The following is a 144,179-nucleotide window of genomic DNA, read 5'->3' as shown; positions in this document are numbered from 1 at the left end:
CACACACACACACACACACACACACGTGTGTGTGTGTGTGTGTGTGTTAGGAATTAGTTATTCTTGGTGACTATTGTCAGGGAGACAGGGAATATACTATGCAAGAAGGATAGGTGGAACAGGACCAGGGTATGTCTGGCAGGGGCAAAGTTGATGACGTTGTAGAGCAGATATCATCTTTTAAGGACACAAAAGGTGATATTGTACACGTTGGAACTAATGACATTAAGAGTAAGAGATCTACAGATTTACTCAACAAGTACAGGTCAATGTTGAAAAAAAGTCGCGAGTTAGGGTTGAATGTGAAAGTGTCTGCAATTCTGCCCAGACACGATAGGAGGTAGTATATGATGAGAGCCTTGTCGATCAATTCAGACCTGGAGAGATTGTGCAAAGCTCAAGGGGGTAGAATTTTTTTCAGCCTGGTCTGTGCTTGTTGATAGGAGACTGCATTTAAATAGAAAGGGCACAAGAATATTTGCTGATGCTATTGAGACAGTGTTAGGTGAGTCGGAAAACTGCTGGCTTAGGGGGATACACAGACTAAAAGGTTAACAGTGGCCACAGGCAGAGACAAAAGTGATTCTTGCACTGCTTCGATTAGAATGAGCAGCAGCCCGGAAAGCAAGGTAATGGAGATTTCCAGGACTGTTGGGAGTCATAGTGGAACAAGTAAATACATGGCTGTGTTAGGGTAACCAAGAGTAGGAACAGGTGCATGTATACTTGCATTTACACCAATGTTAGGAGTATAGTTAATAAATTTGATGAGCTTGAAGACATCAAAGGCAGATATTTTTGGGATATTAGAGACGTGGTGTCACACAGATATAAAAAGTGCAGAATTGAAATTTGGGGAGTACAATGTGTACAGGAAGTCTATAGTTAAGAAACACATAAAATCTAAGGAAGGCATCCAATTGATGTTGGTGGACAATGCAGTGTCGAGTCTTTTTGTGAAATAAGCACTGGGAAAGGAAAAATTAAAGTAGGTGTGTGTGTTATAGGAATCTGATGAGTATAATGAGCAATTGTGCAGAGAAATAAAGAGTGGTCCAGTAAATCAGAATGTCTTGTAATGGGGGATTTTAACTTTCCAGATATTGACTGGAACTTGTGGATTGGTCACTCGCACACTAGCAAGACTTTTATGGATTTATCGGATGATTGTTTTCTACAGCAGCATGTTTCGGAAGGCAACTAGAGGGAGTAATACTCTTGATCTGATAATCAGCAGTGATGCATTAAGAATTTGCAGATAAAGGAACCACTGGGTGACAGTGATCACAATAGAATAGAATAGAATCTTTAATTGCAGCAATGATAGACATACAATTAGTCCTGTCACGGCATGGTGGTGCCAGGGGTTAACAAAACATATTTACAAAAGAGATACACATGAGAAAAAAAGATAAATCAGATTATTAACAAAGCACAGTTTTACATTTTCAGTTCGACGAGGATACCCTTCCTGTATTTTTTATTATTGACCACTTCTTGGAGGTCCCCGTCGATGGCTTGCAGTGAGGGCATCATTTGCTTTGGCAGGAATCTGTCGGTTAGTACTAGCTGGTTACGGTTTGCTAGCAGCTCTGCTGAAGACCGGAGATAAGGGGGAGGAATGCGCCAAGAGTAGTGATCCCAGAAGTTCGGCTCTGTAATTTTACCGGTGGCCATCTTGATGGTGAACAGCAGCCTTCTTTCTCCGATGTAGGACCGGAGCCTGCGTAGGTGAAGAGCTTCTGCTAACTGCGTTGATCTGAGAGCTGGGGGAAGGTGGAGTTTGCTGTTGGCCCATTTTAGAAGCCAGAATTCGGCAGAAAATATTCTTTTAATGTTGGATTTGGCGGCCGATGCCTATATCTCTGAAGCATACAGTATTGTCGGGTAAAGGATTGATACGATGTATCTTTTTACCAGTTGTGGGTCGGTGGTGTGGAGCAGCTGTTGTTTGGCGACCCAGCATAGTGAATTCAGCCTCGACTGTATGAGGTTTATGTGATCGTTGAAAGATAGTTTGGAGTCGAAGACGACCCCCAGATCTTTGTGTGTTTGAACACTTGGAACTGAGGAGCCGTTAAGCATAGGCTCCAACGTTGTTGGGCTGTCCTTTAGAGAATAAGTTATTTGTTTGTGCCGATTTTAGGGGGTTGATTTGGAGGTTGAAGGTATTGAGGTAGTCAGCCATGTCCTGCAGTTTGCTAGTGATTTGCTGAGTGATTTCGGCTGCCGAGTTGGATGGCGATATTCTAGTAAGGAGCTTGACATCGTCAGCATATGTGATCCAATTGCACTTATTGGTCACAAATGGCACCATGATTGCTGAGAAGAGAATGCCAGACAGGACCCCCCCCCCTTGAGGTACACCGGCAGTTATGTGACGCGTGAAGGTCTTTGTTCCGATCTTTAGAACAAGGGTCCTCTTCGATAGGAGAGATTCTAGGAACCAGAGAACATCGCCGCGAAAATTGAAGTAGTTTTCTAAGAGACGTAGGAGATGAGGTATATAGATGGCATCAAATGCGGAATGGATGTCAAGATATATAACTGACAATTCCTGTCTTTGTTCAAAGGCATCTAAGATGTGCAGAGTAGTTGTTGCAAGGTTAGTTATAGTTGACCTTCCTGATATCCCATAGTGTATTTGCTGAGGACTGTCACAGAGAATTTGATGGGTGACAGACGGTAGCAATGCTTTCTCCAGAATTTTTAGCAATACAGAGGTGCAAGCGATGGGCCTATGTTCGCTTGGGAGCGTCAATTGTTGGTGCTTAGGAAGGGGCCAGACAGAGTACCTGTCTGGCCCCTTCCTAATGTACTGATGTGGGAATTACTTAAAGATGTAACTGTCATCAAGGCTAAAGGGAAGGGCTTTTGCTTTCGTAAAGGTGACTACAGAGTTCTCAGACAGTTTTTTTTTTAATTCTGTACAGTGGGATCAACTGATGATGTTACCAATGTTGAATTCTAAATGGGAAGCCTTCAGGGACTTAATTTTGGAGGCTACTAGGCTTTTCATTCCAACTAAGAAATACAGTTCAAGGTTTAGGCCTAAATGGATGTCAGATGAATTAATGAGGCTGGTGGCAGAGAAGAAAAATGTATGGGATGCATATTACCTATCAGGTGACACTGAAGCCTATGGCAGATATAAAATAATCTGTAATCAAGTCACAAAGGAGGTTAGGCAGGTGAAGGCAGATTATGAGAAATCTTTAGCAAAGGATGCAAAGAAAAACAGCAGAGTTCTTTACTTATGTAAACTCTAGAAGGAAAGAGATGAATCAGATTGGACCACTTAACATAGATGGATTGACTATTGGTGGTCATGCTCAGGTAGCTGATAAACAGAATGAGTATTTTGCATCTACATTCACACATGAGGAGTTATTCATTGAGGGGAGTACCAGAAGTTTATCAAACGCTAACAGGGAGCTAAGTGATTTTTTGTAATAACTGAGAGCAAAGTGGAGGAGAAATTGTTGAAGTTAAACATAAGGAAGGCACCTGGGGTGGATACGATCTATCCAGTTATATTAAAGGAGGCAGCAAAGAAAGTAAGCAAACCCTTAGCTATAATTATGAGAGCTTCCTTGGACTTAGGGGAGTTCCCCATTGACTGGAGGTGTGCAAATGTATCACCAATTTACAAAGGATGTTCAAAAGGTGACACAAGTAACTACAGACCTGTAGTTTAACTTGTGTTCCAGGGAAAATAATGGAATCACTGGTTAAAGAAGCATTGCAGGATCATCTAGACAAGACTGCAGTAATAGTTAAGACACAGCATGGGTTTGTTAAAGTCTTGTCTGACCAATTTGATTTGATACTATGACGTGGTCACAAAGGAACTTAATGCCAAAAATAATTTTGATATCATATACAGCAAACCCCCGCTATTCGCGGTATCTGTATTCGCGGTTTCGCGTATTCGCGATCGCCGATTTAATATAAAATGAAACCTAAAAAAATGTGAATTTTAAAGCGCCGTGAATATTTTCCGCCATAAAAAACATGGGCGCGGCTAAAATTATCTTTCCCGGTCAAAACAGCGCTCAGTGGGTGGGGAGAGGGGTGAAAAAATCGCGAGCGTGGATGTTTCTCGGTAATCCTTGTTCAGTATGTGTTAGTCATGGAAGGTTTCGTCGTTTACTTTTAATTTATATGCTTATAAACAATAAATTTATCAATTTATAAATTGATATGCTTCCAAAAGTGATAAATCTACCGTTTTGCAGTGTAAAACAGAGTTTTTCGAGTGTGTTAAAGGAAGAAAGTGACTTTATTGTGGACAAGTTCTTTCTAACCCCTACAAAAATATGGCTACGAATAAAAAGAGAAATGTGAAAATATCAAAGAAGGTGATAACATTAGCGAATAAAATTGAGTTATTAGACAAAATTTCTAATGGTGAAAGTGTCTCCTCAGTGGAAAAACATTATAAAATCAATGAGTCAACGGTACGATCAATCAAGAAATCGGAAGAAAAAATCCGCCGTAGTGTCCATGAAAACGCGCTAATTGCTTCAAAAATTTGCTCTGTAACTTGTGATGTTAAATTAGAAAAAATGGAAAAGGCTTTAAATCTGTGGATAGAAGACCGAACTCGAAATAAAATTCCGTTAAGTTCACTCATCATTCGCGAAAAGGCAAAACTCCTTTATCAACACTTTAGCGAAACTGGTGATAGCACTGGCGGGACGTTTTTTTTTGCTAGCAAAGGCGCTGGTTTGAAATTTCTAATAAATATTACATTTAATATTAAATTGTTTCTTATTTTCATTTCGATGCCATATGCTTGCATTTCACTATGTACTGTCTATGTACATAGTCATATTATGAAGGTACATATAATACATACATAGACAAAATTTTTGACTAGTTTTTCTTATATATTTCATACTTTGGAACGGAACCCCTTTATTACTATGGGAGCCATAACTCAGTATTCGCGTTTTCGGTATTCGCGACATTTCTCAGGAACGTAACCCCCGCGAATAGCAGGGGTTTACTGTACTTGAATTTCAGGAAAGCTTTTGATACTGTTGCACATGAAAGACTGCTGTACAAATTGGAGAGGTATGGCATTAAGGGTAAGTTGCTACAATGGATAAAGGGATGGTTGAGTGGGAGACAACAGAGTGTGGTAATCAGTGGACATTGCTCTTCATTGACAGATGTTATTAGTGGAGTTCCCCAGGTTTCGGTGTTGGGCTCATTATTGTTTTGTATATTTATCAATGACATTGATGAAGGTATATCGGGTTTAATGTCCAAGTTTGCAGATGATACAAAGGCTGACAGGGTTGGTAAAGACAGTATGCTACTCCAACTGGATCTAGATAAGTTGGGAAAATGGGCTGAGAAGTGGCAACTGAAGTTTAACATTGACAAATTCAAAGTACTGCATATGGGTAGCAATAACCGAAGAGAAATGTACCAACTGTGTGGTACTACACTCAGGGAAGTGGAAAGTGAAAAAGACCTGGGAGTAATTGTGCAGTCAAATGTGAAGTTTTCTGAGCAGTGCAGATGGGCTGCCAGGGCAGGTCATGGAGTCTTGTTAATGATATACAGGCATACCTCGAATAACGAATAGGATGCGTTCCACGAAATTACTTCGTTAAGCGAAACTTCGTTTTCAGAGGTAAAAATACTATGGCCAGAATAGGGATACGTTCCTACGTAAAGAAAATGAAAAGCTTTTTTTTTTCGAACAAAGAAAAGTTTTATTAAATAAACATTCAACTTACAAAGTGAAATCACATTTTAAAATATGAGTCTAAAGTTGATTGCTTATGCTTTTTTTCTCTTTCATTTAACAATTGCCTATACGGAGTTATTGCATTTAACACTGATCGCTTAACAATAAAACTTCTTCCTAAATCAGGATCATTTTCACTAAAAAAATTTAAACGTTTTCAATGTCATTTAAGCAGCTTTTTAAATCTTTGTTAACACTTTTTCGGCAGGAACTTCTTTAACTTCATCTTCATTATCTTTGTCTTCGTCGCCAACAAGGTTTTCTAAATCTTCCACTGAAAAACCATCATCTTCTGCATTCAATAAATTTCTAACATCCTCTTCATCGACATTTTCGAAACCTATTGATTGAGCCATCTGGATAACTTCATTTCTAATTTCTTGGATGCTATTTTCTTCTTCTAGTACAACTTCTGGCCATATTTTGTGCCAAACTCCATTTAAGCATTTCTTAGTGACTTCTTTCCAAGAACTATCAATGTTTTCAATTGCCTTTTTAATGGTGTAGGTTTTCCAAAAAGTTTTAACTGTCATTTCCTCTTTATCCTCTAGTTCAGTTAAATTGCTTAATGTTCGACGCAGATAATAAGCTTTAAATGATGCTATCACTCCCTGATCCAATGGTTGAATCAGAGAAGTTGTGTTTGCTGGAAGAAACACAACTTTGACAGGAATGCATGTGTCCAACGTGTTAAGATCAGTAGGATGTCCCGGAGCATTGTCTAACAACAAAAGAGCTTTTTCTTCAAAGTTGTTTTTTTGACAATACCGTTTTACTTCAGGACAAAAGTGATTAACAAACCAATCAGTAAATAACTCCTTGGTAACCCACGCCTTTCTGTTTGCTTTCCATATTACAGGTAAATTCATTTTTATGTTACCTTTTAATGCCCTCGGATTTTCTGAATGGTAAACTAATAACAATTTTAATTTATAATCGCCAGAGGTATTTGATCGAAAGAGTAACATTAAACGGTCTTTGGCTGCTTTGAACCCAGCAGCTGGTTTTTCTTCAATAGAAATGAAACTTTTTGTTGGTAGCCATTTCCAGAACATACCGCTTTCGTCAACACTGAACACCAAATTTGGTGGAAAATTTTCACGTTCAATTATTTCCTTTAGTTTTTCTGAAAACTTATTTGCGGCTTCTCCTGTTAATTTTACACTATGAACCCTGGCCCGTTTTTTAAATTTCTCGAACCAACCACGAGAAGCCCAAAAGGTTTCCGTAATTTCGTCAGTTTGTTTAGATTTCAGGCGATTAAACTGGAATATTTTTTTTTTTTATGTTAAATGGGGCTTGAAATTGCGGACTTCGTTATATCGAAGCTTCGTTATCAGAGGTAACGTTAACCGAGGTATGCCTGTATAGGAATTTTGCTAGCAGAGATGGAGGTGATTATCCCATTATACAAGGCAATGGTCAGGCCCCACCTTTGGTACTGTGTACAGGATGTAGAGTTGCAAGAAAGAGTACAAAGAAGGGCAACAAGATTGGTGAGTAGAACAAAGAGGTTCTCTTACCAAGAAAGGCTTAAGTTCTGCAAATTTCAGTGCCTGGAGTGCAGGCACCTGCGAAGTGATCTAATTGAGGTGTAATAAGGCCTTGAATGGGCTTGAAGAATCTCATCAGCATTCAGCAAGCTGAATGCTGATGGGATTCTTCCTCTAGCTCAAACTAAGAAAGCGGACACAGTTTCAAATTGAGGAAAGATAGTTGTAGAATAGATGTGCAGAAATTTACCTTTAGCCAGCGGATGGTTGATTGGTGGAACAGGTTCCCATCTTTTGTTGTGGAAGCCAGCCTAAATAAATTTAAGGCTGAGCTGGACAGGCATTTGGAACAACTGGAGGGGTGAAATGGGAAGTTTTTTTTTTTTTTTTTTTTGGCATAAGCTTGCTTTCTTGCATTGTATGCGTCTACTAATGCCAATGCTAATTTAGAAGTTCTCTGAGTGAAAACATTAATCTGTATTAGGGTTTTCTAGATACTGGTTTCTGAAAGTTATCAATTTTGATAATAAATGTTAGTTTCTATAGGTGGTGCATATGGTAGTATATCAGGTGTATAGCTTGAAAATATTGATAATTATAATTGGATTTTTCATTGTCAGGGTGACATATGCACAATTTAGCCTGATTTGCTTTACACAAATTGAAATATATCTGATGTTAGATATCTGACTGCTAGTTACACTTGAAAATATTGGTGGTTGAGTGTGCATTTCATAATGTGCAGTCTGTACTTGCAGAATCTGTTCAGTATCTGAAAACAATAAAAAAAATTATTTTTAACCATCTTTTAATATTACTGTATAATATTAAAAGATGTAATCCTTTCCGTGTGGGGAAAGAACTTTAACAAAGTTTATGAAATTATATAATTTTATTCTCGTATAACTGTTACACTCACTCTCCCTCTGTAAAATATATATATTTTTTTAATTTGGTATTGATTGTAAATTAAAATTTATACAAAATTATCTATACGACCAGAAAAACTAGAATTTAAGTGTGATTATTTCTCTTTTTTTTTCTTTCTCTCTTAGAAATCAGAGTGCAAAAGAATTGGCAGTTTTTACCAACAGTGCTAATGCTATGAAACGTCTCTGTCTCCACCAGATGGCATTCAGTATGGAGTTTAATCGCATCTTGCACTTTACAGATGATGATTCTGGTGTGTCCATGACATACAGCACACCATCCACCAGCCCTTCTCTTCCACTTAACCTTTCTCCACCCAGTGAGTCAAAGCTTGCTCAACGTCGATTGTCCAGCCAGAGAAAAGTCTCACCACCTCTTCTCTGATTAAATGTCAAAGGCCTTGTTAAACAAAGGTTTTGCTTCGTCCTTTTTAATTTCTTTAAATTGCATCTTCATTACTTTGTGTGTAAAGTATGCTTACTACCTACATGGTCTTTAAATAATGGTGTTAAGCACAGTGTTACTAGATCTGCATTTTATTGACTGGGATTAAAAAATTCTAGTAATAAAAGAAAAAAATTCCTACTTTCTCTGTAAATTTGTCCATATTGTTAACAGCGAGAAGCCTCGATTCTTGCAATTATCTGCATATATCTTTTATATACCAGGCTGGTATTTGTGTCCCTCCATATGGTTGGGTTCTATACTTGGTTTTCCAAGTGAATTTTAAGAATGGCACTTTCTACACTCCATCTTCCATTATCACTAATTTTGGAAAAACAAAAAATTTTAATATCAAAAAAATTTTTTTTTCCATTGTGATAATAACTGTTAATTTTTGCTTCTTAGTATATTTTCTTTTAGCTTGTTTCTTTTATACTGAAAATGTCGTGTCTGTGAAGGTTCAGATAATCATTTCTTTTAGGAATATCAAAAATTCTACTTGTGTAGTGGTAGAATTTCTTAAGTGGGGAAAAAACAATTAAAAAAAAAAAAAAAAAAAATGTGTGTGTCTTAAGTAATGAGTTAAATCAGATTTAAAAATATAAAAGCAACCAAAAAAAATTCAGTGTTTTGCCAGCTTTAAATTTGTAATCATCTTACCTTTTTAAATGAAATTTTTGTGCAGATTTTTAAAAACACACACTCTTCATATAGGCAAGTTCTTCCAGCATTATCTGCTAGTTTTTAATGGTTTTAAATTACTAGAGAAATGTGCCTGATTACTAAAAAGACGTGTGGCTGTCACTTAGCATTAGTTTTCTAGTTAGGAAAGTGTAGCCAGGTTTTGTAAGCAAATGTAATTAGTTGTTAGAAGGGGAAAAAGAATCTACCTCGTGAGTTTCTTGTGACAGCACAGTAGTGACTGTAGATATAAAAGAAAAAGTTGGAAATTTTCAGAATAGTTTCACTAACTACACTTCAAAATAACTGTCTTGTCTGATTGGGCACGTCTTTGCAGACAAAGTAAGAAACTGCTGGTATGTGTATCTTCTGTTTTTAATTTCACCTAAAATTTTGGAAGACAATCTTTTTTAACTTTATTTTTAAAAAACACCATGATTTATATGATAAATCATGGGGTGTATGTATATGTACAAGAATAGATATTCAAATATTTTATTGCATAATTATTGCCTTTTATCTTTATCTTGTTTGAGCAGGGAAAATAAAGTTGTGCAAATAGCCATTATTTCCAAATACAAAATTAAGATAAAAGTTAACATAAAACAGTTTAACATAAAAAGTTAACAAAAACAGACATCTCAAAAATTTGGCAACCTTCTATGTAGTAATTCTGAAGTCTTGTTCATTAACCAGAGGCTTATGTTTTTTAATTACAATCATTTGTCCTCCAAGTTTTCTATAAATATATTTTTTAGTTAAATTTCAATATCCCTGTTAATTAGTTAAACCTATGTTTAGGAATATATTATATTGAATACGTAAAAATTAAAACTTCTTAAGAGAGAATCCCCCTGACAAATTTCTAATTATATTTATAAAAAGAGAGGTTCAGTGATATGCAAAATGTTGATCAGTACTTTCTCTCAGTTATGATCCCCAAATTTAAAGAAAATTTAATAGTAAAAGATGAGAATTATTTTAAGTTTAGAAAAAATGTAATTTATGATTCATTTTAAGCCAATGTTTTAAAGATATTTTTATCCATAAGTTTGCAGCATTCTGGTTTGGTTTTTTTTTTTTTGTTAGTTGTTGACACATCAGCTTCTGTGGCCATAATGCGCCTCCCAAAGTTTTTGCATTTTACTCTGATCTAAGCCTGAGGCAGGATTCAAACCCGTGACCTTTGGGTTGCCCACCTGGCTAGCCCGGTTGGCCTGGTTTGATTTAATGGTTTCATTAAATTAATGAAAGTTGTTGGTGTGTTTTGTAATTTTTTAAACTACCAAATACCTGTAATTTAAAAAATCATCAAAAATTATTAGGTTTATATAATACAATTATTCTGTAATATGTGAGTAAAATAATTGGGTTTTTTTTTTTTTTGTTTTTTTTTTAAGCCTTAAATATATGGTGTTGGATCACCTTTTTCTTTTAATACAGCTTATATTCTACATGGAATAGATTCAAATAAATCTTGAACTGTCTTAAGAGGAATATTGGACAATTATTTATGGAGGAACATTTCAAACCCCTTGAGTGATGAAGGTGGAGGAAATCTGCTTCTCACTCTCCTTTCCAAATATGCCTACAGAGGCTCAATAATGTTTAAATTTAGTGATTGTGCAGGCCATGGTTTCATGCTCCTCAAACCAAGATTGGGCACATCTGGCTGTGTTATGTATTGGAGTATTAACATTTTGAAACATGGCATCATTTGTGGGAAACAGTGTTGACACTGTGAGATGAGCTTGGTCACCCAAAATATCAAGGTAATCACTGATGATTAATGATTGACACAAGACAGTCTGGATGATTCACTTCTTTGGCATTTGCCAAATATAAACTCTCACTGAAGTTGAAAAAAGGCTGAATGATGATTTGTGTGAAAATATGACATTTCCAATCATTAGGTGTGCAGTTTTTGTGCTCTTTACACCATTACATCCTCTTTCTATCATTACCATCAGTATTGAGTGACTTGGCAATAGTGCCCCTGCTATAAATTTCAGCTTTATATAGTCCGAGCCAAACTGTTTTGCTAGAAACTGGATTACTCAGACGCACATTAAGTTTTGCTGTTATTTTTGATGCAGTAGTTTTATATTTTCTGGCTACAATCCTTTCAGTACCCGGCAGTCTCTTTCAGTCTTTTTCGATTTTCTGACACAGTTTATCCAATTAGATTTTGTTTTTCCATACTTAGTGAATCACATCACTAAGTATGGAAACACACATCACTTTTGATGCATATACATTAAAAATCAGCATTTTTAATCACTGATACTCCTGATAAACATGCACCAACAATTTTTGACCTCTTCAGAATTCAGACAGGTTGGTCATTTTCTTCATGTACCTTTATATCACCCCTAAATAAACATCAATTTTTATCATCTTCACATCTTTTTTTTTTTTTTTAATCTCTTCCCTTCACAGTTGTACTACCTACAGTACTGTGAAGTACTGTAGGTAGTACAGTACTTCATAAAACGAAAAAAAAATAAATAAATAAAAAAAATAACCTACATACTCATAAATATGTCATACAGCCATCTTTCATATCTGGTGTTTCCATTATTCATTCACCTCCTGTATATTAGGTGCACAGTATAGTTTTGATATATGATAATAATAATGAGAATTATTTTAAGTTTAAAAAATTGTAATTTATTGATAGTAAGAATTTAACTGCACCTTTTACTTGCTACAGTTCTAGGATTAAGCATTATTGATAATATAACTTATATCATGCAGTATGTTTCATTATTCATCCAGATTGATTTATTCACAAATAACATTGAAATCGCAAGTACTTGACAATGCATTTTAATCTACACAAGTGTCTTCAAATCATAATAACTAATACTATATATGTAATAATACTGTTTAAAATTTTACCTTTCACATTCTGATTTCTCATTTTCTTTTCACACTGTCATTTTACTCCTGATTACCAGCAGTTTCTTATTTTTTAAAGAGATAAATGTATACTTTGGTTTATGTTTCTGTTTTGTTCTATGTTTTATGGTTTTATGCCAAATGAAAGGAATGGCAAGTGATAATTTGTTTTTGTTCTTTTCAAGAACTTTGTTTTTCCAAGTTTCCTGAGTTAAACATGGGAAAATTTGTTCTTATTTTTTTTTTTTTCTTTTTTTTATGTGATGGAATTTTTTTTAATTTGTTTTGATTGAACTGTTATTTGTTTGTGCCAGTTAAATGCTTTAGAAAGCAATGTGAGAGTCAATTGTGCAAAAGATTCTTTTGTGGATTTATCCCAGTGATTGGAGGTATACACTCATTGCAATGACTAATCCACAAGGATTTAAAAGCAACAACAGGACTGGTACAACAATCTGTTTGTGATTGCTCAATGGAGATATTGATCTGCAAAGAATGGTTATACTTGCAGATAGTTTTGAGATTAAGTACTTTTTTTAGGCTTACTAAAGTATTGCCAACCATAATTTCCTCTTTTATTTATTTTTTTTTTTTGAAGTGGGCACCGATCTTTTGTTTTAGATGTCAAAATAAGAATAAAATTCTTTTAATTCACTTTTTATTCTGATTAATGATTTAGTTTGTGTACTTAATGCTCTACCATAATTCTTACATAAAAAGTACAATTTTACTTGATCTGTGTGGTAATAGACTGGTTTGCATATGTTTGACTGGTTTTGCAGATTGCTGTTTTAAATCAAACTTATAATTGAAATTTATCAAAAACTTAACATAATGCAAATTCATAATGTAACCACAAATCAAACAGGGGTTAATAACACTGTTTAAATAAAAATTCCTTATATTATTTATTGTAAACTTATGATACGTTGTTCAAAACTAATTAAAATAATTAAATACATTATGAAATAACTTTACAATGGCATAGCACAAATGTCTATGCCACAAACGAAACTGGAAATTTATGTGTTGGCAATTCAGAAATTCAAGGTATCACTTTTGTTTTAATTTAATCCTTTCTTAGGAAATTTATAAGTTGTGTATGCACTTAATTTTTTTTTTTTTTTTTTTCCATCGAGGAATGGTAAGCACTCGACAGTGCTTAAAATATTGCACAATAAAATTTAGTTGAAATGCTTCATCCCAGTCCCAGATGTTTGTATATTCCAGAAGGATAACTTCATAGTTGTCAAGTGTATGTACAACTTATGAATTGCCTTATAGATAGGAGTGCTTTGTAGTGCCAAAGTGGATGTTGTATATTTTAACATTATCGCACAACTTGTCCAACTGTAGATACTAGCATAAAATGGCTTCCTGATACAAGTACCTGAATGACCCGAGGGAATTTTTAAAAATGGCCGAAGGAGAATTGCATAGTCCATTTTCTGAATTGTGCATTTTTAAAGAATTTTGTAGGCTTTTTAAACCAGAGTTGTAGGTAGAATTTTACAGAAAAGTATAAAATTGGTAATTAATTGATATTTCTAAAAGTTAAAAAATGCGATTTAAATAAGAACAAATTGGGTTGGTGGCATGGAAATTATTATTAAAAGTTATATGCACAATTATAGAATGTCATTCAGTGTATACTGATAATTTTTAGGATATTTTCTTCCCCCTCCCCCAACTGTTTTCTTTTGAGTTGTGTCAAATGCCAGTCTTGCATTTTTAAACTTATTTTTATGTTAATGTAATAGAAAAACTTTTAGCATTGAGGAACTTCACAGATGTTAAGGAGGATGTCAATAAATTGTGATATGCATTGTTTAAAAAAATTATATTTTGTTTTAATTATAATATTAATTTTGAATGACTGTTGATTTTTCAAGCTGTGCAATTCCCCTTAAACTCCAGTTTTATTTTTTATTTTTAACAAGAACTGAAACATTAGTGATAATAAAATAATATAATTTTAGTACCTAACAGTATTAAACTAGCCAGACGAGTTCTTCAAATACCTAATAATTGTGAAAAAAAAAAATCCGCCAATCTAAGGAAGTATTATGTTATTTCCGTCCATAGATATGTGGTATGCTAAAAATCAGAGCTCATTCCATGAGCAGGTATCCTTAAAGTGAAGGAATTTGTCTGCTCATGTACCTCATACAAGAATTGCTGTTTATGTGTTTTATCTCACTTTCCAATAACAATTGTATTATGGCATGTCACCAAGTTACCAGTTTGAAACCAAGATGTGAACAACAAGTGGTATTTGTATGAACAGATGTTGAGAATAAAGGGGTTACAACAATATGATAGTCTTCTTTTTTTTTTCCCCCTCTCTATAACAGCTATAGCATTAAACACTACCTGTCTTGATTTATTTTTCTTAGTTATTTATATTAATGAAAATCTATTTCTTGATTTCACTGAAAATCCTTCATTGAAAGTACTTTGCAATGAAAGAGTTTCAGTTGATAAGACATATAGCAGAGTGAAAATCTTAAGAAATAAAGGAAAATATTTTTCCTCATGAAAACACATGCCAGAGATGAAAATTATTTAAATTTTCAAAATCCAGAACAGCAAATGTACTGCCAGCATTTCAGAATTCCCCACAGAATTATCATCAGGCTAAACACTGAAGAATATTAGAGATAATTCAATAATGTCACCAGTACAGCTTAGTATTTGTATTGCATATGGGTTTTTAGAAAATTTTAGAAAATTTTCTCTGTCTGTAACATTCAAATAAATTAAGCTTTATATTCGAATGATAAAGTGCATTCTTTTAACTTGATTTTTAGGTAGACATCACATTCTTCACATCACGTCCTTCTCAAATTATACAAAATCTTTTGTTATATGCAGAGTTTACTTCTTACACTGACTTTAAAATTTTGATGTTTTAGTGTATAGTAACTGTAGTTAGCAATATGATATTTCACACATAAATGGATTTCTTAATACAGTCCATTCCGGTTATTTGGGACACATCGGGACTAGTGCATTTTGGCCCGATTAAGCGGCTGCCCCAATTATCCGAAGTTTCACGTAAATAGTTAAAAATACAATGTACCCCCCCCCTTTATACAATTGGTTCACTGTACAATCAAATCACATTATGACGAACTCAACACAGTCAAGTACCGTTCACTATACAATGTGCAGTAAGCGCCGGTCATTGTGATCACGTTAAACAGCGATTCTAATTGGCGAAAATAGGAGGAATATTATCCACAGGCTATAAAAGCAAAGATATATTAAGCAGAAATTTACCCTTTATTATCTTACCAATTAAAAAAATTAAATGATACGTGAAAATCGGAATAATTAATACGCACTGTAATATGTACATACGAACTAGTTGACATTTGTGGGTGGGGGTTAAAATTTAAAACAGTAAAAGGATAAGCAATTAATAACAAAGAACACGGCACACACAAATTGCAAGTAACACAATACGTGCAAGTGAGAACCGAGTAACAAGTTACAAAGCTTTAAAAATAGGAATGAAGAGAAGATCTGAAAATTAATTTTTTTTATATGATTGAAGATTTCATGGAAGTGTAAACACATTCTACCATAATAACCCACAGAATTCTAGCTGTCAGTATTATCGCATATTCAGTAAGATAGAGTTTACTGTCCATTTATGGTAGATTTCACTAACAGAAAAGCCCAATAAAACAGGTGACTGCTAATTGTTTTATGGTTGTGATCTCCAGAATTTCTACCGAACCACGTGGTACTGTCGGAGACAATCGTAGGGTAATCTCCAGTGCTGCTGTCTCCTGTCCCAATTAAAAGGCATTCTGTCCCAATTAAGCGAAGTAAACCCTGGCTATTTTCTGGATTGGTTTCTGTTTTTTTATGATTTGCCTCAAATACAGTGAAACTTCTCCTAACAGACACCTCTTGTTAAGACATCTCTCTACAACGGACATTTTCAAATTCCCCAACTCAACTCTTGGTTTTAACGTGTTTGCAACTTCTGTCTAGCGGACATTCTCTGTAACGGATGCGGACAGGCAATCTGCACTATTTCGTTTAGATTAGCACTTAATTTGATCTCCCCATAACGGACAGCGGGCGAGCTTACGGCCCTTTTTCTAGGAACTTTTCTTCCACGTATTGCCTCAATCGTGTGTTTTTTTTTTCTATTTCCGATTCTCTGAATTTTATCAAGGTTTACGTCGCAGTTCTAAACCCTTTTTCAAGAATTTTAAGGCACGTGTAAAACTTCTGATGAATTTGGTGTGCGCAGGGGGGGAATATGGTCGGCCTTTCGTCTTTTCAGTTTTAGTTTTGTTCAGTGTCGTGTGAAGTGCACAATGTCTTCTCGTAAACATTTAACTTCAAAAGATAAAGTCAAACTCATTAATGCGTATGATCGGCAAAAAAATAGTGTTCGCAATCTCGCTGCAAAATTCAAAATCGGGGAGACGCAGATAAGCGACATCCTAAAGAAAAAAAATGAACTGCTTAAACAATTTTGGCAACACGGAAATGATCAGGTTCAAAAATGATTCCCGAAAACTGTTGGACTTCAAATTGACAATGTTACGTATGAGTGGTTTTGTCGCGAACATGCTAAAAAAATTCCCATTAATGGGCCTATTATTAGGGAAAAGGCTTTGGAGGTTGCGAAATCTATGGGAGTAAATGAGTTCAAAGCTTCTGTGGGATGGCTAGACAAGTTCAAAACTCGGCATAAAATTTCTTGGAAAACCGTAAGTGGTGAAGGTGGATCTGTTGATATTGGGGTTGTAACAGAGTGGACCGTCAAACTGGAAGATTTATGTCATGATTTTGAAGCTAAGGATATTTACGACTGTGACGAAACGGTTGTTTTTTAAAGCTCTTCCTGAAAAAACGGACTCTAAAAAACGAAAAGTGCCAGGGCGGAAAAATTTCTAAGGAACGCTTGACTGTACTATTGTGTACAAATATGCTGGGAGACTTTGAACAACCTCTTGTTATAGGAAAACCACAAAATCCTCGTTGTTTCAAGGGCATAAAGTTGAATCTTTTGAATGTTGACTGGAAGTCTACATTCAAAATGTTGACTGGAAGTCTACATAAAAAAGTGTGGATGATACGAGATATCATGAACGAATGGATAAGTCACTTTAACCAAAACATGATTTGTCAAAACAGAAAAATTATTCTTTTCATGGATAATGCTGCATCTTGTGCACAATTCAATGTGCACCCGCACATTGAATTGTGCAACATTCAAATCGTTTTTCTGCCACCAAACACATCTGCAGAGTGTCAGCCCTTGGATCAAGGGATAACAAAAAAATTTTAACTTCACTACAGAAAACGTGTTTTAAGACATCTCATTGCAAACATGAATGATGTAACATGTGCAAGTGACCTTGCAAAGAAAATCAGCATCCTAGATGTGATTCAATGGATTTCCTCTTCAGTAAACACAATTAGAAAACAAACTGTTGTGAACTGTTTTGTAAAGTCTGGCTTCTCAAACGCAAAAATTGACGTGAACAGCAATGTGGAGCACCAAGAAGAACAATAACTTCAACGTCTATCGATAACGTACGATACTTCAGCTACAGGTGACCCTGGCTACAAAGATATAGACTCGGAACCTCACTACAGAAGATGGTGCACTAGATATCAACGACATTATCATTGATATTTTTCAAGAAGTTCCTCATGAAGATGAAGAAATGGAAGGAGGTCATTCTGTCGAAGAACATATTAACGACGAACCACCAATGAAAATAGAAGAAGCGCTCATACAAATCAATCGTTTAAAAATGTTTTTCGCCGCTGAAGAAGATACTGAAGGAATTTCGATGGTTTCTTCACTCCAAACAAATATTGAAAACAAAATTATCAGGTGGAAGAAGGTGCAGAAGAAAATAAGTGATTACTGTATGTATTTTTCTTAAGATAAAGTCATAATATGCATAGTATTATGCATAATATTATTTTTGTAAATAATATAGATACAATTGTATGTATATTATTTACAAAAATATTGTTCAAAATCTGTATATATTTTAATTTAATTTTACATTAAACGGTTAACGATTTTTCTTTCTTTTTTTTTTTTTTTTCTCCCTCAGACTTCTTGTTAATGGACACTTCTCTCTAACGGACACATTTTCGTTCCCCATGGCTGTCCGTTAAATGGAAGTTTCACTATAAATGGCTGCTCCGATTAACCAGTGTCCCAAATAACCGGAATCCACTGTATTTGATATTTCTTAATATTTGATATCATATATTTGGATCTTAGAAAAACCTTTGATACTGCTGCACAAATTGAAGCAGTGGGAGGCAAATTGCTGCTATAAATAAAGGGATGGTTGAGTGGGAGAAGACAGTGGTAATCAATGGAAACTGCTCTTCATGGACTAATGTTATTATTGGAGTCCCTCAGAGTTCAGTGTTAGGTCCATTGTTATTTTCTGTATTTATAAATGATATTGATGATGGTATATCAGGCTTAATGTCCAAGATTGCAGAAGTTACGAAGGTTGGCAGGGTTGTTAATGACACTAATGACACTATGCTGCTGCAACAGAATCTAGAAAAGTTGAGCAGATGGGCTGAGAGGTGGCAAATGAAGATTAACATTGACAAACGTAAAATACTACACATGGGAAGCAGTAATCCCAGAGTAACATATCAACTCTGTGGTATCACACTGATAGTGGTAGAGAATGAAAAGGACCTGGGGGGTAATTGTGCAGGCAGATATGAAGTTTTCTGAGCAGTGCAGACTGTCTGCAAGAATAGCTCATAGTGTCTTGTCAATGATATACAGGAATTTTTCTAGCAGGGATAAGGAAGTGATTATCCCGTTGTATAAGGCAATGGTCAGGCCATACCTTGAGTACTGTATACAGGTCTGGAGGCCTCATTTTAAGAAGGATGTAGAGCTGTTGAAACGAGTACAGAGAAGGGCAACAAGATTAGTGAATAGAACAAAGGATTTCTCTTACAAAGAAAGACTTAAATTTTGCAAATTACAGTGTCCAGAGACTAGGCACCTGCGAGGTGATCTGATTGAGGTGTATAAAGCCTTGAATGGTTTGAGCATGCTCAATGCAGATGGGACTCTTCTTCTTGCTCAGAATAATTGCCTGAGAGGGCATAAATTCAAATTGAGGAAAGACTGTTGTGGGATAGATGTGTGGAAGTTTGCCTATATCCAGCGGGTGGTTGATTGCTGGAACAAACTTCCATCTGTCATTGTAGAAGTTGATAGCTTAAATAGATTCAAGGCAGAACTTAAACATTTGGAGCGAGTGGATGGGTGAAATAAGGAGTTTTTTTTTTTTTTTTTTTTTGGCTGATGCTAAATAACGGGTAGCCAACGAGTCGATCGCGGATTTAATTTCGGTCGATCACTGCGAATTTTAAATATACAGTCATCCCTCGATTTGTGCAATGTAATTTTTGAGATCGTAGATCGTGGCACATTTTCAAAGAAAAAAGTAGATTACATAACAAATTAAGTTGGCCACTCCTGCTATATAAGCCAGCTTTCTTGCATCATGTGCCTTTGCTAATGCAAATTTAATATTCTTTGAGTCAGTAATAATTGCATTTTTTTTTTTTTTTTTTGAAAATTGGATTTCAACTATTTCTCAAATAAATAAAATAAATATTTTTAGTCTTTAGAACAAGGACTTAAAATATCAGAATATAATTGACAGCTATTCACATCAGTTTTTTTTAACAGATTTGTCTAATTTTTGAAGTGCATTTCATCAGTCATTCATGTAGTTGCTTCCTGAGGAGAGAATTAGACTTAAAGGCTGACTTTAGCAGTAGCATTAGTAGAGGCATATGATGCAAGCATATGCAGCATCAGCCAAAAAAAAAAAAAAATAATAATAATAAAACACTCCCATTTCATCCCTCCCTTCGTTCCAAATACCTGTCCAGCTCAGCCTTAAATTTATTTAGGCTATCAACTTCCACAACAAAGGATGGAAGTCTGTTCCATCAACCAACTACTCGCTGGCTAAAAGCAAACTTCCACACATCTGTCCTACATCTGTCTTTGCTCAATTTGAATTTATACCCTCTCAGGTGATTATTCTGGGCAAGAGAAAGAATCCCATCAGCATTCAGCATGCTCAAACCATTCAAGGCTTTATATACCTCAATCAGATCACCTCGCAGGTGCCTAGTCCTCAGACACTGTAATTTGCAAAATTTAAGCCTTTCTTCGTAAGAGCACCCCCTTTGTTCCATTCACTAATCTTGTTGCCCTTCTCTGTACTCGTTCCAACAGCTCTGCATCCTTCTTAAAATGAGGCCTCCAGACCTGTATACAGTACTCAAGGTGTGGCCTGACAATTGCCTTATCCCTACTAGAAAAATTCCTGTATATCATTGACAAGACACTATGAGCTACTCTTGCAGACAGTCTGCACTGCTCAGAAAACTTCATATCTGACTGCACAATTACCCCCAGGTACTTTTTGTTCTCTACCACTGTCAGTGTAGTACCACAGAGTTGATACATCACTCTGGGATTACTGCTTCCCATATGCAGTACTTTTCATTTGTCAATGTTAAACTTCATATGTCACCTCTCAGCCCATCTGCTCAACTTTTCTAGATTCTGTTGCAGCAGCGTACAGTCATTAACAACCCTGCCAACCTTCGTATCGTCTGCAAACTTGGACATTAAGCTTGATATACCATCATCAATATCATTTATAAATACAGAAAACAACAATGGACCCAACACAGAAGCCTGTGGGATTCCACTAATAACATTAGTCCATGATGAGCGGTGTCCATTGATTACCAATCTGTCTTCTCCCACTCAACGCACCCTTATCCATAGCAGCAATTTGCCTCCAGTGCCACACTGCTCCTCTTCCATGTGCAAGAGTATCTGTAGCCTTTTTAGATCCAAATAATGATATCGAAGTTATTTCTTGCATCCAGTTCCTTTGTGACCACATCATAGTATTCAATCAAATTGGTCAGGCAAGACACTCCCTTAACAAAACCATGCTGCGTCCCAGGTATAACTGAAGTCTTGTCTAAATGATCCTGCAGTGCTTCTTTAATCAGTGCCTCCATTAATTTTCCTGGAACAGAAGTTAAACTAACAGGTCTATAATTACTTGTTTCACCCTTTGATAACTGTTTTCATCCTTAGGTAAATAACTCTTTATTTTTCTTTGCATCCTTTGCCAAAGATTTCTCATAATCTGCCTTTTCCTGCCTAATCTCCTTTGTGACTTGGTTACAGACCAGCTTATATCTATCATAGGCTTCCATGTCACCCATTAATATATATGTATCCCATGCATTTTTCGTCTCTGCCACATGTCTCGTTAGTTTATCGGACAGACATCCATTTCGGCCTAAACCTTGAACAATATTTCTTAGTTGGTATGTAAAGCCTAGTAGCTTCCAAGATAAATTCTTTGAATGCTTCCCATTTTCAATTTGCTGTTGGTAACATCATCAGTTGGTCTCACCATATAGAATTTTTAAATACTGTCTCAGTCCATCGTAGTCGCCTTTACGAAAGCAAAAACCCATCCCTTTACCCCTGATGGTAGTTACCTCTTTGAGTAAATCTCACTTCAGCACACTGTGATCACTGCCACCTAGTGGTTCCTTTATCGGCAGATTCTTAATGCATGAAGAATCACTACTGATAATCAGATCAAGAGTATTACTCCCTCTAGTTGCCTCCTGAAAATGCTGATGTAGAAAACAGTCATCCAATAAATCCACAAAAGCCTTGCTAGTGTGTGAGTGACCAGCCCCCAAATTCCAGTCAATATCTGGGAAATTAAAATCCCCCATTATAAGACTCTGATTTACTGACCCAATCTATTTCTCTGAATAGTTTCTTATTATACTCATCAGTCATTAGGCCTATAGCCCACTCCTATTCTCAATTTTGATCTCCCAATGCTTATGTCACACCAAACTGACTCTACACTGCACTGTCCAGCGATGTCGACTGGCTTCACTTCCATGGATTTTATGTATTTCTTAACTAATAGCATAATCCCTCCTCTCTTCCTGTCTATCCTTTCTGTACACATTGTACTTCTCAAATTCCAGTTCTGCATTCCTTATATCTGTGTTACACCATGTCTCTGATATCCCAACAATATCTGCCTTTGATGTTTTGGGCAATGCCTCAAATTCATCAAATTTATTTACCAAACTCCTAGCATTGGTATACATGCACATGTTCCTATTCTTAGCTACCCTAACACAACCCATGTGTTTACTTGTACCACAATGATTCCCAGCAGTCTCTGAAATACCCTGCATCTTGTTTTTCAGGCTATTGCTCATTCCAGTAGAAGCAGTGCAAGAATCATTTTCACCTGTGCCAGTGCTACTGTTAATCTATTAGTCCTTGTATCCCCCCCAAAGCTAGCAGTTTTCTGACTCACCTAACACTGCCTCGATAGCATCAGCAAATATTCTTGCACCCTTTCTATTTAAGTGTATCCCATCCCTGTAGAAGCAGTCTCCCCTGTTAACAAGTACAGACCAGGCTGAAAAATATTCTACCCCTTGAGTTTTGCACAATATTTCCAGGGCCGAATTGATCAACAAGGCTCTCATCGTATACTTTCTCCTATCGTGTCTGGGCAGAATTGCAGTCACTTTCAAATTCAGCCCTAATTCACGGCTTTTTTTCAACAGTGATCTGTACTTGTTAAGTAATTCCGCCGGTTTCCTACTCTTAATATCATTAGTGCCAACATGTACAATAATATCACCATTTGTGCCCTTAAAAGATGATATCCACTCTACATCGTCATCAACCTTTGCCTCTGGCAGACATACCCTGGTCCTGTTCCACCAATAATTTTTACATAGCATGTTCCCCGTTTCCCTTACAATCATCATCATCAGCTATTTTCAATCCACTGCAGGATAAAGGCCTCTCCAGCAACTTTCCGGTTCCTTCTGTTTTGAGCACTGGCCATCCATTTACTACCCAAAAACTCATGAATTTCATCTATCCATCTCCACCTTTGCTTTCCAGGTTTTCTTCTAGCTCCTCTTGGGTACCATTCTACTATTTTCTTAGTCTATCTGTCATCATGTCTTCGAGCTATGTGTCCTGCCCATAGTCACCAACAACTACTAGTTCCTGTGGGACCAGTGCATTCTGCCTTGGGGGGTTGCCACTGTGTTGCGTGATGATCAAGTGCAAGCTCTGGCGTTGATGTGGGCAGCTGAGAGCTTATGGGGCCCTTCAATTTAGATCCTTCGAGGGCATCCACCCTGTCCTTCAAAGCTATGCCTATAACAACGCTGAGTTGTTGCCTCATTTCCTTACATTGCGCACACACACAGACATCCCCCTTGGCAATATCAGGTCCCATACCTGATTGCTCCACAAACATCAAGCAAGCAATCATTAAAAACTTATTAAAGACTTATTTTATTTTTAGTTCTTCTGCAAATCCAGATATATGTATATATATTTGGTTTTGCAGCTTTTAGCTTATTCCATTAGATTACAGTGTGAGATGTCATGATATTTGGTTACTTTAAATAAATTTTCTGTTTATATTCTGATACGCCTACATGGTCAGAGGAGTTCACAATATAGAGATAATACAAGAAACAGCACTGCATTTAGCAGTTAACTGAGGAGATTATCTAAATTTGGTATTGTTAGCATTATTTTAATCCTTGGCACTATCAAGCCTGTTTGTTTGCAGATTAATATAGAATACATGGTTCTGCCTGTGCTATCCATCCACTTTTTGCCATGTCTTCTTTTCTTTGCTACATGAGGCTAAGTAAAACAGGAATATCACATTTTCATGAAATTTCTTCTTTAATTGGACATTGCTGCTGTGAACTTGCCAGTCATTGCATTATTATTATTAGTAATAGCCGTATGGTGAAAGGAAGCCTGAGGCTTATGCTGCACCCGAAAAAAAAAAAAAAAAAAAAAAATCCCGAGTTACCCTGAGAGAGAGAGAGAGCCAAAAGTAGAAGGGAATCACCAAGAAAGAGAAGAATGATGATTTTCTTTATTTATAATTTCTTTAAATTTAATTGTGGTGTATTCCATGGTAATACCATAATTTCTACCATGGTTTCATTATTTTAAAATAAATGTGTATTAAATAAAGGTGTATTTAAAAATAATATAAATGATATTAGCCCAGTAGTTGTGGTTGGAGGGGGGGGGGGGTTCTGACAAGTCCCTTAACAAAATATCTATTGCACTTTAATTTCCTCTTCAAGATTAGTCAGTATATTTTTGTGTTTATCCTTTAGGCCCCTTAGCACAATTCATCACCATTTGGAGAGGTCTGGGTTTGATTTCTGTCTATAAATAGAGGAAGTCCTCTTCAAAAAAGACTAGTTATGCAATCTTAAATGGAAAGTAGAGCCCCCCTCCCCATGAATTATTCCAGGTCTTTCTGCATGCACAAACAGGCAAATCAGCTCACAACCACACTCCTACAGACAGATTCAGAACATGGATATAATCAACAGGTTCCAGTATCTTAAAATAACTTGAAAAATGTTTGTCTACCTTCCTATAGCAGGAACGATTGTGACACTCTGATAGCTAAATGATGCATTATTTTTGTAATTAATTAATTTGAAATGTTTTATTCTCCACTACCACACAGTTGGTCTAACTTCCTATAGCAGCATTATGGTCCTGGTAGCCAAAATAAATGATTAGGAACAGATTAATGCGTTTGCAGATGATGTAAAGGTTGGTAGGGTGGTTAATGACAGTACTCAGCATATGCTACTACAAAAAGATCTAGAAAAATTTTACAGATGAGCTTGAGAAGTGGCAACTGATGTTTAACATTGGCAAATGCAAGGTATCACACGTTGGTAGCAATAATCCCAGATTAATGTACCAACCAAACTAAGGGTAGTGGAGAACCAAAAAGACCACAAGCTTTCCCCCAGAAAAGCTCGTGGTTTTTGTTCAGCAGGGATAAAGAGATGGTTATCCTGTTGTATAAAGCAATGGTTATGCCATTTTGAGTACTGCATACCTTATTTTAGGAAGGAGGTGGAATTGTGGGTCAAGACCAAAGAGCCAGTGTTTTTATAAATGAAACAAGATTTTTTAAAATTAGTTTTAAATTAGCAATTCCTCAAACCACAACTGAAACACCCACCTTTCCAAAGGTTGGGGGGGGGATGTAAACAGACCCATAGTGCAATGGTAGCCACGAGTAGAGGTGAAATTGATTCCTGTTCTGCTTTTTTTTTTTCTTTTCTTTTTTTTTTGGGATATGCAGCAGCCTGATTACAAGATGAGAGATTACAAGGTCTGCTTTGTGGCCTACTACATCAGACAAGCAAATATATGGATCATGTCAAACCTAAAAAGGGCAAAAACAGGTTCACAGATGCTTGTGCATTTAATGCCAGGAATATAGCAAATTTTGTGATTTGAAGTATTAGGAAAATCAAATGCAGCACATAGAATCTAAGATAGTCACCCAGTTGAAATTGGTGGTAAGTGTTAATGTTCAGTCACTTTGTCGTAATATACACACTGGGAAAGCAAAGAAGAGTAGGAATGTTATAGGCCAAATGACTAATAAGTACAAACAACTTATAAAGACAAATAGATGGGCCAGTAAATCCAAATGTCTTGTAATTATTAATATTATTATTAGCCACATGGTGCAAGGAAGCCTGAAGCTTATGCTGCACCAGCCAAAAAAAAATTCTGAATTACCCTGAGAGAGAGAGAGAAACAAGTCAGAAGTAGAAGGGAATTGCCAAGAGAAGAATGGTGATATCCAGCTCAGGACCCTGGGTGTGCCAAGCCCATACCAGATGTGAGCCCCTGAGGTTAATGGGGAATTTTAACTTTCCATATATTGACCTGGGCTTGTGGGTTGGTCACTCAAACACTAGCAGAAATTTTATGGATTTATTGGATGACTGTGTGTTTAAGAGGGGCAACAAGAGAAAGCAGAACTCTTGATCTGATTAGCAGTGATTCCACAGATAAAGGAATCACTGTGACAGTGGTCATGATGTAGGATATACTTGAAGTTGTAACTATAATGGGAGGGGTTTTGCAGTTGCAACAGTGAGTATAATGGTCTTGGTTTTAAAATTCTTTTCAGTGAAACCAAGTCATGAGACAGAATTTGAAGTTATATTACAAACTAAATTTTAAATGGGAAGCATTCAGAGAAATAACTGCAGAAGTTACAGCTTTTTTTACACAAAGGTATTATTGTTCATGGTTTAGATGTAAACGGATTGTCAGGTGAAACGTGTGGTAGCAGAGAGAAAAAAAAAAAAAAATGAGTATAAATCACCAAGGGACATAGAAACCTACAAAATTAAATTTTGGCTAAGAATGCAAAGAATTCTTAGCTTTAGTAATACTAGAAGGAAAGGGATGAACCATGTTGGCACACTAGTTAAGTAAGAGTGACATAATTATTGATCCTGTAAAAAAGGTTGACAAATATTTTGCATCCTACATTGAGGCAGGAAGTATTTAGGGATTTGGATACCAGTGGTTATATATAATTGCAACCAGGAACTGAATGATTTTGTGATAAGTTGAAGAGAAATTTAAAGAAATGGTAATCAAGGCACTTAGAGTAGATGAAATCTATCCAACTTTATTAAAAGCTACCGGTAAGAAAAGTTTTGGTCATAATTATGAGAATCCTTGGGTTTAGGGGAAGTTCTTACAAATTGGAGATGTACAATGTCTGTCCTATTCATAAAGGGGAGAATTCAAGGATGTAATTGCAGCCCTGTAAATTTGACATCTTTTCCAGGCCGAAATAGAGACCCCAATGGGAATGCGCATAATAACAGACAAGACAATTCCACATTACTGATCAGATGTAACCCTAGTCGACAAGAAAGAAATGGCTACCTACCTGATCAACATAGCGGTGCTCAGCACTGGCAACCTTCACAAAACCTATGAGGAAATGATCAGGAAGTATGCAGACCTAAGACACGAAATCAGAGATGTGGCATATGCAACAAGTAGTGACTACACTAATCATTTTAACCAACAGTATGGTCCCAAGAATCCTACACAAGAGCCTAGCAGCAATAGGTTCCCCAGAGAACACCTACAAGGAACTCCAGAAAGTCACAATCCTTAACACCTGTAGGATAGTCAAAGAATTCCTTGACCAACAGTAACACCGGACATAACAACCACCCTGCGCACTTGGTACCAGTACCCATCATGGGGTGGAACCCCTATCAGGGAGAAATAATAATAAAAATAATGTAACTATATCAAGGGTAAAGAACAGATTTTGCTCTTGTAAAGGTGACCCAGTGGTCTTGGACAACTTTTAAATTCCCTTGAGTTGGATCGACTGATGATGGTACGGAAAATTTTAAATTATAAGAATTTGGCAGAGTAATCATTGAAGCTACCTAATCTTTTTATACCAACTAAGAGATACTGTTCAAGGTGTAGCCCTAAATGGATGTCACATGAACTGATAAGACTAGTGGCAGAGAAGAAAATGTGTGAGACGATTATAAATTAGCAGGCAACATGGACTGGACACATACAATCATTAATCTTATTATTTATTTTTTAAAATTTTATTATTATTTTACTCCTTTTTGACTAGTGCAGCCTTAGACTTCCTTCTACCATATGGCCATTACTAATACTAATAAGCACAGAATAGTCTGCATTCAGGTCACTAAGGGCTCAGGCAAATTAAGCCAGATTATCAGAAGTGTTTGGTTAGGAATACAAGGAAGAGTAGCAAAGAATTATTTGCTTATGCAGGGTGTCTAAAAAATACATGACAGAACTTCAGAAATGAGTTCCTCATATGTAGACAATAAAAATATTTTATATCAACATAGTTCCGGAAATGCCTGAGTTATTAACTGAAATGTCTTATCTCCCGAAGGTGATTTCCTTCATCACAAGGTACTGACAGAATGTGGTGGTTTTCCATTCCGACCATGTACACAAATCAGGAGAAGCAGATATGCACTTTATGTATGGTTTGGCGGATGGCAATGCTCTGGAGGCTCGTCATTTGTACCATGAAGGGTTCCCAAAACAAAGATGTCCAGACAGGAAAACGTTTGAAGGTATCCATCGGCGCTTTTGTGAACATGAGGCCTTTACACCTTGTGCTGCTGACACAGGACAACATCCAAAATCTCCTCTACTTCAGGAGTCGTAGATCTTGGTCATCCTCTGTTGGCAGCATGAGGTGTAAAGGTCCCATGTTCACAAAGGCGGTGATGGATACCTTCAAACGTTTTCCTGTCTGGACATCTTCAAATTTTTGCTACATTTTTTTGTTTAATTTTAATTGAAATTTTCTTCTTACTGAGCTCTTTAGGAGCCATATTACCAGTTTATACAATGTTGTAAATATAAAACATGAATTCAATAAATTTATGTCAAATGAACACAACACAAAAAATCAACTAAATTTGGTACTTGTTAGGTTGTACACGGCGAAAATAAATCACTAAAATTCAAAACAGACAAAATTTTCAAAAGAATTAAATAGGCAATATTTCTGCACAAATTGAAACTAACAGCCACTATTTCAAGTGTCGGCATTTTCATTTTATGGTTTCATTTATTTTCACACAAGCCATCTCTTGATAGTGTTTCACACAGTGTACTTGCTACTAATTTGTATATCGCAAACAAGACAATGACTGGATTGCAGGCCATGAATAGGTTTGCCTGAATTGGTTCCAAGTAACGGACGCTATTGTAATTAGTGTGTCCAGTGGCTTTCAGGGAAAGAGCTAAATGAGGAGTTTACTGCAGCCACTAATTCAATGTCGACAGTTTTACTTTATGGTTTTCACATTCCCTTTGTTTTTCTTCATAGGAATGCAGCTATATTTCAAGGATTTATTAAGGATGCATTAGTATTAATGGTAGAAAAGAATGCAAGGAAGCAAGCTTACACAGCATCAACCAAAACGAAAAAAAAAAAAAAAAAAAAATGACACTACCCTATCTCATCTTTCTGTCTGTTCTAATAATTTCTCTCATCCTTAAATTTATTCAAACTCAATGTATTTAAAACCTTAACGTTTCAATCAGTCTTCTCACAGTGCCCAGTTTCCAAGTGCTGCAATTTATATTTGAATTCCTATGGACGAACACACAGATTGGCAGGTATATAGGTACACTGCAATCACATATATAGTAATTCGATGGCAGTGTGGATAAACGTTGCGAGTTAACCGACTTTGAAAGAGGGATGATGGTAGGTGCTGACACATGGGTCACTCTATCGTGGAGGTGCAGGATTGCATTATCCCGTTTCACAGTATCAAGAGTGTATCAGGAATATGCCATTTCTGAAATAACATCTCATCATGGCCAGCGCTGTGGGCAGAAAGCTGTTGGATGAATGTCTGTCTCACATTGTTTCAGCCAAAAAAAAAGAAAATATATATATTTTTTAGGCCATCCAAATAAATTCATCTGCCGTGCTGTATGTCTGGTCATTGCGTGTGTTCTATGGTTGATTCTCTGGGGGAAAAAAATCTTCCTAGCTATGCCTGAGACCAACTAACTCAGCCATGGAGTGCCAAAAGAAGAGTGACAGTGGCACAAATAACTGCCAGTTTCAACAAGAGAGGTGCCACAAACGTCTCCACCATGACCAGGCAATCATTGGCAGCAAACAAGACCGACTGTTTATGGCTAATATAGGTTATGGGAGCTGCCGACCCAACCAGGTGTCCCATTGCTAACATCACGACACAGGACTCTATGCCTCATTTGGGCGAAAGACCTTGGATGATCTGATCCAATGAGTCCCGTTCCAGTTATTTCGAGTGGACAGGAGGGTGCATATCTGGCAGAAACTGCATGAGGCTATGCATCCATCATGCCAACAAGGCACTTTTGTGACAGACGGATGGTAGGTAATAGTCTGGAGCACGTTCAACTGGCACATGTTGGGGCCTTTGGTACATTTAGACTCTAGACGCATCTCTGAACGATCCAGGTTAAGTGTCCATCCTTGCAGACCATCTGCATCCATTCATGGTTATCGTGTACCCACAGGGCAATGGACTCTTCCAGCAGGACACTGCATCTCCCTTCAGAGTCGTGGTGACTAGAACATGCTTCGAACAGCAATCCGCGGAGTTTAGCACCATGGAATAGCCTCCCCATTCATCGGACATGAACCCTGTGGAGCATCTTTGGGATGCTGTGGAAAGGTCCGTTCAAGCCTTGGATCCTCCACCCAGGAATACAACGGAATTATGGACAGCATTGCAGCAAGCATGGATGGAAATACCTGTGGAACACTTTCGTGAACTAGTAGACTCAATGCCTCGCTATGTGACTGCCCTTATCTGAATGAAAGGTGGGACTACCTGTAACTAGGTAGTGTTCCCATGATTTGTTTCCACTCAGTGTATAAGGCAATGATAAGACCACACTTTGAGTACTGCATACAGGTCTGGAAGCCTCATTTTAAAAAGGATGTGGAGCTGCTGGACTTCTGCAGACTGCAACTTTGAGAAACTAGGCACCTATGAATGAGATGATCTCTTTCAGTTTTTAAGGCCTTTGAATTGATTGTTCAAGCTAAATATTATTATTATTATTATTATTAGCTATATGGTGCAAGGAAGCCTGAGGCCCATGCTGCACCAGCCAAAAAAAAAAAAAAAAAATCCCCGAGTTACCCTGAGAGAGAGAGAGAGAGAGAGAGAGAGAGAGTTAAGAACATTCTTACTCTTGCTCATGCAATGCACAAAAAGGCGGAACAATTTTAAACTGAAGGGTGTTTGCAAAAATTGGTTGTTTGTTTGTTTTGATTTTAAAACATCGGTGACTATGGCCATGTTGCTCCCTGTATATTGTGTGTAAATTGCGTGTTCTGAGATCGATTTTCTGCTTTTTGCTGGACGAAAACACGAGTTTCTGGGAGAAAAACCACGGTACCCTGGCTGGAGACTGATTAACTCAGCGATGTTGTGAAAATAACCCGTAAAAATTCCTCACATCATCGACGGGATTCTAACTCAGGTCTTTTCCACCCGGTGTGGGGGAGGACGGCGATCCTACCAATTGTGATTTCCTTGAGGACTACAGTGTCTGTAGTGGATGATGTGTCAGAGTAACGGTCAGAAAGCACCCTGGCAAATTGGTAAGTTTCTAACCATGACCTTAAAGTAAACAGAATTTTATTGGCGTTTTTCACACCGTCGATTTTGTCGAACTCATTCGTGGGCTGTGTTTCGTTTTATACCTGAGTATTCTCGATTTTCATCCAATAAAATAGGCAATTTGACTGTAGTATGCATGAAATTTACAAACAGAATGTGCTATATGCCTTTTGTTTCAAATTCAAATTATTATATTAAGCCCACCCGTAATCTCTTACCCATTTATGTATTATGACTGTAAATTGCATGTGTTCTCTGGTCGATTTGCCTGTTTTGCTCGACGAAAAAATCCCAGTTTCTGGGGGGAAAAAAACCGTGCTATCTACGCCTGAGACGGGCTACCTCAGCCACAGAGTGAAAAAAAGTCCACTAAAGTTCCTCGCGTCATTTACGGGATTGGAATGGGCCCTTTCCATCCGGTTGGGGAGGACGGTGACGATACCACTGTGCTACCGGCGCAGACTATATGCCTTTTGTTTATGCACATTTTAACACGTGCTTTTTTGCCAAAGAATTACTTGTTTTATGGAAAAAATCACACAACACACAGTATGCTCTTTCAATCTGTGTGTTGTGTGATTTTATGGAAAAAATCACACAACACACAGATTGAAAGAGACCCGCGGTGCCATTGTGGAGAAGAAGAGTCCTGGGGGCATCTCATGTATGAGTGCCCTGCCTATGACAACAGTAGAATCAAGTTTGCTACCGCAATTCAAAGGAATCCACGAAACCAAGAGTCCTCGCTGCTGCTCGATGAAAACACATACAGGGCACTAACTGTGTATGCGCAGGAAATCTTCGCACTGAGGCTAGCCAAGATTGCTGAAATGAGAGCAACATTGGATCATGCTGCCCAAGGCCTGAATCAGATTGGCGTGGGTTAGCTCCTTCTCTGCTAGAGGACACTGCCTTGACAACTTACAAATCCTTTAAGGGTAGGAACACTGCTGGTACCATTCTGGTGCGGGACTGCTGGCACTCATCGAGTGCGGGATACTGCTGCAAACCCCTTATAGGGTAGGATCAGCCGGCACCGTTCTGGTGCAGGATTGGTGGCACTCTGGAGAACTTCTGAGTGCGGGATACAGAGTCCATTGGCCTCTGGTGATCATGCAGGGGCACCTGTCCCCTGCTACTTTAACTCCCACCCCCAGATCCCTATTTTCACCTCACAAAGAGCGGACTGCTCCTTAACTTCAGTCCGTCCTCCTTTCCCTCTTTCTGTTCCTTCTAACTCGTACTCCTGCTCTGTTTTCTCCCCCCCCACTTTTTATTTTTTATTATTATTTTTTATTTTTTTATTATTTTTTTTATTATTATTTATTTTTTTTGTATTATTTTTTTTATTTTATTTATTTTTATTTATTTATTTTTTTTTTCACTTGACCTTTGTCAGGAAGCTTAGGCAACCCTGGCAAAGGCCAGCCAGAGTATAATGGGCAGCCTGGCTCACCTCCCAGTGGTGGTGGCGGGCAACGTGGGGTCCCACTAGGGGATCTGCGGCCAAGCAGCCAGAGACACAACAACAAAACATAACACTACTCTGACAGAAACCAGACATTACACTTTTTCTGGCTTTTACAGAGAGTCTGTACTTCTTCACAAAGTACCATGGTGCAGATGTGGGAAACCACAGGTGGCGCCTTTCACAAAACACTATGCCACTATGCCTAACACACAGTATGCTTGCTGATGTGCGCAGTGACTGTCTTGTGAGTTTGCAATTTTAAATTTCTTGAGCTGATGTCTCGAGCCATTCCCATCCATGATGTGAAGTGTTCCATAAAAATTTCTCCTCTCAATAGCAGGGCAGCAAGTAATGAAAAACTGAAATGTAAGACTACATAAGAGAAGCCACTATTTTTTAAAACCTAGATATTATGTTTAAAGAACATAATGAATAAATATTCCTAAAAATTTTCTCCATTTGTCGTCCAGTGACATGATAGCACATTTATTATTTTTCGTAATCTTTCACAGTCATTAATATGACCATTTGCAGCGGAAATGATGCAATAAAAGAACTTATTCACCATCAACAAAAAAAAAAAAAAAACACGAAACCTCCCATTTCACTTATTCATTCCCTCCAATAGCTCTTCCTTGAATTTATTTAAGCTTTCAACTTTCGCAACAACAGATGGATGTTTGTTCCAACAGTCAACCACTCATTGGCCAAAGGCAAACTTCTGAACCTCTATTCTACAACTGTCCTTCCTGAATAATAAGTTGTACCGTTTCATGTGTTTAGGGTCAGCAAGAGGAAGAATCCCATAAGCATTGAGCTTGTTCAAACCATTCAAAGCCTTAAACACTTGAATGAAATCAACTCACGGGAGCCCAGACGCTACAATTTGCAGAACTGAAGCTTTTGCTGGTAAGACTACCCCTTTGTTTCTCTTACCAATCTGGTTGGTGTTCTCTGTACTCGTTCCAGCAGCTCCACATCCTTCCTAAAATGAGGCCTCCAGACCTGTATGCAGTATTCAAGGTGTGGCCTGACCATTGCCTTATACAAAGGGATAATCAACTTCATATTCCCGCTAGCAAAATTTCTATATCGTTGACAAAACCCCATGAGCTGTCCTGGCAGCATTTCTGCATTGCCTATAGAATTTTATATCTGAGTGTACAATTATTCCCAGGTCTTTTTCATTTTCCATTACCCTGAGTGTAGTATCGCACAGCTGGGATGTTACTCTGTGCTTGCTTCTACCCATATGCAGTACTTTGCGTTCATCAATGTTAAACTTTAATTGCCATTTCTCATCCTATCTACCTAACCTTTTTTTTGATCCCGTTGCATACTATCTTTAACAACCTTTATAAGATTTTTTTTTTTATCTTTTGCAAAGTTGGACATTAAGGCTGTTATACCTTAATCAGTATTATTATATAACAATGGGTTATATAATATAAAATGGGCGCCCAATGCCGAACTCTGATGGACTACACTAATAACATTAGCCAACGATGAGCAATGTCTATATTGATTACGGACTCTCTCTTTCTTATAGTTAATAGTATAGTTAAAAGAGAAGTTGGCTTCGAGCAGTTTATTTAATACAACGTCATCGAAAAAGGTGTCCGTGATTTTCCTTTTAATTATTTTCAGAAATATTTGATCGATTGCTGTAGCAGCATACAGTGTGGTAACTCACTAAGTTTTATTTGACACTTAAACAATGACCTTGGACGCGCACCGCCTCAATAGTGTCAGTAAGATGGCCGTGCAACTGAAAGCGCAGTGTGTGTGTGTTGTGGTGTGCTGAATTTAAATCTGTCATAACAGTGCAACGTCAATACCGACGTCGGTTTGAAATTCAGCGCACACTCACGGCGCAGCCAAGGTCATTGTTGAGGTGTCAAATAAAACTTAGTAAGTTACCACACAGTTTGCTGCTATGCTGTGCCTGTAGCACAATTGTATCGTCACCGCCCTCCCCATACCGAGTGGAAAAGGCCCGGATTCGAATCGCGTCGATGACGCGAGGAACTTTAGTGGACTTATTTTCACTCCGTGGCTGAGTTTGTCGGTCTCAGGCGTAGATAGCAAGATTCTCCCCCCCAAGAAACTGGGGTTTTTTTCGTCCAGCAAACAGGCAATGGACCTCAGAACACAGGCAATTTACAGACAAAATAAATATATGGGTAGATATAATAATTTACAGGTGACCCTAATATCATAATCATAATTTGTTTGCTGCTACGATCACAGCAATCGATCAAATATTTCCGAAGATAATAATAATAATAATTATTATTATTATTATTAGCTATATGGTGCAAGGTAGCCTGAGGCTTATGCTGCACCAGCCAAAAAAAATTCTGAATTACCCCGAGAGAGAGAGACAGAAAGGAATCACCAAGAAAGAAAGAGAAGAATGATGATATCCAGCTGAGGACCCTGGGTGTGCCAAGTCCATACTCACCAGATGTGAGCCCCTGGGGTTGTTTAAAAGGGAAATCACGGACATCTTTTTCGATGACCTTGTATATCGGGGGCGGTCTGCAAAAGAGTTAAAAAAAAAGCGTGATATTAGGGCCACCCACGACGTACTCATCTGCTCATGTCTGTAAATTACGTGTGTTCTCTGGTCGATTTGCATTTTGCTGGATGAAAAACCGAAGTTTCCGAGGGGGAACCTTGGTGTTATCGCTTGGGATCGACTAACTCAGTCCCGGAGTAAAAAAAAAAAAAAAAAAAACCGCTCAGAAAGGTGCCTTCCATCATTGACTGGATTGAAACTGCCTTTTTCATCTGGTGTGGGGAGCATGGTGATTACCACAACTGTGCTTAACCCGCGGGCTTGCAAAGGTTCAGGCCGAGCTACGGTATACCCTACATCAAGTGGCCGCTACGATTACCCCGATAGGTATCCAGATTCTTCCTTCCCGCCAAGATACTTTTTGGTTTTCATATTCTATGAAAATTTCTACCTCAATCCAGTGTATCTTTAGTGCTTGATATTTTATTCGTTTGAAATGAGACTACTAGCAATTTATAATAAAAAATGGTAGTAATCTCATATAACCAATGTTGTCCTTTGTAGTGCCTCTTTTTTGCATTGGTCCGTATTATTCTTATGGTGTAGCCTTAATTTGCGTCATTTTGGATCATGGCAAGATGCGATTAACGAAATTTTCGCCAAAAAAAAAAAAGTCTAAACATTAATTTTTTATAGGTATCATTTCATAATTTCTTAAGTGTATTTTTCCCAAATGGGAATGTTTTTATGTTGAGAAAGAAGATCAGGTGTCAACGCGTAATTTGAATTGCAGCTGGCAATCTTTATTTATTTTCACGTTCATTTTTCTGGATGCCGAAATACCTCGCGATAATGAGGACCATTAGTGCTCCGTTTCCTACCAATGAGATCTTTGAAATTGGGCAATGGCCAATGAACCAATGGTCACAGAAAAAATTTCCCGCGCTTCTCTTTCCCGCCACATTTGGACTACGTTCCGAAATTGCAGAGTGCGATCGTAGTGGTCGAAGTGCACGTTATCGTTAATGAAATCGAAATTTCTTAACCTTTCCGATATTTGCGGCTGAAATTTATGCGTTAAAAATGTGGATTCAGGTGCGTTTTATGGACGGATGTCAATCGGTGAGAGTTGATAATCTGTCGAAGCTGACGAAAATCGAAGAATTACGACAGCGTTTACTGGAACAATTGGATGTGCCGCCGGAACGTCAGAGGTTGTTTTACCGCGGAAAACAGGTCTGTTCGATTTTTCCGCTTGTTAGGCTTAATGTGTTTACTGTAATCTGCCAACTTTGTAAAGTCCCCAGCACCCATCGTTTTGGCCCGTTCTGTTTATTCTTAGTGAAAATAAACGCGATTAGTAATAAAAAAAAAAACATATTTTACCTATTTTTGTTGGCCTTTTCGACGTTTTCGATATACTTTCGGCAAATGTCACTGACGATGAACTTGCAGACATGCACGTGGTGGTTTTTGATATCTTTTGGATGTTTGTGATATCGTTTGGATGCTTATGGTTCAACCTTAAATGTCAGTTTGCCATTCGAATACTTTTAATCGACTTCTTAAAATCTATATTATTTGATATATTAAAAAAGGAAGTTAAGATGTACCTACGAAGTTAATTTTCTTGCCGCCCACGGAAAAGCACCAACGCACGCAGTTTTCTTGATGCGTAGTAAAAAAGATGGACTCGTTTAATATCGTAAAGTCGAGTTTAAACGACTTTTCAGGACGATCGATATTTCTTTCTTGTGGTGAGAAATACGAGAAGCCAAAACTTCTTACATATCGTGGGCAGAATGTTTCCATTTTCTCCGAATATGACGTACCGTATTTCCAGCTGCTCGGATATTCGTTACGGAAGAGCGGTTACGCATCTCGGTTCGCTCTCTCCGCGTTTCGTTAATATGTTTGCCCGTTATTTCGAGAAAAAAAAAACATCTTTCGATTTTAGACACATCCACGGGCATCACTGCAGCTGAACTTGTTCATTTAATCTTTCTGTTAACCAAAAAAACATTCCATGCACATTCTGTTTGTTTACTAATACGTCTTCCATCCCCCCCCCCTTCCCATACAGTTAACGATCGTGCCAGTTTAAACAAACAAAAACAAAAAAGTAAAAATGTAACGATTATTTTATTATGGCCCTGCAAAATTCTAGAAAGATTGAAATTATGGAAAAGACTGAAATTATATTTGGACGTAATAATATTTTAAATTGGAATGCAATGCCAACCTAATAAACTACTGTATAGCTGTGTTGTTATTCATTTAAGGTATGCATATCAAGATGACCTTATGATGCGAGGTCATCTTTGACTACCATGCCATTGAGGTTAAACCATTCAGTCTGTAGTTACCGATCTGAACTGTTCTACTCCTAAGGACCTAACCATCCTTATATAAAAATTAATGAATAAAATAAACACAAAAATAAGATTAAGAATAAAAAGAGAAGGACCAAAGTAACTCATCCTCAGGAGTGAACACACATTTTCCTACTACACACCCACACTCCCAAAGAATAAGTGCTATTAAAATAATAACACAAAAAGAAACAGAGTCCACAAGCACAATCTTTTCAACGAATACCATAATTTGGGAACTCTAAAACAGGGTTGTATTTCCATCATTGATTGCTATCCCAGTCAGTTATCAATAATGCCCCAGTATACCCCAGGCATTAAGAGAAATTTCTCTTAATGTTTTGGGTGGATTTAAAACTTGGAAAAATATTCCAGGTTTTTTCCTTGCACAAATACACTTCTACAAACAAAATACACATATAGTCTTGCTGCCATGAGAATGAATTCAAGGTGACCATCATGCAGTCTAAGAAATGGAGAAATTAGTGAACTAGGAAAAAAAAAATGTGTGTGTGGTGGGGGGTGTATATGCAGACATTATATTTATATTGGAGACCAAAATCAAACTGAGTTAAGAATTGATTCTGTTCTTTATATTATTTCATTATATATTTATTTGGTTACTTTTGTTTAAAATTAATCTAAAATTCAAAGTTGCCTATCACTCCCATACTTCTAAAATAAACTGCATCTGGTGGTGACCTTGAGCTCACATTGATGGTGGTAAAACTGGTTATCAAGGACAAGCTCAGGTGCCATTAACAGTTTGAATTTTTTTGCCACTCTAATTGATCCATACTGTCCTCTCCTGTTTTGTAAAGCTCACTAAATCAGCCCCCCCAAAAAAAGAAGCCTTACAGAGTCCATTAAGCTTATAGTTAATCGATATATATAAATCCCCTATCATGTGCCTGATCAGGATTGCAGACACATTTTTCCCTAAGTCAACATTTTTTCATCATTTATGTACTTTTCAATCACTTGCTGATGTAATGTGATGCCCAAAAGCATTGTGGTACAGTCATATTATTGTAAAGGAAATAATAGGATGTGATTACTTCTTGAAGTATTTTTACTCTTTGTAATTGACACCAATAACCACATACTTGACAAGTGGTCATTGGTGTCAATTCCATTGGTGGATTCACTGAATGGAAGTATCTAGAAAGTAAAAGTGCCTTGGAGCATTAAGTAGTTTATCAGCAGTGGGCTCCCCCCCCCCACACACACAAGTAAAAATCTTTAATTGGAAATCAGAAATATTCAGTAATAGCCAAGCTTATGAAAGCCAGACTTGATTGTCCTATATTAATGCAGATACGGAATGAAATGAGGTTTTTCTTCAAGACTGTTTTAAAAGAAAGGAACACGAATTATAAACTAATATAGCATTTTAATAAAATTAAAATCATTGTATGATTTCATTTTATTTTGAATGTAAGGGTATCTATCTATACCGGCACCTCCATAGCCAGGTGGGAAGGAGCAGCAGTGCGTAGCACATGCTTCTTGATTAGACCGGGGTTCGAGCCCGTCACCACTAAATACGGACGATGCGGAAAGGTCAGGGAATGACCACCGCATGTCCCCGGAGCAATATGGCCTTAGTTGCTAATGCTCTTTAAAAAAAAAAAAAGGGTATCTATGTAAGTAGGTAGTAATCATAATTTGCTAAACAACACCTTAATTGTATCATTAATTTGGCCATTAGTTTTTTCTACAGTAGTCTTGGAGACATACAAGGGAAATCTGAAAAGTTTGCGAGTATAAAAGGGTAGTAGTACAGTGTTAAAAATTACTGTACTTAATGTACAGCACCTTGAATAGTAGCCCACCAAGTTTTATAAAGTTTCAACAAACTTTTTTTAATTGCAGGTCCTGAAGTCAGCAAAGTTATGTGAATGAGGAAAGATGGATAAAATCAGTACTGTGCACTCATCCAATATTTGTGCAAAAAGGAACTAACACCAAAGATAATTCGTGAGGATATGATTACAACACCTACCCTGCAACTGTCCTTCCTCAAATTTAAGTTGAGGAAGGACAGTTGATTTTAAGTTGAGGAAGGATGGTTGCACAATATATGTGTGGAAGTTTGCCTTCAGCCAGTGGATTGTTGGAATAGGCTTCCATCTGTTGTGGAACTGGATAGTTTGAATAAATTCTTGGAAAAACTAGACAAATTCTTGGATGGTGAGGTGTGCATGTTTTTTTTGGCTGATGCTATATATGCTTGTTTTCTTGCATTATTTGCTATTGTTAACATTGGAGAGGATGCCCTTCCTATTTCATTGTTAAGAAGTGGGCAGCAGAATTTAAATGAGGGAGGGAGAGCCTTGAAGGTGACTGTGGAAGACCTGCAATGTCCATTACTCTAGTAGTTGACAACATGAATGATCTGGTTGCCAGAATCCTCAAATAAATCCTGCATACTCAGGACACACACTTTTCAGCCCCTTGTAATGTGAAGATTTTCTAACTCTAATGGGTTATGGCTGATGAAAATGCTTCAGCAAAAGTTAGAAATTTAAATGCAAGACTAATAGTTAATGACCAAACAATGTTGTAACAAGAACTTATCCCTATTGCTAGGCAACTGCAAAATTTTGTGAAACTTGAATATAACAGTTGCCATTTAAAATGGAAACTATGAAAGAAAGAAGCAGCCACGAAAGCAGTGAAAATTAACAAATAAAGGCAGCTGAAGTGGAAAATGGGGCTCAACCTGCAAAAAAGGATGGCAAAAAACAAGAATAAAATTGCATGTCTTGAAATTAGAGGTTTAAATATATATGTATCTGATAAATATTTGAGGCTAATAACTGATTTAAAAAGGATTGAAGAAAGATTTCGATCAAAGAAGCTAAATTTGCTCATTCCAAATCTTTTCAGATTTTGAAGAGCCAAAAAAAACATTCTTGGGTTGCCCATATTTCCCTCCATAATTTTTTGTTCAGAATAATTTAGGAGCCTGTAGGTGTAACTGTACGCTGCAGATAGAAGACTAATTGTGCAGGTGAAATTGATGTGAGTTTTAGTAATTTGTATTGTGAGAGATTTTGCAGATCATACTTTAAGAATTAAGATTTATTACTGTTTTTAGATTATTTATCCTTTCACAAGAGAGAGAGAGAGAAAGAGTTCAGTGATGAACCCTTATAAAAAAGTTAAATAATTTTCTAGTTTGATTGAAAGGCATGAGAAAAATGTTTCTAAAGAGGGTATTAAATTTCAAGAACATTCTGCCTATTTACAGTTTTTCTTGTTTAAAATCACTGGTGCTTTCTAAAATAAGTTCATGCTATAAACTACAAAAGGCAACTTCTTTCTGTTTTGTAAGCATGGAATGCTTATCCATATAAAAAAACAAACAGGAGATATTTTTAAAAATTACTTTTATAATAAAAGCAATTCTCAATTTTTTCTGTATGTCAACACACTTTATACAGTTGCTTTTTTGGTTCAACAATTGTTTTTTATGGTTTTATTGTAAATCAGTTGATTTTACTACAGAGTCCAGTCACAATATTATGACCCCCCCCCCCCAATGCAGACATCACACACTGCAAAGCATATAAGGCTTGATGTTCGGCATCTGTGAACACAATAATGCTAGCCAGGTGGGTAAAGTGCCTGCCTGGCAACCCAAAGGTTGCGGGTTCGAATCCCGCCTCGGGCTTGGATCAAAGTACTGCAAAAACCTTGGGAGGTGCATTATGGCTACAGAAGCTGATGCGCCAATAACTACTCAAAAAAAAACACAATAACAACCTCTGTCATGGGCAAAGCATGCAGCCTATCAGACCTGGAAAAAAGGCATGATCATCGGCTATTGGGCCAGGGTTGCCAGCATTTCCGAAACAGTGGATTTTGTGAAATGCTCAAATGCTGCAATGGTGAAAGTGTATCAACTGGACAAATGGTACAATTTTGATGACTGGACATGCCAATTGTGGAGCCGCATGTGCCACTGATCTCAGAGGTGAACGTTGGCGGAAACGGTTGGTCAGAACCAATCGGCACGCTACTGTTGCTCAACTGGCTATCCAAATGAACTGTGGGGCCACCAGAAAGGTCTCCAACATGACAGTGCAGTGAACTCTGTTGCGCATTGGGCTCCGGGGCAGATGCTTGGTAACAGCACCCATGCTGACGACTGTTCATTGCAAACAATGCTGTCAGTTTGCACAGCAATACCGATACTGGACCCGAGCCGGGCGGCCTTCTCCAACGAGTCACGATTTCTGCTCCACTGAGTGGATGGACGTGGCGTATTAGGCGTGAAACCTCCAAGAACAGACACCTGGACACTATTGTCGGGCTGGTGGCGGTGTTATGGTCTGGGGAACGTTTTCATGGCATGCCTCCGCTGATACCTCTGGAGGGCACCCTGAGCGCAAATGGTTACCTATCGATAATCACCGATCAGGTACACCCATACATGTTGATCGGGTTCCCTGGGGCCAGTGATAGCTATCAGCAAGACAATGCGCCATGCCATGTTGCCAGAATTGTCCGGGAGTGGTTTGAGGAGCACGATGAAGATTTCAAGCTACTCACTTCACCTAATTCCCAGATCTTAACCCAATTGAAAATCTATGGGACCACCTCAATCGATACATCAAACGGATGGATCTTCCACCAAGGAACCTACAGGAACTCTGGGGGCACTGTGGGTATCTGTGACCATGCAGATATACTACAGATATCTGCATGGTCACAGATACCCTTAGCAACCTTTTGCAAACTTATTGAGTCCCTCCCACAGCAGCTGGCTGTGATGAATGCTGTAAAAGGCATATTCTGGATACTAGATAGGTGGTCATAATATGGGCTGGACCCTGTATGTTGACAAAAAGTCTGATTAAAACGTAATTTTTATTAGTATAATGTAACTCCTGTTGCTGCACTGCACTGTATATGTCCAGTGTAGTATTTTATTAAAGAAGTGGAGTACTCTTTCAGTGCAGGTTATGACCTTGATGATTTTAAATTTTGGGGATAATAGCTATCGCCATATACAAGGTGTTTGAATTAGCATTAGTAGTAGCAAATGATGCAGGAAAGCAAGCTTATGCAGTATCAGCCAAAAAAACACCAACACTTCCCATTTCACCTATCCATTCCCTCATAGTTTTTCTAGTTCTTCCTTGAATTTATTTAAGCTATCACCTTCCACAACAACAGATGGAAGTTTGTTCCACCAGCAACCACCCATTGGCTAAAGGCAAACTTCCACACATCTATCCTGCAACTGTTAGAATTTATGCCCCCTCATGCATGTAGTTTGAGAAAGAGGAAGAATCCCACCATCACTGAGCTTGCTCAATTCATTCAAAGCCTAAAACACCTCAATCAGATCACCTCATAGGTGGCTGGCCTCCAGATCCTGCAATTTGCAGAACTGAAGCCTTTCTTGGTAAGAGCATCCCCTTTGTTCCCCCCCTCCCCAATCTTGTAATCTTGCCCTTCTCTGTACTTTCAGCAGTTCTACATCCTGAAATGAGACCTCCAAACTTGTATATAGTATTCAAGGTGTGGCCTGGTCATTGCCTTATACAATAGGTATAATCACCTCCTTATCCATGCTAGCAAAATTCCTGTATATCATTGACAAAACCCCATGAGCTGTTCTGGCAGCCTGTCTGTATTGCTCAGAGAACTTCATATCTGACTGTACAAGTACCTCCAGGTTTTTCTCATTTTCCACTACTCTGAGGGTAGTACCACACAGTTGGTATGTTATTCTGGGGAAAACGTTACTCATATGCAGTAACTTGCATTTATCACTGTTAAACTTCAATTGCCATTTCTTAGCCCAATTTTTCTAGAACCTGTGCAGTAGCATACCATCATTCCTGTCATTAACCACCCAGCCAGCCTTTATATCATCTGCAAATTTGGACATTAAGCCAGATATGCCTTCGTTAGTATCATTGATAAATATAGAAAACAACAGTGGGGGCCAGTTAGTGGAGGCCCCCCCTGGGGGGGCCTCCACTAACAAATTGGAAAATTGGATTTATGAAAGTAGAGTTTCAAAGAAAGGAAATCAAAGATTTCCAAGCGATTAGTGGAATTGAGAGATTGATAGAAGCAACAGTTGAATTTGATAGAATGGGGTAGAGATTTTAAGCCAGAGGAAATTCCAAATTACTAAGTGTCTGACAGGGAATATCAGAACAGACACATGCACAAGTACCATCTTAGAAGCGAAAGGAATCATACAGTGAATAATTAGAACTGAGATGACTGGTGATTGAATCAACCGATAATTGAAATTCTGTCAAAAAAAAAAGTGAGGCTTGGAAGACTAAGTGGACATTGTTGAGATTTGAACTAAGAGCAGAAATATTTTTGAAATGAACAAAGGCTTATTTGGGAGGGTTAAATCTTATTGCAGATAAGCATGTTCTATTAGTTTGACTGTTCATGATGTATTCAGTAGTAAAGAAAAGGAGAGGGTAGACAGGTTGTATGAAGTAATGAAATTTTTGGATATGGCATACACATGCAGCAAGAATATAGCCAGCTCCTTTACCTAAAGTTGCCTTGACTGTAAGTAAGGCAGGTAAGTCCATTGGAGTTGATGGCATTTAATGCCATCAACTCCAATCCATAAAATCCATCTCATAAAATTATGAGAGAAAGAGGCAGTGAGAGAGTGCATTGAACCATTAATTATGATGGCATCATTGGACTTGGGAGGAGAGATTCTTTTGGTTTGGAAAATTCCCAACATATTAATACATAAGGTGGTTGGTTATAAGAATAAAGTGGGTAACTACAGACCAGTCAGTTGTATGTTAGTGTTAGGGGGAAAAAAGGATGGAGAAGCTGATGAAAGCTGATAATACAGAAGAAAATAGGTAAAAATGCTATTCCAAAGGAAACAGCATAGTTTTGTAAATGAAAAATATTGTTTATTCACCCTGGATAGCTGTTTTGAGAGAGTTACTCATGAACTAGATGTAGGAAATAATTTGGCATTGTTTATTTGGATTTTTGCAAAACATGTGACTTGGTCTTGCACAGGGGCTGAGTCAGATGCATTCCATTTTCCTCAAGAGGTGAACCATTTAAGATCTGTGGTTGCAGAGTGACTGCAAGACAGGTGGCAGAAGTAAGTTGTGATTAATGGTTGCTGTGTAAGATTAAACTAAAGTTAGGGTGATGGAAGACCCTCAAGGATTTGTATTGACTGCTGTTTCTTTCTGTCAGTGAAAGGATATAGGGCATGATGTCAAGATTGGGAAAGTAGAGGAAATAGCACTTCAGGACAATTTGGATAGGCATCAGGGATGGTCATAAAAAGTGGCAGTTATGTTTTAATTCCACAAAATGCAAGTTTTGAACTTGGGAAATTGCAATCCCAAAATATTTATTTGGAGGCATTAAATTAAAAACTGTAGAAGAAAATGATTTAGGGATAACAACATAGTTCTCTGTGTAATGTAGACAGGCTGTAATGGTGTCATATCAGTGGTTTTTATCAGACATTTTCTTGTAGAGATAGTCATAAGCACGCACATAAAATAATGTCCCAGAGTGGAGACCACACCTAAAAAGGGACATGGGCATTTAAGGATCTAAAGATCGGCATGTGCCTGGCAAGATTGCATAAAGAGTGCCCATATGAGGAAAGGCTTAAATGTGTGGACTACAGAAATTCGTAACTAGATACTTTGAGGAGGTTTGATTGGGATCTCTAAGTCTTCAAGAGGGGATAGTAAAATAAGTGAACATGAAATTTTCATGGTTATTAATAATACTAGTACTAGGGACTAAAAATATAAATTGTAAGGAAAGAGATTTAGAATGGAATTTAGAAATTTTTTTTTTTTTTTTGCCAGCATGTTGTTAATTATTGAAGTTAGTTATTTGCATGTGTAGTTGAGATTGATAACTTGAGTGAATTCAAAGACCAGGTGAATCAGTGCCTATGTGAGAAGTGAAACATGGTAGTCTTTTATTTTTATTGTTTTGGCTGATGCAGAAAATGTGCTTTCTTTACCATTTGGCTTAAGATATTGGGATTCTTCCAAAAAATTGAGTTTGCAAAAGGGTTCATATATCTAAATCCATAAAAATATATATTCATGGACTTTAGATATTTATATTTGAATGGGGAACATTACCACCATTTATTGATACCCTCTATTTCTCAGTATGAAGTAGCTTGTAGGCTCCATGGTTAATGTTATTGTACAGTTAGTTTTTTTTTTTTTTTTTTTAATGTTTTATATTGTGTAGCTTGCTCATTGTTTTATAAATAATTTGTCTGAATATTTGGTAAAAAAACAGTAACTGTATTTTGAGGTATTTGTTTATTTCCTGTTTTTACCACTGAATTAGATTTTTTTTTACAACTTTTAGTTGGAGGATGGACACACATTATTTGATTATAATGTTGGCCTTAATGACATTATTCAGATAATGGTAAGGCAGAGTTTGCCTGAACAAAGCAATAAGTGTTTAAAGGAGCAAAGAACACATGTGGATATATTAGACTTAGTGAGCAGTGGAGATGAAAGTACTGAAAGTACATCAAATAAAGAAAATAAAGAGGTAATATCTTTCATGTGAAAATTGTATTTATTTATTTTTTTGTGTAATGAAATTTTAAATTATTTTTTTCTTTATAACTTAGTACTTCTTTTCTTGTCTTTTTTTTTTTTTTTTTTTCTGTTGGAAAGTACATGTATAGGTTGTATTATGATATAGATGACATGGCTGAGAGCATTATTAAACACATTTTCTTCAATATACAACATACTTTATTCTACACTGCCTGGTTCATTTTATTATCCTACACACATCACATGTGTGATATGAACACATGTTAATGAGGGGGGATTAGAAAGTGCTGTAAAGTTGCATTACAGTTTTGCCTAAATCACTTCAGTGGAAATGAGGACCATGCTGAATTTCATGGATTTTCAAAGATGTATGACTGTTGGCATATTTTTCAGGAGCCATAGCAGAGGACATCTACACTTCTTGATTGTCCCAGGACTAGTTTCATTTAAGCCTTTAATGATTGCCAAAAACATTCATGGACAGATGCAACTGTATTTGAAATTGTAAGGTGATGGAGCAAGGTGCTTGATGTCAGCAAAGATTATCAGTTGTGATAATCCACTTAATGTGGAAACATCACAAGGTATCACTATCCATGAAATACAAGAAATGTATGACATATGAAAACCCCTACAAATAATGAGTGCCAGAGCATATCTGAACATTGTTGTTTATCAACCTAACCCTGCAGTGTTGCATGTCTACCCCCCTACCATGAACCCCTGTCCACAGGTGGTAGACATGCAAGGTGATAATGCATCCATTCACCATGCCAAATCTGTGTAAGTGTGTTTTGAGGAACACAAAGAAGACTTCAAGCATCTGCTCTTTGTAACACCTTGTTGACCTCCATTCCACTTTGTACCAGAATAATGATCCAGGCTTATGGCAGTATAACACACTATTAGCTCATGGTCTTAATAAAGTGGCTGGCCAGGCAGTATACAGTCAGTCCTTGTATAACACGTGTTTACACTACACGAATTCGATCATACATGATTTATAAATAGGGGAACGATATCTTATATAACACGAACCGAATTGGCTTATGCACGATTCGCCTTTGTGTTTACAAGAAATGGTAGTTGAACACAGAATCACCCCAACTGAACGCAACACGATAGGAATGAAGAGAAGATTCTGAAAATGTATTTATGTTTTTTATATCAGTGAAGGGGAAACACATTTCACCATAATAACATAAAAACCAACACAATTCCAGCTATCGATATAATCGCAAATGCAATTAGATCGAGTTTACTACCAGTTTATAACAGATTCCACTAGCAGAAACGCAACTGAAAATTGTTTTTATTGTTTTATGGTAGTAACCCCCAGAAATGTGAGGTGTTAATAGTGTATGTTTGCCTTTACAGTGTTGTTTATTCAGTTGCTACACACGTGCAGCTTTGTTTATGTGAATCAAGCGTGCCTCCTCGTTTTGTAATTGTGCTTTATTCCCTTAAAAGGTGTGAAAAGGAAGCATCCTGGTGAAGACACTGCAGATTCAGAGAGAAAAAGAAAAGCAATATCAATAAACAGAGGCGGACTGGGTCAAAAATTCTTACCCAGGAAACTTTGTAGTGGCCTCATACTATGGTTTATGGCCAAAATCACACCGGCCTTCGGTTCACTGGGGTTTCCCCGGTAAGGCTTATGGCTAGTCCACCTCTGTCGATAGAGAAAAAATATGAAATTGTGAAACGCTTTGAGCTAAATGAAAGACCATGTGATATTGCACGTGCTACAGACCTAAATGAGGCAACGCCGAGAATTACAAAGAATGCAGAGAAAATAAAAACAACTTTCATAGCAGGAACAACTCAAAGTGTAATTAAAATCCATTAGATTAAGACACAAAGAATTGGAAGAGATGGAACGGCTGTCATCTGTTTAGATAGAAAATCAAACAAAAAACAAGTTTGCTTATGATAGAAGCAAAAGCATTAGCGATATTTTATTGCGTAATAAAATACGTAAGTATTTTATTACGAGTGTTTGGTAATGTTTTGGTTACAAATGTGTGTTCAATCTTGGGTGGTCGGCATCTAACCCTATTTTTCCCATAGTGCCTGTTGTTTATATTGCACGATTTTGCATTGCACGAGGGTTTCTAGGAACACAACTATCGTGCTATACGAGGACTGCCTGTTTGAATTAGGTTTGACAGCAAGAAAGATCTTTTATAATTGAAAATTCATATAAATACTTTTTATGAAAATGATAATTTTATATGAAGAATTATACATTTATCTATTGTTTTATTTTATGGTGATCCAAAATGTGGAAATTATTAAAACCAATATTCTGTTGCCTTTTTTGAATTGAATGTTGAGAAAACAGATGATACTTGTGTAGATTTCAGGAAATACATAAAAAGGAGGGTTGTTCAAAGAACTGAGGAAGAGGGAAAGTTAGTTTTGGGTTGTACTATGGACTGATGTTGACTGTTTGAATTAGTTTAAGAGAAGAGATGGCATTGCAAATGCTAATTTGGAACTGTACCTGTGAAAATATTTTGAAAACATCTTGCATCTAAAACTGTCTGCTTGATAGGGTGTGAAATGAGTTTGTAATGAGAAAACCATTAACCTAACTGCATTTTAAAAGGATTGAAGTTAACTAAGATTTCCCCCTCCATGAAAAATTCCTGGAAATTGGCATTTAAAGAACTAGTATTGGATATTTGAGAAGAGTTGTTTGTGGAGAACAGTGATTTGTCAAACTGTAAGGTGGAATGTATGACAAAACTGTGAATTGCATTTCCGGTCTGTTGAAGGTCATTAACCCTTTATTTGTATTATATATTTGTGTGCACAAACTGGTATTGTTGGAAAAAAAAAAGGCCTGGTGTTGAGGATAAGTATATTTATGAAGAAATATTGTTACTGCCCAGACACTGTAGAAATAAAACTTAAATAAGATAAAGCTGTACGGATAAATTATATAATTGACATACAAAATTGAAAGTATAAAAGCAATGAAATATAAAGAATAGACTAAAATAGATAAGACACAAGTAGGACATGAAGTAAAAGTGATAAAGTAATATAAACATAAGTAGTTTTTGAGATGAGATGCCTCTTCATAACTTTTGGGGTGATGTGTTTTGTCACTTTTATCATTGATTATTTTATCTCTTTTACTTACATTTTTCACTAGTTCCTTATCACTTTTAATTTGTTTTATTACTTTTATATTTTAATAATATAATTTGTTTGTACATTTTTTTTTCTAGTTTGTCAGAAACATGATTTTTTCTTAATCGTGTTGTTGGATTTTTGACCCAAAAAATGAAAGCTCATTTAAATTCTCAAATTACAGTTTTAATTCATGGTCACTTAATTTATTATTTAATTGAATCACAAGTGTGATCATCAATCCATCATAAAATAACACTATAATATACAAACAAGCATAATTGATATAGTTGGATAAAATTAACCCGATAATTCAAAGAAATCAATCATTCAGCTTGGATTCCAAAAATAATGTGGGCTATTACATAATGACAAGATGATAGCGTCCCTACAATCCAGTCATCATTATTTGTGTTTCTCCTGCAATGATAAATTTTTGAGGTCATATTGCTTGATGATACCACATTTACACTCAATGATCACTGAATTGTGACCACCCCATCTGTAATGAACTATGCTGTGTAGCTCACATTATAAAAAGCCTAACAGTTTCATATGCTAAAGAAGTGGTCTCCAAACTTTTTTGGTCGCACACCCTTACTTTACTTAAAAGGATTAGTGTGCACCCCGGAATAAAAAATTAAATATATAAATTTAATATATCTTTTTATTTATAAATCATTTGTTTGCTTGATCTGCATTTGTTCAGTAAGTTAAACAAGGATGGAAGATATACTTTGAGCCCGAACCGAGTCCGTGGTGCTTCATTTCAGATATGGGTGAAACTGAAGGCATGATCAAACAAAGCTGCATACAGAAGTATTAAAAAAGCATTTATAATTTTTATTTTCAGTTACGTTTCGAAAAGCTAAAGTTTTCATAATTAATAATTATTGATTTATTGTGGATTATCTTATGCACCCTACTTTGGAGACCACTGTGCTAAAGCATTGGTAATTTGGATCTGGTTGTGCAAGTCAAAGTGATAAAGTAGCAGTTATGGGACATAGTGTTATCTTGGAGTTTCAAAAGGACGTGATTGTGGGAGCTCATGCGTCAGTTGTTTCCTTATTGGAAATAGCATGTCCTGTCAATTACTTACAGCCCATTAAGGTTTAAAGTGTTCAAAGAATGATTGAATGAATCAAACCGTCTCCTTTCGACAGAACTGTAAAGGATTACGCAAGGTTGTTTATAGTTAGTAAACGGTGCTGCACATTGTGTGAGCTCAACAGCAGATCACTCTGTGGAAGTTGACATTGCAATACAATATGGGGAATGCAAGAACAATACCCCAAATGATGATGCACCACACACTCAAATGTATGGGTTCCACAGCAGACAACCCAAGAGACGCCTTCTCTTCATCGCTGATCATCATCATCATCATCATTGACGGTGAATGCTATGGTGTCAAGAACACGCTGGTTAGACACTGGAGGACTGGAAATGAGTTGGATGCTGGGCAGAGGAGTGCCTGAAGGAATGCTTGTGCCACACGTGAAGGAATGCCTTCATGTGTGGCACAAGCAACACGAGTCTATGGACCCATCGTGTATGGCACCCACTATCCAAGCAGGTGGCAGTAGTTATTTAATATGGGGCATGTTTTGCTGGCAAGAACTAGGAACTCTGGTGCATACAGACCGTTTCACTGGTGGTCTACCAGCAGCTCTTAGGAGACCATATGTGCCCTGCAATGTTGCATTTTTTCCTGAACACAAATGGAATCTTCCAATATGATAATGTGCTGTGTCATTGAGCCTGCACTGTTCACGAGTGGTTTGAGGAACACAGTGAAGATATCACCTATCTTGATTGGACTCCAAATTCACCTGACCTCAAATGAATTGAATGCCTGTGGGATGTTTTGGAATGGGAAATAAGGCATACGAACATGCAACTGTCATCTGTTCCGACACTGGAAAGCCTTTCAGGCAGCATGACTGCAGATCTTATGGACGTCTTCAGACATCTAGTGGAGTCAATGCCTAGGTGAATATTATCCTTGCAAACAGTGGCTCAACACAATAGTAGGTAGGTGGTCACAATTTAGTGATAACTGAGTGTAGATTTATACACATGAAAAATAGTGGGCTAACTTTGAGGAACTCCAGCATTAATTGTGAAACTAATAGAGAGTTATCTGCCATCACAGCAAAATGGCCAGAGTGAAAACTGGCTATCCAGTTGCACAAAGGAGAAGGCAGGCCATAAGATTAAGCTTGTTTAGAAGACTTGTATATCAAACATGACCAGTAGCCTTAAAAATGTTGAGACTAACTGTTTGGCTTCTCCAAACTTTTCCATGGGCCATGTTGAAAGATGAGTAATGCAAGCTAATATATTACCAGCGTATCAACGTAATAGAATCTGCTTGATGGAATCAAATATACAAAAATATGCACTCAAATGCTATAATAATATTTTTACATTTATTATCTTTATTATAATACATTTGTTATGTATTACAGTGGTACCTTGGTTTGCGAGCATAATTCGTTCCGGAAACGTGCTCGTAATCCAAAGCACTCGTATATCAAAGCGAATTTCCCCATAAGAAATAATGGAAACCCAGATGATTTGTTCCAAAACTCAAAAATATTCATATACTGTAAAAATGATTAATACAAAATACATACCTTTTTTATATTTTTAATTAAATTTAATATACATAAAGCAATCGAATTTATTAATTATTGGGTAGGACGACTTTCACTGTCTCTAACGGAATCACTGCTATCTGTTGATTTTTTCTTTTTGTGCGACTTTAACAAGGAATCTTTCCAATGACACTTGCTTTTGCCTCCTTTTGAGGATTTCACGGAAATCAGATTCATCGCTCGCACTATTACAAAACGAGGAGGCACGCTTGATACACATAAACAAAGCTGCACGCGTGTAGCCCGGTGGGCCGGAGGCCGGTGTGATTTTGGCCATAAACCGTAGTATGAGGCCACTATAAATTTTCCCGGGTAAGAATTTTTGACCCATCCGCCTCTGTTTATCGATATTGCTTTTTTTTTTTTCTCTCTGAATCTGCAGTGTCTTCGCCAGGATGCTTCCTTTTCACACCTTTTAATTATTTTACTCATTTTTAGGGAATAAAGCACAACTACAAAACGAGGAGGCACGCTTGATACACATAAACAAAGCTGCGCGTGTAGCAACTGAATAAACAACACCGTAAAGGCAGAGACAACTCTATTAACACCTCACATTTTACTAAAGCACATTTCTAGGGGTTACTACCATAAAACAATAAAAACAATTTCTAGTTTCTTGCGAGTGGAATCTGTTATAAACTGGTAGTAAACTCGATCTAATTGCATTTGCGATTATACCGATAGCTGGAATTGTGTTAGTTTTTACGTTATTATGGTGAAATGTGTTTCCACTTCACTGATATAAAAAACCATAAATACATTTTCAAAATCTTCTCTTCATTCCTATCGGGTTGCGTTCGGTTGGGGTGATTCTGCGTTCGACTGCCATTTCTTGTAAACACAAGGGCTAATTGTGCATAAGCGAATTCGGTTCGTGTTATATAAGATATCGTTCCCCTATTTATAAATCGTGTATGATCGAATTAGTGTAGTGTAAACACGTGTTATACGAGGACTGACTGTACTCGTATTGCAAGACCTCGCTCGTTTATCAAGTTGAAATTTATTAAAAATTTTTGCTCGTCTTGCAAAACACTTGCATACCAAGTTACTCGTAATCCAAGGTACCACTGTAATTATTATTTTTTTAAATTATTTATTATTCATTTATTTATTAATTGAATTGCAATTTCTTTATATTTGTTTGTTAAAAAGTAACACAATATTAAACAAAGTTTTAGAATAAGTATCATTTTATGTGGAATAACCATGATTACAGTAAACAACAATATATTCTTCAATGTGGTCCATTGTAAATTTGCTGCTTTTATTGCCCAAAATATTCTAACAGCAGAGAACAATCTTTCCACATCAGTGGAAAGTGACTGGCTTAAAAATGTGAGCCTTTGAAGTTGCTACTTGAAATGGAAGGTTCTGCTCATTTTCATTAACAAAGTCCTCTATTTTCCTTAAAATGTGAAATCTTTTTTAAAACATTATCAGATTTATTTCTTTTCTTCTCTCTGATATCTCCAGAGTTGGTTGGCATCAAAATGAGTCTCAATGAATAACAAATGTTTTCTCACCAAAGCTGTCTCACTAAAGCAACAGCAACTTTTTTTATGGATTTAAATTTTTTTGGCATAAAAAGAATGCTTCCCATAACCATGTTCCCCACCTGTCAGGGCTCTGGTGGAAGAGGAAGACCAGATTGTACTGTAAATAGTTGTGCATGTAGGGACTTATATGGAGAACTTTTTTTTTTTTTTTTTTTTACACAAGAAATTTGCTGAAATTGTCCTGAATTGTTTCTGCAAGCCTGTGTAAGCCATGGACTTAATCCAAATTACTTACCCATGGCAAGTAATTTGGATTAAGTTTTGATAGAAAACTTGTAGTGCAGAAGCTGCTTTTATCATGTACAGAGTAGCATCACTAACAAAAATGCAGACTTGATTCTTGGTCTGGCCATAATAACCGTAAAGAATCATTTACCAATCTTGCAGTTGTGGAGGAATTCATGTTTTTAAGAATGGGACGTGTTCCACAATCTTTTCTATGGTAATAATCAACCTGTGATTATTCCATAAATTTATCAGCAGGTTTGATCTTGGCATTTCGAACAAAAGCTCGAACTTCCTATTTTGTAAAATTTTATAGCAAAACTATATAGAGCTATACAGTTCAAGTAAGCCTTGGGCTTAATTTTGTACCTTATGGTACTTTCAAACAAATAATTATTATTACAGTAAGTCCCAGACTTACGTAAGCCTGAGTTACATAACTTCGGACTTGCGTAAATTTTTTTCACTCTTTTTTTTTTTTTTTTTTTTTAATTTAAAACAGTAAAAAAAAATAAGCAATCAATAACAAACATGGCACACACAAATTGCACAAGGGAGATAGAGTAACAAATTTATGAAGCTTAAAAAATAGAAATGAAGAGAAGATTCTAAAAATTTATTTGTTTTTTTATATGACTGAAGATTTTGGTGAAAGGGACACACGTTTCACCATAATAATGTAAAAATCCACAGAATTCTAGCTATTGGTATTATCACAAATGCAATAAGATCGGGTTTACTACCTGTTTATAATAGATTGCACTAATAGAAAAGCATAATAAACTGTAAACTGCAAATCGTTTTATTGTTTTATGGAAATGACCTCCAGAAATGTGCTTTAGTAAAATGTGAGCTTGTGTGAAGTGATAATAGTGTTTCTGCCTTAACCCTAAAGTTCTTTATAGAAAATTTGATTTTTACCATTATCATGGTGCTCTACCAGGGAAAGGAAAGCGATTGATTTGGATCAGAAAATTAAAATAATAAGGATGTATGAAAACGGTCAAACATTAACAAGTATCGTGTGGAATTTAGATTTGCCATTGTCAACAGTGAACACAATAATAAAGGACAAAGACAGAATACGAGAAGTGGTGAAGGGATCGGCACCAATGAAGTCAACTATAATAACCAAGGCTATGAAATACATATCAGTTTTTACAGTATAACAATATGCATATTTTCCTTCCTTTTATGTTTTCTTTTCTTATGTGCCACTCTGGCTGTCCGGGGACTTACTGTACTTAATTAATGTGTATGTATAAGATAGAAGATACTTTTCGACATTGTACTTGAATTTTTTTCTGTAATGTAATTCTTAGGAAATATATGAGGAGGAATGCTGTTCCATAGAATAAAAGTAGAAGAATAAAAGTTTGGATTTGAACTATATTAAAATGAAACTAAATGCTACTAGGCATAATATTTTAAGAGTTTAAGATTATCTATATAATATCAGTGTAGATACACCATAGACAACACTTAAAGAAAAAACTACGATAGTAGTGTAAAGAGCATAATTTTATCTGTATCTTATATTGTGCTCATCCTTCACAACAAATTACCATGTATTGCACTACTTTGAATAAGTAACACTTCACTAATAGAGAAGGCTATTGTTACTTATTCTTGGTGGGCACCACCACCACCACCCAGACAGCACCATTTCAAGACTTGTTGGGCTTTCATCGGTGGGTGGGAGGGAAGGTACCCTGGTATTGCAAACGTGACAACCTGATTAACTTCAGTTGTGAAGTTAATCCCACAATATGAGAGATGCCAGAAGGTGTATGTGATAATATTAAAATGAAACTAAATGCTACTAGGCTTTTTATTTGTTTTTAGGAGCATTAGCAACTAAGGCCATATTGCTCCGGGATATGCGGTGGTCATTCCCTGACCTTTCCGCATCCTCCGTATTTGGTGGTGACGGGCTCGAACCCCGGTCTAATCAAGAAGCGTGTGCTACGCACTGCTGCTCCTTCCCACCTGGCTAGAAGATGTATGTGATAATATTAAAATGAAACTAAATGCTACTGGGCATAAAATTTTAAGAGTTTAAGATTATGTATATAATATTGGTGTAGATACACCATAGACAACTCTTAAAAAAAAAAAAAAAAAAAACTACAATAGTAGTGTAAAGGGCATCGTTTTATCTGTATCTCATATTGTGCTCATCCGTAGTTTTTTCTTTAAGAGTTGTCTGTGGTATATCTACACCGATTTATATAGATAAGGATTTGGACTATGAATGGATGTCAACTAGTTTATACATACATCCAGCTTTTGAAGAAAAAGGCAGCGTTAGAAGTGTTTCAGAAAATTAGTGCCTATGGAAATATCTGAAGAAAAAGCATGCAGTATAACATTGCTGTGAATGGAGGATTTATAACATAGTAACAACATTGCTGTGAGTGGAGGGTTAATTTCAGTAGCAGAATCATCAATTAACCTGAATGTTCTCTCACCCCGGGAATGGGAGTCCCATTTTTTTGATGTGGAAAGTTTGTGATTTGTGCAGAGTTAGCATTTTCAGAAAAAAAATAAGAGAAGTGAAAAACTTTTTTTATAGGGGAAACAATATTTGTGATATGCCAGGATGAGTGGAGTTTATCTTAGTATACAGTGTTATTATCACCTTTTTGTTTTCTCTCTTAATAATAATTTTTTATTAAAAAAACATTTAAAACTGCTTTAATTTTTTTTTTTTTTTTCCGCCCTTCCCTAGATATCCAATTTGGTTGCTGTACCATCCTCGTCCAAAGCTGAAACTGTAATACGGAGCAAGTATTTTATGGTAACTGATGTCTTTTTCTTTATAAATGATGTATGCACACATTTACTTCAACAATGTTCTTTTATGGTTATGCAAGTTTATTATAAATGATTGCAGTCATATTAAATGACTAGTAAAACAGAGAAATATCATTTTTGCTTAAAGTTTAAGACAGGAATTATTTCTTATATACAAATACTGCCTTATTTTACACTGATCACTTCACAGTTTTTAATTAAAAATTTTTCTTTAATGTAATTTAGACCTGTTTGGTCTAACTCATAAGGTAGCTGCAGAAAAATCCTAATATTTAACCACACCAAGCTAAATTTAGGGACTTATTTGTATGTTTATTCTCCCTTTATAATTCAAGCATTTTTTTTTTATGCTTTTATATACTATCACTCATCGCATTCACATCATCTGTTTCAACTATATATTTTTAGCTCTCATCAAAATGTGAGTGACTCTTCTTTTATTAGAGAATTTTTGAAGTGAGTATTTAAGGGTTCCAGATATATTCTATAATTGGTATTCTGCATGTATGCACCAAATGGATGTTAAAACCTAAAACAGATAGCAACCTGTCATATACAGCTTTAAGACATTGCTATTCATGAGTGAAGTAGGCTAATGTAATAATTATCGTGTGTATAAATTTGAGTTGATGTACTCATATTGCATCCCATGGATTAACATTTGTTCCAGTTCTAGGTGCTACAATTAAAATAAAAAATAGAAATAACAGTAATACTTAAAAAAAAATAATAATAAATACATAAATCCCTTTCTAAAAGCTAGGAACAAGGGGTCCTATTATTGTGGGACCAGATTGACTATTTTTTCCAACAGCTGGGAAAAATAGCCGATCTAGGATTCTAGAAAGAGTCCATTCATTTCTTTCTAGTATCCCAGAGCAAAATGCTAGAAATACCTGATGCCAGTCAGAGTTTGAGTATCATGAGGCAGTCAGTAGTGAAACTTCTCAAACTCTGTATTTTAAAAAAAAATTGTTTCATTTGGGATTTGATACAGCAACTATGTTTTTAATTCTAGTTTGAAAAGTTTACAAGTCTGAAGAAAAGGTGTTCAGTGTGTGTGTGTGCTACATCAAGTTTCCCATGGTTGTGCAGTACATAATTTATGGTTGCCAGTTCTAAGTGAGTGAGCACGTGGTACATAAAATGCAACACTATTGGTGCATACTTGTTATCTTATATTTTTACAGCCATACTTCCAGTTCAAATACAATCAGTGATGCAAGATCAATAGCCAGAACCAAAGAAATACTAACATTCATATTAATGTCACTAATAGGTATGTGTATTTTAATTTTTAAAACTTTTGTGACACCAATAGTGACATCAGCAAGTTTAGAAGAGTCCATGACTTTTATGAATGTGTTATTAGTAGCATTCTTTCCTCTTTGGTATTGAAATTTTTTTATACAACTATAAATTTTACCAATTTTAATTTTAATTAACTGGACAATATACATTTTATGCAGCATAAAAAAAAAAAATGCAGTGAAGTCAGTTACTCACAATACAGTAAATCCTTAGTAATTTAAGGGACTAGTAAGAGTTGAGATTTGAATGGACATGTAATATTACAAAATTTCAACAATACTAGAATTTCAAAAATTGTCAGCATTTTTGTCCATAATCTGGAAATAAAAATACTAATAACAAATAAATTTTGAAAAAGGTAGTATCAAAATGGAAAATTAAAAATAAATACCTTAAACTTTTAGCAGAGAATCAAATCTGGCAAATTTTCTCTCACAGATTTTAAATGATAGATTTTAATGATAAATTTGGTTAATATGTATTACAAAGTTCGTTTTCACCCTGTGAGAAATAAATATTGTTATTTTATGTTTAGTACAAATCTTAGCACAGCTTTTCGATTATTGCCTCTGGCCAACCGGTTCTCTGCTTCCCGAAGGATGGCACTGACTTGTTAGAAATTATTTTTGTGTAAACAGAACCAGTTTATAGTAGCTACAACATAAGTGCATTCTGAAAAACATCATGTTAAATTAACAAAAGAATAAAAACAGTTTTTCTAAGTTGTTTACGTACACTTCCTCACTCTCCACTGGATTAAGGTCAGTTGCAATTGTTACGCCACTTCAAAGAATCTTTTGCTACAGTATACAGTAATCTATTTTTTGTGCCATTTTATCTGAGCTGATATCTTTTTCAGAACTTGTCTTTAAATTAATTTAAAATTTGTTTATAATAAACGAGTACTTTGTATAAACTGAGTTTGTATTAACAAGATTTTACTATAATACCAATGTAGGTTTGAGAGCTTTATTATCTTCAAAAAAACACTTTTATTTCCTTAAAGGGAAGGTGGATTTCTTTTCTGTCTGACTCTTCTATTAATCCACCAAATGATGGCAGATTTCTACATCTGCCAACACTGCCTCAAGTGCATGATCAACAAATAACTTTAATTTTTTTTCTAAGATGTATGTGTATTTCCTCACTTAAAGACTAAGTTAAAAATCAGTGACTGACAAATATTTAAGTACAGCGGGTGGTTGATTGGTGGAACAAACTTCCATCTGTTGTTGTATAAGTTGATAGCTTAAATAGATTCAAGGCAGAACTTGACAAACATTTGGAGCTAGTGGATGGGTGAAATAAGGGTTTTTTTTTTTTGGCTGATGCTATATAAGCTTGCTTTCTTGCATCATGTGCTAATGCTAAATCTCATCTAGTAGTGTTATGGTTACAAAAAGTAAACTGACAGAATTGAGCCTGGAAATTAAACTGAAAATTATACAAGTGGCTGATAGGATTGAACTTAGCAAAACGGACATTACAAAGGAAAACAGCATCCCTTTACCTACTTCATCTACAATACTGAAAAACCGAATAAAAACTTGAAGAACTGCCAGATACTAGAGCAGCAATTAAAAATAACAGGAAATGAATTCCTGATCCAAAACACGAGGAACTTGAAACAAAACGTTTCGTGTGGTACCAACAAATGCTTTCATCTAATTTGCCAATACCAGGTCCAGTTTTGCAAGAAAAGGCAAATTATCTGGCTTAGCAATATGGAATTAGCAACTTCAAATGCAGCAGTGGCTGGCTCCAAAGATTTAAAGAACAGGAACAACTTGGTTTCGCAAAATGTTTGTGGCGAGTCTGGATTAGTCGACAAGGAAAAGGCTACTGACTGGTTGTGTTCTGTACGGGCCATCCTTGAAAAATATGAGACAGGTTTATTTTATAATTTTCTGCCAAACAAAACATTTGCTGGCTGTTCGAGGAGTCTTGTCATGATGGAAAATTAAGTAAACAAAGACTCATTATTCTGTTATGCTGCAATTCATATGGCAATACAAAACTATGCCCACTGGTGGTTGGTAAGTTTTCCAAGCCAAGATGTTTTAAAGAAGTTAACCAACTTCCCTGTGATTACATGGCCAATAGAACTGCTTGGCTTATGGTCAAAATTTTTCAGTCTTGGTTATCAAAAGTGGACAGAAGAATGGTTTCATTTAACATTTTGATGATTCTAGATCGTTGTACAACACATTCTGCCGAGACACTTAAGTTCACAAATATACGGCTGTTGTTTTTAACCTCCCATTACCATCCGTAGCTGAGTGGTCAGGAGTGGGAGTGCAGTAGCACACGCTCTTTGAGTAGACCAAGGATCAAGCCCCTGATTGCCAAATATGATCAATCTGCCAACCTGCACTGGACCAGCATGGCAGATTATGGTCCATTTCCCTCAACATGAATTGTTGAGGAGGCTTAAATCCTGGTGGGTGATAATGGCTGCAGTTTACCCCCCCCCTTTTTTTTCTTCACTAGTTTTATGCAGCCACTGGATCAAGGCATTGTTTATAATCACGAGGGCATATAGAGCCTGCCTGATAAGGTACTTTGATCCTCAACATAGGAGGGAGAGAGGGGGAACAATTTGCAGCTAAATTGGAATGTCCTGGATGTTATCCGCAATCTTGTTATTGATTGGGACAGTATTGCATCAAATGTAATAATGAACTGCTTCAGAGTTTGTGAAGGTACATGTAGTTTCTACCCCAGCAATGCAACACCAGAAGAGTTGCTGAGTACCAAGCAAAACAGTGATGTTTTTGTTACCGGCGACTGCAAAAGTGAAGAAGCTTGCATGCATGTGCACACACACTGCCATCTAAAAAAGACACCCAAAATGCATTGAACGTAATAGAGAATTTGTTGGCCTGCAGTAATGTTGATAAATAAATAACTTGGATTTTTTTTTAATGTATGTGCTGTAGTTAAAAATGCATATAGGACAAAAAACTGTGCAAACATTGGATTCTTTCTTTAAATTAGATTAATTTATCAAAAAGCTAATGGATTGTATGTCTCCTTTTATATTAAGATTAATTCTTTTACTGTGATACTAAAATATTATATACAGGTAGTTCCTGACTTTACAAGTTAATTTGTTCCTAGTGTGCACTCGTAAAGCGAGAATTTCTTTCCCATAGACATAATGTTAAAAATAGGGGTTATGTTCTCAACAATGAAATTAGTTAGTTAACTTAAAATGATGGCTCTTTGCTAATATTCTGTTCATTCAGATTTGGCTATGTATTATTGATGCTTTCGCACTATACTTAACACATGAAATTAGTTAGCTAATTAGTTTATGTTTAAACAATTGATTTATCCAAAGAAATGAAAACGTAGCCTGTAAAATCAAGCAAATTATAATAATAAAGAAATTATTTATGACTTGCAGAAATTAAAGAATTTTTATTCATCAACATCGACTAAATTCAGACTCATTGATCACTCATTATTGTCTCGGCACTCGTTGGTTTGTTGCACAAGGAGTCGTCTTCTTCAGAAATGCTTCAAGAGGCATTTTATTTCCAAGATAATCTTCTCTTTATAAATTTCAATAGCATGCATAAGCATTTTTTAATGGAATGGACAAATTGCAACTAACACAATTTATGGAGAGTAACAAGTTTACGAAGTTTAAAAAAAAGGAATGAAGAGAAGATTCTGAAAATTTATGTTTTTTATACAATTGAAGATTTCAGTAAAGGGGAAACATTTTGCCATAATAACATAAAAACCACACAGTTCCAGCTATCGGTATTTTTGCAAATGTAATAACATGGAGTTTACTACCTGTTTATAATTGCTTGCAGTAGCAGAAAAGCCCAATAAACTGGAAAGTGCAAATTGTTTTTATTGTTTTATGGTCGTGACCTCCAGAAATGTGCTTTAGAAAAATATCACAAAGGCGTTCAAAATTAGTTCTTATAATTGAACATATGATAACGATGAAAGCGTAGTGCATTTTAATGATTTAAATTGGTAACTAATACAATTTACGCTATAAAAACGACAGTTTAGAGAGTTAGCAAAAATTTCAACTTCAGAGGTCGTGGAACGAATTACCAAAAACAATGTGTTATTGGGTTCACTTACGATATTTTCGCAATATGATGGTGTCTCTGGAATGGATTAATATCGTAAAGCGAGGTACACTGTATTGTATAGCTACGCATGCGATTTGAATTGCGGTATTTATGAAAGTTTAACATTCATATTTTGTATTTAATGTTCATATTTTCGATTTTGTTGATACTTGAAAAAAAAAAAAAAAAAAAAAAAAACAACGGTAAACCCAGGAACTCGTAAAGCGGGAACTGTCTGTATATTAAATTATATACTGTACAATATTTTTATTTCATATTTTTTAAATATTTATAATGAATTTTAAATATTTATATATAATTAGAAATATTTTTAATCGTAAAGCGAGGTATACTCTATTGTATAGCTACGCGTGTGGTTTGAAATGCGTTATTTATGAATGTTTAACATTCATATTTTGTATTTAATGTTCATATTTTCGATTTTGTTGATACTTGAAGGGAAAAAAAAAACTAGTAAACCTGGGAACTCGTAAAGCGGGAACTGCCTGTAAATTAAATTATATACTGTACAATATTTTTATTTCTGTTAATTGCTTTTCTCTTAGTTTATCTTACAAATAAAATAAAATCTTTAAAAAGTGTGTTAATCCTACTGTATGTTAGACAAGGCTTTTGTTTTTATTATTTTTTATTTTATTAATTTAAATTTTTAAAAATTATTTGTGATATTATTATTATTATTCTTAGATATTATAGTATGTGCCAAAATAAAAAAAAAAGGTAAAATTTTTGACACTTTTGGGGAACCTTGTTATTACAAATCGTGAAAATTTAAGTCTCTTGAACTTGGTATTAACGAGATTCTACTGTATTATGTTTATATCGAATTTGAAAATATGTACCTAATGGAGTCAAAAGTTTCGTGGTATTTTCTTATCACTTCTTCAGTGACAGCTGCTTTGCAATGTCAATGTCACAAAGGATCACTTTGGTTACAAGAACCTGTTAAACAGAGGTGATCTTTTGTGACAGTGATCTTTTGAAGAAGTAGTAATAAAAGTAATAAAGAAGTAGTCACTGAAGAAGTAGTAATAAAATACCATGAAACATTTGACTCCGTTATGTGCATATTTCCAAGATACCAACATAGGTTTGAGTGATTTGTTATCTTTAAACAACACAGTTTGCCTATGCACCATGCCACACAAGGAATACCTTAAAAGTGTTTTTGTTTGAATCTATGAATAGTAAATTTCTGCCCTTAGTGAGCTTCCTAGGAATACTTCTTGGTATCTTTCAGTTTAGACTAATCCTGATTAGTACAGTAGTAATACAACCCAGTGCTACTTGGAAATGTTAGGGAATTCAGGCTTCTGTTGCTGAGTGATCAAACAGGAGGGTTAGTACACACATTTGAGTGATTGAAGCTCAAGCCTGCATGACTAAATACAGTGTACAGTGTTGTTCTTGTATTTGCTCTATCTTGTGAACTCCTGACCTTATAAACTGAAAATGTATTTTTATGACCTTTATTCAGCTGGTTTGTTAGGGATTAGAAGATTACCTGTCCATAAGAACCTGTTATTGCTACAATTTTTGCATGAAAGTCCTCATTTTTCCAATACTGAGTTCTGTTTTTTTCCACAAATTGTATCAAGCAAAAATGTTGATTATGGAGCTAAAAATCATTTTAATTGAATTATTGACTTTGAAGTATTTTTTGTTTTAAATTGGTATTTTCAATCTTAAAATATTTAAAATTTTCAAACTACATCAAAAGATTGAAATTCGGTATTAGAGAAAAGGCCTCAAGCATTGGCATTAAACATACTAAAATAGTAATGCCTCAATCAACAACTTATAAAAATCAAAGGGTTATTGAAACAAAATTATATAACTAAAAATTAAAGATGGACTGGATTAAAACTAAAGCAAGTTAATTGAAGATGTTAACATGCAATAGATTAAAAACATAAAATCAAGCAAACGGGGCAAGTAGCTATTGAGGCAAAGAGCCCCTTTATCAACTTACTGAAGCCTATCACAGCAGGTCATCTAAATACAGAAAGTTAGTATGTGCATGTATATAGTTACCCAACTGCAGACCACACTTGTGATGAAAAGAAAGAAGGGAGAGAAGTAATAATGGTAGAGGACATTAACTGTCAGACTCAGTGTTGTTGTTGCAACATACATTAGGCAATTTGTTAAGTCACCACCTCTCATCATGCAGTAAAATGGCGGCCTCCATAATAGGATGTATGCAGATTCCAGTATTACAATTGATGGTGGAATCCACCTAGCTTATACGGAAGGCCTCAAAACATGAGATATGGTGAGAATTGTTAGCCTGATCTATTATTTCAATATTGGGATGTGGATTATAGTTGAAATTCAGTTAAACTTTTGAATTTAAATTGACAAGGTTTTTACTGTACTAGTTTTGAAATTATGAAAAGAATACCATAGTTGTTTTTAGTGCTTTAATATGTTTAAAAAAAATACATGAAATTTTTAAAATTTTTTTCTTGTATTTCCTATAAGTTTTAAACTAGTCCTATATTTCCTGTATATAATCTACTGTATTTAAATATAATTTTAAAATTTCGATCCTGTTCGGTGAATATAATATTAATTTAGATTAACAGTAAAGTATCTGCATGTTGAGTGGCTTTTTTCCAGTACATTCTTATATATCTCTGGGCTAAATCCCATTTTTCTGCAACATTTGCATTTTTAATCACAAGGCTAGTAGATGCACTGCTTTATTTTCAAAGTAAGTGCATCTACTTTGAAAACAAAAACTTTTATTCTAATTTGAAATTTAACTTTGAAAACTTTTATTCTACTTGTAGAATAAAAGCTCTACAACCAACAAGCTTCAGCTTGCATCATGATAATTGTAGAGCTTTTATTCTTCATCATTAATATAAAAGCTTTCTCAATCAATAAGATACATGCTGTAACAGAGTGCAACTATGATGGTCAGCAGCCATTGATCCTTACTGGATGCTTGACAACATGTCAGACATACTGTGAATTTTGAAATCTTTCCTGTTTGAAGACAAAAAAAAAAACTTAGAACAGTACTCCAGAAAATACTGGGCACCATAATGATAGTTTTAAGATGGGTGATAGTTGAGTGGGGATATATCATGCTCAGTTGTACCAATTTTTATAGAGATTTGGCACCTTATCCTTATTAGCTACAGAGTTCATTGCCATGACCTAATGGCAATGAACTGCTGTTTGATGTTTGATTAATAACAGAGTGACATTGTGTTTCTTTTGATGCTACTGGTTTATCCCAATGGGAAATTGCACACGATGGTCCAGTTTTTGTAAAATTAAGAAACTTTTGTTATAAATCAGAATATTTCAAACTTATTCATAGGAATATGTATAAAATCTGTCCATACATTTTCTAAATGTTGCCTTATCATATGATGCATTTTTAAACATTTTGTAATAAGTTGGCAAAGTCCCTTGTAGAAAATGATTTGCATTAACCTTGACTTTATTAGACTGATTGGGATAAATAATAATTAATTAAGCAAAAATCAGTAGATAAACTTATTACCATACAGTACAAATGAAAGAAATAATAGTAAAAATCCAAAAAAATTAATGTAATGCAGCTGCACACTGTCACCTTTGGTTTCCACTAGACAACTTCTTGGAGTGGTTTCCTTGTTATATTTCCCTGCTCAGTCAGTTATAATTCAGAAGGCTTTTACAGTTTTTTTTTCTTTTTTTCTCTCAGTGAAAAAGAAACTAATTTTTGAGTGATAAACACTGAATTTATTAAGATGGGTGTCCTCTTGGGCTGTTGGTCAAAATTTACTATTGTGAAAATAGTCTTGAACCGTGGGCAAGCCCAGATGACTTGTGGATGAAAGGGAGCTCTGGTTGGAATTACAGGCTCCTGTCTGCATGGAAATTTTTGACCAGTGACCCAGGAGTATACCCCTGCCTAGAGGAACTGAAGTTAAAAGCTAGATATCCTCTTATTCTGTTGGTAAATATTTGAGTGATTGGTTTGATTAGCCACAGGCAAGTGCAGCTGACTTTTGGATGAGGAACAGCTCTGTTTGGAATTAAAAGTTTACATACCACCTAGAAATTTTTTGCCACTGACCTAAGGAATACTTCTGTACAAGGGAACAAAAATTAAAAGTGAAATATCCTCTTATACCCTTGGTAAAAATTTGAGACCATCCAGTGTGTCACTTTGCTGCTACTGAGTGTAGCGGGCAACTCTCAAAATAGGTGTTAGTAGGATTCAAAAATTTTCCATCAGAGCTCACCGTGTAAAACATAGTTGTAATGCATGCTGAAGGAGAATCAGTTCTAATGGTGGGAATTTGTCTAGTGAGTCCTGCAGTTGCTACCAGGGTGCATTGTTGAAATGTGGCTGTAAAATGTGTACTTGGAGAGCAAGTTCGAGACCGAAGATAAAATTCAGTTCATTTTGATGATTTACACATTTATGGAATGTATTAACACTCAGAAAATAAGAAGAAAAATCACTTATTGAATCAGCATACTAGCCAATAAAATTATGCAAAAAAAATGATTCAGTCAACTATTATTTGATAGATAGAAGGATGTAGCAATGAAAGCAGCTCTCTCTTCAAAGTGCACATAGTGGAAACTAACTTGTCAAAGCATGCAGTAGCATTACATTTTTGAATATTATGAAAATAGTTACTAGTAATTTCTGGAAAAAAAAAAGTGTTATAATTTTAACTAGTATTAAAGATATAATTATCTTATTGTTTCAAAGGATTAATTTCGCATATTAACCTTTGAAAACAAGTTATGTATTTGCAGAGCATGGTAATATGATGGTTTATCTGATTTAATGCTACATAATGTTATATTATTTTTCTTCCAGATATAACATAATTGAATGAATGATTTTTTTTAATAGGTCAGTGACTTAATTGATGCACGAGATATGTCTACAGGAGCTTGGTTTGAAGCTAGAATTGTGAAGATATGTTATAAGGATGCAGAAAACTTTTCTAGAGTTGTTGATGAAGGGTGTTATACTTCATGTTTAGAAGAAAATTGTTTCAAAGATGAAAAAAGTAAATCCGTTGATCAGAATGATAATGAAGTCCATAACAAGAAAAACACATATCAGAATGGCCATAGTCCTGAATTTGAAAATGGTGAAGAAATAGATGATGGATTTCTTTATTATGTTGTGTATGAAACGTAAGTAATTTTTATTAATAAATGTTTAGTCGCTTTATGATTTTAGCATAAAGTGTGTGTGTGTGTGTGTTTAGCATATTGTGTTTAAGTGTAAAATGCAATGGTTTCCTGTTAGGATCTCCATTGCCAGGAGATTGAGATATAACAGGAAACTGAATTTTGCTGTTATATCCTAAGCAAAGGGTTTTTTTTAAAATTGAGAATATGAATACTTATATTGAATGTATTGTTCTGCAGTAGCCTCTAGTGAATGAATCACTTGGTATAACAGAATAATTCATGTCTTGGTATACAAAATTTTGATTGATTATCCAGGAGCAGGAGAATTGCAGCATGTACATACACAAAGTTAATTTATTTTGTATAAGATGGTGGTACAAACAGTTTAATAAAAACATTGAGTATATTGCTGACCGGGCTAGCCGGGTAGGTAAAGTGCCCGCCTGTCAACCCAAAGGTTGCGGGTTCAATTCCCGCCTCGGGCTGGATATCACAATGGTGCCGAACCAATCGGTTGGTTGGATATCCCGGCCACAATACACAAAGGAAGCAAGAAAAAACTGGTTCCTTCGTGTATTGATCACATCATATGAAATAAATAAATAAATTAAGTATATTTGTCAAACTTTTCTGTAGTTGCAATCTGATGAATCTCTCCCAGTAAAAGTTTAGAACTGTGTGCTGGCTGTTCTGCTCAGATGCTAAATTGCTGGCTAGCTATTCCATACAGTTGTACACCAGACTACTGCACTTTTATTCTACACTGACACAGACATCCATACAAAAGAAAAACAACAAAGATTTCCATATTAAAATGTATAGTTTGCTGTTAACAAAAACTAAATTTTAGTTTTGGAATTGTTAAACAACAAAATGCTTTTACTTATTTTCTTTAGGCATATTAAAACTGTTTTCTTCCAATGAAGCTTTTTCTGGAGAACATGTCTTTTTAACATATAGGAATTAATAAGAAGTAAAATTTGCTTTTGTTATAGCTTCTGGCAACATTGTATGTATGTAGATTTTGTAACAGAACAATGTTTCATGAAGTATATGCTTCTCTTTGTATCTTCCTCTCTTTGCAGCTGATTCTTCAACTTCTGATTTTCCTGTGTCCCCTGATAGACATTTCTTGTCTTCAGAAATGTGATGGTGTAATTATCCATGAAAACCTATTTCAATTTCCACACGATATGCTCCCCATGCAGGTCAATACAATGTCACCACTTTGCCAACATATATTTTCTTCTTCTCTCTTCTTAATCAGATAGCAATAGCTTTTCCTTCATTAGCAAGTTGGTTGTGAAGCATCTCTACTTGGCTAGTTCTGGAGGTATGCAATAAATACAATGGTAGTGCAATGACATTTCACAACTAGGAATATTTTTAACACAGAAGAATTGCTTCTTAATAATTTCTCTGATCTGTTTTAATTTTCTCTGGTGTTGTTATTTCATCCTTCTTTGAATTTAATTTGATAAGTATTGTAGACTTTAAAGGTTTATGAATTTATTTTAATGTTTAAAGGTTTATTGGATTTCTAAATGGAAATGTTTAGTTATTCAGTGCACTCACAATATATTATTCATTATTATATTGGCATCAGTATTATTCAATACACCGTGTATTGAATATAACTGATGTCGATATAATAATGAATAATATACAGGCAACCCCCGTATAAGAGGCTAAGGTAAAGAAAGCCAACACGAGAACCACGGAAAACTTCGGGAAACTGGTTTGCTGCTGCTGCTGCAGTTTTTCCATGCATTCTCGGTAAACAGACAGTGCATGTTATCGGTAGCAGGAGTAGACATAGAGAATGATATAGTGATTGTAAAATGATGTATTGTAGGCGTGATAGATGATACAATGATTAGTTTTTTCTCATTATTAAAAGCAGATTATTAGAGTTTATGAGTGTTTTTGCTATTAAAAAAAATATATTTTTACCGAGAATGCATGGAGAAACTATGGTAGCAGCAAACAAGTTTGTGGCAAATCTTGCATAACACTGTATTTTTGAGCTTTTGTATGGGGGAAACCCTGCTATTATGTTGGATGTAATTTTTCAACATTTACGTTCCTTTTTTTGAATCCCCGCTATTGACTCGCTAGTCTTTATGAATAAAAAATTACTGGGAAATTCCCGTATTTTATTTAGTTGGGAAATCCCCGTTTTAGGTTCTGTGCTTGTTTTGAGACCATAAAAAAACCGAGTTCAAAGCATGCAGTTTGTGACTTAAGGTTATTTTGGTTTTTATATGATCATTTATAAATTTTTCCGGATATGTATTACTAAACTTTGTTTTTAAGAACTGCATTGGAATAATATCTTTGTTGTGAATTAAAGTCTTTCCCTAAATTATGCCTAAGGAAAGTAAAAAAAGCACTGCTCAAATGAAATTTTGAGCAGTGCTTTTTTTTTGAATAACAAAAAACAAATTTTGAATAGTCTTAAAATAGGGGAAAAGGTATCATACATTGCAAAACGTTTAAATTGAAATGAAGCAACTATCCGGACCATAAAGAAAACTGAACAGAAAATTAGCACTGCTGTTGCTGCAGGATCTTTCATTTCTGCAAATATGACAGCTCGTCCCCGACCACCAATAATTGAGAAAATGGAAAAAGCACTGTGTATGACAATAGCAATAATAAATGAATCTCATTAGATGGCAATGTAATTAAACAAAAGGCACTAAAACTTTATAACCATTTAAAGAAAAATGGAGAATCTTCTGTTAACCTGGAGTTTGTTGGCAGTAAAGGTTGGTTTGAGAGATTTAAAAACCTCTTCTTATTACATAACATAAGAATTCAAGGGGAAAGTGCATCAGCTGATAATGAAGCTACCAAGAAGTATCTAGAGAAATTTCAAAAAATTATTATTGGAGCACGGATACACACCACATCAAGTTTTCAGTGCCGATGAGAGAGGTCTTTGGCATAAAAAAATGCCCAACAGAACGTTTCTTTCAAAAAAAGAGAAAACTGCACCAGGTTTTAAGGTATCAAAAGATTGTGTAACGTTACTTATGTACAGTAACGCATCAGGAGGTTACATGATAAAACTTATGCTAGTTTATAGATCCCGTACAATGAAAGGTGTAAATAAAAACATGTTATGCATTATGGTATATTGGAAAGCAAATAAAAAAGCTTGGGTAACTACTGATTTATTTAAAGAATGGTTTCTAAATTGTTTTTGCCATCTGTGGAAAACTACTTAAAGTGGAAGAATCCACATTTTAAAGTGTTATTACCATTGGATAATGTGCCAAGCCATCCAAACGATTTAAGTTATCCAAACATTGAAGTATTGTTCCTACCAACTAATACAACTTTTTTAATTCAGCCATTAGATCAAGGCTGAATTAAAAAAGTTAAAACTCATTACATCAGAAAATCATTACAATGGATTTTGGAAAAAAATGATTCAGAATCTATTGAAATGATGGAGGCATTGGAAACATTTTTCAGTAGTGGACCGTATCAGAATCATAGCTTTATCTCTCAAAGAAGTTAAAAACGTTAAATGCATGTTGGAAAAAAAAATGTATGGCCGGAGTCAGTTCATTCAGGAAATATGGTCGAACTGGCAGAAAACGAAATTGGTGCGATAGTAGAACTTGCTAAGTCAGTAGGAGTGGAAGGTTTTGATGATATGACTACTGAAGACATTCAAGAATTACCGGTAGAAAAGGAGGCTGGCGAAGCAGATTTGGTGGAAATGGCATCGAAGGTAAACCAAAATCAATTTAGAGGATGATAGTGCAGGTGAAAATTCTGAAGTTCCAAAATTTACACTAAAAAGCATAGAGGAAGGCATAAACTTAGCCAAGCAATAAGACTTATTTTTTTAATGCAGATCCTTTGACTGAAAGGAGCACAAAGTTCAAAAGGAAGCTTCAAAAATGCTTAACTCCATACCATGAAATCTGGATGCTGCAGAAGAAAGTTCAGAAGGTGAAGATATACTGCAACAGAGAAAACATTCTCATTTTATTGTGCTTAGCAGTGATGAAGAAGAAGAAAATTAAATGAATGTACATTATCTGAGACATATTTATCACAGTTTGTAAGATTACTATTATTCAGTTATTACTATTTTTAATAAAAATTAAGTTTCCGATAGTTATAAAAAATGTAAAATTTTTGTTAGCTTTTGGAATTTACCCCCCCCCCCACTTTTGTACTGGTTCTTAGTCCTAATAACATGGTTTCGCACTACATGAGATTTTATAGGAACATAACTACCATGTTATATGAGGGTTACCTGTATTGTTAGAGTATTGAAAAATTCTGTCAGTTTAGCATTAGTGCATAATTTAAATACACTTTAGTTGATTGTTAGCCCCTCCTAGTTATGGGAATGACATTAATGAAACAAACAATATCTATATCTTTTCAGTTATGAGGGTGATGAAGCCATGCCATTGAAGTTAAAAGATATTCGCCCACGTGCACGGACAATAGTGAAATTTAATGATGTCCAAGAAGGTGATTTGTATATGGTTAATTATAATGTTGATGAACCACGAGAAAGGGGATTCTGGTATGATTGCACAATTATCTGGAAAAAACATACCAGAACCATAAAAGAGCTCTTTGGGACCATCTTTTTAGGGTAAGTATTTTAAGAAGTTGAATGTTTCTTGCTTCATTTTGTATTTTGTATAGTTTTAACTAAATCTTTTTCTTTAGATTGCCACATGCATATTGATATTTTACATGTGATGTGGTTGTTAAAGAAAATCAGTTGAATTGTTCATTAACAAGTTTGCAGTCAAGTTCCCATTGCATCAACTATGTAAACTTGTTACTCTAAGATACCATTAGATACTGGAAAATAATGTATCTCATAATTTGGGTATTTTCTTACCATGTTGTTGTTGTTACTTGGTTTTTAGGAGCATTATTGCTCCTAAAAACCAAGGCCATATTGCTCTGTATTCTTACCATGTGTATGCCATATCCAGAAATTTCATTACTTCATACGACACATCCCCTCCACTTTTTCTTACTATTGAATACACCACGAATTATCAAACTAATAGAGCAAGCTTATCTGCGAAAATATCTAAACCTCCCAAACACTTCCTAGTTCATTGCACAAATATACGTGGTCTCAATTCTAATCTCAACGATGTATATTTCCACTTGCAGTCTGCCAAACACCATGTACCTTTTTTGACAGAATCTCAGTTTTCAGTTGATTCAACTACTGCTCATCTCAGTTGCCCAAATTATTCGCTGTATGATTCCTTTCACCTCAAAGGTGGTACTTGTGCATATGTCCGTTCCGATATTCCCTGTCAGAGACATGGTAATTTGGAATCTCCTCTTTTTGATCTTCTCTGGCTTAAAATCTCTCTAATTCATTGTGTCAAATTCATCTGTTGTCTCTATCGTTCTCCCAACTCCACTAATCACTTGGAGCTCTTTGACTCTTTGTAACTTGGCTTTCTCCAGTCCAACTTTCCTAACAGTGAGATTATTTTCTTTGGTGATTTTAATGTTCACAACTCCAGCTGGCTTCCGTTTTCTAGTCACACCGACCCAGCTGGTCGAGATGCTGAGGTTTTTGCAATTACTAATGACCTTGCACAGATATTCATTTACCTACAAGAATACCAGACAAGCTTAACCATACAGCCAACATGCTTGATCTTTTTCTCACAAACAACCCTTCTAAGTACACAATCGAAATGAGTGGTCCGTTAGACACCTCAGATCACAACTTGGTGATTGTCTCTTCTCCAATGGAGCCTTTATCTCGTGGCTGTTCCCAACCTCGTATTGTTTGGCATTACAAGAATGCAAAATGGGATGACCTGCGTTTTTCTTTTCTTCTTTTTCTTGGTTGGACTACTGTTTAAAAACTTCTGATGTCAATGTTTGCTCAGATCGTGTCAGTGAAATTATTCTTGTAGGAATGGAATCCTTTATTCCACACTCCAATTTAAAATCTTGTCCTTTATGTAAACCTTGGTTTTCCAAGAAATGTGCTAAAGCTGTTCAAGAGAAGAATGTTAAATATTGTAAAAAAAAAATTAACTTTTTTCCAGTTCTTCAGTTTCATTTTTTGCCTACACCACAGCTCGCAACAATTGTAAAGCAGTTATAAGTCCAAACTAGATTTTGAACAGAGGTAGAAAACTGTAAGAGTAGAAAACTTGCTTCTTGCCCTAATGGTAACCGAGCATTCTGGTCTCTTGCCAAAGCTATTGGCCGCAATTTTTGCCCATCTCTGCTCCCACCTCTGTCAAAACCAGTTAGTTCTGTTGTCACTTTGGCCAAGGATAAAGTTGACCTACTAGCATCCCATTTTTCTTCCAACTCGTATATTAATGATCTTGGTAAAACACCTCCCACCATTCCCAACACGCTCCATTCAATGCCCCCTGTGGTCTTCCATCAAAAGGATGTCAGAAGGATTTTTGGTGAATCTTGATGCTAAGAAAGCTCCAGGTCCTGATAGTATTTCTGCATTTGTTCTCAAAACCTGCGCCCTTGAACTTACTCATGTTCTTTGCCGCCTTTTTTTACTTTCTTATTCCAAAGGTGTTTTTTCTTCTGCTTGGAAATTTGTTCATATCCAGTCAGTTCCTAAAAATCGTGACAAATCCCTCCCATCCAATTATCGTCCCATTGCAATTACTTCTACTCTTTCTAAAGTAATGGAGAAATCATTTAACTGCCAGCTCTTAAACTACCTTGAAGCCTTCCACCTGATCAGTGATCACCAGTATGGATTCCATCAGTGTCAATCCACTGATGAAACACAAGCAGTTGTTTTTGACATCTCACAGGCTTTTGATCATGTTTGGCATGAAAGTCTTCTAAATAAGCTTTCATCTTATGGTTTGCCAACTGTTTTTTGTAGTTGGTTATCCAGTTTTCTCTCTGATCACTCACTGAGGGTGATGGTAGATGGCTCTCTGTCTTCTAACTTCTCCACTAATGCTGTTGTCCCCCAAGGTTTAGTTTTTTCCCCCACTGTTTTCCTCTTTTATATTAATGACCTTCTTCCATTAACTGGAAATCCTATCCATAGTTTTGCCTATGATAGCACATTGCATTCCACTTTCCATTTTGAGAAACTTTGCCCTGCTCAATCAGCTTCAACCTCTCGAATGTGCACTACCAGTTCCTTAAATGCCGATCTTCGGGTAATTCTCCAGTGGGGCAAAGACAACTTAGGTGATTTCAATCCTTCTAAAACTCAGTCTTGTCTTATATCTCACAAAAAGGATTCTTCTGCTCCTATGCTTATCTTTGGTGAAACTCCTATTTCTAGGCAAAATGATATATCTCTTTTGGGGATTACCCTGACTTCTGACCTCTCTTGGCACAAGCACATTACAAATATTGTTTCCTCTGCTTCAAGATTCCATTCAGAAGAGGGCAGTTAGGTTTATTAATGACTCATCTCTAACTGAGTCTCTCCACTCGCTGTCTCATAGACGTACTGTTTCTGCTGCATGCTTCTTTTACAGATACATCCATCGGCACTGTTCTTCTGAATTGGCTTCTATAATTCCCACTCTCTCTTTCAAAACAGTCTGAACATGTGCCGTCAACATCCATTTACTGTCCAACTTCAAACCCACAGAACCAACTTTTCATCTTCGTCGTTTATTCATTCAACTGCCGTTTTCTGGAACAACCTTCCTTTATACATATTTCCTGAAAATTACAGTGTATAGAAGTTCAAGTCTAGTGTCAACAAATATCTTCTCAACCTCCAACCCAAGCATGGTACTAAGTACTATAGGTTCTAATACCTCTTGTGTTTGGGGTTTTCATAAAAAAAAAAAAAAAAAAGAAAATTCTTGACATTAAAAATCCTTTTGTTTTTTTTCATCTTTTTATGAAATATTCACCAGTGGTGCTTACTTGGTCAAATTGGGTACTGAAGTACTGGATTTCATTTATAGTGCACGAATAAAAATGTTAAACCACTTAGCTGTTATATTTAATGGCTAATATTACCTTTGTTTACTGTTACTTACATCAACAACATAATCTTACATATATATTTACAGTGATTCAACGATGTTTTGGAACTCCAATTTAAAGTGAAATGAAACAATGAATTAGTCTTTCTAAACTTAAACATTCGTTATAAGAATCTCCATGTGGATTTCACTCTTTTAACTTGTATGTTTTATGGATTCAGTTGAGAAATGGTAGCTGTATAATTTTGAGTAATATTTTATTGTTCTTGTTTATGTAAAGTTGTCATTGTAAAAATTTGAATTTATTAGGGAAATTAATTTTATCAAGCTTACACACAAATTTTTCAGAATATTTTTATTCTTCTTTATTATTTTTATTAAAATATTTTTCAGAATATTTTTATTATTTCAGAATTTTTATTTTTATTCTGTAGATTATTTATCTACAGATGGTAGAGTTTTATTATAAAGGCAGGCCTATATTATTAACTCATTTGTGAGTACATACCAAGGTCATTAGGCACTTTCAACTAGCCTGTCCACACAGCTGATAAAAAAGTTTTCCTTTAAAGTTTAATCCCCCCCCCCCATTGAATATTTCCAAAATCTTTAGTTATTGAGCAGAACAAAAATGCAAGATCTACAGAATTTTACTAAGCATAATGCTTGTGAAACTGATCTGTGCTAAGTTGGGGGTGGGGAGAACCCAACTAGCATCAATACATTTTTCCATCTTCCTACTACAGTAAAACCACTTACCTTAATAGATTATTATGGGGGGGTGAGGCCTGTCTACTAAAGCTGATCCAATAAGTTGCAAAGCAATATGTCTCTATTTATTAAATAGGGCTGATTAGCTAAGTTCATTTGCAGGGAATTTCCTATTGATTTCTTCTACAATAATTCAAAGGCATCCCTAATCCTTGAATCTCATCGTAGAATAGGTATTGAAGAATCCAGCTATTATACAGTCATTTTACTTTATATAAATCCCTTTATGTATTTGTTCTTTTGAGGGGATATTTTTAGGCCACTTGCCAAAGTTCCTTTATGATTGAACATACTAAGAACCATAGTGCAAAGTAGACATGTTGATACTAGTACAGGAACATCTACTGAGTGATACGAAGCAGTTCTGTATGTACAGGATGAACAACTTCATGTCCTAGCTGGAGGCATGATATAGATTGGTATGAATGCAACCTGTGTGTTAAATATTTTGATCAAACTTGGGATTGAACATGGGTTACAACATATTGCTAGTTGTCAGTAGTTTCCAACCGTTTCAGCATTACTTTCCCAATTTTTTTGCCAATGTTTGCCAATTTTTTGACATGTGCTTATTGTATTCCAGATTATATGCAGATTAGGTGATATGTCTCTTACAGAAAAAATCCTTAAATTTGGATTGGTTACAGATTTCCTGTAACAAAGCTGCAAATTTTCACTTTTCTAGTACCAGCCATTATTAAGATATTTAATTCACCAAAGTTGTTTTTAATTACCCCAATACACAGTAATTCCTGTAAAGTTTTTTAGTTTTCTGAATGACTAATTACTTTCCTACCTGCTTTAATATTTTCTCTTAATTTAGGAATTTGATTTAAAGTTAAATTTTTAATTCTTGGATCTTAATTTTGCTTTTATTTTAGCCCAGATTACACTGCTGTTGATAATTGTCGATTAATGTTTTTGGACGAAGTATTTAAGGTAGAAAAGAGATCAGAGATTTCTCCAGCTCTTACTGAACAAAGACAGGAATGTAATGAGTCACCAGTAAAAAGTAAGGTGCATATATCTTTAACTTTGAAAAGGAAAAAAGAAAAAAGATATTTTTGAAATCATGTTTCATTGATGCATTCTCTTAATAAAACATTGACAGTTAGTAACTTCAGGTTAAAGCTGTGAAAACTTGTTTAGCAGTTAGCATTTGGCTAACAAATTGAAACATTTCTGTTTTTTTCTTATAATGACATGTCCTTATGTGCAAATTATAATATGTTATCCATATGTGTTTTATAGTGCTGAATGCGAATATGACCTTAATTTTGCTATCATGTCTGTTTTTTTTTTTTTTTTTTTTTTGAAAAAATGAGTGTTTGTTTTACTAGTGAATTGAGCATTTAAAAAATTTTAATGAAATGTGAATTTTTATGAGCTTAAAATGTTTTGAACCTTGATTTCCACTCATTACTTATTAGACAGTATCATTCCATTCTGTCAAGTCATCCTGCTTGTGAAACACCATATTGGAATTAGGCTTACAAGATGTGTGAAATTTTTTTTTTTTTCTCATAATATATGAAGTGTGGCAGTAAAATTCCTGGACTTGGTGTGCAATAAAAAGAACACAAAATGGTGGAACTAAAAAATGGTATTATTTTTATTTAAAGTAATCACCATCTGATTGAATGTATTTATTACACTATTCTAAAAGTTTCTGAAAAAGTCAGCAAAGGCATACAAAGATATGGTGTTCAGTTTGGCAGTTACATATTTCTTTGTCTTCATCGTCCTGAAATCTCTTTCCTTTCCTTTGAGTGTAGTTTCACTACTTTTTTTTTTTTTTTTTTTCACTACATCAGAACTATTTTCACAACAAGTACAGAATTGGGGGGGGGGACAGTGTCATGCAACAAAAACCAGCTGCCTTTCTCTTGAAATTGTGGCCTCACCTGGATAATATGCTTTCAGTAGCCTTTGAAGCACTTGTATGTAGAATGCAGCATTGACTCTCTCCTCTTCGGGTAAAAATTCCTTGTGAATCACACACTGCTTGTCAAAAAATATGAACAGCACAGTCTTAATCCTGAACTTTCATGAACTTTTTTTTTGGGCCTTGGTGATGTTTTGAAATTCTCTGCATGCTCTGATGCTTCATCTCAGGGTCATACTGAAACACCCAACACTCATCCCCAGGTGAAGTCTTTGCATGATGATATTCTTCGTTGCTTCTGTTTATTCATGAGATTGTTGGCACAAATTTTGCATGGAGCTTTTTCCTTCGTACAGAATTCATTGAATGGTTTCCTTATTCATATACGAGTCATTAGCCACCATTCTGTGGGTCAAACAACAATCTCTTGCCACAGTTTCCTGAAGTTTTGCAACCCTCCTCATATTGAGAGATTGATGGATGCCCACATCTAGAGTAATCACAAACATCCTTATGTCTTTGAATCGTTTATGCCATTCAGACACACTGGTATGACTTAACATTTCATCACCATAGATGATTTTTAACATTTCATATATTTCTGTTTCAGATTTTTTCAGTTAAAAGCAAAATTTGATATTCCTTCATTGCAAAATCGTGACATGGAATGTTAATGCTACTGACGAAACTAGTTGCTACATGCAGTCTGTGGCGCCTCCGTAGCCAGGTGGGAAGGAGCAGCAGTGCGTAGCACACGCTTCTTGATTAGACGGGGGTTCGAGCCCGTCACCACCAAATACGGAGGATGCGGAAAGGTCAGGGAATGACCACCGCATATCCCGGAGCAATATGGCCTTAGTTGCTAATGCTCCTAAAAACCAAATAAACAACAACAAACAACATGCAGTCTGTCAGCCTACTGGACAATCTCTGTACCATCTGTTGGAAGAAGTTTGAAATACAGCGTACCACTTCAGTTTATTTTCAAACTCATTGAACCTGACCACAACAGCAACAGTCTGGAAACTTTATTACCACACCTTGTAATATGTTATCCATACATGTTTTATAGTGCTGAATGTGAATTCAACCTTAATTTTGTTATCATATCTGGTTTTTTGAGAAAATGAACATGTCCGTTTTACTAGTGAATTGAACATTTTAACAAATTTTAACAAAATATGAATTTTTATGAATTTAAAATGTTTTGAGCCCTAATTTCTGCTCATTACTTATTAGACAGTGTTATACCGTTCTGTCATGTCATCCTGCTTGTGAAACACTGTATTGGAATTGGGCTTTCAAGATCTGTGATATATTCTGTACAGATGGCATTTTCTCTATATATGTGTAATTACTGAATTTGACCACCTCATCCGTAATGGACTGTGCTGCATAGCTCTCAGTGTAAAAAGCCAAAAGCCGTATTTAACACAGATTTCTTATTTGTGTTAATATGCCAAAATTTATTGCAGGAGTGACAGTGAGAGGCCAAGCTTACAAAATTATGTACAGTATACCTTCATTAACTTGATATTGTATTATTTGACATGCGATGCATTTTGAAGTCTTTACTGTTTCCTAACCAGCGTATACGGTTTTATATGCATTTTAGTACAGATTATTACAGCTTATTCAAAATACATCCTTAATGAAATTTGAAGTCTGCATTGGTTCCCATAACTTGTGAATACCTTGTGTAATTTGAGAAGACTGCTGAAATCCTAAAGGAAAACATTGTTATAATGAAAATTTGTTATTACATGGATGCAGCTTATTGTGATCACTTTGGGACACAGCTTAATCAAAAACAATAATGAATGAAACAGGAATACAGCTGTTTATTGATGCACAATCAGTGTGTACATATCCACTCTCCACTGCACAGTTACATCTTTCTTGTATTGACTAAATTAACGCATTAACTAACTTTCTATTTGTGAATATGTACCACAACTAAAAGATTATTAATATTTTAAATGAGGATCACGAAAATTCTGCACATCGTTAATAAGATCTGACTAAATATTTCTTTGGATTAATTGATACTACCATGTTCTATCTGAATTTGTACAGATATTTTGAATCCATTTAAATTGAAACACTTGTTTTGGTCTCTAGAACCTTTAATTAATCAAGTTTTACTGCATAGTGTTTCCTGATACTTTTCTTCATTGTAATGCAATGCTGAAAATTTAAATTACATACATGCACAAGTGAAGCAGTAATAGCATCTCTCAGTAAGTAAAAATATATATTAAAGGAAGGATGGCAAGCTATTCAGTGCAGGGAGAGCAAGTGCTTTCCTCCCTTAGAGGTAAGAAATTTAAGAAAATGATCATGGTAACAATTTTATGAAGTGCCATTTGTTTTAAAATTCATGACTTATTTTAAAAGAATTCCTTTAACCTTAAAATGCATTCTGGCAGCAGTGAAAACTGACTTGGATTTCATTGCAGAAGGGAATATCTGTTTTTTAAGTGCTCATTTAAATGCCATAAATAGTGGGCATGTAAGAATGATACATATGATCAGTAAAACTTGTCAGATTGCAAGGCAAAGAAATAATTTACGTAGATGAGACTTGCATGGCAGTCATATAACAGCTGGAGTTGATAATATCTTGAAGAAAGTGGTATGTACAGTCAGAAAATGCCTTCAGTTAATTATTGTACGTTGGTGGAGGTAAGGGGTTTGGAAACAACCATAATGATATGAACTGTGAAAAGGTTTGAAAGTAGAAGGAAAAATTCTTACAGAATCTTTTATCTGACTGTAATTGCAATTGATGATGCCAGTTATTGTTTCCAACAAAATAAAACACCAAGTGCAATATCCTAAAAGAGATTTACAGGAATGATTTCAGATGAACAATAATGCTATAGACTTCCACTTTACTATGGAGACAATTGAGTTTGTCTGAGGTAAAATCAAAGGCCAGATTGCTCCAGAACTTCACTACACCACATTAAGGTATCGGAAATATCCTTAATTCCCGTTTGTTGTGAAAATACTGATGAAGCTGCTTGAAGAATACTTAGTGGATAAATGGAAAAAGTTAAATTGCAATTGCAATCTAAAATAAGTATTGGGAAAATTGAATGTTGAAAGGACAAAGTTGACAGAATGATAATAAAAGGATGAATCATTGTACTACAATCAGTATCATCCATTTCTGACAATGATTGTAGTACAGAAGAGTTAATGTTCATAAATAATTTCCAATTAAAAAATAATTCATGCTTTCCATCATACAAATGTGTGACGTCTAAACTGGAGACCTGATTTTCTGAGGTGGCTAATATACTGAAATGGCAGCTTCACTGTCCCATGGGAAATAGTGCAGTTCAGTTGAACCCTTATAAAATCAGGGACAGTGTCATGATGTCTGAAAAGTTACCAAGTTGTGAAAATGTGTTGTTGTTGTTTCGTTTTTTAGGAGCATTAGCAACTAAGGCCATATTGCTCCGGGGATATGCAGTGGTCATTCCCTGATCTTTCCGCATCCTCCATGAAAGAGTGAAGCCTTAGTGGCTGATGAAGTACATCCAGTTATAACGAAAAAGGCTTCACGTGATTAAGGGTTTACCTGTTAATGTGATCAGATTAACAGGTAAGCCCTTCCAACTAATTTAGAAACTACTCTAGGAATGTTTCATGAACTACTTTATTTTTTAATTAGTGTTAATTAAATTATTAGCAAAAGTGTAATAATTGTACACATAAAGGAGTATCGTATAATTAGGAGACATTCTATTGTAAATAATCAAATATCATTATCAAATTGAAAATCGAAAACTTCTCAAACATGTCCCCCCCCCCCAAAAAAGACTCGAAGACAGGAAACAGTGAGTTCCCAAAATGTAACTAAAAATAGTTTGTGTTTGACATTGAAGTGGTTCAATTCCTTTAAAATTGTATCATTTTGATAATAAATTACTTAATCTACCACATGATATAATGGTGTAGTGTCTTTCTTTAACATAATAATGAACAATCGTACACTCCCCCCCCCCCCACTTCCATAGTAAGTAGAGTTTTGTAAAATTCAAAGAAAAACTTTTGAAGAAGGGAAATTAATGTAAGCGTTTAATAATGGAAAATAATATTTATTATAGTTTCATTGTGGGGGGGGTGGCATAATATGTTTGCTTCCTTATCATTGTGCCATTTTAATACTAATATACATGTGACACTTGGTGAATGCATGAAAATGACTGCAGCTTCTAGATGCAAAAAAAAATTCAAATCATTAAAAGCAGGAAGAGTACAACTGGCATTTCATATTTTTTATGTAACTTTTATTTTCTGAATTCATATTGTGGTGTGTGTGTGTGTGTGTGTGTGTGTTTTGCTACTATATTGATATACCGTACTGATTCCAATATAATCAATCATATTAATTTTGCATATTTTTTTCTGATACTGAAAGTGACACCACAAATTTAACAGCATTTCAATTTTTTTAAAAAAAATCAGAGAGCATTTTCAATTCCTTTTTGTTTTTTGGTACATGTTATATATAATTTGATTTAAATTTATATTATTCATTTTTATGTACTAGTTCATATAATGTGATTATTTTTTAATACTGTTTATTCTATAGATATTTTCTCTGTGGAATAGCAAATATTTTTTCCCTAAAAGAAATATCTGTTTTAATTTTTTAGTGCATAAGTGGCTAATTAGAAGGGTCTTATAAGCTTGTAACAGATAAAACTACACCTTGTTCAGTGTACTTTCACCTCTCGTATTCTTATATGACCATCCCAATGAGTTAATTTCATGCTGACTGGCTGAAGGCCACCATTTAAGTTTTTAGGCTATAAACCTATAATAATAATGTTAGTAGGATTTTGAGGAGGCCATTTTGCAATATACTATTTGTTTCTTAGATATGGTTTCATCAACAAGCATATACTGGTTTTGCAAAATTACAGTGCGTTATCTTGTGGGATAGGGCACTGTCTAATTCTGTAACATTATCAAGTAGATAAATAGTTTGATTAGCTACTGCAGCAGGAAAAATCTCACATATAATTTAAATTTCCTTATGTGTAGTACTTCTGAAACACCCTGTATTAATCTAAAACAACCCAACCCAACCCAACCCAACTCACTGGAATTTTTTTCTTTCTTTTCTTGGGTGGGGGAGTAATTTTTTGTATCACTCATTCCAGTTGAGGCTGAATTGGTTGAAGGGTGCACTTTGTGAGTTGTGAAAATATTTTTGCAAGGCTTTAATTTTTTTTACTGAAATGAATCATTTTTTGAAATTACTTTTTAAACTTTATTCTTCTCAAGAAAAATAACATGTACTTGTTCAGGCTTTAAATGCTTGTTATAGCAATTAATGGGCATAAGGTTCATTGTAGATGATACTAGCTTTAAATAGAAACACTGTCCTGTTTCTATTTAAAGAATTTACATATAACTTTACTCTGTATAAGAGCTTATTGAAAATTTTAAAATTCAACTCATCCGTTGGTTTAACCAACTTCCCCCCCAGGTGATTTTAACAACTACTCAACTGAAATTTAAAATTAAGTTTCCCACGACCAACTTAGCCCTTTTTTGAAGATCTCTGTCAGTGTGGTGATGTATTTGTAGTTGATTCTTTCGAAGGACTTTAGAGCATGGAGTGTCACTTTGAAATTATTATTTATTAAAAAAATAATTCTTTTCTTTCTTTTCTTTATTATTTTTCTTTTCCAAAAAAAAAAATTTCATCTGCAACTGTTTTTGCAAAATAACAGTAGATAGCTTCCTTAAAGAATTCTGTGAAAGGCCCAGGTTTGATTTCAGTTGCTGCTGAAGTTGGAAAATGCTTCCTTTTGGAATTGGAGGGACCTTTCAGTCTTTTGGTATTGTGGCAACACTATACAAAAGACTAATGCACCCCTTGGCTGAACTAGTCAGCCAAGGGGCATGTGGTTTTCCCCTCCTCAAAACTAGTTTTTCATTTAAAAAAGTATACAAGCTGATGATAAAATACATATTATTTATAGACATTATATACCTTTTCCTCATGGCCCATACATTGACTTACCCAACCCAAACCTATTCTTTGCTAAAAATTCACCACTAGAATCTAAGACTACACAGAATGAAGCTAGTAATACTATCCCTGAAAGGTTTGAAAATCCTGGTATGGTTTATAAAAAATAAAAATGATACATATAATTTTTTTTATTAGAAAATATTATGATTTCCTTTGTCTTTTTATGACATCAAATTGGTTTTTTTTTTTTTTTTTTTTTTGTATAGGACAAAATAAACCTGATTGTTCAGAGTGTAAAGATGATCCCAATAAGAGATGCAAATCCTGTGCTTGTCATGTCTGTGGGGGGAAAGATGATCCTGGGAAACAGATCTTATGTGATGAATGTGACATGGCTTATCATATCTCATGCCTGAAACCACCTTTGAAAGAAGTTCCAGATGTTAATGAATGGTAAGATTTTTTTTGCTCCATTGCTTGAAATATAGTAGTATTCACCCATTCCTTTACATACAGGATGTAATGTACTCACTAATTTTTTTTTTTTTTTTTTTTTGTATCAAGCAATTTTGAATTGTGAAAGACAAAATAAAGGACAGTAGTTGCTCTGTTAAACAATAATTAATACTATAATAACTAAATGTAACAAGGCATAATACTATAAGAGCTTAAGATTATACTATTAAATATAGGTGTAGATACACCATAGTATGGCTCTTAAATGAAACTACAATTGTAGTGTAAAGGCTTCAATTGTATCTCATATTGTGGTCATCCTTCACAACGAGTTGCCACGTATTGCACTACCTCGAATAAGAAACACTTCACTAATAGAGAAGACTATTGTTACTTATTCTCGATGGGCACCACCATCCAGATGGCACCATTTCAAAGCTTGTTGGCTTTTCATCAGTGGGTGGGCAGGTACCCTTGTATTGCACTCATGACAATCCAGTTGTGAAGTTATATTCCCACAATATGAAGGATGATCACCACAAGAGATACAATTGAAACGATGCCTTTACGCTACAATTGTAGTTTCATTTAAGAGCTATACTATGTGTATCTACACCTATATTTAATAGTATAATCCTAAGCTCTTATAATTTTGTGCCTTGTGTGGTTGGTGGGCATCTCTCATATTGTGGGAATAACTTCACAACTGGATTGTCATGAGTGCAGTACTATACTAGGGTACCTGCCCACCCACCCACCAATGAAAGGCCAAGCTTTAAAATGGTGCCATCTGATGGTGATGCCCACCTAGAATAAGTAACAATAGTCTTCTCTATTGGTGAAGCATTACTTATTCAAAGTAGTGCAATACATGGAAACTCGTGAAGCATGATCACAATATGAGATACAATTGAAATATGCCTTCACACTACGATTGTAGTTTCATTTAATAGCTACAGTATGGTGTATCTACACCTATATTTAATAGTACAAAAATTAATGTGGTTTTTTTTTTTTTTTTTGTTTGTTTGTTTCAAGATAGGTTATAAATTTTCATCACTAAACTGAACCAGCCATTCATTCATGATGATGATGGTAATGTAATAATTCTTGAAACTTAAATACTGTTAAATAATTATATCTGTTATTAAGAAAAGTAATGTCTTTCATAGCATAACTTTTTTTATATATTAAAAACCCAAACACAGAAAGGTATTAGAACCTATAGTACTTAAGTACTGTACATTGGTTGAAGGATGAGAAGATGAAAGAAGATACTTCTTGACATTAGACTCAATTTCTGTAGATTATATTTTTTAGAAATACATGTGAAGGAAGGTTGTTCCAGAAAATGGAAGTTGAAGAAATACATGAGGAAGAAGAAAAGTGCCCATGGAAGTAGCTATAGAAAAAGCAGTAGAAACACGAGATGTATATGAGACAGATAGTGGAGAGACTGTAAGAGATGGGCCATTAATTAACCCATCTGCACTATTTTGAACGAAGTCTAGAAGACTGAGAGAAAACCCAGTGTTTTAGATGCAGAGGAAGCAATATTAGTGATGTGCTTATGTCCAGAGAGATTTAGAGTTGTACCCTCAAAATGTAAGGAAGATTGGATCTCTCCTTGATGCCCATCATAACCTCAAAAGACTTCAGTCATACTGCATGATGGGAGAGTTGGGAGGAGGTTGCCATATCTTTGCTCTGGAGACTAAACATGGGATTCATCACTTAGAGCCTCCAGTAAGCAAAGTGGTGGTATTGCACTGGTTGATGAGAGTCATCTACCACCTAGTATTGCCTAATAACACAGAGTGGTGGTTTTCTTTTGTGTGATGTGGGTGGTCATCTCCAGTATATTAGGTGCCATATTTCAGGATTTGCACATGGGGTTTATACACAGGGTTACTAACAGTCTCCACCATTTTGAAGATGCAAGCAGAGGATTGGTTGTTGCAGAATGACTGGACACTTCATCGAAATTTGATCCACTTGACAAGTGTTACTTGAATGTCAGTTTCATCATTGTTTTTAACTCCAGGTAGTAAGCTGTAGCTTGTCATACCTGAGAGAATGTCTGTGACAGCCTCAAGGACTTTTGATGGAAGAAAAACTAATCAAACAGAAAAAAAAACGTCTTTAATTTAATGTATTATCAAATTAAAGACAACTTTTTAACAGATTTTTCTAACTTGATTCTTTTTGTCTGGTGTGTAACAAGTTCTTGTATTCCATTTAAGTAACGTTTTTACAGCTGAGATGCCAACTATCTCATCATCATGGCTGCTTTAACTTCATTAAATTTATGACTGTCAGATTATCTGTTGCATCCTTTTAAATTTCACAGGTGTGTGAATTATACAAACTTTTGGAAAGGACAACAATTCTTAGACTGTTTTGAGCTTATTTGCAGTTTCAGTTGTTGCCATTGTTTTGAGTACAGATGTTTGGATTCTTGTAAATGTCCAGATACTGCTTGCGATGCATTCTTCTAAGTGTGAAGTTGAGGATAATTCATTTACAGTTTTGGTTAATCTTGGTGACAGTTTTTTACTGTATTTACTTGAATATCTTAATTTTTCATCGGTAACACATTCAGTCTGTTCAGATTTCAATATCAGCACCATCAAAGAACTGAACAAGGACCTTCACTTTTTTCATTCTTATTTCTGTTTCATAGGCTTTGGGAGAGGCAGCTGTTTTGATAATAACAGTTATTTTGATAACAGTAGATGAGACAAATGCATCATTCCAAAGAGAGCATTATGACTGCATGACAGAGAACAATGCTGAATTAGGAGCTCTAGTTCCATTGAGAAGTTATAGGGTGGAAAGTATTGAAGCAGTAGAGAAGGAATACATGAAACCAATGATGGTGAACCAAAGACATGAATGCAATGAAAATATACTGGAATGCAGCCACTCGTAAAGACTATATACAGGCAGGTCCAACTTTACGAGTTCCCGGGTTTGAGGTGTTCCCCCCCCCCAATTAATAAGTATCAACAACATCGAAAATATGAACATTAATTGCAAAAAATGAATGTTAAACATTCATAAATACCGCATTTCAAACCATGCGCGTAGCTATACAATACAGTGTACCACACTTTACGATATTAATCCGTTCCAGAGATACCATCGTATCATGAAAATATCGTAATGTGAACCCAATAACACATTGTTTTTTGGCAATTCGTTCCACAACCTTGGAAGTTAAATTTTCGCTATGTAACTTTCTAAAAGGTCGTTTTTATAGTGTAAATTGTATTAGTTACCAATTAAAATTATTAAAATGCACTACACTTTCATCGTTATCATATGTTCTCTTATAAGAACCAATTTTGAACGGCTTTGTGATATTTTTCTAAAGCAGATTTCTGTAGGTCACGACCATAAAACAATAAAAATAAGGCGAAGGTAAAGAAAGCCTGCACGAGAAGCACGCAAAAGTTCGATGAAATTTACTGGTAAAAGTCCTTTGCTGTAACTGCATTTGTATTGTTGCTCGCTCAGTAAACATACATTGGGTGTTATCGGTCAGGAGTAGAAATTGAATCCCATGTGGATTCAATGTGGTCAGGTTACCCCCTCCCGAAGTGGAGGGGGTAACCTGACCTTTTTTCTTTAGAATCACTGGTAGACTAGTGGATAAATTGTTAATTAAAGGGGAAAAAAAGCAAAGGAAGCCCACATGAGAAGCACAGCAAATTTTGAAAAAGTTTACTGGTGAAACTATGTTCATCATCATCATCATCAGCCATTTTCAATCCACTGCAGAATGAAGACCTCTCCAGCAACTTTCCAGTTCCTTCTGTTTTGAGCACTGGCCATCCATTTACTACCCAAAAACTCATGAATTTCATCTATCCATCTCCGCCTTTGTCTTCCAGGTTTTCTTCTAGCTCCTCTTTGATACCATTCTGTTATTTTCTTAGTCCATCTGTCATCATGCCTTTGAGCTATGTGTCCTGCCCAAGACCATTTTAGTCTTTAGTTTTGATAAGAATGTCCTTTACTTGAGTTTGCTGCCTAATCCATGTGTTTCTCTTCTTATCTAACAGTCTGATTCCCAATATAATTCGTTCCATTCTTTGCTGTGTAGTTCTCAGCTTCTCTTCCATTCTTTTGGTGAGTGCCCAAGTTTCACTTCCATAAGTCATGGTGGGGAGTATACAAAGTACATTGATTCATTATTTTACATTTCAGACAAACTGGGATATTGCTCTTCAGTATGTGACTATATTTCCTGAATGCTATCCATCCAAAATTTATTCTTCTCTTGACTTCCAGCCATTTATCATTATTACAACTAATAACTTGTCCCAGATAAGTGGACATGGACATGTGTTTTTGTAATGGGCGGCACCTAGAACGTCAGTTCATCTCCGCCTCGTATCTTTGTGAAGAACAGTACCACTGTAGAAGGGCCAGAAATAAGTAGTGTATGTTTGTGTGTATTCTGTGTGTGTTCTGTTGTTGTGTCTGACCGCTTGGCTACCCAGAATCATCAGTCACCTGGACAGATGATTCTGGGTACTTGTCCACACCACGGGAAGGTGGGCCAGTCTCAATGGAGCTCGCACTGTCTCAATTCGAGACTCTGACCCACCTGATGTTGGCAAAAGATGGGCCAGATTCCTCTGGGGGCCCACTCCAGAGGAGAGGGGAAAAAAAAAAAAAAAAAAAAAAAATTTCCCCGTGGTGTTAAAAAAAAAAAAAAAAAAATATATATATATATATATATATACATATATATATAAAAAAAAAATAAATAAATAAAAAAAATAATAAATAAATAATAAATAAAATAATATAAAATAATAATAATAATAAAAAAATAATAATAAAAATAAATAAATAAATAATAAAAAAAAATTTAGGCAATGTTGCTCTCTATTGAGCAGCTCCACCAGCCAAAGGAGTAGAATTATTCGTAGCCGTATAACTAATTCTTCTTCTTGTGAAAACATCAGATGCAAACTGCTGAAGAGCAACATAAGAATTCTTGTCTCCCACCAGCAAAGTTTCATGCCCATGAGAGAGTGTAGAACTTTAGTTTTGATAAGAATATGACTCCACCTTTTCAATTACTATTATCTGTCCCAGATAAGTATATGACTCCACCTTTTCAATTACTGCTCCTTCAATCATTATTTCCTTTTCCGTGGCATACTTGTTCATCATTACTTTTGTTTTAGCCATATTCATCTTTAGTCCAAAATCCTTACTAACTGTGCATAACTGATTAAGATTTTCCTCTAATTCTTTGGGATCGTGACTTATGACCACAATGTCATCTGCAAATCGTAAATGGTTTAGGTACTCTCCGTTCACATTGACTCCTTTCTGCGACCAGTCTAATCTTCTGAAAGCTTCCTCAAGGGCAGCAGTAAACAGCTTCGGAGATATTGTCTCTCCTTGTCGAACTCCTTTCTCGATTTTAAATTTGCTACTGTCTTTGTCTAGTCTAATAAAGGAGGTAGCACTCTCATATATTTTTTTCAAAATCATAATATATGGTGTATCTATGCTTGTCTTTCCAGTGCCCGAAACATTGCCTTATGCTGTATGGAGTCAAATGCCTTTTCATAATCCACAAATGCCAGGCATAATGGTGTTTTATATTCATTTGCTTTCTCCATTAGCTGTGATATTACGTGAAGGTGATCCATAGTTGAGAATCCTGTCCTAAAGCCAGCTTGCTCTTTCGGTTGATTCTCATCAACTATTCTTTCTAATCTGTTAGTAATGACCCTTGTGAACAACTTGTAGATGTGGGATAGCAAGCTAATTGGTCTATAATTTCCAATTTCTGATTTATCTCCTTTCTTATGCAGCAAAACTATGATTGCATTATTCCACTGCTTAGGCGTCACGCCTTTTCTAATGCACTTTGTAAAGAGCCTTGCCAGTTTTTGTGTTATGTCTCTTCCTCCCAATTTTAACAACTCTACAGTAACTTCATCTTCCCCCGGGGCTTTCCCATTCTTCATTTTCTTCAGTGCATGTTCTACCTCATCAGGAAGAATATCGGGTATGTTGTATGTGTTGCTACTTTGCAATCCGTCTTCCCCACTGCTGGTATCATTTCCTCGCTCCTTGTATAATTCTCTATAGTAGTCTTTTGCTATTTGAATTATGCCTTCTCTGCTGTTTATAAGTAAATCATCGCTATTCTTCAGTTTCAGTATCATTTGTCTTTCTGTATTACTGCTCATGGCTGCTGATTTAAATCCTTTGTTTTCCCTTAATGCTTGTTCTACTTTTCTTGTGTTAAATCTTCTTATGTCCTCTCTGAGTCTGTTTCTAATGGCTTTGCATAACTCAGTATACTCAATTTTCTCCCTGTCAGTGTTTTTCTTGCTCTTCATTTGTCGTCTTTGGTTCATCATGACAAGTGTTTCTTGGCTAATTTTTTCTTCTTTGGATTTCTGTTTCCCTATAGGTTTCTTGGGCTTTATCACTTTCAGAAAGTTGTAATATTCCTCGTTGATATCTTGGTCCTGAGCAGTCTGCAGAAGCTCAAACTTGTTCTTAAGTTCCAGTACATGTTGCTTTTTCTCCTCTTCTGTTATCTCAAAGACCTTCGTATTATTTACTCGAGTCAGTTTTTTCCTTTCCTACATCTATATCAAGTGTACATCTTACCATTCTGTGATCACTTCCAACATTTACCTTATTCAGGACGGTAACATCATTCACAATATATCTTCTGTTAATGAGGATGAAATCGATTTCATTAGTTGTTAATCCATTTGGACTCTTCCATGTCCACTTTCTGTTCACCTTTTCTTGAAAAAAGTGTTCATTACTGACAGTCCTTGAGATTCTGCAAATTCCACAAGTCTTTCACCTCTTTTATTTCTTTCACCAACTCCAAAATTTCCTATAGTTCCTCTTTCTGCACTGTTTTGCCTTTTTCCAACCTTAGCATTGAAGTCCCCCATAATAATAGTGTAGTGGGTTTTCTGCTCATCTAGAAGACTCTCAATTTCGGTGTACATTTCTTCAACCTCTTCATCATCATGGCTCGGTGTTGGTGCATAAATCATTATAATCTTTAGCTTGTACCTCTTAGAAATCTTGAGTATTAGTCTTGACACGCTTGGTGATGTACTTTTGAATTCCAAAATGTTGTTTTTAAAATCTTTATGGACCAGAAAGCCAACTCCACCTTCACTCCTTTCAGTGTTTCCATTGGTGTACAGCAGATTTCCACTTGATAAACTTATAAGTGATTCATTTCTTCTTCTTGTTTCAGCCAAACCGATGATATTCCAATTCACATTTTCTAATTCCTTTTCCAGCTCTAATATGTTACGAAACTATGTTACGAACCCTTTTAACGACGCCAGAATTCCAATATGACTCTGTTCGTGTTTCGATTAGTATTTCTAAAGAAAAAAGGTCGGGTTACCCCCATCCACTTCGGGAGGGTTTCAAGCTCCCGTGGGATTCAACTTCTACTCCAGACCGATAACATGCACCGTCTGTTTACCGAGCGAACAACACAAATGCCGTTACAGCAAAGTACTTTTACCAGTAAATTTCATTGAACTTTTGCATGCTTCATGTGCAGGCTTTCTTTACCTTAGCCAAAAATAATTTGCACTTTCCAGTTTATTGAGCTTTTCTGTTACTGTAAGCAATTACGAACAGATAGTAAACTCCATGTTATTGCATTTGCAAAAATACTGATAGCTGGAATTGTGTGGTTTTTTTACGTTATGTGAAATGTTTCCCATTTACTGAAATCTTCGATCGTATAAAAAACATAAATTTTCAGAATCTTCTCTTCATTCCTTTTTTTTTTTTTTTTTAAGCTTCGTAAACTTGTTACCCAGCATAAATTGTGTTAGTTGCAATTTGTGTATTCCATTAAAAAATGCTTATGCATGTTATTGAAATTTATAAAGAGAAGATTATCTTGGAAATAAACGCCTCTTGAAGCATTTCTGAAGAAGACGACTCCTTGTGCAACAAACCAACGAGTGCCGACCAATAATGAGTGATCAATGAGTGTGCATTTAGTCGATTTATAATTTGCTTGATTTTACAGGCTACGTTTTCATTTTTTTGGATAAATCAATCATTGTTTAAACTAATTTGCTAACTACATTGTTGATAATGTAACCTCTATTTTTAACCTTATGTATAGGGAAATAAATTTCCGCTTAGCGAGTTTTCGCTAAATGAGCGCATGATAGGAACGAATCAACTTATGAAATCGGGAACTAGCTGTACAGTGGATTCTGGTTATTTGGGACTAGTGCACTTTGGCCTGATTAAGCGGCTGCCCCAATCATGTGAAGTTTCATGTAAATAGTTAAATATACAGTGAACCCCTGCTTTACGATCAAATCGCATTATGATAGACTCTGCATAATAAAATACCATTCATTGTACGATATGTACTAAGTGCCGGTCATTGTGATCACGTTTGTGAATTGAATTTTAATTCTTTTAAATGATGATTCTATTAAGCTATCCACAGGTTATAAAAGTAAAGATATGTTAAGCACAAATTTACACTTTATTACTTGACCAATTAAAAAATTAAATGAGAATGTGAAAATTGGAAGAATATTTCCACAGGTTAACAAAATAAAAATAAATTTACACTTTTATGTATATAGCTTAATTAATGCTGTAATATGTACATACTAACTAATTGGTATTTGACATATTTTTTTTTTTTTTTTTTGGGTTGTAGAATTTAAAACAATAAAAAAGATAAGCAATCAATAATAAAGAACATGGCACGCACAAATTGCAGCTAACACGATACACACAAGTGAGATACGGAGTAACAAGTTTAGAAAATGAAGCTTAGAAAATAGGAATGAAAATTCCTATTTTCTAAGCTTCATAAAAAAAAAAAAAAAAAAGTCTGAAAATTTGTTTTTTATATGATTTGAAGATTTCAGTGAAGGGGAAACACATTTCACCATAATAATGTAAAAACCCAGCTATCAGTATTATCACAAATGCAATAAGATTGAGTTTACTACCCATTTATAATAGATTGCACTAACAGATAAGCCCAAAACTGCAAATTGTTTTTATTGTTTTTTGTGACCTCGAGAAATCCGATTGGACTACGTGGTCTGGTCGGAGGCAATTGTAGGGTAATCTTGAATGCTGCAGTCTCCTGCCCTGATTAAAGGCCATGTTGTCCCAATTAAGCGAAGAAAACCATGGCTGTTTTTTTTTTTTTTTAAGATTTGTCCCAAATAAATGGTTTCTCCGATTAACTGGTGGCCCAAATAACCAGAATGCACTGTATTATAAAAAAGTACTTTTATAATTGTTATTAACATACATTATTATTATTATACATATAAATGCATATTAAAACTGAATCAGTATTAATTTATGCTAGCTTGTGGTGGGGGGATTCACACACTAAAAGATTAACAGTAGCCACAGGCAGAGGCGAAAATGATTCTTGCACTGCTTCTATTAGAATGGAGGGCAGGGTACTGGGGTTTTCAGGGAATGGTGGGTGTCATGGAACAAATAAATACATAGGCTGTATTAGGATAACTAAGATTAAGAATAGGTGCATGTCTTTTTTTTTTTTTTTATGTAAATCCCAAACACGAGAGTTATTAGAACCTATAGTACTTAGCACTGTGATTTGGTTGGAGGTTGAGAAGACGAAAGAAGATATTTGTTGACATTGGATTGAACTTCTGTAGACTGTAATTTTCAGGAAATACATGTGAAGGAAGGTTGTTCCAGAAAACGGCAGTTGAATGAATAAACAAGGAAGATGAAAAGTTGGTTCTGTGGGTTTGAAGTTGGACAGTAAATGGATGTTGGCTGGTGGCGGCACGTGTTCGGACTGTTTTGAAAGAGAGCGGGAATTATAGAAGCCAATTCAGAAGAACAGTGTCCATGGATGTATCTGTAGAAAAGGCATGCAGCAGAAACAGTACGTCTGTGAGACAGCGAGTGGAGAGACTCAGTTAGAGATGAGTCATTAATTAACCTAACTGCCCTCTTCTGAATGGAATCATGAAACTGATGTGCGAACAATATTCCATGGTAGTGCAGATTTTGCGATTTGTACAGAGTGAACAGCTGTTTGGAAGAAAAGTAACACTGAGAGCAAAAGAGAAAACCAAGTTTTTTAGATGCAGAGGAAGCAATATTTAAAATGTGCTTGTGCCAAGAGAGAGAGATTAGAAGTCAGGGTAATCCCCAAAAGAGATATATCAACTTGCCTAGAAACCGGAGTGTCACCAAAGATAAACATAGGAGTAGAAGAATCCTTTTTGTGAGATATAAGACAAGACTGAGTTTTAGAAGGATTGAAATCAACTAAGTTGTCATTGCCCCACTGGAGAATTACCTGGAGATCGGCATTTAAGGAATTGGTAGCAGATTTTTGAGAAGTTGAAGATGACTGAGCAGGACAAGGTTTCTCAAAATGGATAAGTGAAGTGCAATGTGCTATCATCAGCAAAACTATGGATAGGATTTCCAGTCAATGGAAGTAGGTCATTAATATACAAGAGGAAAAGAGTGGGGGAAAGAACTGAACCTTGGGGGACAACGGCATTAGTGGAGAAGTTAGAAGACAGAGAGCCATCTACCATCACCCTCAGTGAGCGATCAGAGAGAAAACTGGATAACCAATTACAAAAAATTAGTTGGCAAACCATAAGATGGAAGCTTGTTTAGAAGACCTTTATGCCAAACACGATTGAAAGCCTTTGAGATGTCAAGAGCAACTGCTTGTGTTTCACCGAACTTTTCCATCGAATTAGTCCATAAATGGGTAACATAAGCCAGAATATCACCAGTGGATCGACACTGATGGAATCCATACTGGCAATCGTTGATCAGACGGAAGGTTTCTAGGTAGTTTGAGTTGGCAGTTAATTAATTTCTCCATTACTTTAGAAAGAGTAGAAGTAATTGCATTGGGATGATAATTGGATGGGAGGGATTTGTCACCATTTTTAGGAACTGGTTGGATATGAGCAAATTACCAAGCAGAAGGAAAAACACCTTTGGAATAAGAAAGTGAAAAAAGGTGGCGAAGAACAGGTTTTGAGAACAAGTGGAGAAATACTGTCGGGACCTAGAGCTTTCTTAACATCAAGATTTGTCAAAATCCTTCTGACATCCTTTTGACAGAAGACCACAGGAGGCATTGAATGGAGCATGCTGGGAATGGTGGGAGGTGTTTTACCAAGATGATTAATACATGAGTTGAAAGAAAAATGGGATGCTAGCAGGTCAGCTTTATCCTTGGCTTTAGTGATAACAGAACCATCTTGTTTGGACAGAGGTGGAAGCAGAGATGGGCAAAAGTTGCGGCCAATAGCTTTGGCAAGAGACCAGAATGCTCAGCTACCATTAGATCAAGAAGCAAGTTTTCTACTCTTAGCATGTTCAAACTCTAATTTGGACTGATTAATAACTGCTTTACACTTTTTGTAAGCTTTGGTGTAGGCAGAAAATGAAACTGAAGAATTAGAAACAAGCCCATTACGATATGCAACGTTCTTCTCTTGAACAGCCTTAGCACATTTATTGGAAAAACCACGGTTTAGGTATAGGGCGAGATTTTAAAGTGGAGTGTGGGATAAAGGATTCCATTCCTGTAAGAATAATTTCACTGACATGATCTGAGCAAACGGTGACGTCAGAAGTTTTGAAACAGTAATTCAACCAAGGAAAAGAAGAAAAGAAATCTCTCAGGTCATCACAATATGAAGTTGGGAATAGCCATGAGATAAAGGCTACATTGGAGAAGAGACAAATGTACACCAATACTAGGAGAATAGTAAATAAATTTGATGAACTTGAAGTGCTGGTCAAGACATAAAAGGCAGATGTTGTGATATCAGAGATATGGTGTCACACAGATATAAGCAGTGCAGAATTGGAATTTGGGGAGTACAATGTGTACAGGAAGGACAGGCAGGATAGAAAGAGAGGAGGGGTTATGCTGTTAGTTAAGAAACACAAAATTTTAAGGAAGTGCATCCAGTTGGCATAGGTGGACAGTGCAATGTTGAGTCAGTTTGGAGTAACATAAGCACTGGGAAAGCAAAAGTGAGAGTAGGAGTGTGTTATATGACTGATGACTACAATGAACAATTATACAGAGAAATACAGCAACTCCCCGACATATGTAAGGATTGCGTTCTGCGGCACTCTACATAAATTGGAATTTCTCCCATGCTTGTACATCATTCGCAACTGCTTGCTGAATTGATTGAATCAAAAAAGAAATGTTTGACGAACATGTAAATAGAATTATATATTGTATTTATTCAATTTTTTATCTCATGCACAGGAAAAATTACAAAAGCGGGCATTTTATAATTTCACAATTATTTTTTTTTTATAATTTTGAAATCTAAAAAAAATTTCAAAATTATAAAATCACAAAAAAAAAAAAAGAGGAGACAGGCATAACGTCAGTAGGTTTACCTCTCAAGCATCGTTGCCAGAATCTACGTTTTCAGCTGATAAGGACACCGCTGCGGAAGTTGAGGGCTATGCAGATTTAGAAGGGGTCGGCCGCTCAACCGAAAGAACATATTAATGGATGACTGGACAGTGGCTTTTTTCTTTTCGTCGTAGATTTCTTTGTAGAAGCAAGAATATCATTCACCCCTCTTTTAACTTTTAAGAATCGTTCGCTGTAAGGATCTATCTTCTCAAACCTCAGCATTGCCGATGCAGTTTCACGAAATGCCAATTGCCATCTCTCTAGTGATGAAGCATCTCAGCTTCCTCATTTGGTTCATTTTGAGCTTCGTCAGCATTTTCTTTTTTCACTATCGCTGTCTGCAAGTCAATAAGTTCTTCGTTAGTTAATTCTTTCTCTTCCTCTATTACGTCCTCCACATCTTTGCCATCAACCTCCAACTGAAGTAGCTCTGCAACGTGTACAATCCTATCTGTAACCCCTTCATATGATTTGTCTTTTTCAAATCCTTTGAAGCCTTTTATGTAAAAGTGCTGTGTGCATAATTTCTGCCCAGGCCTTATTAATGTTTAAACCCTCGACCTCAGACAACATGTCTGAGGTCGAGGGTTTCCTGTGCGGACGTGCCTTTCTGCCGCTCTTGGAATAGAGAAGTTTTTTCTGATTTATTTTCTGCTTTATTAGTTTAAATTGACATATTAACTTATTTCTAGAGTAGCTTTATATTCCTATTTACGGTACTTAAAGTTAAAATAACTTAGATAGAGATTTTGTAGGTATTACTTAGTATCGGAAAGGGTATCAAATCCACGTGTTTACCGATCATAAACGGCCGCCATTGTTACGTGAAAATTAATCAGTAAAATCTATTAATCTTGTCGAACTTCATTGGCAATTAAATTGTAATTTTAACTATACATATAACCACTTAGGTTACGGAACATAAATAATTAGTAAAAATAAATAATTAATACATAACTTGATACAGAAGTTATATAAAGGGATTTCGTAGATAACACTCGTTACTCAGCATATCCGGAATTCGATAACATTAGCTTTGTATAGTATAGTGCATAATATAATATTGTCAATTAATCAGTACATCTATTAATCTTGTTAAACTTCATTGTCAATTAAATTGTACTTTTAACTATATATATATAACGACTTAGAGTACAAACGTAACAAATAATTAATACATACTTGATACGGAAGTTATATAAAGGGAACTCGTAGATAACACTCGATACCGAAAAATAAATATAGCGTTATAACTGTGTTAAGATACAAGTTTAAGGTTTTAATTTTGTTCTGAAATTGTAATTTTATTGACATTTAAATCGAAATCATGACTCTGACCAGAGCAGCAAAGCAAAAGGCTCAAGCTAATGGGAGTGCTGTGACTCAGGGGAGAACTGAGGGGGGCGGTTGCCCCCTGAATCACGGCCTTTTAAGATGCACTGTTTGCTTGATGTTTGCGGAGCAATCGGGTACGGGACATGATACTGCCATGGGGGATGTCTTTGTGTGTGCACGATGCAAGGAGTGCAAGGAAATTAGGCGACAACTCGGAGTTGTTATGGGCCTATATGAGACCTTGAAGGACAGGGTGGATGCCCTCGAAGGAAATAAATTGAGGGGCCCATCAAGCTCTCAGCTGCCCACATCAACACCAGAGCTTGGACTTGGTCATCTTGCAACACAGAGGCAGCCCCCAAGGCAGAATGCGCTGGTCCAACAGGAACTAGTAGTTGTTGGTGACTGAATTGTCAGGGAAACGGGGAACATGCTTTGTAAAAAGGATAGGTGGAACAGGACCAGGGTATGTCTGCCAGGGGCAAAGGTTGATGACGTTGTAGAGCAGATATCATCTTTTAAGGGCACAAAAGGTGATATAGTTGTACACGTTGGCACTAATGATATTAAGAGTAGGAGACCAGCGGAATTACTTAACAAGTACAGGTCACTGTTGAAAAAAAGCCGTGAAGTAGGGTTGAATTTGAAAGTGTCTGCAATTCTGCCCAGACACGATAGGAGGGAGTATATGATGAGAGCCTTGTCGATCAATTCGGCCCTGGAAAGATTGTGCAAGGCTGAAGGGGTAGAATTTTTTTCAGCCTGGACTGTACTTGTTAACAGAAGAGATTGCTTCTACAGGGATGGGATACACTTAAATAGAAAGGGTGCAAGAATATTTGCTGATGCTATCGAGGCAGTGTTAGGTGGGTCGGAAAACTGCTAGCTTGGGGGGAGACAAAGACTAATGGATTAACAGTAGCCACTGGCAGAGGTGAAAGAGATTCTTGCACTGCTTCTATTGGAATGAGCAGAAGCCTGAAAAACAAGATGCAGGATATTTCAGAGACTGCTGGAAGTCATTGCGTTACAAGTAAACACATGGGTTGTGTTAGGGTAGCTAAGAATAGAAACAGGTGCATGTATACTTGCGTGTACACTAATGCTAGGAGTTTAGTAAATAAATTTGATGAATTTGAGGTATTACTCAAAACATCAAAGGCAGATATAGTTGGGATATCAGAGACGTGGTGTCACACAGATATAAGGAATGCAGAACTGGAATTTGGGGAGTACAACGTCTACAGAAAGGATAGACAGGATAGGAAGGGAGGAGGGGTTATGCTATTAGTTAAAAAACACATAAAATCCAAGGAAGTGAAGCCAGTTGACATCGCTGGACAGTGCAGTGTTGAGTCAGTTTGGTGTGACATAAGCATAGGTAAATCAAAATTGAGAGTAGGAGTGTGCTATAGGCCTAATGACTCTGATGAGTATAATAAGATACTGTACAGGGAAATAGAATGGGCCAGTAAATCAAAGAGTCTTATAATGGGGGATTTTAATTTCCCAGATATTGACTGGAATTTGTGGGTTGGTCACTCACACACTAGCAAGGCTTTTGTGGATTTATTGGATGATTGTTTTCTACACCAGCATGTTCGGGAGGCAACTAGAGGGAGTAATACTCTTGATCTGATTATCAGTAGTGATTCTTCATGCATTAGGAATCTGCAGATAAATGAACCACTGGGTGGCAGTGATCACAGTGTGCTGAAGTGGGATTTACTCAAGGAGGTAACTACCATCAGAGGTAAAGGGAAGGGTTTTTGCTTTCGTAAAGGCGACTATGATGGTCTGAGACAGTATTTAAATTCTATACAGTGGGACCAACTGATGATGTTACCAACAGCAAATTCAAAATGGGAAGCATTCAAGGAACTAATCTTGGAAGCTACCAGGCTTTACATACCAACCAAGAAATATTGTTCAGGGTTCAGGCCTAAATGGTTGTCAGATGAACTAATGAGACATATGGCAGAGAAGAAAAATGCATGGGATACATACAAATTAATGGGTGACGTGGAAGCCTATGATAGGTATAAGTTGGTCTGTAACCAAGTCACAAAGGAGATTAGGCAGGCAAAGGCAGATTATGAGAAATCCTTGGCAAAGGATGCAAAGAAAAACAGAAAAGAGTTCTTTACCTATTTAAACTCAAGAAGGAAAGGGATGAATCAGATTGGTCCACTGGATGTTGATGGTTCAACAGTTGAGGATCTAGCTCAGGTGGCTAACAATCTAAACGAGTATTTTGCATCTACATTCACACATGAGGAGTTATTCAGGAAGGGGAATGTCGTAGGTGAAGTAAACATTGGCAGTGAGCTAGATGATTTTCTAATAACTGAGAGGAAAGTGGAGGAGAAATTGTTGAGGATAAACATAAAAAAGGCACCCGGGGTGGATGGGATCTATCCAGTTATATTAAAGGAGGCAGCAAAGGAAGTAAGCAAACCCCTAGCCATAATTATGAGAGTTTCATTGGACTCAGGGGAGGTACCCATGGACTGGAGATGTGCAAATGTAACCCCAATTCACAAAGGAGGATCAAAGGCTGACACAAGTAATTATAGACCTGTTAGTTTAACTTCGGTTCCAGGAAAATTAATGGAGGCACTGGTTAAAGAAGCACTGCAGGATCATCTGGACAAGAATTCAGTTATAGCTCAGACACAGCATGGGTTTGTTAAGGGCAGGTCTTGTCTGACCAATTTGATTGGATACTATGATGTAGTCACAAAAGAACTGGATGCAGGGAATAACTTTGATATTATATATTTGGATCTTAGAAAGGCTTTTGATACTGTTGCGCATGGAAGACTGCTGCACAAATTGGAGAAGTGTGGCATTCGAGGCAAATTGCTGCTATGGATAAAGGGATGGTCGAGTGGCAGAAGACAGAGAGTGGTAATCAATGGACACTGCTCAACGTGGACTAATGTTATTAGTGGAGTTCCTCAGGGTTCAGTGTTGGGTCCATTGTTGTTTTCTGTATTTATAAATGATATTGATGATGGTGTATCAGGCTTAATGTCCAAGTTTGCAGACGATACAAAGGTTGGCAGGGTTGTTAAGGACACTACTGATACTATGCTGCTGCAACAGGATCTGGAAAGGTTGAGTAGATGGGCTGAGAGGTGGCAAATGAAGTTTAACATTGACAAATGTAAAGTACTACATATGGGAAACAGTAACCCCAGATCAACGTATCAACTCTGTGGTACTACGCTGACAGTGGTAGAGAATGAAAAGGACCTGGGGGTAATTGTGCAGGCAGATATGAAGTTCTCTGAGCAGTGCAGACGAGCTGCAAGAGTAGCTCATGGTGTCTTGTCAATGATATACAGGAATTTTTCTAGCAGGGACAGGGATGTGATTATTCCCTTGTATAAGGCATTGGTCAGGCCACACCTTGAGTACTGTATACAGGTCTGGAGGCCTCATTTCAAGAAGGATGTAGAGCTGCTGGAACGGGTACAGAGAAGGGCAACAAGATTAGTGAATGGAACAAAGGGTTGCTCTTACGAAGAAAGGCTTAAGTTTTGCAAATTACAGAGCCTGGAGACTAGGCATCGCCGAGGTGATCTGATAGAGGTGTACAAGGCTTTGAATGGCTTGAGCATGCTCAATGCCGATGGGATTCTTCCTCTTGCTCAGAATAATCACCTGAGAGGGCATAAATTCAAATTGAGGAAGGACGGATGTCGGATAGATGTGCGGAAATTCGCCTTTAGCCAGCGGGCAGTTGGTTTGTGGAATAGACTTCCATCGCTTGTTGTTGAAGTTGATAGCCTAAACAAATTTAAGGCTCAGCTGGACAGGTATTTCGAACGAATTGAGGGGTGAAATGGGAGTAGTGGTTGTGGTTTTTTTTTTTTTTTTTGGCTGATGCTGAATAAGCTTGCTTTCTTGCATCATATGCCTCTACTAATGCTAATGCTAATGGCGTGGTAAATATTGTAAGATTTCCAATAGTCTCAATGTAAAATTTTTCTCATCATCTACTGCAGACAATGCCTGAGCAAATGTGTTTAAATAAGATGCTTTTAAATTCGAAACTCCCTGATTCGTAGGTTGGACGATTGAAGTCGTGTTTGGCAGTAGAAATATGACTCTCACGTTCCAGTTGAAATCATCTAGATGCGTAGGATGTCCATGAGCATTATCTAATAAAAGCAAAATCTTGAAAGGAACGTTGCCTTTGCAATAATTTTCAACCTCGGAAATGAAGCAGCATTTAAACCAATACTCAAAGAGATATTATTATCCATACTCTTTGGTTTGATCAGAAATGCACGGGTAGGATGGCTTTATTGATGCCCTTAAATGCATGAGGATTTCCAGAATGGTACACAAGCAGTGGTTTTAATCTGTAATCTCCTGCTGCATTAGCCCCAAGCAAGAGCATGGCCCTATCTTTTGAAGCCTTGAAACCTGGCATTGCCTTTTCCTCTTTGGTAATGTACGTTCGATCCGGCATTTTTTTCCAATACAGAGGAGTCTCGTCAACATTAAAAATTTGCTGCATTGAATAGCCACCTTCATCAATAATTTTTTCCAACATATCACAAAATTTCTCTGCAGCTGCAGAATCTGCACTGGCAACTTCCCTGCATACTTTAATGTTGTGGAAACCAGTGTGATGCTTGAACCTATTAAACCACCCGTTTCTTGCCACGAAATTGGGTTGGCATTCGTCTTACTTACCCTTAATATCTTTATAAATACTTGTTGCTTTTGCTTGAATGGTCACTAGACTCAGGGGCACTCTCTTCTGAATCTGATTTTCCATCCATATTATTAATAGCTGTTCCATCTTCGATATAGCACTTGAACGCTGTTTTGTGTGATCACTGTTGATCTTAAGTGTGTTGATCCTTTGACATGTTCTTTTATATGCACACTGTGCTTTAAAATAATATTCACTGTTGAAGCAGTGAGACCTAATTCTGTACAATAGGTGACACACTCTGTCCTGCTTCGTACTTCTTAATCAATTTTGTTTCGTGCCACCACTTGCACTTTCTGTTGGTCACTTTCCCTTCATCATTATAATGAAGGGAAAGAGGAATGAAGAGAAGTTTCTGAAAATTTGTTTTTTATATGATTAAAGTTTTCAGTGAAGGGGAACAAATTTAACTATAACGTAAAAACCCACACAATTGCAGGTATCAGTATTATCGCAAATGCAATAAGATCTAGTTTACTACCCAGTTATAATTAGATGCACTAACAGAAAAGCCCAATAAACCATAAAGTGCAAATTGTTTTATGGTTGTGACCTCCAGAAACGTGGTTTAGAAAAATACCACAAAAGTGTTCAAAATTGATTCTTATAACCGAACATATGATAACGATGAAAAGGTAATGCAATTTCCATTATAAATATGATCTTTTAGAGAGATAAATAGCCTCCAAGGACTAGGAATGAATTGCAAAAAAAAAAATGTATATAGTGTTATTGGGTTCAAATTATAATATTTTCACAATACCTCCATTTATCCCTACAGATGCAAAATACGTTTCCATATTTTTTTCAGTTTGCACCGGACAGCAAAAACTTACGTAAAGAAGAATTTGCGTAAGTTGGGGAGTTCTTGTAGCATGGGCAGGAATTTGTCAGTTGGTTACTCACACACCAGCAAGACCTTTGTGGATTTAGTGGATGATTGTTTTCTGAGCAACATGTTAGAGAGTCAACCAGAGAGGGTAATACTCTTCATCTCGTTATAAGCAGTGATTATTCATGCATTAAGATTAGCAGAAAAAGGAACCACTATGTGGTAGTGAACACAGTGTACTGATAATGGATTGCTTAAAGATGTAACTACCATCCGGGGTAAAGGTAAGGGTTTTTGCTTTCGTAGAGATGACTACAGTGGTCTCAGACAGTTTTTCAATTCTGTACAGTGGGACCAACTGATGATGTTGCCAACAGCAAATTCGAAATGGGAAGCATTCAAGGAAGTAATTGTGGAAGCTACTAGGCTTTTCATACTGATTAAGAAATACTCTTCGAGGTTTAAGCCTAAATGGATGTCAGATGAACTAATGAGACTTGTGGCGGAGAAAAAAATTCATGGGATGCATATAAATTTTCAGGCAACACCAATGGTAGATATAAGCTAGTCTGTAATCAAGTCACAAAGGAAGTTAGGCAAGCAAAGGCAGATTACGAGAAATTTTGGCAAAGGATGCTAAGAAACAGCAAAAACTTCTTTAATTATATAAACTCTAGAAGGAAGGGATGAATCAGATTGGTCCACTTGGTATCGAGAGTTCAAGTGTTGATGAGGATCATCAACACTTGAGCAGGATGCTCAGATAGCTGACAATCTGAATGAGTATTTTGCATCTACATTCATATGTGAGGAGTTATTAAGGGAGGAGAATGCCAGAAGTTTACCAAACTGTAACAGGGTGCTTGATGATTTTTTAATAACTGAGAGCAAAGTGGAGGAGAATTCGTTGAAGTTAAACATAAATGCATTCGGGATGGATGGAATCTATCCATTTATATTAACGAAGGCAGCAAAGGCAGTAAGCAAACCCTTAGCCATAATTATAAGAACATCCTTGAACTGGACATGTAAAAATGTATCGCCATTTCACAAAGGCTGACATGAATAATTACATATCAGTTAGTTTAACTTCTGTTCCAGGAAAATAATGGAGTCACTGGATAAAGATGCATTGCAGGATCATCTAGACAAGACTGCAGCAATAATTCAGACACAGCATGAGTTTGTTAAGGGAAAGTCTTGTCTGACAAATTTGATTGGTTATTATGATGTGGTTACAAAGGAACTGGATGCAAAAAATAATTTTGATATCATATACTTTTATTTCAGGAAAGCTTTTGACACTGTTGTGCATAGAACATTAATGTACTGTATTGGAGGCTTGAAGTGGTGGAACCCATGTTTAGTCTCCAGAGCTAAGTTCCAGTCAACCCTTCCCCATCTCTTCCATCACGCAGTAAGACTGATGACTTTTGAGGTTATGATGGACATCGTGGTGAGATCCAATCTTCCTTACATTTCAAGGGTATAGCTCTAAAACGGTGTTTGCAGGCCAGCCGCTAGTTAGTACACTGGATCAAACCTGTTGGTAACTCTCTAGGAGGCTTCCAGCTCAGCTAGTGTATAATCTTGCTACCTCTACTCTGCCAGGTAGTGACTGGAGGGAGTCTGAGTAGTGTGTATGCAGGGGGCATATTCAAGGCCACGTTATGTCAAGGATCTGAATATATTCTTACCATGTGTATGCCATATCCAAAAATTTCATTACTTCATACAGCATGGCCCCCACCTTTTCTTACTATTGAATATACCACGAATTGTCAAACTAATAGAGTAAGCTTATCTGCGAAAAGATCTAAACCTTCCAACCTTCCAAACACTTCCATTTCACACATATACGTGGTCTCAGTTCTAATCTCAACGATGTCCATTTCCACTTGCAGTCTGCCAAACCCCATATACTTTTCTGACAGAATCTCAGTTATCAGTTGATTCTACCATTACTCATCTCAGTTGCCCAAATTATTCGCTGTACGATTCCTTTTGCCTCAAAGGTGGTACTTGTGCATATGTCCGTTCTGATATTCCCTGTCAGAGACTTGGTAATTTGGAATCTCCTCTTTTCGATCTTCTCTGGCTTAAAATCTCTCTACCTCATTGTGTCAAATTCATCTGTTGTCTCTACCATTCTTCCATCTCCACTGATCACTTGGAGCTCTTTGACTCTTTGCAACTTGACTTTCTCCAGTCCAACTTTCCTAAAAGTGAGGTAAGTTTCCTTGGTGATTTTAAAGTTCACAACTCCAGCTGGCTTCCATTTTCTAGTCACACAGACACAGCTGGTCAAGATGCTGAGATTACTGATGACCTCGCACAGATTGTTCATTTACCTACCAGAATACCGGATAATCCTAACCTGCAGCCAACACGCTTGATATTTTTCTCATAAACAACCCTTCTAAGTACACTGTTGAAGTGAGTGGTCCTTTAGGCACCTCAGATTACAACTTGGTGATTGTCTCTTCTCCAATGGAGCCTTTATTTTATGGCTATTCCCAACCTCATGTTGTTTGACATTACAAGAATGCAAAAGGGGATGGTAGATGACTTTCATCAACTGGTGAAATACCACCACTTTGCTTATTGGAGGCTTGAAGTGGTGAAACCCATGTTTAGTCTCTAGAGCAAAGTTTACAGCACCCCCTCCCCCATACTTCTCCTTCAACCCATGCACATTACTAAGTACTATAGGTTTTGATACCTTTTGTGTTTGGGGTTTTCATTAAAAAAAAAAAAACCTGCGAGATTTCTTTTCCTTGGTCGGATTACTGTTTCAAAACGTCTAATGTCACTGTTTGCTCAGATTGTGTCAGTGAAATTATTCCTGTAGAAATGGAATTCTTTATTCCACACTCCACTTTAAAATCTCGTCCTTTATCTAAACCTTGGTTTTCCAATAAATGTGCTAAGGCTGTTCAAGAGAAGAAAGTTGCATATCGTAATTGGCTTTTTTCTAATTCTTCAGTTTCATTTTCTGTCAGAGCTTGCAACAATTGTAAAGCAGTTATTAATCAGTCCAAACTAGATTTTGAACAGGCTATAAGTAGAAAACTTGCTTCTTGCTCTAATGGTAATTGAGCATTCTGGTTTCTTGCCAAACTATTGGCTGCAACTTTTGCTCATCTCTGCTTCCACCTCTGTCCAAACCAGATGGTTCTGTTGTCACTTCAGCCAAGGATAAAGCTAACCTGCTAGCATCCCATTTTTCTTCCGACTCATGTATGAATGATCTTGGCAAAACACCTCTCACCATTCCCAACACGCTCCATTCAATGCCTCCTGTGGTCTTCCGTCAAAAGGATGTCAGAAGGATTTTGGCGAATCTTGATGCTAAGAAAGCTGCAGGTCCTGATGGTATTTCTTCACTTGTTCTTGATGTCTGTAGTCCTGAACTTACTCCTCTTCCTTGCCGCCTTTTTTCACTTTCTTATTCCAAAGGTGTTTTTCTGCTTGGAAATTTGCTCATATCGAGCCAGTTCATAAAAAATGTGACAAATTCCTCCCATCTAATTATCATTCCATTACAATTACTTCTGTTCTTTCTAAAGTAATGGAGAAATCAATTAACTGCCAACTCTTAACCTACATAGAAACCTCCCGTCTGATCAACAATCGCCAGTATGGATTCCGTCAGTGTCGATCCACTTGTGATATTCTGGCTTATGTTACCCATTTATGGAAAATTTCCGTGAAACACAATCAGTTGCTCTTGACATATCAAAGGCTTTCGATCGTGTTTGGCATAAAGTTCTTCTAAACAAGCTTACATATTATAGTTTGCCAACTGTTTTTTGTAATTGGTTATCTAGTTTTCTCTCTGATCGCTCATGGAGGGTGATGGTAGATGGCTCTCTGTCTTCTAACTTCTCCACTAATGCTGGTGTCCCCCAAGGTTCATTTCGTTTCCTCTTGTATATTAATGACCTTCTTCCATTGACTGGAAATCCTATCCATAGTTTTGCCGATGATAGCACATTGCATTCCACTTTCCATTTTGAGAAACCTTGTCCTGCTCAATCAGCTTCAACCTCTCGAATATGCACTACCAATTCCTTAAATGCCGCTCTCCGGGTAATTCTGCAGTGGGGCAAAGACAACTTAGTTGATTTCAATCCTTCTAAAACTCAGTCTTGTCTTATATCTCACAAAAAGGATTCTTCTACTCCTATGTTTATCTTTGGTGACACTCCGGTTTCTAGGCAAGTTGATATATCAGTTTTGGGGATTACCCTGACTTCTAATCTCTCTCTTGGCACAAGCACATTACAAATATTGCTTCCTCTGCATCTAAAAAACTTGGTTTTCTCTTTTGCTCTCGGCGTTACTTTTCTTCCAAACAGCTGTTCACTCTCTACAAATTGCAAATCCGCCCTACCATGGAATATTGTTCGCACATCTGGATCGATGCCCCCAAAACCTCTGTGAGGCTTCAAGATTCCATTCAGAAGAGGGCAGTTAGGTTTATTAATGACTCATCTCTGAGTCTCTACACTCGCTGTCTCAAAGACGTACTGTTTCTGCTGCATGCCTTTTCTACAGATACATCAATCGGCACTGTTCTTGTGTATTGGATTCTATAATTCCCGCTCTCTCTTTCAAAACAGTCCGAACATGTGCCACCAACGTCCATTTACTGTCCAGCTTCCAACTCACAGAACCAACTTTTCATCTTCCTTGTTTATTCATTCAACTGCCGTTTTCTGGAACAACCTTCCTTCACACGTATTTCCTGAAAATTACAGTCTAAAGAAGTTCAAGTGTAATTTCAACAAATATCTTCTTTCGTATTGTCAACCCCAACCCAAGGACGATGCTAAGTAATATAGGTTCTAATACCTCTCGTGTTTGGGGTTTTCATTAAAAAAAAAAAAAAAAAAAAAAAAAAAAAAAAAAACAAACAAACAAAAAAAAATTGGATTAGTAAGATGTTAAGTGCAAGTAGCTATAATGGATAAAAGGGTTGTTGAGGGGGAGAAGACAGAGTGGTAATCAATGAAATGTGCTCTTCGTGGACTAATGTTGTGGAGTCTCCCAGGGTTTGGTGTTGGGCCTACTGTTGTTTTGTATATTTATAAATGATATTGATGAAGATATATCAGGCTCAACGTTGAAGTTTGCAGAAGATAGAAAGGTTGGTAGGGTTCGTGATGACAGTAATGGCAGTGTGCTACTGTAACAGGATTTAGAAAAGTTGGGCAGATTGTCTGAGAAGTACTGAATATGGGTAGAAGTAACTCCAGAATAATGTACCAACTGTTTGCTACTACACTTACTGTGGCTTATGTGGTAGAAAATGAAAAAGACCTGGGAGTAATTGTGCAGTCAGATATGAAATTTTCTGAGCAGTGTAGGCAGGCTGCCGGAGCAGGTCATCGGGTATTGTCAATGATACACAGGAATTTTGCTAGTAGGGAAAAGGAGGTGATTATCCCTTTGTATAAGGCAATGGTCAGGCCAAGCCTTGAGCATATAGATTTGGTGGCTTCATTTTAGGAAGGATGTAGAGTTGCTTGAGCATGTACAGAGAAGGGCAACAATATTGGTGAGGGGAACAATGGGGTCTTACCAAGAAAGGCTTAATTTCTGCAATTTGCAGTGTCTGGAGACTATGCACCTGCAAGGTGATCTGATTGAGGTGTATAAGGCCTTGAACAGGTTAAGCAAGCTCAGTTTTGATCTAATTCTTCCTCTTGCTCAGATTATAAACCTGAGGGAGCATGAATTCAAATTGAGGAAAGTCAGTTATAGAATAGATGTATAGGAATTTGCCTTTAGCCAGTGGGTTGTTGATTGTTGGAACAATCTTCCATCTGTCGTTGTGGAAGTTGATAGTTTAAATAAATTCAAGGAGGAACTGGACAAATATTTAGAGGGAATGGATGTGTGAAAGGTTTCTTTCTTTTTTTTTTCCTGACTGATGCTACATAAGCTTGCTCCCTTGCATCATGCCTGTACTAATATTAATGCTATAGGTGAATTACACTTTGGTTCTAGTGCTTTTTTTATTTATTAAAGATTATTTATATGCATACTACTAACGAATTTAAAAAATAGTGCTTTTAGTGACAATTTATAAATCAGCATTCTATCGTGTTTGCAATTGGTATAGTAGAATGTGGCAAATTTTATGAAATTGTATAAAATATTTGATTTTTGCTTTTTTTTCATTTTCTACAACTGAAACTTCAGTTGATTTATATTGCCAATTTCAGGTATTGCCCTAGCTGTAAGAATGATGAAACTGAAGTTGTGCGGGCTGGTGAAAAATTGAAAGAAAGTAAAAAAAAGGCAAAAATGGCCTCTGCTAATTCATCTTGTACAAGAGATTGGGGTAAAGGTATGGCATGTGTGGGACGCACCAAAGAATGTACTCTTGTTCCTCCCAATCATTTTGGACCCATTCCAGGCATTGAAGTTGGCATGATGTGGAAATTTAGAGTGCAGGTTAGTAATTAGGTTTGATAATAATCTCATCACCACTAGCCTTCTGCTAATGCATTTTTAAGGCATCTTTGTATAGCATATATTTGTAACTATTACTTAGCTAATCAAATTTCCTTAGACTTTTTTTTTTTTTTTTTTTTTGTTTGCAGATCATTTTATAAGTTTTCCATATAAATATTCTTTGTTGATGCAGTAGTGTGAAAGCGTTAATGAAAACCTGAATGATAGAGAATTTCTGAACTGCATATATTATTCATTAGCATTAGTTAACTAGTTGTAGTCTTGCCATAGTAGAAAAGGAAACCATAGATATAACAGGATGATTTTGAATCGCATGTGGATTCATGCGATTGAAAGGAAACAAGTGTTTTTTATTTTTGCAAATGAAGTAGTATTTCAGCAGAATTGCATGGCTGACATTGATTATGCCGAATATATACATGTGATGCAAATTCAAAAAAATAAAATTTATTTAAAAAAAAAAAAAAAAACATGAATTGCCTGATTCACATGGTACTGCATCCTGCATTTAATGTGTTGGGAGGTAGGGCTCGGCAGAAACTGGCTTTGTGTGATAACGTAGTTATTTTAGATGTTATTGTGTGATAATGTATTTTAGGTTTTATCATCATGGTGCATAGGTAATATAGATAAATTAAAAGAAGGAATAAATCACTTCTACCCACATATGAACTGAATATCTGTGTATTTCTAGTCAGAAATTATGTGCAGACGGTAATCAAAAATTAAAAATAGAGTAGACTCTGTTTTCCGGGATAGATGGTAAAAAAAAAATTCCCGGATAATTGATTTTCCAGTTAATCCAAAAATATAATACGTTCTCGACATATGCAAGAGATATGTTCCCGGACATCTTATGCAATGAGTTGTTTTACGTAACTCGGGAATGACTAATAAAATATTGCTACTATATCCCTGATATGCCAAAATTACAAAAACCACATAATATCCTCAGAAGAACGAAGAACAATAGCTATATATTTTTAATTAGTTTAATTAAAAACTTTATCTGGGGACAGCAGTGAAGTAGCCGTAGTGGCACATAAGAAAAGAAAACATAAAAGGAAGAAAAAACGCATGTTATTGTACTGTAAAAACTGATTTGTATTTCGTAGCCTTGGTTATTATAGTTGACTTCATTGGTGCCGATCACTTCACCGCTTCTTGTTAATGTTTGGCCATTTTCATACATCCTTATTATTTTAATTTTCTGATCCAACTCGATCGCTTTTCTTCTCTTGATAGATTTACTATTACTGCTGTCACTTATTCTCTTAGGTGGCATGATAACAGACAAAATAAAATTTTCTGAAAAGAACTGCACAGGGTTAAGGTGAAAACTCACTGTTAATCACCACACACAAGCTCACATTTTACTAAAAACACATTTGTGGAGGTCACTTCCATAAAACAATAAATTTGCACTTCCGGGTTACTGGGGTTTTCTGTTACTGCATCTAATTATAAATGGGTAGTCCGAACTACGTAAGTCGGGGAATTGCTGTATCGAAAAATGTTCAGCAACCTACGTAAAAAGTATGGCGATATATGAAAAAACTTACCATGTACTACTCGCATGTTTAATACGATGCTTCCCTTTATTTTTTACGATGTCGATTTTAAATCTAATAGCTTCCATTTATTTTTTAAAATGACACGTATGGTTTGGTCACCAATATTATAATGGTTCTTTAGAGATTTAACAGATGCACCATTTTAAAACTTTTGAATAATTTCAAGTTTTTCTTTAATTCTCTTGCGTTTACTCATCCTTTTTGCAATTTCTAAAAAAAATAAAAATAGTTACTATAAAAAGAAATTCCGACATTCCTGACATAAATAACGAAACAAAATTTGTCCTTTTGCAGTGTGACGGAACACGACAATCAACACGATGCACTAAACATTTGGTCTCTTTCCCCCTCCCCTTTTTTTGAGTGATGTGTGTCAAAAGATAATAGGCACAATAATCTCCTAATGACGACTTATAACGCCACTTCTTGTCACTTATTTACGACTGCAAAACATCTGTTTATACCTACTTGAATTCATGATTTCTGGTTGGTTTTTTTTTTTTTTTTAAATTTGGAGTCTTGAAGTGTCTCGGTTAATCCGATCCTAGTAAATTGAGAGCCTGCTGTACTTTAAACAGTTTCACCACAGCCACTCCAACAACCACCCCAAAACCAGAAGACTGTAACTGAATTAAAACTAATAGTATGACTAATCCTTTAGCACAATCTTTTTTTGATGTTGCTCTTCAACAAACATTTGATAATGGCATTATAAAATGACTAATTCTTCATAACAACCTTATCTGTGTTAGTGTTATTACACATAACTCTGGTAACAAGATTAAGAAGACGTACAGTATATATATCCCTCAACCTAAGTTAGTTAAATCATATATGTTAAATCTTTGGTCATTCTGTTCTTTTTGGTGAGGAAGCAAGGACAGCAAGTAAGAACTTATTTACTAAATTTAATTAAAAGCTAATCTTAACTGATCTGCCTTTCAACTTTTGCTTTTCTCAACTTATACGATAAACTCTTGATTTATGGTTACTATGCGTTATTGAAAAGTTGCTTAAGCAAAAGTTCAAAAATTGGGTTCAGTTTTCCAATAGATATAATAGAAAATAATGAAAGGATATATAATGGATAGATATATTTAAAAATATATAATGTTCACTCCCAAAAATGCATGACAACTGGCTTAACCATAAGTTTTATGTAAGATGTATGTTCTAAAAACAAAATTCAAACCTTTTTTTTTTTTTAACTTTATTGTAAGATCAATAGAGGTTCGGTTGCATTTGATGATCCATACTTGTAAATAATATAAACTTGTAAAATAATGAAGTAAAATATATAAGTATTGAAGAACATATCTGCTTATAAAAAAATCACTATAGCACTGCAGTTTAGTACAGTGCTTTGGAATTGTGTATAAGAATAATTATTACTTTATAATTTAAACAGAACTAAGCAGTCACAGAAGTAACACTTTTCTAGTTCATGATTACACTTGGTTAATTCCCAGTCCCCTTCTGCAAGCAAATTGTAGTGTGATTAAATTTTTTCCCCCCTTATGTAGACCCCAAACACGAGAGGTATTAGAACATATAATACTTAGTACCGTGCTTGAGTTGGAGGTTGGGAAGACAAAAGAAGATATTTGTTGACATTAGACTTGAACTTCTGTAGACTAATTTTCAGGAAATAAGTATAATGGAATTTAATTCCATTAATTTAGCTAGTCACACTGCAAATCATATGTATATCGACTACTTCAGCAATTGAATATTGTAGTCAAAACTGGCATGCATTTGTATGATGGGAAGAGTGAACTTTTTTTTTTTTTTTCTTTTTCAGTTGTGAATATTTTTGAGAATAATAATTCTATTATCACATAATGAAAGCTTGTTTATGATACATGTACCATCTCCCTACAGGCTAAATTCAGGAAGCAGTATGCTGTAATTTAAATAAATTTTTTGTTGATTGTAATGTGTTTTAAGTTACATAATCAAGTATTTTGTAAATAATGTAAAGTGAATTAGGTATAATTGTATTGGCTTTGCGCAGTTTTTCTGATTCCAGAAGTGTGGTCACGAAACTTTAACATTGTTTTCTTTAAAAACCGTGCCATTATCAAAAAAAAACACACAGAAGCATTTCAGTTCTTTTGTTGTCAGGAATCCACTGCATTATGATGTGGAATTCCAAAAGTGATTTTAGTCACATAGGGCCAAGTCAGCGACACATCCTCAACTGTCAATTCTCAGTATATGGCATTCTGTAGAGAATTACAACAAACTGAACCTGGGTATCAAGGTTGAGCATGGGAAGTTTTTAAAATTTTGGTGAAAAATTAAGATGATAAAAGAAATCCAGAAAAATGGCTTTGGTCATGACAGATTGTTCTCGGATAAATCCAACACAGAGGCATAAACATGCATTTTCACAAGTATCTCTGGTAACAAGATTAAGAAGACATACAGTATATATCCCTCAACCTAAGTTAGTCAAATCATATATGTTAAATCTTTGGTCATTCTGTTCTTTTTGGTGAGGAAGCAAGGACAGCAAGTAAGAACTTATTTCCTAAATTTAATCCTAAGACTAAATTTCATTAAAAGCTAATCTTAACTGATCTGTCTTTCAACTTTTGCTTTTCTCAACTTATATGATAAACTCTTGATTTATGGTTACTATGTGTTATTGAAAAGTTGCTTAAGCAAAAGTTTAAGAATTGCATGTTATAAATTCTGAATTGCATGGGGTTCCAGGTAACAAAAGGAATTAAATGTAATGTTCTTGGATATTTTTTAAAAACAAATGTTAAAGTTTCATAATGGTACTTCCAGTATCAAATAAACTGATGCAAAATGAAATGTTGGCATTAATTCAGAAAAAAAAAAAAAATTGTTTCAAAAAATATGGAAAAAAAAAAATGCCTATTGATTTAATAACTGGAAATGACTATTGTAAATTATTATTTCCATTTAGTCTTACAACATGCATTTACACTTCATACTGTTGGAGCCCATATATACGCCAGAATGCATGCTGTATTTCTAGTGGTAAAATAGCATGCTGAACATGCTGCCAGAGTTCCTGATGTGCTTACTTTAGTGGTGTATAGCATGCCTTTAATATTATCACAGATAAAAATCACAGATTTTTATCTATTTAATCACCAAATAGGCCATTTCACTAATGCATTATTGATTATCACCCATCTGCTGTCCTGAGTTGTCATTCAGAGCGTTATGCTAATTGGATGAAGAGTGAGTGCACCATCATACATGATGGTGCATTCATACCCCATATGCCTCACCTGCTTGCTGTATATGTATCCAAGGAAACAGCTTCCAAAAGCATGTCTACAACATGGGTGAGAAAGTTCTAATACTCATTACCACCAAGACAATCCTATAACATATGTGGACCAATAATTACGTCCCTTACTATTCCAGCCTAGACGTTGACAGAAATGCTCTTGGTAGTATCTAGGCTATGCCTTCCTCACTTGTAGGGTGTGGATACTGTAGAATGCATTTCTTGTAATAAGATCTGCATATTTCTATAATAGACAGTACAGCAGCAGATCTGTAGACATTAGTGCATGGATGTTTTGAATATGATAGGAAGCATCTCATTACAGTGTCATGCAAACATTTTTTTGGCTACCCTTTTTATTCATATTATGGTTTAATTGTAATAAAACAATTAATTTTAATGGATCAAGTTATTTTATTTTATTGTTATCAGTAATAAAGTGTTGTGATCAACAAACAAAATTATTTATAATCCGCCCTTCAAAATTTGTCCTGTTGTATGTCGTAGCATGCAGATTAAAAAAATAAAGTTAAAGGACATATTTTCTCCTCCTTATATAACTACTACAAATGAGTGACATAAAAATTTGCCTCTAGTGAAAAAGTAGTCAACACTGGAACAAGTTATCATCACTTTCCTTATAGAGATAGTCTTTATAGATTTAAGGAAGGATTATTGAAAAAGTTGATGAAATTAGCATTCCCCCCCCCCCCCCTCTATGCAAGATGCTATTTAAGCTTTGCTACCTTGCATTGTTGTGCGATTTTATTACTTAATATTGAAATCTGATGCTCATTTTTTTTAATGTCATAAATTGTTATCCCTACTTCATATTCATTACCAAACTGGCTATTAATACCTTCCTTCAATTTTTCAGTTCTGTTAGTTTTGAGAGTAAATGGGCCTGTAGTACTGGGATCCATTGCTTAAATATATATAAATACGTATATCCAGTAAAAATTTTAATACACATTTAATTACAAATGGTTTGTAGCTTTCGAGGCTAGACGGGCCACTTCGTCAGCAAATACTAACAGAATGGAGACATTAGAGACAAAATTTTAAAGGATATAGTTGTGTGCACAATGAGGCGTGCGTGGGCACGAGGTTGGCCATTCAACCACTAGATTGGTGTTCATTGTTGCTGCATGGATGTGTGTGGTTATGCTTCCAGCGCTTATTTGGTTTCAAAACAGTTGCCTCCAAGATAGGGTGTAGTCTCATTCCCTTGCTGCAGTTCATAGTTCTTGAATTATGCTGTATACTATACCGCTGGCCAAGAGAGGGGCGACCGGAGTCTTCACATTGGAAACCAGAGAATGCAAGTTTCTACCAGGTGGCTGCACGCATTTTATGTTGTATTCTCGAATGATTTTTGAAATCTGGTCCGACATGCCCAGATAGTAGGATGAGTTGATGACGGTCTCTTGTGGATTGCGAGCTCTTGCATTTGCAGTAAGCACTTGTCCAATATGTGGGTTGGATAGTCATAATTGGCCAAGTCTGTCCTCACTCTGGAAATCTCGTCGCGCCTAGCTTCATCTGTGTTGCAATGGCTCCAGGCCCGGGAAAACAGGGTGTGGGCGGTGCTGTTGAGATGGCTTGGGGTGTGGCCAGATCTGGAGTTGGTGAACTGACCGCACCACATTGGCTTGTGGTATACTGAGGTTTCCAGGTGTGGACCCATGCGTTTTACCAGGACATCCAAGAATGGAAGGGATCCATCCACTTCTAACTCTAAAGTGAACTGGATGAACACTGGTACTCCAGTAATGTTTCAGAACCACGTGGAATGACGGTGAAGATGTCATCAATGTATCTGTGGGTTCAGGAATACCATGGCGATGTTGGCCACGACAGAACTAACAGAGCGCCCATGGCAGTGCCATGCACCTGCTTGTATAAGGAATCTTCAAAGGCAGTGACGCTGCCTGATAAACACAGGTTGAAGGCGACACAGATGTTGTCAGTGGACAGTGATGATCTGCTTGGTAGGTTTGGGTCATTCTCCAAGAGCTTCTTGGTGCAGCTTATGGCCTGTTGGACAGGAATCGATGTAAACAGGGACACTACATCGAATGATGCCATAATCTCGTCAGAGATTGAGAGCTCTTTAATAAGGTGAATGAACTCTCCGCTGTTAGTGACAGTGTGAATGGTATTTACTACAAGAGGTGTGAGGAGTTGTGCAATATATTTAGATAGATCATATGTAGACACATTGCAGCAGGACATATGGGTTGGAGAGGAATGCCTGGCTTATGAATCTTAGGCAGGCCATAAAACTGAGGTAGTTGGCAGCCTGTGGCATGAAGAAGCCACCGAGTCAAAGCGGAAATTCTCTTTGCTTTAAACCATGCATAGACAAGTTTGTTTACGTCTGACTCCAGGCGTCCCAAGACTTTGATAGGCAGATCTGTCACGGGTTCATAGAAGTTGGGGTCTTGTAGGAGGACGAGGGCTTTCTCTAAATAGGCTGACCGGTCCAATACGACAGTGCGACATCCCTTGTCAGTGGGAAGCATGACGATGGTGTTGTCTTTTCTTATGGAGGAAAGAGTGGTGTGCTGTCGGTGATTAAGGTTGGAGCGGGTGAGCTGTGTGCATCAGAGGACGAAGGCTGTTTTGAAGCGGATTTTATTAGCAGCTTCTTCAGGGAGATTGGTAATGCTTGCTTCCACTCCCATAGTACGTTGTCTGATCAGCGGTTTCGATGGCACGATGGCGAACTTCAATCTGGTGGTCAAAACGTTGAGCTGCTCAGCGGTTAATTGTTTACTGCTCAAATTCAAAACAAAGGAAGCAGTATTAGTTGAACGGGTGTTCATCCTTGAGGAGTGGGCTTCTCTGCTTAAATTCACAAATTTCCGTTGCTGTCACGAATGGTAAGCATCAGAGATATAGTTAGCTTGGTGACAGATAGTGAATAAGGTTAGAAAATACTGTAGGTGAGATCCTACCTCTTAGTTCCTGTAAGAATCTAGATTTATTGTAGTCGGCTCTCTTGATTTTGTAGCGAAGATTGGTAATACCCAACTTCATTGTTTGCAGGCTGAAGTTGAAACAAGCACGGTCCATGCAAGTGGTGTTAAATGGCGCTTTATAGCGGAAGCTTTTAGGAATGATGTGGTTGGATTTGCACCTATCTGCAAAGCGCCAATGTTGTTCATTGCAGGCTACCAAAATGAAGCCTGCAACAAACTGAATGCAAGCACTGTAGTATACAGTGCTTGCATTCAGAACGTATGAGAGTAAATGGGCCTGTAGTACTGGGATCGACTGCTTAAATAAATATAAATACGTATATCTAGTAAAAATTTTAATACACATTTAATTAGAGACAAAATTTTAAAGGATAAAATGCTTGTGTGTACGTGGGCACAAGGTTGACTATTCAATCACTAGATTGATGTTCGTTGTTGCTGCATGGACGTGTGTGGTTAGGCTTCCAGCGCTTATCTAGTCTCAAAACAGTTGCCTCCAAGATAAGGTGCAGTCTCCTTCCCTTGCTGCAGTTCATAGTTCTTGAATTACATGATATATTAAGATATATATCATGTAATTCAATATGGGGTGATATGAGATATCACCCGAGACCACCATCAACTCTTGACAATGTACCTACCACCTACATTCCCTACTATCCGGGCATGTCAGGCCAGATTTCAAAAATCCTTTGAGAATACAATATAAAATGCGTGCAGCTACCTGGTAGAAACTTGCGTTTTCTGGTTTCCAAAGTGGACTCCGGTCGCCCCTCTCTTGCACAGCGGTGTATACCGCATAACCTGCAAAGATTGTAACAACTGCTACATAGGGGAGACCTCGAGACGCATTCAAGACCGCCTTGCAGAACACGACAGATCGATTCGCCTTACTGAGACTGACCAATCTGCATTCGCGGAACACTCTCGTCAACCACCATGACCTTAATCCTAAGTGTGACTACGAAGTGATTGACCAGTCCTGACACTTTCGTCACTGCCTCTGGCTAGAGTCGTTTAATTTATCATGTAATTAGCATTAGCATTAATAGAGGCATTTGATGCAAGAAAGCAAGCTTATGCAGCATCAGCCAAAAAAAAAAAAAAAAAACCCCACTTCCACTTCACCCCTCTGTTCATTCAAAATACCTGTCCAGCTGAGCCTTAAACTTATTTAGGCTATCAACCTCCACGACAAGGGATGGAAGTCTGTTCCACCAACCAACCACCCGCTGGCTAAAGGCAAATTTCTGCACGTCTATCCTACATCTGTCTTTCCTCAATTTGAATTTATGCCCTCTCAGGTGATTATTCTGAGCTAGAGGAAGAATCCCATCAGCATTGAGCATGCTTAAACCATTCAAGGCTTTATACACCTCTATCAGATCACCTCGCTGGTGCCTAGTCTCCAGACAATGTAATTTGCAAAACTTAAGCCTTTCTTCGTAAGAGCACCCCTTTGTTCCATTCACTAATCTTGTTGCCCTTCTCTGTACTCGTTCCAGCAGCTCTACATCCTTCTTGAAATGAGGCCTCCAGACCTGTATACAGTACTCTAGGTGTGGCCTGACCATTGCCTTATACAAGGGAATTAATCACCTCCTTATCTCTGCTGGAAAAATTCCTGTATATCATTGACAGGAATTCAAGAACTATGAACCGCAGCAAGGAAATGAGACTACACCCTATCTTGGAGGCAACTGTTTTGAGACTAGATAAGTGCTGGAAGCATAAACACACATGTCCATGCAGCAACAATGAACACCAATCTAGTGGTTGAATGGTCAACTTCGTGCCCATTTACGCCTCATTGCGTGCACAACTGTATCCTTTAAAATTTATCTCTAACATCTCCATTCTGTTAGTATTTGCTGACGAAAAGGCCTGTTTAGCCTCGAAAGCTACAAACCATTTGTAATAAAATGCGTATTAAGATTTTTACTGGATATACGTATTTATATTTATCTGTTAGTTTTGTTATTGATGGATTGCATTTCCTGGTGACATTGCATAGATATTTTTGTGGACAGTGCATTCTTGGTGTCTGTTACCTTAGTTGATATAGCTTGAGGTGCAGCCCTTCCTTGTGTCTGTGAAACTGCAACTTTACCTTTTTTTTTTTTTTTTTTTGCATGGATTACAAGTACAGTGGTACATTCTTTTATCCAGAAATATAAATGGCAGAAGGCAGTATGCTAGAAGCCTCACTTAAAATATATACTACCTTTATAGAGCTTGAAATTAACTGAAGGAAAATGCAAATATTCTTGTTCATGACACTAAATGCATTATTCTGAGTTAGCTTCATTTGTGAAAATTTTCTTAAAAAGAAAACTCACAAATTTCACACAGATAGCATTTATGAGATTAACACTTTCCCACATTATAAATGTACAGTATATTCCAGCATATAAGTCTTTGAAGCACTAACAGAATCATCTGAATTTTGAGGGCCAACTCAATCACGGCGCCTCCATAGCCAGGTGGGAAGGAGCAGCAGCAGTGCATAGCACACGCTTCTTGATTAGGCCGGGGTTCAAGCCCGTCACCACCAAATACGGAGGATGCGGAAAGGTCAGGGAATGACCACCGCATATCCTGGAGCAAAATGGCCTTAGTTGCTAATGCTCCTAAAAACCAAACAAACAACAAACAACTCAATCACATAATAAAACATGCTTATTTTTATGTATAAACATACAGCTTGTAGACATTGAACTGTATAACTAGTAATGGCAGCAAAAATGAAACTTAGCAATCTTGTTATCACATGTGAGAAATTGATTGAATTTTGCTGCAGCCAAATTAATGTGTAGTTGTATCTAAATTAATGTGCTAACTTTCTATTCAGAAATGTATGCCCAGTGAAACTAAAAGATTATTAATATTGTAATGAGAATTATGAAAATTTTGCACAATGTTAAACCGAAAATTTCTCTTGTTAATTAATACTAATATGTTCTGTATAGACTTAGAACCCCTTTAAATTGAAACAGGTGTATTTTGGTCCTTTTAACTTCCGATTAACCAGCTTTTATTGTATTATAATATAACCTTTATACATAAAGTACTAGTGTGTTGGCTTTGGTATACCTGTGCTTGAATTTTGCCACATACTGGTTTCTTAAAAGTTACAGATTTCAGAATCTGAACATGTTGTGTATTTATATTGTAACTAGTTAATGAATTGACATTTAATTCTTTTCCTCAAGTCGGCTGATGATGTTGAATCTCTATGTTAAAGCTAGCACACTCCTCTTCCTTTTTTTTACCACTATACAGTGCTTGAGAATCATGGAGTGGGCATATCCTTGCATAAAGTGTGCCAAAGCTAGTTAAAATTAAAATATTTATTGGAGTGACATTGATATTACTGCTAGTTAATGTCAATGCTTAAGTTTTAGGAGTCATTTTGAAAGGATGTTGAAAATATTTTGCAATAATAAAACTAAACAAGACTTTTAAACTGGCAACTATTTACTAGAACTGCTAGCTCCTGATAGCAGCAGGCTGCTGGAGAGTTCTATATTTTGTCAAGTATCGGAATGTGTGTTTATAATGAGAAGAAAAGTAAGTTTATGTGCTTTCTGGAGGTATGGGTCCTGGCCAAACTAAGTTTTTACTTTTACCTACTGTTTTATATACTATTCGTATGTCCTATCATATATGTATGCATTATTATTTAATTTTTGAGTTCCTGTCAGACATATAGTATACCCTCGGGGATAATGGGTACTTAGCCTAGTGTACTTTCAGGGAGGGAGGGAGGGCACTAAGCCAGCCACAGTAAACTTCACATAGAAAAGTATCTAAATCACATTTATTTAGGCATAAAGTGTCTATGAAAAATAAAAATATTAACATAATAAATAATTGTTGAAGTTTAATTTTAACTATTTCTCAAGGTTTCAGAGGCAGGTGTTCACCGCCCTCATGTTGCTGGGATACATGGCCGCGAATCAGAGGGTGCTTATTCCATAGTATTATCAGGAGGATATGAGGATGATTTGGTAGGTTAGTTTTTGTAATCAGATTTTTATTTGTTAGTGTTACTACCCAAAAAAGCGTACTTTTTTGGGTAGTAAATTGATATGCTATTTCTTTGCAGTCCTTAAAAGTGAGTTTGCTTATAGTTAATTTTTTTTTTTGAAAACTAGGTTTATTTTTAAGGACTGAAGTATCATAAGTACAAAAGTTAAATAAAATAGTTCAACTTCCTTTCTCCCTCTCTTCTGCTTGCTTTCCTTGCTGGCGATCTTTTTTGCTGGGTGGGATTTTAATTCAACTAGAGTTTTTCTCTCCCCAAGGAGGTGAACTAATGTAAGATGGAATTGAAAGATTTACAACTTTTTTGCTAAATATGAAAATCGATTCACAACTGTAAAAGTGTTAATGCTCTTCTTGTTTAATGGCTTTAGTCAGATTCTGATGGGCAATTCATTCATACTATTTAGTACGTGGTTGTTTAAAAGTTTGATTATGACGAAGATGTGGAAATTGAAGTCACAAATTGATTACAAGATCATGTTAGCTTTTATGACTAGAGTTACAAAAATTGGTCCCTGGGTTATGAAACGTATTTAAATGTCCTTAGTGATTAGTTAGAAAATAGTGAAATACATAATCTAAATAATTTTTGGAAAGAAAAATTATTTTTTGTTATTTATGTAGTTTATCTATTTAATATTGGTGTAGATACATCGTAGATAGCTTTTAAATGAAAACTATGATGGTAGTGTAAAGGCATCATTTCAACTGTATCTCATATTGTGATTATCCTTCACAGTGAGTTACCATGTATTGCACTACCTCGAATAAGTAACGCTTCACTAATAGCGAAGACTATTGTTACTTATTCTCGGTGGGCACCACAACCCGTACGGCACCATTTCAAGGCTTATTGGCCTTTCATTGGTGGGTGGGCAGTACCCTGGTATTGCAATCATGACACCCCAGTTGTGATCCCACAATATGAGAATGCCAAAAGGTGTATGTGATAATTCTGTAATAAATCTAAATGCAACGAGGCATAATATTATTTTAAGCTCTTATAATATTATGCCTCGTTGCATTTAGATTTATTACAGTATTATGTAGTTTATGGAGGGTTTGGGTCTTTTCTTTCTGTACATGCCTTGTGTGTGTGATCGCCAGCTCATTTCTTTAAAAAAAAATTGTGTGATATTTTAGGATGAAGGAGATCAGTTTATGTATACTGGAAGTGGAGGACGTGATCTCTCTGGCAATAAAAGAACTGCTGAACAGTCATGCGATCAGTCTCTAACAAGAATGAATAAGTATGTGATTTAAATATTCATTTTTGTAGAACAAGTAGTTAATTTAATAACAAATATTAAATTAAACCTTAGACAATGTTTAATTATCTGAATTTCAAGTTTGTTTGTTTTTGTTTTTTTTTAGTGTAAAAATAAAACTGGCTAAAATTTGTGATAGAGAAGTTTTCTCAGGTATTCCTTATATCATGATTCTTTAGATTTCACAAATGGGATCCTTAATAATAACATTAATTTCACCTTTATACGATGCCTCCATAGCCGAGTGGTCAAGAGCGGGAGTGCAGTAGCACACGCTCTTTGAGTAGACTGGGGGTTCAAGCCCCTGACTGTTGAATACGGTCGACCTGCCAACCCGCACTGGACCAGCGTGGCAGATTATGGTCCATTTCCCTCAGCATGAATTGTTGAGGAGGCTTCCATCCTGCAGCGGGTTGATAATGGCTGCACTTTACCTTTTTTTTTTTTTTTTTTTTTTTTTATGATGCAGAGAAAGTGAGTCCTAATGCAATGTAACTCTTAAAAATTTTACACATTGGAAACAAAAGTTGAACAGAACTGAATAACCATCACCAAGAGTCAGTGCCAAGTGTGAAAAATTAAATGCCATATAAAAGGATTTTGGTGGGTTAAATGACAGTCTGAAATATTCCAAATAACTATTAATATTAGTAGTGGCAACTGCAAGGAGCAAGCTTGTAGTAGGTAGTTGATTGTTGGAATAAACTTTCATTTGTTGTTAGAGGTGGGTAGTTTGAATAAATTCAAGGAAGAACTAGACAAACTGTTACTGAGGATGAATAGGCGATATGAGTTTTTTTTTTTTTTTTTTTTTTTTTGGCTGCTGCTGTATAAGCTTGCATCATTTGCCACCACTAATATTAATACTACTTCAGTCAAAAAAAAAAAAAAACCTTTAATAACTTGTTCAATTCTTCACCTTTCACAACACTAGATGGAATCTAACCCCCAACCATTTTTCAATATAAGTATATATGTCCCCATATGTTTGTGTCATCCAAGAAAGAGTAAAGATGCTATTAGTGTTTAATGTACTCAATCCATTTAAAGCCTCAAACACTTCAGTGAGGAGTCATCCCGTGTGCCCACTTTCCAGATGCTGCAGTTTCCAGGTCTGAAGTTTTTCTTGGTAAGAGTACCCTTTTGTACTCCTGATTAATCAAGTTCTCTGCACCCATTTCAGTAGATCCACATCCTTCTTAAAATGAAGCTTCTTGACCTATTATGCAGTACTCAAGAGATATAGTCTAACCATTGCCTTACACCAGGGGTCGGCAACCTGCAGCTCGTGAGCTGCATTTGACTCTTTGAACATGTAACTGCGGCTCTTTAACTTTTAGCCCCACATAAAGCACAATTTGAAATGGAGTTAGAGGACCTAAAAGTCAAGGCCATGTGGAGTGCAAGACTAAAATGCCTTAAAACTGAAATTGAGGATTTAGAGAGGCAAAAGGCTACCCTTGCAATTCTACACAAACGGACGGCGATAGAAGAGTTGAAAATGCAAGACCAAATTGTGTTCGATATGTGCAGTAGCTTACCAGACACGTATATAAATTTTAAAATATTTGCATTTGGACTTCTCTCAGTTTTTGGTTTGAATTTTTGCTGGCAAATTTTCGAACATGAACTATATTAAAAATAAATCAAGAAAAAAATTATAAGATACTCTCCTGATGTTTAGAGACTCGCTCAATAAGTTCAGCAGCAAAAGTCACATTAATTTGTACCTAGTTGGTTTTTGTTACGTTTTTTAGTATTAATAAATAATATTTCAAAAATATATATATATTTTAATAAAACACCTTCCCATTCTATTCCATTTCTTAAAAAACTCTCACCTCCTTCTCCCAGCTTGAGCTGGGGGGTGTGGCTCTTCGCATTCTCTTTTTTTTTTTTTTTTTTTTTTTAATTAGATCAAAACTGGCTCTTCACTCAAAAAATGTTGCTGACTCCTGCCTTACACAATGGGATAATCAGTTCCTGATATAATAGCTGTTACCTGCATCAGTAGCTCAGATTGCATTTTTTTTTTTTTTTTTTTTTGATAATACTCCTAATATTACCATTTCTTATTCCTAATTACACGTCTCCCCTTTCTACCCTACTAGAACTTGAAAGGTTTCCATGAACCTTTAAAGTTCCATTAATGAAACTGGCAAGGACTGCCTCCTTTGTTTAGATGTATTCCATCCCTGCAAAATAAGTTTCTTCCAACAAGGGACAATAAGAATCCCCCCCCCCTCCCTTGAAGAGGCCTCGAAGCCTAGAGATACTTGACAAGACTGATATTACAAAATCCCCCCCCCCCATTGTGCCTGGCAGGGTTTTAGATGCAGTTACATTTTACCTCAACTTGCAATTTTTTTCCTCATGGTTGTATACTTTTCTCCCAGTTGCTCAGTTTTAATGTTATTATTACCATATATACAACCAAAATCCATTAGTCTTCTTGAACTGGCAGCTGATTAGTTTGCATTATCGATAATAGCACCAGGCAGGCATAGTCTGGCTCTGTTCTACATATCTTTATTTCAGAATATATTGAAATAAAGTCCCTGCTCCCCTTACAATTGAGCCTCCTGAAAAAACTCCTCCTGTTAAACCAAAACAGTTTGCCCATTTATACTTTAGGTTCAAATCAGGAATACAGCTCTTGATTTATCACTAGATTCTCGCATTGCTGCTCAGGGCGTCATTATGTTTTCTCAGTGACCCAAGTTTGTTAATTAATGTGCCAGGTTTTAGTTTTAGATCAAATGATTCTTCAGTCATATTCTGATCACCTGCAAGAGTGAGCTTCAAATTATGTAGTATATCCTTAACAAGCTTGACTTCACCTACAGCATTTCCAGTCTTAGTTTGATTGAGTCATATGCCATGGTAGTTTGGATGGTCTTGTATTAACCAGTTTTATTATCAGATATATTTATATATTTACAATTAATACATAAATTAATTTATTAATAAAGATAAATTTACAAAATATTAGAATTAAGAAAATATCAAATGCAAATAAGCATTGTTTTAGGAAGCTATTACAATTTCCAGTAGAAATTAATTAAAAGAATATAACTTCTATAAATTACTACTTAAAAATGACTTGATACATTGGTTGCTAGATAGTTTTACAGTCCAAATAAAATTTAGACTATGGAACTATCTAAATTATAATGAATTATGACCCTTGTTAAATCAGAAATCCTAACTACTGATTATCATAATTTAACACTAACTTTCAAGATTTAACAGTTGTACCAGAAAGTGTGATCAGTATGAAAACTATAAGGTTAGTTAAAATTAAGAATACAATTACATGAGAAAAAAAATAATTTACCGAAAACTTATGAACTTATCTGGAACTTTAAATCACTGGAACTGATTTTGAGCTGACTAAATCTCATTTTTAAAGTGGGATGGTGATGTGTTCTACCAATTGGTATAGAAAATTTCAGGATAAAAGAAAACAGACCTTGGTATTTTTGGTAATTTTTATGATCAACTTCTCCATGTAACGTGGAGAAGTTGACTTTTTGTGGAGTGAACAAAAAAATTACAATTTATTTAAGATGTAAATTTGAGTATGCTTTATTTTCTGTTATTATTTATAAATTTGAAAATTTATATATTATTGTTCTATTCATATTTTGGTAAAAGAAAGTTTTAATTGCAGTGCATTGCTGTAATTGTGCTTCTTGTTTTATCTGGCCTACTCAAATTAGGAATTCTACCTTTCCCATTAATACAAAAAATTTAATTAATAGGAATTTTTATTATGTTATAAGTCATTGTTTTTACTCGCAAATTTTGTTAAACTAATGGTTATTGGATGTTTTAACACTTCATTAGGGCTCTTGCCTTGAACTGTGCCGCTCCACTAAATAGCAAAGGAGGAGCTGAAGCTAAAAATTGGAAAGATGGAAAACCAGTTCGAGTAGTACGTAACTGCAAAGGCCGGAAACATTCATCATATGCACCAGAAGATGGGAACAGATATGATGGTATTTATAAGGTAGGGGGGAAAAAACCTTATTTAGTTAAACTTTAATACAATGCAGAAATTTTTCTTCTAAAACTTTTGTAAATTCTAAAAAGAAATTCAATTAATTAAAACTTTTTTGAGAAATTAAGAGAAAAGCTGGCCACCTGTCAAGTGACCTGCCACCATGTTTACCATAAATGGGAGTGCCAACATTGCTGAGTTAAGAAGAGTTATATTCTTAACTTGCTGGTGTTGACTACACTGATGCCTTTGTGTTGCGGGTTCAATGTATATATATTTTTACCATTTACTTATTGGTATTATTGGATGATTCATTTATTGGTAGAGTTTGGTAGTTTATTACTGATATTTTGGTAAAGTTGGTCACTGATTTATTTGTAGTTTTCCCATTTAAAACTGTCCTATGAAATATTTCTCTCATGATGGGACTTTGGAAGAAATATTTCAAATTAAGAAAAGTTTTAACTGGAATTATAGCTTAATATGCGGTGATATATGCAATGGCTACTTTATACTAATTAGTAACACATATTTAAACAGGTAGTAAAATATTGGTCTGAAAAAGGAAAATCTGGATTTCTAGTATGGCGATATTTTTTAAAGAGAGATGATCCAACCCCTGCTCCCTGGACTAAAGCTGGAAAGAAGAGAGTAGAACAGTTGGGTTATTCTATTCAAGTTAGTATTATTATTATTATCTTTCTTTTCTTTTTTGTAATTGTGTTTCTCATTTTAACAACCTTTTTTGGTGTACTTACTAAAGTGATGGGGGTGTGGGAGGAGGAATGAATTTCATGATGAATTATGTTTAGTTGTACCCAGTTTGCTGTTTTCAACTTGCAGCCTTCACCTCTAGTAACTTCCATTATTGGTTATCAGCATTGTTTGTTTAAGGACCACTTTATATATCCAACTAGTAGTGATCTCTCTCTCTCTCTCTCTCTCTCTCTCAACACAGAGAGAGAGAGAGAGAGAGTTCTTCCATTTTTTGCCTTATTACCTCAGGAAATGCAAAATCTTTGGGGTAAAGTGTTCAGAACCTCAATTCAAATGTTCATATGGCTGCCTTCATTTTGAGTAAGGCTAGCCAAGTAGCAAAATTACTAATGTATTAAAATGTCTAAATCACTGTTGAAATTCTCTCTTATCTTGTAATTACTTATTTCCTTCTAATAAATTGAAAGAATGAATTTTGTGAACATGGCCTTTTAAGAAGCACCATACCAAAAGTTGCAGCAGTTTAAATTCAATTTCATAGTCCTCGTATGGCCACAATACTTTAGCTAGCCAGTTTCATCTTTCATCATTTTGATAATTAAATTTTAGCAGAATCCATCCTACTCACATGGTAATTCGAAAATATTTGATGGGTATGAATGCACTGTTAATATTTGCCTCATGATTATTAAAACTGTCCTCTGTGGCACATTGAGGTGTCAGGTGATCTATGGCACTGCCTGAACTCGATGAGTGACAAATGACATGTCGACAATTCCACCTGGCCCCAGAAACAATCCAGCACATCACTGTGGGATGCAGAGTGATCATTCAGACAGTGCACACTCATAGACTTGACCAGGTTGCCAGGATAATATATTAGAAGCTAGTGCAAAATTAACATTTGATCAAAGAAAGTGTATCATATTATAAGTATGAACCCCAGGCTGTACTAGAGATCCCTACTCATAAACTACATGGGACCGTGCCATAATAATGGATAAGACAATCCCACACAACAATCAGACATAATCCTCATTGACAAGAAAGAAATGGATACGATCGATGTAGCCCAGCACCAGCAACTTCCAGAAAACCTACGAGGAAAAGATCAGGAAGTACACAGACCTAAGAAGACAGGAGGTCAAAGAAATGTGGCATATGGAATAATGGCCATCCTGATCACCACTGGCATGGTGCTAAAGGGCCTCCATAAGAACCTAGCAGGCAATAGGCCTCCCAGAGGACACTTACATGGAACTCCAGAAAGCTGTGATCCCTGAACACTTGTAGGATAGGCAGAGAGTTCCTTGATCAACAGTAGTAATAATAATAGTAACCAGACACAGCCTGCACTTGGTACCAGTAGCTGTCATGGGGTGAAAAAATTCCTTAAGAAAAAGGCATAATAATAATAATGAAAGTAGAAATACAGGTAGTTCTCGACTTTGAGTTAATTTGTTTCTAGCACACACTCGTAAAGCTGGAATTTATTTCCCATATACATAATGTTAAAAATAGGGATTACGTTCTCAACATTGAAATTAGTTAACTAATTAGTTTGTTTAAACAATTATTGATTTATCCAAAGAAATGAAAACATGGCCTGTAAAATCAAGCAAATTATAATAATAAAGAAATTATTTATGACTTACAAATGTTAAAGAATGTTTATTTTTCATCATCATCAACTAAATGCACACTCGTTGATCACTCATTATTGGCTCGGCACTCACTGGTTTCTTGCACAGTGTCGTCTTCTTCAGAAATGCTTCAAGAGGTGTTTGTTTCCAAGATAATCTTCTCTTTTCTTTATAAATTTCAATAGCATGCATAAGCATTTTTTAATGGAACGCACAAATTGCAACTAACACGATTTGCACGAGTAACAAATTTACGAAGCTTTAAAAAAAAGGAATGAAGAGAAGATTCTGAAAATTTATTTGTTTTTTATACGATTGAAGATTTCAGTGAAGGGTAACTCATTTCACTGTAATACCATAACATAAAAAAGCTATCGGTATTTTTTGCAAATGCAATAACATGAAGTTTACTACCTGTTTATAATTGCTTGCACTAACAGAAAAACCCAATAAATCGGAAAGTGCAAATTGTTTTTGTTTTATGGTAGTGACCTCTAGAAATATATTAGAAAGGCGTTTAGAATTGATTCTTATAATAGAATGTATGATAACAATGAAAGTGTAGTGCATTTTAATGATTTGAAATGGTAACTAATAAATTACACTATAAAAACGACCTTTCGGTGAGGTATATAGTGAAAATTTCAACTTCCGAGGTTGTGGAATGAATTACCAAAAAACAATGTGTTATTGTGTTCACATTACGATATTTTCATGATATGATGCTGTCTCTGGAACGGATTAATATCGTAAAGCCAGGGTACACTGCATCATATAACTACGAGTGTGGTTTGAAATGCGGTATTTGTGAATGTTTAACGTTAATTTTTTTGCAATTAATGTTCATATTTTTGATTTTGTGTATACTTGAAAACAAACCCTCATAAGCCCAATAACTCAAAGTGAAATATGCATGCCTATAATGCTGACCTTCCATCTGTTGAATGGTTTTGTCAACTTGAAAATGGGAAAGGCTAATAGTTTCATCTTTATATTTATATTTTATAGAATTATATTGTTTATATTTAAATATTAAGGTAACATAATATTACATAAAAAAGAAGAGAAACTAGCTATAAATTATATGCATTTGGCACATACAGGTACTTAAAGCTACTTATACAGGTTCTATACAATTTTTTTTTAATAAACTAATTATAATATTTTTATGTTTTCTTAGTATCCAGATGGCTACTTAGAAGCACTGGCCGAGAAGGATAATGTAGATTTGGACATAAATACCAAACGTAAAGGGAGTGAAAAGCGATCTCGAGAAGGTAAATGCGCTACCTTTAGGTCTCATTGTATTTGCCTTTGTATTTAATTATTTGTAATAGGCTGACCTATGCATTATGCATTATGATAAAAATAAAACTATGATTTTTATGTTTACTTTTAAAGAGAATATTAAATAGGATATTCTATTGAATAATGTTAAATCTCTTAATTAAAATGCACAGTAAATTCAGAAACAGTATTTAAGATTATGATATTTAAAGACAGCCAAAAAATAATCTCTGCATTATACCATCGAATAAAAATTTTTGAAACAAGTCTATTAGTCTTTATTATATTTTACTTTAGGCATACTTAAAACATTGTAAGATTCTCTTGTAAATAGCTTATGTGGATACTTATGGGAATGTTTGTTACTTATGTTCAACTGGATAAATTTTCATTTGCCTTTAATGAAGAATGGGTTATTCTACTGGATTATTTTAAAATAATACTTTTATTACTTGACTTTAATAACTGAAATAAAATCCAGTTTTATTTCAGATTTATAGAGCATGAAGAATTTTGCTCCCACAGCCAGTCTTAAAATGTTGATTACCTTTCCTTGGGTGTTATCCACTCCCTTCCCCCTACCCCACTTTCACTTAAATCTCACCAGTTTTCGGGGTAATTTTTTTAAATACATATTTGGTTGGCCAATGTCACATGTTCAACAGTAGAGTAATAAAGCATCAAGTTACACTGAAAATAAAGACCAAAGATGATTTTGTCTTTATTTTCAGATACTTATTTATTTTATAACTTGTTGGGGAGAGGTCTTTTTTTCTTGTTGTATTACTATTGATTTGTTTACTCAATTATATGAGATAATTAGTAATAAAGAGAAGTGCCCTCAAACCTATGATACCCACTTACGCTACCTGACTGCAGTATCTAAATCAGAATTTTCCTGGTTCAGAGGACGTTCTGATTTCCCCCGGTCCTGATAGAACCTAATTATGTTGGCAAGCCAGTGTCTGAGTCTATGAATAATTACAAACAATTATAATACCTTTGAAACAACTTTAATACATGTCATAATATATACAAGTACGCTATAATACATGTTATGAATTTCATAAGTATAATATCTATAATTTTTCTCAAATTGAAAACAGTTCAAACACTATACCAGCAGATTCTAATCTGGTTATAACATTGGGTTTATCTTCTCTTGGTGAACAACATAGGCATACTTTAACAATTCCACTATTTATTCTTGCCATATAACAGGTCATGGCTTCCTTACCTAATATACATATAATTTCATTCTAACATTATAGGAATATTCTACTCTTGAAGCCATTCCATTCAGTTTAATAAAAAATCCACTTATCCTATTTCTAAATACCCTTAAGATATTGGCTAGATGTGTGTAACAAGCCGTGATCTACTTTAATTTCTACCTTCGGTACGAAATACATTCTATAAGTGTCAGGTTTCTTAATTTATGTAAAATTTCCCTTCTATAAAGCATTAACTGTCTCTGCTCTTCCTTTATCTCAACTTTACCTTGTCCTTTTAATTAACAAATTCATCGGGTTATGCTCAGATGCCTAACATAACCTTCCCCCTTTCATAGTAATTATTTTAGCTGTTCTGCCTTATTTTAGGGTATGATACCCTTTTTTGTAAACCTGGCTTTAATCGTTTTCTCCTAACATCTCATTCACCTAAAGCACTCAATCTATTACTCAGGGATAAAAAGGTAAAGTGCAGCCATTATCAACCCACTGCAGGATGGAAGCCTCCTCAACAATTCATGTTGAGGGAAATGGACCATAATATGCCACGCTGGTCCAATGCAGGTTGGCAGATCGACCGTATTCAGCAGTCAGGGGCTTGAACCCCGGTCAACTCAAAGAGCGTGTGCTACTGCACTCCCGCTCCTGACCACTCGGCTACAGAGGCCTGTTTTAGGGATACAAGAGCCCTAATATATGCATATATATATAAACATACAAGTACCTTAGTTCTAGTACATTCACTTATGCTGTCTTACAATTTCCATTTTCACTGCCACACTCCTTTTACTATACTGCCCAATTACAAGACCACACACACACACACACACACATGTCCTAGAATTTACTTTATAGCTTATATAGCATGAAAGTAACAGTCCACTTACTTTATTTCTATCTTGCTCTTGTCTTGTCCTAAGTTGGCCAATGTCACATGTATTCATTGGGTATTCACTTCTGCTGCTTCCACCTTTCCGAAGGATTGGTGATCATTTCATCTAAGAGATGGGCTTCATTCCGGTTTAGTAGGCTGTACTGCTGGAGGATTGTGGTAGACAAATAAGGACTGGCTCCTCACTTCTCCCATAGATTCCATCTCTCCGTAGGGATATCATTTTATTTGGAGATTCTTTCTCACTGTAAGGTACATAATTATCTTAGCTTTACACTCACTATCAATATTTTCTTTTACTTCTCTCGCATCACTGATCTTGTTCTGACCTACACTCAGACTACAACTTCGATCCGCTCCAACTTCTCTCTGTCTCCCCCCTCTCTTTTCCCCCAAAATCACATGTTAATTTCTCTCATCTATTCGCTCGTCATTCATCGCCTGATCTCTTCCACCAATCACGTTGAATTCCTTTTTCTTAACTTTTATTTCCCACTATTTTCTTACTAAGAATAGCGTATTCTTTATTGCCATTTCTAATTGTTTTAAAAATTCCTGCCCTACAGCCCTCCCAGAGAATCGCTTACAGCCGCCCTCTTCCAGAATTTGTCACGGGCCTTCACTTATTTGGCGTGACCACTAAGCCTTTCCTGTTGCTTGGTTTATGCCAGGCTCCTTACTTGCCATGGTTTCTGGTGTCCCTTTGTTAGTGTAAGTAACTCTTTCCGTTCCATTATCTATGCCTGAGCTCTTAATCGTCCCTTTGTCAAACTTCGTGTTGTTCTAAGAGACAATGTCACTTAGAACACTTAACTTTATACTAACATTTTCGTTAATGTTAAATTAAACCTTTTTTAATTACACTTTCATTCACCGAGACTCAAATACACCTATAACTATCTTAACAAACTTAAGATAGTTATTTATTTTATTTAATGCAATTTTTTTTTAAAATATTTTCCGCTGATGGGGAAAAAAAGTACTTTAATAGACTAAAGACCTGTTAATGCTAAAGATTAATAGATTTTCACCCACTGAAAGACCAATTGATCTTAATGCTAACTGTGTTCAATGCTTTTCTTTTGATGTTAAAAGAAGGAAGAAAATATCAGTTATCCATTAGGAAATGCACAAAACAGTACAGATAATATGCAAGATTTGACTAGAAAATTCTAGGAACAACCACATTGAGAGGCACTGCTGTCATGTTAATTGACACAGCTGCCATCAGTGCATGCAGTGTTAATTTAGTGTGTGCAGTAATTTACAGTATTAAATTAAATTACTTAATTTAATACTGTTAAATGAATAAGTGAAATCTACTTACAAAAAGCTTAAAAATCTCATTGAACTGGATATTATTACTAATTGTCACTCGGAGAATACTATATTTATGCTAAAGCACTAGGAAACAAATGTAGCATTTATCAACTTACAAGATAAAGTGTATTTCATTGTAAATTCTGTTGAGTAGATAGTTCATATCTCACTTTATAGAGAACCCTCCATCTCTTGGACTTCCTTGCTGAAGTTGCATTTTTTTCTAGAAAAGATGTTGATCTAATGACCTACTTTCATACTGAAGGAGGCTCTTGCACAAAACATTAGTCATTCTATCATATACCAATTAGTCTGTCATTCTAAGCATATTTTCTCACCTACATATACAGTGGATGCTGCTTATTATGATTGCTTTGGGACACAGCTTAATTGATAATAATAACTGACAAAACAAGAATGTAGCTGTTCAAAGCAGACAGAAAGAAGACATTAAAATCAGTCAATGTAAAGTATTTTAATTTGACTGTCCACTATTTCTTCGAGAAAGTCAGCAATAAAAATGAAATTATCAATGTTTCTGGAAGTCGATACGAACCTTAAAAATAAATAATGAAAATATTAAAGTTAACTCAGCCTGAATTCTAGTAAAACCAAAATGCAGCTACAAAGTTATTAACACATTAAGTGCTGGCCAATAGATGGTTTGGCAAAATTCTTTATTAAATGGAGTTAATCAAGTTGTGCAGATAATGGAAATTGATCCATATTAATTTCCAAGACTTGCAGATAATGGCAGTTGGCTCATATTAAATTTCCAAGTTTTGCATCATGTGACCTAAATTTCTCTTAAATGGAGTTGTCTTTGCACGTTTTATATGGATTTTATATTTGGATTTGACTAATTAACGATGCCAAATTTCAGTGTTAGGACCTTTGGTTTCTTCAAGTTTTTGTGTGTTTAATTGTGCACATTTTTGAGAGCATTCAGTTTCATTAAATTGCTTTCATCACACTTTTAATCATGCTTTTACTTCTTAACTATTAAGCCTTGAGGTTGTCACAGACATTCTCTGAGATATACCAGACAAGCTGTACTTGCTACCTGGAAGTCTAAAACGCTGATGGAACTGATATTCAGGTGACATTCAAGTCAAGTGGACCCAATTTCGGTGAAGTCCAGATGGTCTGTGACAGCCAAATCCTCTGCTTGCACCTTCATGATGGTGGGACTGTTAGTAATCCTGGGTATAACCTCCTTTCACAAGCACACTGTGGGTGACCACCCAGGCGTTTACAATTCTTCAGTTTCATTTTCTGCCTAAACCAAAGCTCGCAACAATTGTAAAGTGCTTCCCCCACAAAGACATTTTATACTTTACAATTGTAAAGTGTCTTTGCTCTCTGTATATCTGAAAAGTTACGTCAACTCTAATGTTTAAAATAACCGCAAGCTATTAACAATAATAGACTCACTAGCCTTAAGAACTCAATTTTTAAATTTAAAATATTAACCATTAAACCTATGTTCTGAATAGTATTAAACATAAGAATTAAACGTAAAAATTATCATGAAATTAGTAGGTAACTAGCAGATATATGTGAAACGGTATCTCTTCAGGATGCCACACTGTTTCACTATTTCAGTACATGTACTGAAATAGTGAAACGGTGTGGCATCCTGAAGAGAAATGTTAATGGCGGCATATATGGACTATTTCAGTACATGTCCTGAAATAGTCCATATATGCCGCCATTAACATTTCAATAGTTTCTTTTCCATATATTTTAGTGTTAGGGCCAAAAGTTTAAAAACGTGGATTTGTTTTATGTACAGGAAACTTTGGCATCTATGTTAAGTTATCTATACTTTTAAGTTGTTGATGGTAGCTGCAGTTATAATTAAAATGAAAAGACAAATTATCAAGTTAACTTCTTGCTAGGGCTTACCAATCTGCACGTGGTAAACCGAACCAAAAAGTGAGAATGATTGTTTGAGTTTGCTGCCCTAGTCAAGGGCAAAGGTTGCGATCTCTCACAGTCCAAGACCTACCAATGTGGTAAAGGCACTGTACAATAATGTTCGCAAAAAAAAAAAGAAGGGGGAAAAAAAAAAAAAAAAAACGAAATAAACCAGACTTACTAAGGTGAAACTAAATACAACAAAGAAATAAGCCACCATGAAGCTTCCCTTCCAGAGGGTGTTCTCTTTACACACTACAGGGAATGTACAGCCTACGTTTGCAGAGATTAACTTTATTTACATATATATATATATATATACACACACACACAAACTATATACAAAATAGTTCTGTCAGTGTTTGCTATTCTACCCATATTGTATCATTTTTAATTACTTTACTTAAGTTTTTATCGATGAACCTGTCCGGAATATTATTCTTAGTAAGCTTATCTTTTAAAGTCCTGAGTGCTTCCAATTTAAGTCTACTGTTATTGGAAATTCTAATTATTCTTATAGCTTGTAAGGTAATTATGTTTCTTTGAATTTTAATTGGTATGTTTGAACTCCAATGGCTAAGGTGTATTATTTCAAAATTATACTCTTGTCTTTTATTGTAAATTCCTATTTCTATCTGGTTAATCGCTTTAATATTTATATTTAGGTCGAGAAATGTTACCTTTGGGTTGTCTCTGTTTGTTTTTGTTAAGGTTAGATCATTAGGATAAATATCCTTTTTGACCTCTTCTAAGTTGCTGTCAAAGGAAATCATGTTGTCAACGTATCTGTATGTTTAATTTTGTTGTTATTCTTTTTGTTGTATTCCTTTTCGTAGTGGTGTAGGAAAAGGTTCGCTGCCAGAACTGAGAATTTTGATCCCATTGGGATGCCTATCACTTGTTTATATTATGTATTTGCCGTTGTATATGTAATTGTTGAATACTCAGAACTCTGTATATACTGCCCATTGGCAATCGTTTATTTTTATTTTTAATTTTTCCTCTATTAGTGCAATACGAGGGCAGGAGTGTCTATTGCTATCCTAAATATATATATATATATATATATATATATTCAAGTGACAGGTTATTTTTAAGTTTAAATATCTGTTTAGAATTGTAAATAAAAAATGAAATAGTGAAATGCATGCACTACCAAACTTCTTTTTTTTTTTTTACCTCCCTCTTCCCTCATAGGTGATGAGGATTTTGACAAGATATCCTCAGATGCAAAGAAATCTAAGTCTTCATATCAGCTGCCTGCAGGAGTGGAAGAATTAATAAAGAAAGATGTCAAGAATAAAAAGCTCTGGGAAGAATGCATTGGAGAAATTAAAGATGGTGCCCATGTAAGCCTTAATATGCATATACTGTTAAAATCAGAATAAATCATATTTCTTTCTTTAAAATATCAAGTTTGCATCTGTAAAAGGGAAATTTTTAATCCATAATTTCAGAAGTAAAATTGCGATCTTTGTTTTGACCCTTGTATTTTTTTTTTTTTTTTTAATATTCAAATGCCATTCCAAGTAATTTGGTGATGCTCTCCCTATATGATTTCATGCAGTTTCTGGCAAGTTAACTGATAAAGAAGCCTATAATTGACAGCAGCAATTAGCAGCGCACTTACTCTTAATTTGATAGAATATTGTATGACCCCCATCCCTCCCCCATGACATGAGCACCTCCATTTTTCACCCTTTTACACCAAATAAGCCTTCTGATAAAGGGTCTTAATTTACAACCTTATGCTGTACTTTTTCGATTTCTTCTCTTTCTTGTTTTCTTTGTTATTTCTACAGGTTAGGAAAGTGGGCTCTTTTATTTTGTCTGGCAAGATAATAATTGCGCTTGGAAAAATGTGAATGGGTTTGTGCCAAGAACTTGTTCCTGATATCTAACGAAATTGACTCTGGGATTCTAAATTTGTCTTTTTTATCTCTTTAGAATTATTTTGAAATTTCTTGCTTAATTGAGAAAAATAAAAGGTGCTTACTAGTACTTACTTTTACTAAAATCTTCTTATGTAATCCATAGATTTTTGTGTTTTTCTCTCCCCCATCTCCCTTCCTCCCCAATGGGCCAGTTTTCTCTATGTAATGCTTTAACTCTGAATTCTGTTACAGGCAATAGCTGCTTACTATCATGGGATGTGCTGGGATTATTTCATTCCATGAAATAATCCCAGCAGTTGTTCTCATTTGTGAAAGCAATGACCTCATCTTATATACTGAAATAACCATCAAGGATGCAGTTACCATAGCTAAATCAGGGATAAACTAAAAAGAAATAGGCTATAATGCAAGTGAGCTGTTGACTATACTAGATCAGCTGTGTCAGCAGTTTGGATGTTGTGTATAAATGGTTAATCGAGAAAAATAAAAGATGTTACTTTTATTTTTCTAAATATCTTCATGTGCTAAAATTTTATGTAATCCATACGTTTTTCTTCCCCACCTCTTTCCAACTTAAGCCAAGTTTTCTGTAATATAACATTTTAATTCTGAAATAGTAGTTTAATTGGAATTACTACAAGAATTGGGGGGGGGGGGATTTATGGTAGGTTTTATGTACTGCTTACAGTCTTAATTTTCTATTTTCAGTGAAAATTGTTTTACAATGTAAAGCATAAAATAATACAGATTATACTCTAATGTAGCACCTGTCATTTCTCATTTTCACAGAAATTTTTGAAGAAAGTGGAAGAAATATTCAAATGTATTTGTTGCCAAGAAGTTGTTTTTGAACCTGTGACTACAAAATGCCTTCACAATATCTGCAAGGTGGGTTAATTAATTTAATATACAAAATACTAATAATTATGGAAAGATTGAGTTATTATTGTCAGTTAACAATAGGCGCTGTGGCACTATGATGGCTGTACATCATAGTGCCACATACTTAATACTACCCATTTAAAAAAAGGTTTGTTTCAAATCCTATGAGTGGCACAGATCTACTAAGGCATTTTTAAATGGCCAGATTGCTGCTTTTGCGATCAAGTTTTAAATGCATATAGTTTTGATATTGTAACTACTATGCAGTTATAGTTCAGAAACACAGCATGGATTTGTTAAGGGGAAGTCTTGTCTGACAAATTCCATTGGATACTAAGATGTGGTCACAAAGGAACTGGATGCAAAAAATAATTTTGATATCATATACTGGGGTTTCAGGAAAGCTTTTGATATTGTTACATATGAAAGACTACTGTACAAATTGGAGCAGTATGGAATTAAGGGCAAGTTGCTACAATGGATAAAAGGATCGTTGAGTGGGAGATGGCAGAGAGTAGTAATATGTGGACTAATGTTATTAGTGGATTCCCCCATGGTTCAGTGTTGGACCCATTGTTGTTTTCAGTAGTTATCAATTATATTGACGAAGATATATCAGGGTTAATGTCTCAGGTTGCAGACAATACAATGGTTGGCACGGTTGTTAATGACAGTAATGGTAGTACGCTACTGCAACAGGATCTGGAAAAGTTGAGCAGATGGCAGCTGAAGTTTAACATTGACAAATGTAAAGTACTGCATATGGGTAGCAGTTACCCCAGAGAAATGTATCAACTAGGTAGTACTACATTCAGGGTAGTGGAGAATGAAAAAGACCTGGGGGTAATTTTACAGTCAGATATGAAGTTTTCTGTGAAGTGCAGGCAGGCTGCAAGAGTAGCTCATGGTGTTTTACCATTGATATACAGGAATTTTGCCAGTAGGGATAAGGGGGTGATTTTCCCCTTGTATAAAGGCAATGGTCAGGACATGCCTTGAGTACTGCATATGGATCTGGAGGCCTCATTTTAGGAAAGATGTAGAGCTGCTGGAATGAGTACAGAGAAGGACAATGAGATTGGTGAGTGGAACAAAGGGTTGGTGTTATCAAGAAAGGCTTAAGTTCTGCAAATTGCAGCTTCTGAAGATTAGGCACCTGCAAGGTGATTTAATTGAGGTGTATAAGGCCTTGAATGGTTTCAGCAAACTTAATGCTAATGGGATTATACCTCTTGCTCAGATTACTCACTTGAGGGGACATAAATTCAAATTGAGGAAAGACAATTGTAGAATAGATGTGTGGAAATTTGCCTTTAGCCAGCAGGTGGTTGATAGTTGGAACAAACTTCCATCTGTTGTAGTGGAGGTTAACAACTTAAAATTGAAAAGGAGGAAATTCCATATTAGGAAGTATCTGATGAGGAATATTAGAGAGGGCTTATGCATGGGTACTACCTTTAAAGTGAAAGGAATCATAGACTGAATAAGTAGGAAAAAAAACATTTAAGTGGTGTTTGAGGAAACTAGTAATTGAGATTCTGTCAGAAAAAAATGTGGGGCTTGGCAGATTTTTGAAGGAAATGGGCATCACTGGCATTTTGACTGAAACCACCTATATTTGTGACAAGTGGTGAAACCAATTTCTGTCCTGTAGAAATAATTATTTTGCATTATTCAGCTACAGAAGAGGATTGCTATTTGGTGTACATAATGATTACTGCTGTGTTTTGATCATCAGCAGGTTGGGTGATATGTCAGTTGATTGAGAAATAACATGCACAGTTTAAACCTTGATAGTTTAAATATTCTTGAATTGGGTGTTTGCCAAAGCAGTGTGTTAGCTGATTGTTGGGGGGAGGGGAGGGGGGGAAGGATTTCATTCTGCCTATATCAAAAAATCTGACTTTCCCTGTGAATTGCATAGTGATGTTTATTTTTGACTGGACTGCAATCATACGATAGTAGGCTAAAATGGGACCAAAAATTTTAACTTTTAATCTTCTAGATATATACAGTTTATATAAGCTCAGTGAACATTGGGTACATTTTTTACTTGAGAAAGCTAATATTATAGGTTATGTGGATGGCAGCAAGTTCTATAGAAGTAATTTTCTTATACTTGTAATTACAGAATTAATACTGACATAATCAGCAAGGGTTTTTCCTGTTCTTTGTGGATATCTTTTGCAATAACATTCCAGTAATGTTATTGCTGGAATATCATTGCCGATTTTTTTTTTTTTTTTTTTTTGTCAATTTTTTTGGTATTAATTTTAGTGGCAAAATGAGAAGGGCGAGTTGTTCTCACTCAACTCACGAGTGGCCTCTATGTGTTGAAATATATAAATGTTTTGATTTCCCAGCAAATAATAACATTGCTTCTCCAACAGAATAATTCAGTACATTGTTTTGATTTCTGTATTACGAATGCAAAACAAATACAACTATATTAAGTTTTTTTTTTTTTTTTTTTGCAGTCCTGCCTGCAGCGGTCGTTCAAAGTAGAGGTCTACTGTTGCCCAATGTGTCGTGCAGAGTTGGGTAAAAACTATGCCATGACTGTCAATAAGACTTTAGGAAATATCATGAAACACTTATTTCCTGGTTATGAAGTTGGAAGATGATTTTAATTAATGTAAGTTATTGCCATTTGTGAAGTACAAAAGAGACATGTAAAGAAGAGGAGCACATCATTGTGAGGAAAAATTGACAATAGGAAAATTATTGGTTTCCACTTAGATACTGAAGTATTGCCATTGTACATATGTAAAAAAATGCAAATGTTTTTTCTGCTAACTTTCGGAAATAAGTTAATTCTTAGTAATGCTGTGCTTTTGCCTGCTATCTTTAAGATAAAATTGGGATTATGAGAAATAATTATTTTGCATTATAATTACAGAAGGGGGTTGCTATTTGGTGTACATAATCATTACTGTTGTGTGTTGATCATCTGCAGGTTGGGTCATATGTCAGTTGATTGAGAAATAACATGCACAGTTTAAACCTTGAAGTTGGTGTTGTGGCCATATTACTTTATCAATGTGAACATTATCTTCACATGATGTCATTTATGATACACAAATGAATTTTTCAAACTGTTTTTGGTAATTTACTTCCCAGTAAATTACATCTTCTCCATAAACTGATATGAAGCCATCATATACTAGACCCACCCTGTATATGAAAATGATTAAGATATAACATAGTATCCCTGGCTATTCTGTTTCTGCAGAAGTTATTTTAAAATAAACGGTTTCTTAAGCAGTGAATAATGAATTACTCATTATCTGTAAGTAAATTAAAAAAATATATATGAACCCTGATGAGATGGTTCAATAATACCTTACAGTAAAAATAACAGTTACAGAAGGGTTTACTTTTGTCGTGCTTATAATCACTTCTGTTATATGCTATATGACCATCATATGAAAATGAACAAGGTGCAATGTTGGTGGACACCCCTTACATTCTGTGTACAGAAGTTATTTTCAAATGAGTGTGAATGAAGTTTACTATGCAGTGGTTAATGAATTACTCTATCTTTGTCAAATTAAAAATAATAATAAATAAAAATCTGTCAACCCCATTGTGATAGTATTTTAACTATCTTTTTACTCCAGTGATCAGCAATCATCCAGTTCTGATGATTGCTTTGTTATAGTAAATAGCGAAGATAGTTTTATATGATGCTGTGGGTTCGTATACTCTTGTGTTATGCTCTTTTAATATCTTCAGTGTGTCCTTAAGTTGTATATTGTTTATATAATTCAAACTGCTTCATATTTTGAGATATTTGCTGTGAACTGTATATATATGTCTTGAAAGTACAAACTACATGCATTTCAGGTGCAATTTTTATCCATAAATTATTTTTATAAGCCAATTAACTTTTATAAGATAGTAGATATTATTGTAGAAAATGTGTTAGTGCCATAAACGATACAGCACTTTGTGCATAAAATAAAAGTTATAAACTTTTATGAAAGGTGTGGCCTTTTGCACTGGTTAGTCTGAATTGAAAATTGAATTGTCAAATGTAAAATTTATAACTGTCTTATTTTTAGCAGAAATAAAAAAAGACAAGAAAAAGTATAAAATGAATTTTTGCAGTAGTGCCTGCCACCAAGGAAAAATATTGACAAGAGCAAAATTCAATTTCATATAGAACATGACTATTATTTTTTAAACCACGTACAAATTTGGGCTTTGCTGTGAACAAACGTTTTGGTACAGTTTTCTAGTAAATGAAGAACGATATATGTTTTGTCAAGTATGTTACATGTTCATATTTTTTAAATAAAGATTGTCTTTAATTGTTTTGGGCAGAAAAGATACCTTTCTCTGCATGGAGATGGTAAGATAAATTTATTTAATTTATAAACTCTGTTCCCACTGATAAACAGCCTCTTTCCTCCACAAAAGCAATATGTTATTTTAAAAAAAAAAAAAAGTAGAAAGCAATACCTACTCATTTATAGTTGAATTTGATTTTGCAGCATATACACTCTGAACTTATTCAACCAGACTATACATAATGCTGGAGTGGCTTTGTTTGAAACACTCAGAACTGGTCATCTCATTCAGTTGTGTAATTTCGTAATTAAATGCATCAACTCAGTCTTGTCGAGACCTATTGACTTATACACAGTATATGCCACTTATTGTAATCTTGGATAATTAGTATTCGTGTAATGTTATTGCTTTTATGAAGTCCTCTTCAAATGTATATTTATATACATGAGTGGGAGAAGACAGAGTGGTAATTAATGGACATTGCTCTTTGTGGTCAAATGTTATTAGTGGAGTCCCCCAGGGTTTGGTGTTGGACCCATTGTTGTTTTATGTATTTATTAATGATATCAGGTTTAATGTCCAAGTTTGCAGATCATACAAAGGTTGGCAGGGTTGTTAAAGATAGTATGCTACTCCAACTGGATCTAGATTAGTTGGGCAAATGGGCTGATAAAGGGGT

General features: G+C 35.7%; 2 protein-coding genes across 2 annotated transcripts in view; both read left to right on the top strand.

Moving 5' to 3' along the window:
* The window catches only part of LOC150086320 (MAP kinase-interacting serine/threonine-protein kinase 1-like), a 164,470-nt gene extending 155,309 nt beyond the window's left edge, over positions 1-9,161 (top strand). The window contains exon 12 of the mRNA XM_090374490.1: positions 8,313-9,161. Within this exon, the coding sequence (XP_090230616.1) occupies positions 8,313-8,571 (259 nt within the window). The 3' untranslated portion in view covers positions 8,572-9,161. The remainder of the gene's footprint in view (positions 1-8,312) is intronic.
* A 27,218-nt stretch (positions 9,162-36,379) lies between these two features.
* Positions 36,380-142,359, top strand: LOC150086319 (E3 ubiquitin-protein ligase UHRF1-like). Its single transcript, XM_090374489.1, has 16 exons — positions 36,380-36,611; positions 46,124-46,315; positions 56,649-56,717; positions 67,040-67,329; positions 71,744-71,959; positions 76,946-77,076; positions 84,217-84,403; positions 110,020-110,251; positions 122,007-122,111; positions 123,292-123,398; positions 127,266-127,428; positions 127,960-128,097; positions 130,960-131,056; positions 137,628-137,779; positions 139,115-139,213; positions 141,685-142,359. The coding sequence occupies exons 1-16, from the start codon at positions 36,459-36,461 to the stop codon at positions 141,829-141,831; spliced, it is 2,478 nt and encodes an 825-aa protein (XP_090230615.1). The 5' UTR covers positions 36,380-36,458; the 3' UTR covers positions 141,832-142,359.
* Positions 142,360-144,179: the final 1,820 nt, after the last annotated feature.

The sequence above is a fragment of the Mastigoproctus giganteus genome, chromosome 5, assembly GCF_048544385.1.
Source record: "Mastigoproctus giganteus isolate SK-2022 chromosome 5, ASM4854438v1, whole genome shotgun sequence".
NCBI lineage: Eukaryota > Metazoa > Arthropoda > Arachnida > Uropygi > Thelyphonidae > Mastigoproctus > Mastigoproctus giganteus.
This window is presented reverse-complemented; position numbering and strand designations above follow the sequence as displayed.

What these genes read in the sequence shown, in the direction of transcription:
- LOC150086319 (XM_090374489.1), top strand. Translation starts at nt 36,459, where the DNA reads ATGTGGATTCAGGTGCGTTTTATGGACGGATGTCAATCGGTGAGAGTT. An exon ending in TGTTTTACCGCGGAAAACAG is followed by an intron (nt 36,612 to 46,123) that starts GTCTGTTCGATT and finishes TACAACTTTTAG; the next exon opens with TTGGAGGATGGACACACATT. An exon ending in GTTCCAGATGTTAATGAATG is followed by an intron (nt 84,404 to 110,019) that starts GTAAGATTTTTT and finishes TGCCAATTTCAG; the next exon opens with GTATTGCCCTAGCTGTAAGA.